Genomic DNA, 121,292 nt, shown 5'->3' on the forward strand with positions numbered 1-121,292 from the left:
TTTTATTTTTCTACAATGTCCTCATTGTATATCTGTATAGTTGTATGTACATATGTTTAAACTGTATTTATCTGTATTTGAACGTCTACTGTCAGTGTCTTAAATGTTAACTGTATGCACCAAGGGTCTGAGAGTAACGCAATTTCAATTGTATGTATGTGCCGTACACATGGAAGAATTGACAATAAAGCAGACTTGACTTAACTACTTATTTAATATTCATCCCATGTTCATTTACTTGTGATATTGTCATAAAACTTATTTGAGTTTAACATTTTACCCAATGTATTAAGCCTATACGATGGGGACACTAAAATGTCTTGAATACGAACATAGAAACCAAACAAGGACATGAGCATGACAAATAAGGAAACATTCACTCAGAATTCATCCCATGTTCATTTGTGATACAATTTTTGTTAAATTGTAATTTAAATACCCAGTTGTTTTTTCTTGTCCTTTAATGTCTTTGCTAACTTTAAAGTTATAGTTCACCCAGAAATGAAAATTGTCATGATTTATTAATTTTTTTAATGTTGTTCCAAACCTTTGAGTTTATTTCTTCTCTTGAACATAAAATATTTTGTAGAATGTTGTTAACCAAACAGTTGATGGTAGCCATCGACTTCCATAGTATGGGGGAAAAAATACTTTGGTCAATTACCAACATTCTTCAAAATATAATCTTTTGCATTCAAAAAAAATTTACTTTCGAGTTAAAGTCATAATTTGTTTTTTGGAAGGTATATACCAATACATATTTGGGATCATGCACTCCAGATTAACTTTTTTTTTTTTTCATGTCCTGCTGGTCATCTCTGAATTCATCAAAGAAAATCCTGTGTCTTAATTAGAAAATACAGAAACATATTTACTTATTTAGGCACTAAAATGTTCAGAATAAAAAGACCCATTTCACAGAAAACAAAGATCCAAAGCAGTTTGTACACATTTAATATTTTATTAAAAAAGAAGTTATTACAGTTTACTGTACACAGCTATTTAAGAGATTATAATCCTATAGATAAAGAGCATTTGTCCTTTGTGACAGGCATGCCCACTTCACAATGCAAAAGAAAGAAAAAGAATGGCAAAAATAGAGTGCAAGATTAATGGATAAGGAAATAAAAGGGGCAAATTACCATAATACCTGGGATAAAATAAAATAAAGGGAAAAAAAAGTATTTTTCTTTTTTCAAATCAGCGTATCACACACTAGGTACTAGATACAGATACTATTAAAGAAAATCCATGCTGTGTGCTCACATAAGCCCCATGTCTGAGCACCCTCTTGAAGCACAGGTATTAGGGACTAAAGGAGTGGACAGCCAGGACTGAACTAGACTGGACTCTACACCAGACGCATGCAAAGTGCACTGGAGAGTTCAACACAAATGCAAGAGACGCGATGCCATTGGCTGAGAGGGCCAGCAGGGGGAGCCTCTGAGGCCACGACAGCAGCCGGAAGACAGATCTCTTCTTCCTCGCAGTCTTTCTCTCTCTCAGGCAAACAAACAGCTGGAGACCACAACATTAATAACTGCTGTCCCCTGGATGTGCGCGTGTGTAAGCACTGGGGGCTTATGGGTGCAAAACACAAAGGACATACTGTAATAATTTATTTCACCCCATCCACTAAAAAAAAAAAATAATAATAATAACTCCCTTCAATCCCAAACACATTTTTTAGCATGTATTACCTGCTCCAGATGGCCATCTCTGTTATTGACATGGGGGGGGAAAAAAACAGGAATCCAAAAATTAGTAAAATTCTCACAAAAAAGTAGAATTTCTAATGATAATGGAAGCACACTTATACATGTTTATTTGAGATTCTCAGACTCTTTAGTCATTTTACTGACATGAGTTAAAAACAAAAGGAAAAATATATAGTTCAAACTAAATGTCCAGGGATAAAAAAATGAAGCCGAAATGAAATGGAGAAGCTGAGTTTGTCTTGTTTGTTGGGGGTACATGTTGCTAGGCATGGCAAAATGTTTACCATAGCAACCAAACCGCAGCTGAGAAGCATTTTCTTCCACGAGTGTCTGAAAGATGTGAAACAAAGCCGCCTCTAAAAGTATGCAGTCTCTCTCCTTGTAAGATAACTTCTTCTTAATACAATACTGCATATAAGCTGTGTTTTCCTTCTTTTTCTTGAAAATATGAACCGATTTAGACTCTTTTCTTTTTTCCCCATTGCACAATTTGGCCAATTCTTGACTCGGGCTAACACAACATAAAATGTTTAGCCCATAAAACATCAATTTAATAAGAAAAGAAAAGTAAAAATGTAAAAAAGCCACTCCAAGGGGAAAAAACAAAAACAAAAAACATAGGCAGCTCTGGATCAAATCACACGAGCCGAACTGAAACATCCCCTTATGCCATGCGTCGGGGTCGATGTCCGTTTTTCTCTACACTTCAACCCCATTTCACTTACATTTTGGACGATGAATGGAACTGCAAGTGCATTCAGAATGCGAGATTTGTGAGAATACTGCAAAAACACACACACACAAACTAAACTGGTTCTTCATGGTACCAACATGCCACTGATGATATCTGCAGATGTTGAAATTCAAAAGCTCATTATACAGAAGATATCTGCCCGTTTTCACACCGTCCACGGCAAACACTCACCCAGTTACTCCTTTAAAACCACCAAGGCAGATCTTACCAAATGGGATCCTTCGGATAATATCTGTATTCAGACAAGCAGGTTACAAAACCTAAATCCATATGAACATCTAATTTTGATTTCACCACCCAGTAAAACTAACTAGATCTACATGAGGTCAAACAACAGCTATCATAGTTATGCACAAGCAATAGGAAAAGATGATGAACTCTACAAATGTTAGTAAAAATCTTGTTTTTTTGTCTCTTTTCTCTTTAAGGTTTCTTCTAGGCTAGACCAACAAAGTCCTACATGACCACTTCCAAATGTACAAAAAAAGATGCTCGTAAATAGGGAGGGTGCGAGACAGAAAGAGGAAAAAGACAAACACTGCATACATTGTTGGTACAAAATAAACTATTTGTGCTCCGTAAAGCAGGACAGTCACTTCCTGGTCGTTTTGTGAAGGTCACTGTGGAAGTGTAGAGCCATGTTTGGTGGTGTGGGGCTTCCACAACAAGGGAACAAAAGCCAGAAACATCGAGCTAGTGGAAAAGTTGAGCTTCGGTGTGCTAGCCTCTACATCTACTGTCTTTAAAAAGACGCTCGAGGAACTTAAAGGGAGTCGCATTTATATTTTCCGCTGGCGCTGTATCGTGGGCTTGATCGGTGAGCGGCATTCGGTAAAGTCCTGATGATTGCTTTAACATACAGCGTGGAAACTTTCCCAAATAAAAAGAAGAGTTCCTGTCACGAGCGTTATCATCTTAAAACAGCTGTTTAAAGAGAAAACAAACAAAATGAAAAGTAAAATAAGGGGGACAACCAGGGAAGCAACAATAATTCAAAATGACTTGCGTTGGGAAGGTGGATGGAAGTAATGAGGCAAAACGTGTCCGATCCAATTGCAACAACTCCACCTGAGGACCGTCCTGGCAAAAGGTCTAAGCCGAGGGGATTCGTGTATCAGAGCATCACGGACACAACTCTCAGTACATTAGTAACATCACAAGGGGACATAAAAATGGGCACCCCCGTTTAAATACAGCCTCTGTCCGGTCAGTCTGCGTTGGAAAAGGTGGATTAGGGAGGCGATGACATGCATTCCAGCTACGCAGCTACCAACGTGGAATCAAGGGGGAAAACTACAAGCCTTTCTTTTGTCGGGGTGACCAAGAGAGTGAGTGAGAGAGAGATAAAAAAAAAAAGGGGGGAGAAAACAACCACCAAGAAGTAGAGATACAACACCTAGAGAGGGTGCCGTATTCATCATCAACGCTAGATATCCATAAAAATCCTGGTTTAGTAATAATAACGATAAAAAACAAAACAAAAACAAACAAAAAAATCACCTTGTTTAAATATGAATCTTTTATAGTCTGCTTCGCATGGTTAGGAAATAATATAGTCTCTGTGGTAAAGGGGAGAAACTGTCACCCTTAACTACAACTCCATGTCCTGAGCTTCGTCCTCTGAAAAGTCGGACATGGAGCTTTCTGAAGAGGAGTCACCCGCTCCTTCCTCCTGCTCCTTCAGAGCCTCCTCTGTTGCATATTTCTGGATGTATTCTGAATAGAAATGGGGATAGAAAGAGATGGATAGGAAAAACGTGTTAGACATGGAAAGCAAATATTTTACTACAAAAAATGTATATAGGCAGCTAACTTGATTCATTATGTTTAATTGTATACTAAAACAGTAAAATCTAAAAAAAAAAAAAAACCGAAAATGATGTTTATCACACTTTTGTATCACTAAATTAACATATATGTATAGGCCTACCTACATTTACACTACCACTCAAAACTTTGGGGTTGGTAAGATTGAATTGTTTTGCTTTTTTATTTAAAAAAAAAATAAAAATCCTCGCCAAGGCTGCATTTATTTGATTAAAAAAATTTAAAACAGTAATACTGTAAAATATTTTTTTTACAATTTAAAAATCTGAAATGTAATTTATTCCTGTGATGACATAAGCATTTTTAGCAGCAATTACTCCAGTCTTCAGTGTCACATGATTCTTCAGAAATATGCTAATTTGGTGCTCAAGAAACATGCATTATTATTATCAATGTTGAAAACCGTTGTGCCGCTCAATACAGAAAGGCATTTATTTGAAATAGAAATTTTCTGTAACTTTATAAACATCTTTACGGTCACATTTGATTAATTTTGCATCCTTGCCGAATAAAAGTACAGATTTCTTAAAAAAAAAACAACAAAAAAAACTTACTGATTCATCTTTGCAAACAAATTGTTGAATCAGTTAGAATGAGTCATAAGACAAGAAAGGGTCATGAAACTAACATTCATGCATTTGGAAACTAACTTTTGCCTAGTATAAAGCATTTAAATGACAACATATCCAGCATGTTGCTTAAAAATACTATAAAATACATTCTGGTAAACACTGTTATGTGGCTTTTTTAATATCATAAGTCTTAACTTTTGGCAGAAACAGAATTTAAAAGTCATGACTGATATATCTTTTACTTTATACTTTTCGTTGGAATGGAAGGTCAGGCCGGGGTCAAGCAGAGCACCTTTCAGCAAATAACAGATCATTTACATGTATAGAACATTTGCATACTGTGCACAGTATACATACTGCAAAAATAGTCAGCACAGTATGCTGCTAGTATACTATTCCAAACATACCCCGGGCCCTAACACACGTATATTTTTTAGAGCAGAAGACATCGTAAAACTATGACGTGAAACATGGTGACAGATATAAACCCAGAGGCCAGATGGAGGTTAAACGACTCGAATGCAACTCTTCAAATCACCTTTGATTTTCTGTTTGTAGTCCTCCGGCCGGTGTAGGTACATGGCTGCGGCGTCCCCGTTCAGAGGGTCGATGGGGTTCGGGTAGGCCAGCAACTGTGGCAAAAACGACTCGAAGATATTGGTGAGATCTGTGAGGAGAGAGAACGAGAGGAAGTAGCCTTTAATACAGGAGCAGAGCAAGTTTTATGAGCCATACGTGCAGCACAAAATGGAGGATTTGTGTTGAGTGACATGATTATGGCCTAATCTCCCTTTCGGTGTGGGGGCAGTGGACATAGATCTCTCTCTTTCTATTTTCCTCTCATAGGCTGAACTGTATTTTCTAGCTGTCACTCCATTACACAAACTGGTCAATGGCACAAAGCAGCTGAGTACATCTAAACTAAATATGAGAACGTGCAGTCAGCCGGTCATTATCACAAAATAAATCCCTGATGATCAGGAGGCAAAAAATAAATAAATAAATAAATAAATTGTTTTATGGGTTTATTATGTGGTTGTTTAGGGGAGCGGATGCTGTTTTCTGACCTTGCAGGTATTAGCTCATTGAGAGAGGGTAAGAGGATTACAGTGCACAGCGATCCTGTCTAAGGGGCAAGAGACTTTATTCTACTCCTCAGGCAGCATCAATGCAAGTTATGAGCGTTTTTTTTTTTTTTTTATCAGTGTTCATGAAAGAAAACAAATGCACAGTGACCATGCTCACATATACGTACCATAAAGAGCGGTCCATGTCTGGTTGATCACATCTAAACACACGGTCCCTGACCTGGACAAAGAATAACAGTCTTGGTATTAGAGGGTAGGTGATATGACACACCATCACATTGTTTTACTTCCACTTTTCCATTACAGAATAATGTTAGCAGTTAAATTTTGCAGGTGCATTTGAACAGCATTTTTATTTGCTTTATCGTATGGTGCTTTATGTCAATAGACATTAAAATAATAGATATCCCACATACACACAAAAAACATTTTGCTGACAATCAGTGCTGTGACTGCTAACTAAAATAAAAATAATGCATTTTTTTGTAACTACAAAAAAAAGCTGGACAAAAATATAAATATTAGCTGAAATCCATACATGAAAATGATAGCTTGGCTATACAGGTTTAAATTTAAGCACTAAAATAAAACTAATTATATATACACACATAAAATCAATGAAACATAAAAAAAAAAAATATATATTTATAAAAATAATGCTAATTAAAAACATTAATAATACTATATAAAAAATACAGCTGAAAACAAAAGGAAAAAAAAAAAAATAGACAGCCATAGTTGATGCTAAATGTTTCATGGCATGTAGAGTGAAAATATGTGATCTGAAAACTGTAAAGGTCATTGAGTCCGAAATTTTCGTATGCGTTTTTTCGTATTTGTAATCCTAAAGATTTGTCACGCACAGAAACCTTGCACACGGAGTCCGATGCGTTAATTAATCATTAATTAATCCGTTGCGACAAAATGTGCAAAACAGTAGCTTACTAAATGGAGTCTTCAAGCATTGAGGATGATTTTGTTGTCCTCTCACTTCTTAAAAAAACAAACAAAAAAAAAGAAAAAAAAAAGAAAAAGAAAGGAAATATTGGGTCCATCCAATCCTAAAATATAGAGAGGAAGGAGAGTTCCCCCTCCTTATTAAGGAGCAGCAGGATTATCACGGGCGAGTCAAAGTTTACTTCAGGATGTCAGTGGCTCAGTTTGCTAGCAATACTAGAGCCACATATTAAATTACTAGAGTCACATTTCTGTGAACTCAGTGTGCAAGGATCTATATACAGTGCTTTGTGCTGCGAGATGAAATGGATGAACTTGACAATCGCCATTCTGGATTTTGGCGTTCGCTTGTACTGTCAAAATACTTCTCAAAATGCTTGCTACGGATGCAAAAAAAAAAAACAAAAAAAATGAACCCGATACGAATTTGTTTATGACGGATGAAAATTTCGGAGGCAGTGTGTAAACGTGATTGGCATAACATGAGGTCGTATTTATTTTTCAAACATGCTAAAATTTCGGACTCAGTGTGTGCAATGACCTTAAAGGTGGAACAAAAAAAAAAAAAAACCACACACACAAGAAATTAATATAGGACTTTGAAAGATCATAAATTGATTGGACACTTTTAGGTCAATTTTGAGTTGGAAAGCCTCTGTTAACTGTATATTTGAAACATATGGGAAAGAGCAGCATGAACATTCTTCAAAACATCTTTTATGTTCCACAGAAGTAAAACAAATGTTTAGAAGTTTTTAGAATGACATGAGTGAGAGTAAAATACATATTAAAGTCTAATGTTTTCCTTAGAGCACACCAAAAGCAAAATTAAAAATCAAATTTAGACTAAAGAGACTTACGCTTCATCGATGTTTGGATGAAAAATCTTATTCATAAATCCTGTAGAGATTAAAGAAGAAAGATCATTCAGTTGCATAGGTTAATGAATTTAATGAATTTAATGAATGCATTAATGACAATTCGGGAGGGAGGGAATGTGTTTAATTATGAAAAGTGTCAAATGTCACTTAGACACAAATGACAGCATTTGATTGCACAACAGGCTATTCCTAATCTTTCTCCAACCATACCATCTTTACAGACCATTAAATATGACGACATCACAGGAAAGTCATGTGCTTTTATTCACTTTTTACACCTGAAGTATGACTGTTTGAATGTACTCTACCCATCATTTCACGACCACAACAACGTGTGATTTTTAAAAGGGCTGGCACTTTTGGATAAACGTATAGTAAAACTTTACCTATAGAGGGAGATTTGAAGGGGTATTTGTCTGGAAGATCTACTCGCACCTTCCATACGCCCCCTTCATATGGTGCTGACAGGAAAAACAGAAAGAGACACATGACTATTCAAGAAACAATTCACATCTGCTCTAGCATGTAACCGAGACTATGAAAAGACGAGTGATAATCGTATAATGCAAACTCTAAATGACTAAGCAAAGAAGTCTTTGTATTCAGAAGTGACAGTGTGTGGGAGTAACCATAATACTTAATTAGATGATTATGAATTATATGTGGAATGACACACGTGTGGGTGTGTACACATGTGGACGGGAAGCTGTGCTGCTGGCCTCGTGCGATATGGGGTATGGTGCAACGTGTGCTCGCTCCAAGAATAGCCCTTTGCAATCTGACCCTTGTGGCCAGTAGCTCAAACTACGAAAGGTAAAGCCCAGCCGCAAATAAGACCTGCTTCTACCTCTCAAAGCAGAGAGATGAAAGATCATTAATCGTAAAAGCAGATGACATGATAATTAAAAATGGGTTGCAAGCTGTAAACATTGACGTCATGTCTCAAACCAAGAGTTGTGTAAGATGTGCATGTTTAAATATGCAAAAGTGTCAAGATTGCTTCACATGATAGCTAGGTAAAAAAATCTAATGAGACTCTGTGAATGTCACGAAACATGTCATGACATGTCCGGGTCTTATTTCACCCCATTTAGAAAGAAGAAAGAAATGACTGTAGTCAAAAAGAAAATCAATTAGGATAGTAGTTGCCTTTGATTTCTGTAAGAAAATTTATTTTAAAAAAAATCCAAATACTACAATATGAGTCATAAATATGACTGTAGTATTTACAAATAAATACAACTGTCATAATTGTAAAAAATTCATGTAGTAGTCATGACGTATAAAAATGTGATTTTTTTTTTTCTATTTTTTATTTTATACATATTTATTCATTTAATTTATATAGAATGGGATTTTTTGCTTTACATTAAAAAAAGTGGGAGGTATGTGCTTAATTTTTTTAATGAAAATCAATTAGTAGTAAATTCCTTTGATTTTTGTAAGAAATAAAAAAATATGACATTCATTTATTTACAAATTATATTTATTTGTAAATATTATAATCATATTATGACACATATTTTTTCATAGTATGTATTAAATAATTCCCCCAATTCTAATTACTATATTATATATAAATGAGACCTGTAATGTTTTCATGAGGTTCAATTCAGCATGTGTGTAAATAAGTTAAAAAAGACTTACTTCCTTGTGGTCCATAAAACTTCACTACAAATTCATTGAGTCCACTCAGGATTGTGACTTCATGTTTACTCTCGATGCTAATAGAGACTGTTAAGGCAAATTCAAGAGCTTTAATACAGACTTTACAAAAGCAAAGACAAGCAATAAAATTCACAATTCATTTAAAGAAAATACTTAAGAGGAAAAAGTTAAATAAGGGTCAAATAAGACAGACTCATTCAAATAAAAATGACAATTAACCTCAAGTTAAGGAAAGATACAAGTGGGAGAATGCAGCAAAATGACCTTTCAACCCACATAAAGAGCAGATTTACACCAACAGATCAATCCCTCAAACCGAGATTCTCACTTGGCTTTTATTTTTTGACCATCAGTAATTACCAAGAAGTTCATCTCAGGAGATCGGATGGCAAAAACACAAATCCGTGGGTCTGACCCACAGCTCTCCGACTGATGCACACAGGGCATCACAGCAACTCAATACGACACTCCCGTCATTAGCTATGGTTGTCAGGCTGTCACTTCTCATATTGCTGGCGCAGAGAGCAGCAGTCAGACCCTCGCTGAGCAACACAATACATGCTCACCACCACACCAAGACCATGACGGAGACCCGACGCTCTCAAAGACTCACACACAGTCTGCCATCTCAGCTTGAACACAACATGCATCCAAAACGCAATTCTCAAGCAGACTTTGTCATGGTTTGTGCTTTAATTGAATGAGTTACCGATGCTCTTGTGTGTGTGTCATGTGTCAGCTGTTGTGTAGGCTGCACTGTGACTCAAACCGTACATTCACACTGCCCAGACTGGCTCATGAAGGCAAACATGTTTACGGTCTGTTGAAACTGATGTGTCCTGTGACTCGTGTGAGAGTTAACCAGTTGAGTGCTCGTCTCAAGGGTGCCTGTATGAACTGATGATTCTGGGCTCTACTGGGAAACAGAGCTGTCAAATTCAAGTGGTCGCCTTTAAACATCAGCTGCGAGAGACTGCAGGGCTCCCGGGAGAGGTGTGGAAGCCGCTCTGTCAACTCGAGTCTCAAATTGCATGAACTGAATGACTGTAATTTTATAGAGATTTATCTCCAAAAATCTGACATTGTGGAGCCAATGAATGTATACCACAAAAGGTTGAAGAATCATTTTCAATATTCAATCATTTAATTTATTTGAGAGAAAAAAAATAATATTAATTAAATAAATTATATTTATTTAAAACAAACACTGAGACATTTCTCAAAATATCTTCTTTTAATGTTCCACAGAATAAAGAAGGTCAAACAGGTTTGGAATGACATGAGGGTGAGTAAACAATGACAGAATTTAAATTTGAGTGAACCAAGCCTAAAATTTCTGTTAAATGTTCAAATAAAATGATAAAAATAAATCAAATACACGTTTAAAAACATTACAATTATTTTGAAAGTTCATGGATTTGTTCCTACATTCCAATGACTTTTTAATCTGTGTTAAAAATCTGTGCTGACGTTTACTGTGTTGAGAGGTGCTGAAATCGCGTTTGGTCTCGTACTGTATCGTGCATCTTGTCAGTGTGTGCACTTGCTTGGCCATTTTTAGTCGATAAACAGGAAAGTGGGTCCAGCTGAATTGAAATGGTGATTTGTTGGATTGGTATAAAAATGGTTATAATCTACCGTGCGACTCCACCAGGCAAGGGATAGAAGTATCGCTTTTTATTTGAGTTTTTTTCATTTATATGTTTATTATTGAAATGTTGTTATATGGATGTGTCAATTTGATTTAATTTCTTTATTTTCTTATGTGGGTATATAGAATTTATAGAGTTGTAACTTTTAGTTTTAGTTACTTTTTCTTATTTGTAAGTCGCTTTGGACAAAAGCGTCTGCTAAATGACAAAAGTAAAGTAAAGTAATCTATCGACAAGTATTTAACTATAAATTTTAAATAAGAGTAAAAAAAAAAAGCAAATATATATTAAAAAAATGCAATTTAAACATTGAATTTATGGTTTGATTACATTTTTTGTTAACTAAATTTTACACATTAAATTATTTTAAATGTATATTTGTGAAATTGTGTAATTTATTTACATATTTTATTATTTCTTTTTATATTTAATTTTTCTTTTCAATTAATAAACTGATCATTCATTCCTTCATTTTTTCGTTCCCACCAGTCCTCCACAGTGATACAAGGGAGCCAGATTGAGAGAGGTTGAGCACAACAGAGAGGGATAGTGTTTTCTGTTTCAAGATACCAGCTGGCTTCTTCGTCAGTTGTAGCTCTAAGAGGCTGTGGTCACCAAGGTGTTAAACATCAAGGGTTTATTTTAGGCTGTGAAGCATCTGCAGAGGCTGAGAGAATAGTGGAAGCACCCAGTAAGAGTGCATCTCTGCACAATGCTTTCATGCTTTTACCTTCACTAATCCAAATCTGAACAACACAGAACCATCATTAGCTGCTTATCCTCAACCAACACAGAGACTCGGAACAAACGTGATCCTGAAGATCGGACTGATGACTCATGCATAATAAACACAAATTTCACACACCTTTTTTTTTTTTTTTTTTTTAAATGCACAAGATCAGATTCCATTCAGGTAGGAATGTTGCCATCTGGCAGCCCGTACAGGTTGCTCTCGACGAGACTCGAGAGATAAAGAAAGGGGTGAGTGTGTGTGTGGAGCTTCGGCAGACCTGTTAAAGAATCTGTGCCCATTGCTGTGATCATGAGACCTCCAGTGGAGAAGCACCACGCTGAGCTGTCTGGCTGTGCCCAATGACACGTGGGACTACTTTTCGCCTGTATATTAAGCCTCTTTTGGATAGACACAAAAGCAATTGCTCATGCATGTACAGACACACACACACACTCTCAGAAAAGCAGAAGCCTGGAGGCTGCTTCCTCATGCCTCATGCCTTTGAGGCAGTTTTGATGCCTCCTGTTTTCCTTCATCCTAAAGACTACACAGGAAGAGATGGATTCATACTGAAAATACAGGTTATATTCCTCTCCACCTTCATCCTTTGAGAGTCATTTATCAGCAAGGTACATTAAAACCTCTATTGATCTGATAATTAAATTTTCCTTCAATTCTTCGTCTGAACCGCAAGGCACGTGTTTCTCCTCTGAGGCATCAGTGACACAGATTTAAAATAGATCATTATTAACGGTCCAGAAATCCTGTACGCATTAAAGAAATGGTTCTGTCATTATCTATTCATCCTCAAGTCACCCCATACATGATACATGATGTTTTTTTTTTTCTTCCAGCGTGGAACACAAAAGGAGATATTTAGTAGATTGTTTAAGCTGCCCTTTTCCTTACAACAAAACAGGCTGACAATTTTGACTCCATAAATGTGAAAGGAAGAAAAAAGTGGTCCATAGGATTCAGAAGCTATAATACAAGTCGAAGCAGCTTCGAATGAGAAAGACAAATTTCAACCTTAAATCTTCAGAAGACTTGAAACCGAGCAAACAAGTTGTTTGGACTACTTTTATGGTGACTTTTTGGTAGTGTTGAAGCTAAACAGCACCAGTCCCTATTCACTTTCATTGTTTCGAAAAGAGCCGTGTTAACATTCTTCAAAATATCTCCTTTTGCAATCCACTGAAGCAAGAAAGTCATTGCATTAATGAAAACTAAAACTCTTAAAAATCATTTTTAGTATTTTAAATAAATCTGAAATAAAATAAAATCGAAATATTCGATGAAACAAACTAAATTTTAGTTAGTTGCCAAGATGGTTTTAAGTCTAAGAACTAAAATTAAAGGAAAAAAATGAATTAAAGCTAAATATAACTAAAACTACAGCACATAGCAAAATTAATAACACTAATTAAAATTAAACTCCAAACTAAAAATAAATAATTGATGAAAATAAATGTATCAATTTAAATTTCTGGGTCTACTCAACTATTTCTTAAATTCTTATTAAGCGAAACCACACTGTACTATTTATCAGAGCAGTGATGCATCCCTTCCCCAAACATACAAGCAAGAGAAATGCTGTGTTTGCTTTGACGGCGCCTCTGATAATGTATAGTGCACATAACCTTTAGCGAAATTCTTGCAAACAAGGGTTTAACTCCTGCCCAAGGCTCAATACGGGTGCTGACAAAGCAACCCAAATGTGTTCTCTTCTGACAAGATGCTGTCTTGAGTTGACACCCACCTGTTTTCACCCATCTCAACGAGACTGATCAAACACCTCACTCAAAAATATCAGATACATTTATGGAACAAGAGCGAGCACAACTCGTATTAGCACTGAAACAACATTGTGAGAAAACAACATAATAGCCTGGACAGACAAATGAACGACAAACCCAGCGTGGAAAGAAAGCCATTGAATTTATGCTCAAATAAACACTTCTTGTGCAGTAAAAACTATTCTGGTCGTTTTATCAACTTGACAAATAACAATAAGTATTTTGAGCTTCCATCTGCACTACTTTATATCATTTTATGAACAGCATCAGACATCTTTGGCAATTTATCATGTCTCACTGTTTTTATTTTATAAAAAAAAACTTTAAATAAAAAAAATATATATAGTAAAACTTTATTTTACAGTTTGCTCATTACACATTACAAGTACTTATTTTAGTAATAACACAAAATTATACATAATTACATGCAATTAACCCTAAACCAATCACAAATCTTATACCTAACCATATAATACAAGTAGATGTTAATTAATATGACTCAGAACTTCACTGTACAATTACACTGTAACAAGGACACTTTAAAATAAAGCGTAATCAAAAAATGCATTTTTGGTCACACAATCACAATCACTAAATAAAAAAGCTTTTTTTTTTTTTTTTTTTAGATTTTAAATAAAGTTATTACACTATTGTAATATTAGTATTATTAATAGACATCTTTGGCCATTTACCAAGTCTCACTATTTTTATTTGATACATTCGTTATAATGGTTTAAAATATATATTTAAAAAAAAAATTTAATCTATTTTTTACATCATAGAATAGTAATGCCACAAACAATCATAAAAATCATAATTTTAGTATTTTAAAGCTGCTACAAATAATGCCCCAATTTGACTCATTTTAACATTGTTTAATGGTGCAGCAAAAAAAGAAAAAGAAAAAATAGTTTTAAATTAAATGTAGTTTTAGTTAGTTTTTTTTAGTAAATCTTAAGTTTTTTTTTTTTATTTTGGTTTAGTTTCTGTTTTTCCCAATAGGCCTAATGTCTTTTTTTTCTTGTAGGTCCATTTCGTGTGATTCTTGAGAACTAAAATTTGAACTAAAATCAGAACAAAATTGAAATACAGGTATGAAGACTGTGGAGTGTGTTCTCAGTCGGTTAAGACGACGGCCACCAACGCTGAATCACAGCATGAGTCACAGGGTACAATTACAATTAAATCTGTCTCTTGCAAAAAAGACAAACATAATAGGAACAATGTCCCCTCCCTGCAGGAACAAATCCCTCCTGTTCATTCTGGATAGCCAAGGATGAAAACAGCGGGCAGACATCAACTGCCAAGGCTACGGCGGCGTAGCAGCATGTTCTTTCCTGAGACGCATTCATTCATCATTACAGACAAACACAGAGAGGAGGGATTCTTGTTCTCTGACACCTAATGCTAACGGGCTGGCCTTGGGGTGCAGGCAAAATATTTACCCACTGCCAACAGGGTGGAAAACACTGTCTGCTTGTTAGCGCCACATTATTTACAGATGATTAAAGACAATACATCACTATTCTACCGCAGGCCAGTTCAGTTCGTGTAAGAGCGTCTGCGTAAAAGCTTTGTGGTCTAAAATATTTATGTTTATGCCAAAGGCTGTGGACATTCTGTCCGAAGGTTCTATTTTGTAATCCACTCAGACACCTCAGTCCACTAACAGTGCGAAGTCTGCTAATATTGGTTAAAAAACCAGCCGGAGCTTGTGGTGCACATTTACAAAACAGACAGGCCTTCACACAAGCTAAATATGCTCACTATTGTAATTTAAACCTCATATTAAGGTATAATTGTGTGCAAAACTTACCACCTGGAATTTTCCAAGTGCATCCTTAACACCGAGCAACAAGCCTGGAAACAAATCAACAACATTTTTTCAATGTATTTTCTAATAATGAAACTTCTGCAAACAGGTAGGCAGCTAGCTAGCTAAATAACATTAGCTAACGGTAATTAGCTACTCTCTGTCCTTCTTGTCAAATTATTCTTGTAAATTTCGCAAGCGATAAAGTTTCCGTTGGCAATAGTGTAGAGATGTACAAACTTTCTGTTGGTCAACATGGCAATTTGCATGACCAGCTTGAACCCATGCGAAAATTGTTTTATGAAATACCAGATCACATGGATTCCTATTAAAATGACTGAATTTCACCTGTGAAATTTTGCATAAAGGCAAATGTGAATTTTATGGGTTCCCAGAAGCATATACTAACCCTACCCAACAACAGAGTTCACTTATATTGACGTTAAAGAAAAATAAATCACTTATGGACAAAAACAAAAAGAACTGTTGCACTCTAATAGAAGAGGGAGGACAATTTTTTGCTCTCTTGCTGCCATGCAGTCACAAGCACATCATTTTGCTCAAGTTGGGCAGATGAAAGACAGGAAGTGTGGCAGTTTTTAGTCTGCATGATACTAAGAGGAAGTGCATGGGTTCACTGATGGAGAAACAGACAAGACGCACTTTGAGGTTTAAGATTCCATTCAACCGTCTAGTGAATATGGGTCATGATTTGCATCAGGTGAAACAGGGTTAGAAAGGCATGTGTCAAACTGAACAGGAAGCCATCTATGGCCAATGCCAGTACCCCTAAAACAACTTCCTATCCTAGTGTAACCTCACACACTTCCCCAGCTGCCTGGCTCAATGACTCGCTGTGTAAGTCTGCTCTGCTCAGGACTGAAGTTATGCTGTGTGCAGTTTACCTCCGGAGTCACATGCATGAAAGTTCAAGGATTTTTCTCGAATCTGGTTAGATTTCAGAAAGAGATTGGGTGAATTAGTGAAAAGTGACCATTCCTGCGTAACAGCGAAACACACAAAAAGAACTGCATAAAAATCTCCCTTCCCTTGTCCTAACTCTCTCCATTATGGCTCTATTTAATTCCCTAATTAACAAGTACTCATTTGATCAGCAGGCACATGCACAGCTCTGAGACTGTCTTCATCTCTCCTGGACATCTGCTGCACTCCGACTAAGGCTGGGCAATATATCAAAAATTCATTATCTAGTTGTGATTTGGCTGGAAATATGAAATGAAATGATTTTAAGCATTAATGGCTCCTTGGTCATTATGTTTCTTAAAGACTGTGTCATTAGAAAAAATTTGCAGTCTTTCCTTAGTATGCAAGCTTTAATAGCAATTTAAAGTGATTAATAGTAATAGTCATTTAAAATTCAGCAAAAGCAGTTGGAATGTTTGATTTCCTTAAATTAGTCCAAACTTTTCACTTCAATAAATGAATTTAACAACTCATCTGTGTCATCATTCTACGTTTTTCATGAACATCCTTAAAAATGAAATGATAAAAAAAAACAAGTAGGCCTATGTAAATAATTAAATATACTTTTAAACTGTCTTAGTTGTTATATTAAGCAATTTAAATATGACAACTATAATATTAATAAATATATATATAATATATATAGCGGAAAATAATGTGGATATATGCCTTAATTATTTTAAATAAATAAATAAATATTCTTTCCTGTTTACATTCAGTGAAAAACATAAAAATAAGCCTTGGTTATTAAGAAGCAGTAGTTCTTAAAAACAAACAAACTACATCTAGCAACATCACACAGCCCTATGCCAGAACAGAAACAACACCCTGCTGTGACACGACATCTACTCTCTGTGATACACATTATACCACATCACAGCACATACTCAAACAACTACAAGTGCAAACACCTATATAGGCTATGTGGGACTGTTGTAGATGCGTGCACTGTTCAGATCAACTCTAGATATGTCTGGTTGCATTGTGTCTCATAAAGGCATAGTCATCTGTAGCCATCTTCACTAAAGAACTGTTGAATAAACATTATGATACACTTGCATATTCCCTGCCAAAGTGCACATCACAAACATTATGCGTTGTGCCAGCATGTCCCATAAGTGTGCATTTGCTGATTTGAAAGCGAACAGCAGCTGCCTGGTTATATATGTGTGTGCATATAAGAGCGGATGAGTGAGGGGTGGGGAATCTGGCTCTACCATTCAATTTCAGTAAAGCCTTAAGGGCTAAAACTGTTTACCTGCAAGATTAGCAACCTCTTCCACATCATCTCTTATAGCGTTAACTAATAATGTAGCCGCCCAGGAAACCACAGCAGGAAATGAATATTACTGAGACTCGTCATTTGCATTATCAGTGGCATTATGAACTATAGAGGACTATAGAGAATGAATGGATGGGTCATTATGAAGTCATGAAGTGAGATTCAGATGATCGAAACCAACCCCAACCTAAAAAAAGAAAAAAAGAAAACAGAACAGTGACCAAAATATAGCCTATTATTAGTGGTTGACAGAGTATAAAGGGAAGCATGGCTGAAGGCTGGTATAAATTTGATGTTAATTTAGTATTACTGAGATGTGTTTTTTTTGTTTGTTTTTTAGATAATTTGAATAGTTTTGGTATTGATTTTAGTTATTTTAGTACATCAAGTTAAACTGAAAAATTTGAAATGTTTCCTTGTGAACAAGATGAAAGATTTTTTTAAATAATTTATATTTCATATAATTTTTAATGGTTTTAGTTCAGTTTAATAACCATGGTTAATATGATTTAATTTATTGTAAAGATAGCAAATTATCATTTAAATCACAATAATTAATTTGAAATTTACATGAATTACTTTAAAAAGGAAATTTGAAAACAATTTGAATTTGCTAAAATAAAATACAATTAAATAAACAATAAAAGCTTTCATTAATGGTAGTCTGATGCTTCTTAAAATGTTTATTTTAAAAATGTATCAAATGGCATGCATTTAATCTATATTAAAGAATTTATCATAAGACGTTATCATGTAATAACATAATTACTAATAAAATGATCCAACAAGTACAAACAGCCAATATTAATAGTTTTTTTTCCTCCCCAATGATGTTGTCTCTTTGCAAGATTTACTGGCATCTTCATTTTTTTTTTTACTTGTTATCTTGTCATAACATAGTAACTACTAATAAAATGATCCAACAAGTACGATCAGGCAGTAATAATAGTTTAGTTTTTTCCTTTAATGACATTGTCCCTTGCATAAGATTTGCATCTGTGTGTAATTTATTTTATTTAAATTTTTATTTTGGCCAGTTGGTCTATTGCCTTAAACAACAATGGTAGTATTGACCATCACTGCTGACCTCTGGCCGATCTAGTGTAATGGACGCTGACCTAAAACACGGCATGCCGTGCCCTCTAAATAAGTGGAGCTGTTGTAAAATAGTGCTCTGGGCAGTGACATACGTGTGTGTCATTTCACACAGGATCACGTAAAGACCTGGAGCTCAAATCCTGAACTGAACATAATAATGCTTTCTGTTGGTAACACTGGAGAACAAAGAGCTAGATACAGTTAGAATGTGTTTGCTAACAGCATACAGCCTGAATATATCAAGGGTTTGGAGTCAAGCGGATTGCAATTTTGACCCTTTAACTAAAAACTTACACAATAGATTTGACAATTATTGAACTTTGATTATCTGAAGAAAAATAGTTTTGCTAGACATGACTGATGTGAAGGTTTTGCATCAGAATTCTTATTGTTAACTAAAACTATTTGAAAATAGATTTAAGATAAAATATATTAATGAAAACAAAAAAAACATGTAGAAATGTTGCCAATTAATTAAAGTAAAAAATACTAAAACCAAAACAAATTAAAGCTAAATAGAATGAAATTACAAAAATAAAGGCCAATTCAACATAGTAATAAATACTATAATAGTATATAAGCAATACATAACACCGTTTCACACATGATTTTCTCTGACATGGCACACGTTTTCTGCAGTTAAAATGGTTTCAGATGTGCATGACTGTAGCAATAGTCTCTTGCAGAAACCAATCTAACACCGGTAGCTGAGTTCATTACAGTTCTGATTCATTTGAGGTGCACTTTATTGTTCACTGCAGGGGAAATGATTGCTACTTGGAATTAGTGTTACTTTTTCCTGAAAGCCATTTTCAGAATGACCACACACATTCTTGGTCTCCTTCTAACAACCAATCTATTCATAAAACATACACACAAGACACAATCCTAAAGAAACACTACAATATTCCATAAACACAACAGTCACATACGGCACAGGATCAAGGCTGAGCAGCCCGTGATTTGACGGCATGCTGAGGTGAAGTATTCTGATCTACTGTCACGCAGGATCCAAATCTGTTTTGACTTTACTCCGTACCAAAGCAGCTAACCTCCCTTCCGACATCACAAGTTTCTTATTCCGAGTGGAATGTTGCAATCTGAAGCGCTCTGTTAGGATGAAAACTCTGATCCCAGAGGCCTGAGTCTGTGAATACTGATGGAGAGACAAGGAAAGAAAAGCCTCAGCACACTTTACATATCAATGCCTGTTTCAGCCCGCAGTTCAAAGGCAGTAAAATCCAAATTGAAATGCCCTTGTGTAGAAAACTTCAACCTGTGCATTGCCGCGTGTGACCCTGGAATGTTTTTTTGGCATTAAGCACGACTTGTACTTTCAGAGATAAAATGTTCTTGCTAAATCAATACAGTTTCTAAACAGAGCTGTGACTTTGATTAAACATGTATTTCATGCTAATGACTAATAAATGAGGCCATAAAGTTTACAGTTGAGGCATCACAAGGCTACGCTGCTATTATGAGTTACAGAATCTCCTGTGAGAGATCTTGATCTCTTTCCTGCTCTCTTAGGGCCGGCTCCTGAGAACACACAAACCAGCCAAATTGCCAGTATCTCAATCACATGCTGTGGCCAAGTGGACCCTGCTCTTATTTACATAGACAAACAGCGCCACAATGAGCTTTCATCAATGTTAGCCTGTCTGATGCTGCTTAAAATGTTTATTTCGTCCCTCAGCACACTAACCCGCATTGCATTTAAAAGGATTTCCTAAAGTATTTTATTTACAATGCTACTTTTTCTAAGAGTAAAAAATGGTCTAATCTTATTATGCTATGAATATTTATCATAATAATTACACATACAATGCTAATGTTAAAGAGCTTTAGAGGCTATATACAATTTGAAATTCATGCATTTAATCTATATTAAAGAATTATTAATAAGAAGTTATCTGGTCATAACAATAATTACTAATATAACGATCTAATAAGTACGATCAGGCAGCAATAATGTTTTTTTCTTATTGACGTTGTCTCTCTACAAGATTTGCTGACATCATCTCTATAATATTTTTCTTTATTTGTTTTGGCTGCTCCAAACTGGTTTCTGTGGGTTGAATAGGGCAGGGTCCATCAGCATGCAACAGACCACGGCTCAAGCAACCATATCACCTGAAACATCCTGCAGCGACATGATAAAGCGCCTGTGCACTCAGCTGATTACACAACAAATGCAATACCTCAAACTTCTCCGTCAAATAAGGGCACCTAAACTTGACATACATTATACATTAGTAGAGCAAGACACTCTAATATAGGTCAAAGATATTCATATACATCAAAGCTAATCTGATTATCTAGTTTCAACGTAGCGATTGCATCTGTTTATCTGCAGCATTTAGATTTGATCTAATAGATAATCGCTGTGTTTTGGACCGTTGTAAAACACAACCCTTCTATTCTCAAAAGGGAAAAGCAGCGTGGCCATGCGTGGAGGAAACTGCAGTGTTATTGTGGGATTACAGAGGGCCTCAAATCTCCCAGTGTCAAGGGGCAGACGCATCCACGACCTGACCGTTGGCCCTCCCTGTCCGTCAAACCTACTGTAACAGAAACAATCCTTTACAGTCAATAAACCCATCTACATTTAGACTCTTGTAGATAAATTGAGCTCGCAAACAGAAACACTGGGTAAAGCTATAGAAATGACACGCTTTTGGCATAGAAACTGAAACAAAAGGGATTTTATACAAAAATGAAAATTATGTCCTAATTTACCAACTCACCCTCACACTGCTCAAAAACCATATAGCGGTTTTCATCTGAGGAGCACAAAATGAGATGTTTAGCAGAATGTTCAGGCTACTGTTTTCCATACAATCAATGCAAAGCTCCACAAAAAGACGAATGAATGACAATAAAAAAAAAATTAAGTAATAACTAAAAAATTGATAATTATAATATATAAATAATATACAAAAAAACAACTAAAATAAATAAATATTAAATATAAAAATTATTACTGCTGGGCAACGATTAATCGCATCCAAAATAAAAGTTTTTGTTTATATATTTTATCATACAGCACGATGCCACAGATGTCGCAAGTTTTGAGGGAGCGTGCAGTTGGCATGCTGACTGCAGGAATGTCCACCAGAGCTGTTGCCCATAAATTGAATGTTAATTTCTCTACCATAAGCCATCTCCAGAGGCGTTTCAGAGAATTTGGCAGTACATCCAACCTGCCTTACAACCGCAGACCACGTGTAACCACACCAGCCCAGGACCTCCACATCCAGCATCTTCACAAAGATCGTCTGAGACCAGCCACCCAGGCAGCTGCTGCAACAATCAGTTTGCATAACCAAAGAATTTCTGCACAAACTGTCAGAAACCGTCTCAGGGAAGCTCATCTGCATGCTCGTCGTCCTCATCGGGGTCTCGACCTGACTGCAGTTCGTCATCGTAACCGACTTGAGTGGGCAAATGCTCACATTCGATGGCGTCTGGCACTTTGGAGAGGTGTTCTCTTCACAGATGAATCCCGGTTTTCACTGTACAGGGCAGATGGCAGTCAGCGTGTATGGTGTCGTGTGGGTGAGCGGTTTGCTGATGTTAACATTGTGGATCGAGTGGCCCATGGTGGTGGTGGGGTTATGGTATGGGCAGGCGTATGTTATGGATAACGAACACAGGTGCATTTTATTGATGGCATTTTGAATGCACAGAGATACCTTGACGAGATCCTGAGGCCCATTGTTGTGCCATTCATCCACGACCATCACCTCATGTTGCAGCATGATAATGCATGGCTCCATGTTGCAAGGATCTGTACACAATTCCTGGAAGCTGAAAACATCCCAGTTCTTGCATGGCCAGCATACTCACCGGACATGTCACCCATTGAGCATGTTTGGGATGTTCTGGATCGGCATATATGACAGCGTGTTCCAGTTCCTGCCAATATCCAGCAACTTCGCACAGCCATTGAAGAGGAGTGGACAACCTGATCAACTCTATGCGAAGGAGATGTGTTGCACTGCGTGAGGAAAATGGTGGTCATACCAGATACTGACTGGTTTTCGGACCCCCCGGACACCCCCAATACAGTAAAACTGCACATCTTAGAGTGGCCTTTTATTGTGGCCAGCCTAAGGCACACCTGTGCAATAATCATGCTGTCTAATCAGCATCTTGATATGCCACACCTGTGAGGTGGATGGATTATCTCGGCAAAGGAGAAGTGCTCACTAACACAGATTTAGACAGATTTGTGAACAATATTTGAGAGAAATAGGCCTTTTGTGTACATAGAAAAAGTCTTAGATCTTTGAGTTCAGCTCATGAAAAATGGGGGCAAAAACAAAGTGTTGCGTTTATAAATTTGTTCAGTGTATATTAAGAACACAAAAACTTTTATTTTGGATGCGATTAATCACGATCAATCATTGCCCAGCACTAAAAATTATAAAAATAAAATAAGCCATATATCAGATAGCAAATGAAAATGTATTTTTGCATTTGCAAATCTATGTTTATGGTTTTATCAAAAACAACTTGCAGTTCATTTAAACTACAAGCCTGCATTTTATCAAACACATTCCCTGGCAATCAAACCTTTGATTCTGACATTGCTAGGGCCATGCTCTACCAGTGGAGCTATAGGATATCAATGCTTGGTAAACCTGACACCAAGCGTCAACCTTTAAGAGCCATTTCACTTCAACACTCACATTCTAACAGCAAAAACAGATGCGAATGATGGGGAATATCGTTCTGTAGCAGCCACCTGACAGGTACTAATACAGCAGCAGCGCAGTCATAAGACTCCATGGGCATATGAAAGCAGGCTGGGACAGGCCGGATGTCAGCTCGTGCACAAAGAAGCCGATCGCACCAGATAAACCCCTCGACTGGTCTTACACACCGGGGCCTCTGCCTCAGCACCACAGGGATCCGATACACTCGGCCAAACACAGGGGGCATTTCTAATGTCCCTGGTTTTCCATGCTGGCAAGGGCCCCAGAAAACTTTTGCTGCTCCCTGGATCTTTCCTCAATGTAGCAGAGCCGAACAATGGATGCTGGTACATTAGGAATCCCCCTCCCCCTCGCCGCCACATACATGGCGCTGAAGTGTTGTGACAATCCTCCAGGCCGACAACATGACTGAAACACAGCATTTTAACAACCAACAGCCTCACTGGGGAATTCATACCGCTGAGCTAACTTCCATTAACAAATCCTGTTTACAAACAGTGACGCCTGGGCATCTCAGAGAAGGTGGGATTGTGTAATCATCTTTGTAACAAACAGTCAATCTCTTTATTTTTCCTGTGTAAAATCGCTTATGTGGCCTTTGTTTGCTCGTCTAAAGACTTGGCAGTCAAACAAGTGGATAGAAACGCAAAGCATTCCTGAAGGAGACTTGCTTTCAGTTTATAATCCTCTACAGGTTTCTTAGTAGTCGAGATTAATGAAGGACTACACAATAGGAACACCTAGATATTTTGTGTGTTTGCATATTCAAAGAACATGTAGGAGCTGGCAGTGCTGCCAGTGGCCATTATGCAGACTACTAAACAGGCCCTAAATGCTGTTATTTGCCAAACAATTGCTCACAGTGGAAGCAAGTTCACAACAATCCAGCACAAAAGTCCCCTGATTACAGATCAACCAGTTGTGCAAGAAAAATAGCAAGTAGTCATGGATCTACTGCATGTGTTAAGAGCATACCATGATATACAATGCTCGAACCCAGCACAAATCATCAAATCAAAAAGGTTACGCCTTCTGAATGCTGAACTTAACATGATGCCATGTTCTAACCATGTCTAAATGCAGCACGTTTCCAGTACATAATGTGTCTGTCCAAATTTTTATATTTAATATGTCATGTGAACTAGAAGTTTGAGCTAATGAGATTGTGCTGTGGGAAGGGCTACTCAGAATGACACTACACTATATCTAACGACTATTGAGACAAATTGAATACAAGAGACTTTTATCATGGCTAGTTCAGATTCAGTGTGTGTTATATATGTTTCTATAGAGACAGTGACAACAAACACTAAAACAAAAAGTTATTTAAAAATACATTTTCTGAAGAAAAGTTGCTTGTCTCTGCAAAATGCCATGTGTTCTGAATAGTTTTAAAGAGCATAGCTAGGATGTTTGCTGTTCCTTATTTACTCAACCATTTAACTTTTTTACCTTACTAGTGTTTTTAACATTTCACTTGAAGTAAATAATTGATCTTCTTAAAATATTTTGTAAAAGCTTTAGTCTGACAGAAATCAGACCACATTTTGTGAAGCTGAATTTAAAGATCTAGCTAGATAATGCAATGGAGCTTGGATTCATCCATTACGAACATACATAACTTATTAAACATAAGAACAAAGATGCAAAATTACAAACAAATGAAATATAAGAAAGATACAACTGAAATAAACAGTATTTTTTTTGATTCAGCAAGTCTGTTTAACAGTGGCATTCAAGTCTGAAAAGGAATAATCAGCTGTAAAAATAAAACACTGCATACACTTCACTGTATGAATTAAATATACAGTGATTCTTATTAAACCTTCACAAGTTATTCAGTCAAGAGCCGTGAGTGATCATCTCATTTTCGTTTGCTATTTGATTAAAATTGTGACACGCAACATATTTAATCCCCCAAATATTTAATTACGCATTGTAAAATGTATATATGGACAGACAGAAAAAGACTATAACCGCAAACATAAAGCTTAGTCTTAAAAGGAGATTTTTTCTGTTTAGTCATTCAGCAAGTGGAAGTCATATTTCACATGATAAATCGTGTTCGTAGCACAAATGGTGTACCATAGTTTAGTGATGTTTTATAAAAAATAAAGTTTTTTTTTTTTTTTTTTAAAGCTAGGCCAAATTTCAAGCATAAAGAAATCAAATAAATAAATCAAAATAATAATAGCGATAAGATTAGTTAAACTCTGATGTGTCCAGTGAAATCTTAGTAATGACTTAGCTTTCATAATGACAAATCATTACACTCAGTAGGTAAACTGACCTTGCTAACTAGAGCACTTTGGTTACAGTTGCTCTAGCTAATTAGATCAAGACGTGGTTTGGCAAAGCGAGAAAAAAATACATGAGATAAGAACCACTAGAGCTCAGTCCACACTGATTAAATCAGGAGGTCTTTGAGATCCAGATAAATAAATTCAAAAGACCTACATCTCGCAGTGAACAGACGATAGGCTAAATGAGAAGTGCAACAGATGTTACACAACATATTGACAGTATGCTATTCCATTCTGCCCGGTCAAAGCCAACAGCCAGCTTTGACCTGTTCGAACATGTTTCAGAAGTATCTGGTGATGTCAAAGACGGGTCATCATCTCTCTCTCTCGAGCTTAGGAAGTGCTTAAGACAGCTCTACACGGCGAGGTCATTCTGACATTCATTTTGTGAATTCCCAGTTGAGCGTGCTCCAGATCCGCAGCTCTCTGGTGCCTGCAGCAAATTACTGAGCGTGGATCGCGGTGTCCGATCATAACAGCAACTCTCTATCTGAACGGCCCTGCTGCTTGCCCTTCATAAGGTGTGCATTTCAGAAGAATAACGCAGAAAACAACTTGTGCATAGAAAGCTCCACATCCCAGTTGCAAACACTTGTCCCAAGCAACAGGGGGCACTTTGGAAACCTGCTCCCAGTTGTCACATGTCTGTTAGTTTCCCCTAAAGGGAATTGGGTATTTAAGTTGTGTTTTCTCCGTGTGTATTCTGGGGGAGGGTGGGCTTCTTTGCATGTGTTTTGCAATGAAAGAAATGTGACAGTCCACCCACCATATTGTTGCATTGCTGTCCTAGATCCCGTGAATAAATTCTCACATGATTAATCTAATTTAAATGTAACAAACATCAACAAATTGAGCAGTTTTGAGAGATTATGCTCCTCTCACCTGCCATTAATAAGTCAGCCAACAGGGAGTCCGGCCGAACAGCCCGGACAATTAAAGTGGCCTTGTTCTCCTAGTGAAAGGTTTGTGGGATCCAGCTGACCAAAATAATACAGGAAGCTAATTACCATTTTCATTACTGTAATTATCTGTGTGTGTGCGTGTGTATTCCACCTCCGAATTTCTTTAAATACTTTAAGAGGAAACTTTTAGGTCATACTTGCCACCTGCTTGAAGGGCTGTAAAAAAAAGTTGCCCCTGCCATCAGCTGTTTTCAGAAATTAAAGCCCTTCAACTTTAACCTCGGCTCCAGAAGTGTTTTTTCTGCACTAATAGCAATACCAAACAGGTTTCCTTGTGTGCTATTGGTTTATAAACAGATGACTCCACCCCCAAACTCATAGGGGCACAACAATGCCAGTCCACTTTTTTTAGCTGCCTTGTCTCCAGAAGTATTTCCCCCATTCATTTTTATACCTTAAGTATTATAAAAAAATCATTTTTGAAAAACTACAAGGTGAATCTCAGTATTAGAAACTTTTATTTGAAGCATATAAGTATTTAAATTTGGGGAAAAAGACAAAAGTACAAGATTGTGTACTTATCAGCTTTAATGAGGGAATGAACTACAATCCCAAGAAGCACTGCAAATGACAATCGAAAAAATAACAATGATGAATTACTATATAACTTAAAGGTGTTGTTTATAGAAATAATATATTTATGTTTATTATAAAATATGCATATTATGCATCCAAAAATGTAAGTAATTTGAGAGTGCAGGAGACTAATTTGTTTTTGTCATTCGCAGTGCTTCATGGGAGTGGGCGGGTCTTTTGGCGGGATTAGCTTCTGATTGGTGGAGATTTCTCTGAAGAATGATGGGTAATGTAGGTTTTCCACCAGGAATTCTGCTGCTGAACACAATCATTTAAAAATGTTCAAATAATGCGGATTTATGGCTTCAACAACACCATTAACAACCTTGTGTCCCAGAGTTGGGTTCGGACATCCTGAGTTTGGGAAAGGTCTCAATCTCTCTATAAAGTCCTATCATAATAAAGGCAAAAACGCCAAAAATACTTAAATATAAATAATATTATTTATTTTGGAACTCAGCTGTTGCACTCCATTGGTTGCTGGTAACTCATACAAACAGCAATGTTCTGACAGCATCACAGACCTACACTGTTCAAACTTTTTTTAGAGACATTAACCTAATAATAGCTTAACTATAAATGGACATTAATATTATACAGGAAAAGATAATTTTTAACATCGGAAAAACATACACTTCAGCTTTAAATAGGAAATACTGTCACTCAACTCACTGTTTAATCCCACCTACCTGCAGTTTCCGGGTAGTAACAGAGTGGCCAATCATAAGGCTAGTTCCTACTGCTCGAGACAAAAACATAACGAGACATTCCCACAGCCTTTCAGGACTTTCCAAAGTGTTTCATAATTTACTTTTTAATATGTAGACGTCATAATCATACATAAACAGCTCGGAGTCGCATGACGACAGTCAGAAGACAGACAACTTTCTTGAGCTTTAAAGCAAACAAATATACGCAGGTTTCTTTTGTTTAAAACAGCTCGACATAACTGCACTTCATAAATGATCAACCAAACGTTTAAAAGACCAACAGAACTGCGTGTTCTAGATGCTTAGATAGACAAAAACCTCAACAAAACACACTGACAGCACAGCCAAACCACTCTAGGAATAAAGGCATGTTACACGCATAATAGCCATGGCACTCTTGAGCAAAAGCGGACGAAAAACAACTCCACAAAACTTTTCTTGTTTGCCAATTATGTCGTATAAACTAAAGGGATTCTTATGGACTGGTGACAGAGAGACAAACATCCGAAACCACTGTAGCAACAACACAACTTCCCATGTTCTCGAAAGCTTTAAAATCAGAAAAGATGGTAAATACAGGCTAAATTTCCTGTCAAAACATTTAACCCCAAAACGAGAACATTCGATCTTAACAAAAGCCAGAAAAACAAAATGGATCCTCCATGCAAAAGAAAACACATTCGGACATGAATATAAAATGACGCCGAATGTGAAGTTTGTGTGATTTGTTGTTATTTAAATAGTATTTTAAAACGTTTAAAATCAACAATCTGTATACGAGAATCTCATTGTTTTCGTGTAATACAAATAAATCCGTGTTAAAATATCTTGGAAAAACTAACAAACGTCTGTTTTGATGATAAAACCGCAACAAAAACAATCAACAAATAAATAAATAACTGGCTTGTGAGGTTGTGCTAGCTCGCTAGCAGGCCAAATGCACAGTAACATTCACTATTTTGTTCAAAAACGCGTCTAGTTTTGTCAGATATCATATAAATATCGATATCCGATCGGTATCTATACAAATATGTGTTTAAATCCTGTGGATGTCAAGCGCTGGTGTGGATTTGAAGAGAAAAGCGATGACAAAACACTCAAAGGACACAGCAACATATCTGCTATAAATAATCCTCAACATTTCTGCCTTTGGTCGCAGACAACGAACAAATCCCGTCGAGAAAAATCTGATTTCTAGGTTGAGTTGTGCTATTTGAGAAATTAACGTTTATGAATCTTGGCTTTGTTGCTGGCCGCACTGACAACCATCAAAACACTTTTGTCGTCAAAAACTGATCACCATCCAATAAACCATTATACTGGTTTTGACAACTGTTTTTCAGAACAGACGGGCGCCCAGAATGGTTTTAAAGCAGTAGCAGATGCGTTTTAGGGCTGTTTTAGTGAATATTGGAGGTATTTTACGGCTATAACGTTACAGTAATTGTGTTGTTTATATTTTAAAGGATACAGTTTCACCACGTCGGTGTCCATTCGTCTTTTTCCTGGACTTGGAGACGACATCTTTAAACACTCCTCTTTCCGATGACCGAAGCTCGAATCTTCTGCGACTGATTCTCGATCCCTTGGCCTCTACCGAAACTGTATATTTTTGCACATTGGCATACGGCAAGCTGTCGTTCCGAGAGTTTTCGCCCTCCACTTTCTGTCCGCAGCGGATAGTACTGGTAGTCCTCTGCCCGCACACTGCTCTTGCTCTCTCTCACAGCTATCTATCCCTCCGCCGATGACGTCATGTCTGCGCGACGAAAGGTGTCCCCCTCCTTCTATGCGGTGTTTGGGGCTACGTCATAAACAGCGGACGACTCACATTTGACGTATATTCGCAAAATTGTAGTTCTTCTAGTCTAGGATGACAGTTGGGTCGATGACCTTTATTATGAAAGCTGTTGTGTTTTCCGAACATATTTATTTTGTATTTGTGTATTTGTTTTTAAACGGGTTTAATGATCAATTTTGGTACTAAATAAATATGAAAAGGCATTTCCCCCTTTTTTTTTTTTTTAAAAAGGAACTAATAATACAGCATTTTAGGAGTCAAAGGTAAAAAAGGTGGAGTATCCCTTTAAGACACCATAATGAAAAGACATACATAGTGAAAACCAGCAAAACTAAAATGTTTATTAAATTTAGGTACTTAGACATGCACAAGAATAACATGCATGATGCACTACAAGCAGCACTTCCAGAGAAAGTGAATCAAAAAGCTAAATCATTTACATTGGCACTCTTTTCTAAATATGGCATCTATTTCACCTGGTATGTGGGTAAAAGATTATAAACATCTTAAAAATGAGAGAGATAAAAAAGTTGTTCAGCCCATTCACATTTATGGACGTAAATATAATATACCTACTTATACAATGCAAAAAACACACACACACAAACCTGAAAACACTGGTTCTCCTCAGCTAAACTATTATGTGAAAAGCATTGATACAACTAACATGTATTCCAGTGTAGTTCTTGGAGCTTCACCAAAGCTTCCCCTAAATTTAGGCTAAATCTCTATGAAGCCTCATACCCAGCGAGGTGGCAAGGATTATTTGGATGTTAATGCGAGGTAAAAAGCATTGGTCACCAGTCTTTTGATGTTCTAATGCTGACTCGACAGGCCCAGATTCAAAACAGTGTGGTTCAAAACAGTTCTGAGAAGAACTATGCCGGGCTTTCCTGCTCCAAGCCAAGGTCTTTCAGCACAGGCCGCTTGATCCGTGTGGATTTACTGTCCCTTTCCCAACCAAACCCAATAGTGTAAACAAGACTCACTTGATCAAGAAACACTCTGAAAACTACTGTCATTGTTACAAAGGACAGTGTACCACTATGATAACAGTCACCAGGGTTCCCTAGTCCACCTTCTGAAACAACTTACTGGGATGGGGAAGATACCTGCCACTGTCGGAATATCGAGAACACCCTTTTTGATTTCTCATGAGGACCCTGGATGGAAAAAACAAAACAAAAAAACAGGGCATTAGAGTGATGAAAATGATTGCTTTGGCAAAATACAGCGTTGTCGTATTTAGCTCACCTGAGATGGACTGGCCCCCACTGGACTGAGGCTTCTCTTCATGGATAAGAACAGAGTAAGTGCTGCTTTCCAGCCTGGCTGAGGGAGCTCTGCATCACAGCCAACAAAGATCGAGCCGTCTAGATTGCCCTCCTCTCTTTCCACACTCACCCAAGGACACCAGTCTCTGTGCTGAGATACTGGGTCAAACACATTTCTGTGCATGGGCCCTTCCTATAACAGAAAAACAAAAGTAGCTTTAGTGCTAGATATGCTGTTTAAGATTTAACAATGTTTGTCCAAGTAGGTAACAAACAAATAAAATGTAGTAATATTATATCGTTCTATAGTAATAACTTTATATACAATAATAGAAACAGACCCTGCGTGTGTGTGTGTATAAAAGAAACAGATTGAGTTATGCTGACAAACAAAATGCATTTAATATATCATTCTACAATAATAATAATAGTAATAATACAGTAAAACATTATTATAATAGTAGCTACTATTAGTATATTTAATATATATATATATATATATATATATATATATATATATATATATATATATATATATATATATATATAAATAAATAAGTGCTGTCAAACAATTAATCGCATCCAAAATAAAAGTTTGTTTACATGTGCTTGTATTGTGCATATTTATTATGTATATATAATTACACACACATACAGCACATATTTTAAAAATATTTACCTGTATATATTTATATTCATATAATTTATATCATATACAAATATATTTAATATATAAACATAACATTTTTCTTAAATATATACATGCATGTGTGTGTATTTATATACACACAATTATACACAGATTTTGTAAACAAAAACTTTTATTTTGGATGCGATTAGTCGTTTGACAGCACTAATATATATAGATTGTCCTTACAGGGCCACTGGTAGAGGAGAGACGTGGCCGTTTTGTCTTTCGCTGCGGACTGGAGGGCACATCTAGAGCCAGGTTATCTCCTTGGCCCCTGCTGCGAGTCATGGGTCTCTTGCCCCTAGACAAAGGGCTGGGAAGCTCCTCATGTGGGATAGGCGAGTCCCTGCTTCTGGCGCGTTGGACCAGTGGGGATGGTGTACTCTCCATCTATATGCATGTTGACATAGTTTAGATGGTTATGACTGAAGAACGTCAATGGAATATAATGGGCATTGCCAGTTTTGTTTGTATAGAAATTATGCACTTAAACTTTTCCTATCTCCAGATTTACTATATAACGTCAAAATGTGAAAGACCCACCGGCTCAGAGCGTGTGGTGTCTTGACTACGCAGCTTCATGCGACATGGAGTGGGGGATTGGGATGGTGAGGTGGGCGTCCCCTTTTCCCCACTTGTGCCTTGAGATGGAGTCAAGGTGGTAGTACATGTTGGAGACTGCGGAGGGTTTTCGCTCTCTGAAACGGTCTCCATTTGATAGAAGTTCCACATTCCTACCTTTCTCATGCAGTAAGAACAAGTGAGGATGGGCAGATTCATAGCGTGGAGTGATGGGCTAAATGTAAAAACAGCAAAGGGTTAGGTGAAAAAAGATTAGCAGAAAATTCACCAAGATTGCATTAAAGATCACTGGTTGGATGTTTACCTGGCCGCCCAACCACAAAGAGCTATGATACATGCTGCCACCTGTACAGAGAGTGGATCTGTTGAGACCTTAGAAGGAGAACCACCCTGCTTCACTTGTTCATCTTCAATCAGCTGAAGGAGGACACTTATTACATCTTCAGTCTGCGAAGAAAAAAAAATTGTGAATTCACAGAATTATTCTTGGACATCCCTTTAAAATAAGACATCATACCATGGCTTTTAGTTGCTCTGGCTTCATAGCAGGTAGCTGCTGTTCTAGAAGGCAAGCACTCTTGTAACGGTCTAGAAAGGCACTGAGTAATATCGTAGGCTCATTAATTGGAACCATCCAGAAGCGATCTGGAAAACAAACAACACTGTTGATTAGCTACGTCCGATTAAGATTTCAGACAGACTAGTAGACCTCTCAAGATACCTGGACATGGAAAATCTGGCCAGGAACAGAATTTTTCATGTTGCGTTTGAAGCTGCTGCAGCAACTCCGAAATCCGTCCTTCATCTAAAAAAGGAAAATTTAATAAGTGAATGTGTGCAGATACAAAATATGGCTTTACTTTAGAATATAAATAGTCCAAAACTCACATTTCTGGAAGTCCAAGGTTGCTGGGATTGATGCACAGAGGAAAGCCTGGCAACTAGAACACTTCAGCATGTCACAGTCTACATTGATCCAGCCGTACCGCGCACATCTGAGCGGCGAGAGCACACGGGGCTTTCCGGCCCACTTTAGACAGTGGTTATGTTAAGGATGAATTTGCAAAAGCAATAAATGAGTGACCGGCATCTTTTCTTCCTTATTTTGAATTATACCCAAGTGAAAATATGTGGGGCAGAATACTAGTAATACACACTGCAACATTCTGTCTAAAAAAAATAAAAAAGAAGTCAGTTCTGATTTCATGGTGACTAAATCAGATTATAAGGATGTTTTTATTCATCACAGATTGTCTGGCAGTGTTGAATCAAAATCATCTGGATGTGTGATGCAACATTCTGAAATCAATGAAGAATCAATGGGCTAAATTTATGATTAATCTATACCAGGAATTCAATTTATTATGCAACACAAACTGGTTGCAAGCTTCTCACATCAAGCAACGCTCAAAAGGATATAGAGTAGGATTCCACTCTGTTGAAAAATGCTTCTTTGTTTGCTGCCTCACAAGGAGCTTTAGCAAGGCCATTTTGAGACAGTGTGTTTGGATCCTGCTGTGAACTGAGATATGGGGAAGAAAGTCAATCAGCCTAGTGTGTTATGCATAAACTATGCTGCCAATGTTCCCGGTAAACCATATTTTCCAGGCATAAATGGAACCTAAGTGCCTTTGCAGCACTTAGGGAAAAAAACACGCATGCATTAGTCCAAAAGCATCCATCAATCGTGCATCACCCTGCAGAAAAATACATTTTAAGATTATTTGGAACAAGATGGCAGACCAGGTCAAAATACCTGCTTCAAAAGCCAGCTTGATGAGCTGGTAGCTGGTTTGTTGCTGGTCTAAGAAGGTCTATCAGCTAGAAACCAGCTACAGGTTGACAGGTAAATTGGTAACGTGGTTTGTTTCTAGTCTGAAGTCTTAACTGGTAGTCTTCTTTAGCTGGACTATTTCCCAAGACTTACTAGCAGTGTGCCTCAGTTAATGTTTATTTTGAATCATCTCCCATGTTCCAAAACACAACTACCATTTCAGTTCAATTTTTCACCAGGGTTAAAAGTAAAAACTTATCCGTTTGCTAAATTGTTCACCGCCCCTGCCCTGTTTTCTTCGCACACATTCTCACCTTTTTGCAACTTTTTTTCTCATTTTAGCGGAACTCTTACCAATTTAACACGTTGTCTTCCGAAGCGACCCCTTCGTTAAGAAGTTCTCGCACTTTCAGGGGAGATACGAGTGGAGATTTGCTTTGTTTTTCGCCGTTTTCTGGGCGATTTGCACGGCTGTCAAGCGCCGCCATGTTCGGTGTCTGTCTCTAAACCCTCCTGCTGCAAGATATCAATTATCAACATTTTTACACAGTTCCGCCCTCTCCACAGCTCAAATATACCGTTCAGGACACTTTCTGTCATTTTGCAAAATTTCTTATTTTTATGACAGTGATTCCTAACAGTAGTTTAATTGTTGTATCAGTTTCTTTAGCCACATATAGTTTATTTAACCACATATAGTTTGTAAATATGGGGATTGAATTGTGAATTCTTTGTTAGGAGGCTTAGTGTTACAATTATTTGATACAAACAGGTGGTCTGTCTGATAACATTACATTAATACAATTATCAGTATATGAAAGAGACATTTGTTTTTCTGTAGTCAGTCCAACTCATTGTGAGTCAATACTTTCAAGCTGTTGGCCTTGAGTTGAGCCGGGAACAAAAATAACCACACCAAGACATGTCTCATATTGGTGTTTGATGCAATGAATTTTGAAGTAGAAGAGTGAATGGCATTCAGTGGAAGGAAGCAAACAGTTTGTGTTGCGAAAAGATTTTACATTTCTCAAATATAGGCCTATCTAAGCCGTTCTGAATGTGCAAAATTATTTAGCAAGTGCTTTTTTTATTTGATTTTTAAAAAAGTTTGTGTGCAATAAAATCATCTTGTTGTGAGATATACAAATTAATATTATGACCGTGGAAATTCAGTCCTTCTCTAAATATTAAAAGAGAGAGATGAAAATTCAAGGACAAGTCACACTTAAGTCAAAAAATAAAATGCCTTGAGAAGTTCACTTAAGACTTTGCTAGTGAACAATAAGTCTTTATACATGCAGGAAAGATACTTTATTAAAGCACTAGTATTGCTTATATAATCGTGAGCCTCTCATTTCTTCATAAAATTCTTATAAACTGACCATTTACAACAACAGCAACAAAAACCAGTTTGCTTAAAAGTTGTTCAGTTTTTTCTCGCCCCATTTTGCTGATTTAGTGAATAACATAAAAAATTGGATAAAAGCGTCTGCTAAATGACTAAATAAATAAATAAACATATAAACTATTAATTTTGAAATTAATGACATTTGACATGACATTTAGTATTACATGCTGATGTTTTTCTAAATCTAAAATATCAAAATATAGTTTATGCAACAAGCTACAGCATTTTTAGGATTGGACATTTTTGGGTCAGCTTGAAGTATTTAGACCAAATTTATCAAAAAAGTTTTACCAAAATTCAAAACACCCAGCATTACATTGTTTTTATTTCTTGGCTCCATTATTGTAATGGTCGACGTTTATTATGAAGACTTTTATTTTGAAAAGCATAAAAACCATCCAATTATGTCTGAATATTTTCATAGCTTGTGCTTTTTTTGTGGCCATCTTGAAGGTTTTCACCAGCGTTTCTGCCTTCACGTTCATTGCAAAGGAGATCCGGTCAGGTCCATCTATTTCATTTTAATCGTCTATTCCAGGGGAGAATGGGCTGAGTTATGCTCTGCGGTTCGCCTCTGTCTGTTGAAGGAAGCCCCGTCGTCTGTGAGTGCGTGTAGGTGGATGATTTCAGCGTGATTTCTGGAGCGATGTCTGCCGCAGAAGGAGCGCATAGCCCGGACAGACTCAATCAGTTTGAGCGGCTGTCTGGAAGGCCTCCGCTAAGAGCCGCAGGTCAGTGAGGACTCCATTAACAGCTTGAATTAAGCACACAAATAACATTATTTCTCCCATAAACACCCATTTTCTATCTGTTTTTATCATAAAATAAAGCACAGTTATTTTATATTCCACATCTCTTTCGCTGCTAGCATCTAGCGTTAGCCGTGTCGCTAATGGCTTTGTTTTGATTACAAACTTTACAAATTCACATGTGTTATGTTTATTGCACATTATATTTGGCAAAAGGCTGTGCATTGTAGTCGTCGTTTATGTTAGTTTGTCTATCAAAAAGTTGCATTAAATATAGCTTGTGGATCTAGCTTGACAAGTTCATTTGCATTTTAGTTAACGTAGTTACAGCTGTCAGACTTATTTTTTTGATGTAAATGGAGTGATATGAATACTTTGAATTGTTTTATATGTGCGTTTAACGTTTCCTTATTTTAATCAACTATTTGATCAGCTTGTCAAGTGCCATTATACTACGAAAGGTGCCAATATAGATATTACAATTTATAATAACAGTTGATGCTTTAACTCTAACTTATACACTTAGTTTCCAGATTTAATTTGTTTCAGCCCTAAATAAACAAACCTGAATGATTGGCTAAATGATTTTTAATGCAGACCAGGAGTAAAAAGAATGGATGTGGCAAGGCTTACACACAGAATTACTCGGCGTTTAGTGTAATGTTTATAGTTCAGGGATGTATTTCACTTGGTCGTTTGTTTGGACTTAACTAGTGCCACAGATCAGCACATGGGTAAATACAATTTCATGAGTAAATAAAAGCCCAGCTCAGTCATAGAGTCTGGTTCTACTCAAAGTCATTGTGTAAATATCCTGTGTACTTTTTTAAATCTTTAATCTGTAAGACACATGCAGCAATTGTTTCTGTAGCTGTAGTGCATTAAAACAGTGCTGCGGTGTTGCTTAGGACATTTAATGATATTCAACCACCCATCTCATAGCCTGCAGCTCTAGCCATCTGTATCCTCCTTCCTGTTTCTATATGATGAGTGATTAAAAAAATCTACGGTGAGCACATCTTATGTATTGTTCACAGGCTTCATGGATTAGAACGAATGCAGAATGTTTAATGGTATGCACAGGTTGTTCTAAACATGTTTTTTTGAGGCTGCTGGGTGTCATGCACAATACACACTTCTCGTCTGGAGGCAGCTGGTTTATTGTAAATGCTTCCCTCAGATGATGTTTTGCATATGACAATCTTAAAACCCTCAAATCTAACCATGTGACTTGCTTGGTGCAATACGTGCTGTCATGGCCGGCGGTTTTCATGTCTTCAGTGGACATCTTCGGGTTGTCTTTTGAGGGGGCTTACTGTCTGTTCTCACACTTGGGGTGACTTTTGACTTCTTAACGCCCAGAACGCTTTAGCAACTGCACAGCAATGCTCTGTCAAACATCACTGGTGTGCAACCATCGTTTGCTTTCTGTGGAGCCAATAGAAACCAGTACATATGCTTAAACCAAAGCAAACCGGTTATCAGTGTGTTTTCAATTGTTTCCAAACATTGAATTCAGATGTATGAACACAGTACATTAAACAGAGTTCCAGTGGGCGTGGAAAAGCTGTAAATATTAGGATTTCTTTTGTTTTGTTTTTATTAAATGGATTTTGCTAATTTTTTGAGATAGGAATTTTGGGTTTTCATGAGCTGTATGCCAAAATCATCAATATTAAAACAATAAAAGGCTTGAACTACTTCAGTTGTGTTGTAATGAATCTAAAATATATGAAAGTCTAATGTTTATCAGTACATTACAGAAAATAATGAACTTTATCACAATATGCTAATTTTTTGAGAAGGACCTGTATACATTTTTGTTAATCTCTAAATAATTTGTGTATGAATTGCCTGTCTCTGTAAAATGCCTTTTAAAAATGCTTTTCCAGTAATCACAAACGCCCTGGAAAAAAATAATTTAAATTAATTGGCTACATGGTGTAGAAATCCTGATTGAATTCCTCTTTAAGTGACAGAACGTTTTTTTATTTTTTTTTAAAAACCAAGGCTACATCTTTATAATCACAAATACAAAAAAAAAGTAATATTGTGAAATATTATTACAATTTAAATATCTGTTTTCTATTTTGTTATATTTTAAAGTACAATTTATTCCTGTCATGGCAAAGCTGAATTTCAGCAGCCATTGCTGAAGTCTCAAGAAACATTTCTAATAATTTTACTTAAATCGTGATATCTGCAATATCCCAATAAATCCTATTAACGTAAAGGGATAGTTCACCCAAAAATGAAAATTTGATGTTTATCTGCTTACCCCCAGGGCATCCAAGATGTAGGTGACTCTTTTTTGAAGATTTGTAACTCAAACCGTTGCAGTTTGTCAGTCAGATAATGGCAGTCAATGGGACCCACGGTTTTGGGTAAAAAAAAAAACATACACAGACAAAACCGAATTAAACCCTGTGGCTCATGACGATACATTGAGGTCTTAATACACGAAACAATTGGTCTGTGCAAGAAACAAATTTTTTACCTCTGATCCACTGCACTCGTAGTTTAAATCACTTCCACACATGCGTCTACTATGCCAGAGCATGTTGACGCGTCACACGCCGGCTGTTGTGAACGCGCTCAGAACAGTTGGACATTGCGGTGTATCAGAGGTAAAAAAAAAAATGATATAAATACTGTTCAGTTTCTTTCACATACCAATTGTTTCGTGTCTTAAGACCTCAATGTATTGTCACGAGCCGCAGGGTTTAATTTGGTTTTGTCTGTGTATATATTTTTGTTTTTTTGACTTTCAAAGCCGTGGGTCCCTTTGACTGCCATTATATGACTGACAGACTGCAATGGTTTGAGTTAAAAATCTTCGTTTGTGTTCTACTGAAGAAACAAAATCACCTACATCTAGGATGCCCTGGGGGTAAACAGATAAACATCAAATTTTCATTTTTGGATGAACTATGCCTTTAAATATTGTGTTTTGGGTTTGATTTTTTTTTCACCTTTGTTTTCTTGTCATAACTTTCCTCCCTTCTTCAGACAGGAGTATATTGTTTTTTTTATTTTTATCCTGTGAATATATTATATTGTCCATGCACTAGTACCAAATGGGTGTTATGCTGCTTTTACATGCTAGTGAACACTTAAGTATATTGTGGTCCTCTTAAATGAGCCCCTTAATGTTTTTCTTGGCTATTGCACATATTACTTAAACTTTGGGACATGTGCAATGAGAAGTTTTTATTTTCCCGTGGGATGTGACATACAAACTCACTTTTTTTTTCTTTTTTTCTTTTTTTCTTTACATTAGTCTTTCTCTATTCCCAAAACCCATTTGTTGACCCCTTGAGTGTTGGACAAGGTGTTTGTCTATGTTGTCCTTCATTTTGCCATTGTCCTTTTGTTGTTGTTATTTTGTCTGTCTGACTGCGGTAATTGTGGTAACAGGCTCTAAGAAGAGAGTTTCCTGGGTACAAGCTCGAAGACTCCTTGGCCAGCCCTGCCCCAGTCTACGGATCCCTAACAGGTTTTTAAGAGAAGGTGGGTAATAGGCGAAATCCGCCTTTAACTGAACTTCAAAAAAGAAAACCCACATGGCAAATCTGGAGGCCTCCCCCATGCTGTCCCCAACCTCCCTCTCTTCAAAACTGCTTTTCCTCACTGTGGTGTTAAAAGGCCAGGGCTCTTTCTGCTACACTTTCATTGGGGGCAAAGCTGGGGCAGGATGGCTTGGCTGTTAAATAAAAGAAAAACAGGAAATGTCAAAGTATTCGTCTGGTTGTGAGTGAGGTGTATTGGTTCTTTTTATTTTCATTGATTTGTGTCAGTTCCCTCCCATCCTTATTAGCTCATCCCTGTGATGCTTTCACTCAGGTGCAGTGTCCGGGTTTCAAGGCAAATTCACTGGCAAGAAATTTGCATGGGTGAGGTTGCTAGCATGCTCATGCTGTGGTCATAGTGGACATGTGGACTGCTCAGATCAATTATTTTCAGAGATTCAAAAGATGAATCAACCAAGTTGGGTGTCCGCTTATCAAAGTTTTGTACACTGGGACAAAAAAAAAAGATGTATGCAAATGTTACAATACCTTTTGCCCTTTTGTTTAATTATAATATTTTGTTCTTTATAATATATTTATTATAATATATTCTTTATAATAATATTTTATTCAATTATAAATATCTCTCTCTCAAATCTAAAATATATTAATATATTTAAAAATGTATTGTGGTTTAATTTTAATAACATTTAATAATAGTAACAGTATATTTATGTATTTATATGTATACATTTTATGACAAATTGATTATTGTAATAATAAATAGAATTAAATGTATAAAATAGTTTGTTACACAAACCATAGTAAACAAAATTGTGGTGTATATTATTTGTATACATTTATATATTTATTATGTCAAATATTATTGATTATAGTATTAATAAATATAAATAAATGGATAAAATAGTGTTTATTGTTGTATATATGGATATATTTATGTATATATAAATGTGAAAAATAATGTAAATATATAGTTTTTTATTGTAATAACTATTATTATTATGTTAATAAATAAAAGCATACATTTAGAAACAAATATATGGACAAAAGCGTCTGCTAAATGACAAAAGTAAAAGTAAGTAAAGTAAGTTTCAGCTAAGCTGTTTGTGTATCGGTGTATTGTGTTTTGGGGACAGTGGCCATAGTGGACAAACATTTAATTAACTATGTCTTGCCAAAAAATGAGGGCTTATGAGGATTTTAACTAGTCGTTGTTAATTAATTTGGGGTTACTCTTGTGTCACTGTTACCTACATGTAGGCTATTATTTTGTGTATTTATGTGATACTGAACAAATATGTGATATACAAGAGCACATTCTGAAGCTTTTCCTAAGAGAAGGAAGTTCATCTAAGGCTAATCCTGATTCCTACATCGAGTCACTTCCACATCTCTCCATATTTGTATCCCATTGTAAAATTCTGCTGCATTAAATATGAATGTTAAATCTGGTTGGAGATTATGAAGCTTACTCCGTTTTAATTTACAGCTTCAAGTATTCATTTCAAGTAGGATGGATGTGGTTGGATTTGTTCACTTTATTCATAATATTGCTAATCTAATTAAAAATGAGTATGTTCATCTAATTTATGTCTGAAATACAGGTACATTTTTGTTTTCCAACTGCTTACCTTTAAATTTAGTAAAATCATAATGGCTAATGTGTCGTAACTAACAGTTTTCGTTTCACTGGAGACTTTGTGAAGTCAAATATGTCTTTGCTCTCCCATTTTCTTTCCAGAACTGTCCTGCTGATGTTGTATTGTGCTAACTAAGAATAATAACAGTTCAAGTCCAGCAGCAAACATTGGATCTCTTTTTTTTTTTGCATCTTAAATATTTCCTTCTAACTTTGAAGACAGAAACTCAATGAGGACCTCTCATCTTCGCCACTAAATGAGCTGTGTAGCTATTTATTTGTCTCATCATCAATAGTCTGCTGTCTGTCTCTGTAGGTCACAGAGCCCCTCCAGCCCGGAGCGGCCATCGCTGTGTGGCTGACAACACCAACCTCTATGTGTTCGGAGGATACAACCCCGACTACGACGAATCAGGTGGCTCAGAGAACGAAGACTACCCGCTGTTCAGGGAGCTGTGGAGGTTCCACTTCGCCACAGGGACATGGCAACAGATCCGCACCGAGGGTTTTATGCCTACTGAACTGGCTTCAATGTCAGGTAACATGATTTTTAGTTTTTATTTATATAAAAGCATTTTTTTGTTTTAGTATAAATTATAGTATAGTTTACATTTTAGTATAACTTATTGTTTTGGTGTATTATTTTATTAAATATTTTTTGTTTTAGTTTATTGGTTTGGTTTTTATTTTTGATTTGTTTTAGGTCTTGCTTTTGTTTTTAGATTCTTGTTTTGTTTTGAGGATGTGCAGAAAGGCCACACATCTTTTAAACCTCTTACCTCACTTGACCATCTTCTGTGTACATCAAACAGCTGTTTTGCACGGAAACAACCTGCTTGTGTTTGGCGGAACCGGAATCCCGTTTGGGGAAAACAATGGAAATGATGTTCATGTCTGCAATGTTAAATACAAACGTTGGTCCCTCCTCAACTGCAGGGGCAAGAAACCCAATCGAATATATGGACAGGTACAAAAGCCTTTAAAAAAAATTTCATATGATGTAAGCTAGAAATGAAAACAAGTTACTAGTAAGCATACTAACTAGCATTGATGAATTGAGTGATCCCTGATTTGTTTTGCAGGCGATGGCCATAATCAATGGCTTCCTCTATGTATTTGGAGGTACGACAGGCTACATCTACAGCACAGATCTCCACAGACTCGATCTGACGACACGTGAGTGGATTCATCTGAAACCCAACAACCCTCCAGACGACCTGCCTGAGGAGCGGTAAGTGAATTGTTACCTTTTATTTTAAACAGAGCTAGGGTTACTAAACACATTTATGCACACTGTCTGATTCTAAAATGTCAGTCTATAAGGAGATATGCTAAACTTCCTTCTAAACTTGTTTCGTATAGATATAGGCATGAGATAGCCCATGATGGACAGAGGATATATATTCTAGGAGGGGGAACTTCCTGGACTTCCTACCCATTAGACAAGGTACAAATGTTTCCATGAATCACCATTTTAGTCGGTGTTACATGACTTGCTTTCTGGAACTAATGGGCCTTGCTCATGAAACATGAAAACATCTCAATTGTCTCATGTATTCAGGTTAGGCAATTTACATATTAAGTGGATTAATGAATGATTTTTTCATTAATTGTTTTAATATAAATGACAATTGTCCAAAATGTTTGTATTAGATACATGCATATAACCTTGAAACAAATTCCTGGGAGGAAATCACAACTAAGCCTCATGAAAGAATAGGTTAGTAATGCAATTCTCATCTTAAGAAATTTGACATCTGACAAAAAGCACACTGTGAGTGTATTACATGCTTTTTCTGTGCTTTTTTTTTTCTCCAGGATACCCAGCCCCTCGGAGATGTCATAGTTGTGTGCAAATTAAAAATGGTAAGAAGTTAATAATGTAATCATTGAATTTAAGACACTTTGTAGAGCTCAGTGTGTGATCACTGTTGTTCTTTGTGGCAGATGTATTTATATGTGGAGGTTACAATGGTGAAGTAATACTGGACGACCTGTGGAAAATCAACCTGCAGATGTTTCAGTGGAATAAACTACCTGCAGTGATGCCTGAACCTGCATACTTCCACTGTGCTGCTGTTACCCCGGTCAGTTCAGTTTTTTCTTCGTACATTAACATTTATCCAGCTGTTAACAATTTTCAGAGTTTCTTTTATACAGGTAAGAGTCTAAAATCGTTCTAAACGTCTTATTTTTTTATCTTTCAGGCTGGCTGCATGTACATCCACGGTGGCGTGGTGAACATCCATGAGAATAAGCGGACTGGTTCCTTGTTTAAGATCTGGCTGGTTGTGCCCAGTCTGCTGGAGCTGTGCTGGGAACGTCTGCTCAAAGCCTTCCCACACCTGGCCCAACTTACCCCGATACAGCTGCTAAACTTGGGCCTCACCCAGGAACTCATTGAGCGCTTGAAATAAAGAGGCGAGGGAGTTGGGAGCGTGAGAGACAGATCGTGTATGTACTATGTGTGTACCTTTTTATTTAAATTAGTTTTTTGAAACTGATCATGGGCCAGACGACAGCACTTGAACCCAGCTTGTGGACGAGAAGAACAGGATCAACTAAGGAACCCCATCCTAACACAGCCCGCCTTAACCAAAAACTGTAGGATGCCCTTTTTTTTTTTTTTTTTTTTTTTGCATATGCACCTTTTAATGATTTGAAAATCAATACAAAACAAATATCCACTAGAAGGCCCTTTTCTCAAACACTACAGGTCAGTGACCTGAATGAAAGCTGTTGTTTTCTTTTCTTTCTTGAGATTGTAATGTTATTTATTGGCCTTCAGTAGTGATATGGGGGATGTGTTGAGTTGTTTTTACTGATGTATCTTAATTCTGTTTCCTCTCCTGTCAAAGAATTATTTAAGTTTTATGAATCACCAGACCACGGCATTAATAGTCAATCAGCAGTGATGTAATGGGGTTAAATTAGCAGTTAACTGTCTGATGTCTAAACAGGCTTATGCAGAATTATTGATGCCTGGGATTGTGATTTAAGGTTTTACTTCAATGAAAATGGTGCAAAACAGTGTTGAAAAGTTGAATGTTTTAACAAAATGGGTTTTCACAGAGAGATTTTTAGGTTGAATGCTGTTGCTCAGATCTGCAGATTCGTCTGCACTTAAGGCACAAACACCAGACCAAGTAATGTTTCAACAAAGCTGTATAGTCATAGCAGAGCTGTTCCCATGCTTCTCCCAGTTTTGTAAACCAATCGTTACATCACTGTGAACAAGGTGCTCCTTAATTTACTTTTAATGCTTTTACTGAAATAAAATGTTTTTCCTTAAACGCGTCATCCCTCATCCAAATGTTTAAACTGACACATTTAATTGATCTAGTGCCTTTACAGAGCAAGATGTAATAATGTGCTAAATTAAACAAACCCTTGCTAAAAGCACTTTATTATTTAACTCGAGTTCTATTCTAGAAAAAGACCTGAATTTGTAATACAACAAAGATGCGCACTTACCTTTTTCATCAAGCTTTTTAGCACTTGATGCATTTACCGTAAATAAAACAACTTAAATTTAAAAATTTGATCAGAACAATACTAATGATATTTTGGGCCTTGTGTATATCTGTACAGAAAAACGGATAACCTTCCTGTCATTTAGCAATAATGTAGCGGAGCATCTTTTACTATGCTGAACTAAAAAAAAAAAAAAAAAAAAAAGCTCTGAATTCAAAACATCTCTGGTCAAAATGCCTAATACAGCATCTTGAATTCAGAGTTAATGCGTTTTGCCTTCTTGGGTTACTCAACTGGTTACAGTTCATGGCCATTTATTTAACTACACTCATTAGGCACCAGCAATTGTAGTTGAGTAAAATGTTGAAAGATTCATAATTGCTATTATTACACACCCTTTGATTTATGTTGTGGAAGTAGCTTCTTTCTGGCATTAGGTCACATACATGCCCATAATATGTGCCTACCCACCCACCACCTGACAATTTCTGCATGACTGGATTCCTGTTTGCATGGGTCAGGATTTAAGGGTGCTTTGTCATACGGGCGACGTGCAGACCGTGACAACTCCACATTTATTTCCAGAAGTGATTTCAGCGACAATTTTCACTCAGTCTGCACGGAGTGATGGGAGTCCCTACACAAGTGTTTTTTTTAGACGAGGGGTCTCGCTGGACTTCGATTCCTCAGTTGTGCAGCAAATGTTCAAGGTACTCACTGGTTACCTGTAACTTGTGTTCCAGTTTTGTGTTTTATTGTTGAAAAATTAATAAACTTGTTCAAACTGGTGGTTGTATTGGATCTCTGCAATTCATAAGTTCAAGGAAAACAATTTTTTTAATTTTGATAGATACATCTAATTTTTTTTGTGATTGTAAAATATTTTTATGCATTTAAGTAAACCGTGAAATCGCTCTCATCTTCTATCTGGCTCACAAGAAAGAACTTGCATACTTGACATGCTGGAAAATATTCAAAATTTTATAGTGTATATTTAAGACAAGAATATACAGAAACATTATACAAACATGTGAACAATAAAACATAACAGGGGAAAAAGTCATTTTTCTCAACATCCAAGAGGAGCAGGTGCAAAAAAATATAAAGCCAGAAGAATAAGGTACACGACCACCAGAGCCGTTCCTGTTAAAAAAAACAAACTGTTATTGATCACTATTTTATGTAACAATGCAGCCTAAACCAATTGTAATATTCTAACCAAGCTGTATTAAATTTAATGATGCTATTAACTGTCTTAAGTACAAGAGAAATTCACAGTAAAACTGATATACGTTAGTTCATACATTATCCCTTAAATTAATATTTGAATAGCTCCCCAAAAATGAAAATTAAGTCATCAGCTTTTATCTGGTTATCAAACCTGTATGACTTGCTTTCTTCAGTAGAATACAAAGAAGTTAGTTATTTATAGCAGAATGTCCAAGCTTTTCTTTTCATACAATGAAAGTAAATGTGATCATGGCAGTCAGGCAGGATTTTCAAGGCTGTTCCTCACATAAAGCTATGATGGTGCATAAATGATGATAGAAGTTTAATTTTGTACAAACCATTCATTTAATCAATAATACTTATAACACTTACCCTGGAAGTAGTCTGACTTTCCATCCATAAATATGTAGTTGACCAGAATAACGCTAAAGATGCTTGACCAGAGGTGTAAATCACTGAATATGAGAACAAATCCAACATCCTTGGGAGAAACAGAAAGGCCTTGTGTCATACTGCAGAACAGAGTAACAGAAACTTTTTTTTGAGTGTGACTTACATAAAAAGCATTGAACAAGATCAGTAGGGGTATCTGCAACATGCACACCTGAACTGCAATACAGCTCCCCACTTCCAGGCTACATGATAACAAATACCCATATTAAAGCCACATTCAGATTGCATAGTGAAAATAGTTAATTGCACATCTATTTTAACACCAAATTATTGTAACCTGAGGCTGATGTTGTTCTGAAGAGCAAACTGGATCCCATTGACTATCTCAGGAAGCTCGGGAACCATGGCCAATATAGTAACCCCAATAAAATACTGCAATTATTATGATGTGTGAATATTCAAGATTTAATACAGAGCAGGAACAGGGACTTTAATTTAATTCCATTTGTGAAATATAAAAATTAATTTTATAAATTATTTTAAAGTAATATAAAAAAAATAGTATAAAACCAAAATAACATGAAAATCATACAATTAATTCCATATGTAAAAAAAATGAAGTAAAATAAAGCATTTTACTTTATTGTATTTATTGAAAGATATTATTAATAAAAAATAAAGTACCTGTGAGACAATGGAGTTGGAGATGATAGGTTTGATGTGCTCAGTGCTGAGATCAGCGCAAGCTGCCATTAATACTGTAGCCAAAATGAGCACCACTAGAGCTCTCGCTCTAGACCAGTGAACCACTGCACCATGGTCACTAACAACTAACATAAACAGAGCAATTAAGACATTAAATAAAACATAATACAACCAAAATGGCATAATCCAAAAGCAAAAGCAAAAATTCGCACCATGACCATGGGCATCACTGATGTGGATATCATAAATATGCGAATGAGTCTTAAGGGTGAAGATCAGACCAATGAGATATGCAGCAGGCAACAGGACAGAGATTGTGTACACTAAAGGCCTGAAAACAAAGACGTCATTTAGACATTTAAAAGTCTTTATGCTGTAAAACAAATGTGTTTAGATACTCACTCGATATGACTCAAAAAAAGGGGTCGGTTGTTTTCACTCTGTATGAAAATATCAAGGTCATATTTAACTACTGGCCTTTGCATTATTAAAATATGTTTAAATGGCTTGAAATTTATTAAGTAAACGACGTACCAGGTCATAGTGGCAATTATTACATAAGAAGGGCTTTGTGGTGTTACCAGGCGAGTTGTCACAGCCCTCACATATAAAGTTTCCATAAGCCTTTGAAAACAGCGTGGGGGCGAAAACACCTGTGGTCAGACAGAGGTGAAAGGTCAAAAATAAATTCATTCTACTTGATAAATACAGTGAATTTTTAGCTCTCTCACCTCCTATTGATATAAAGAGCAGGGCTGAGCTCACTCCTGCCGACCTGCTGTTGAACCGCTGCTCTCTGTGTTTGCAGCCGCCGATGATCATACAGATGCCCTAAAACACACAGAATGCAGCTGTTAGAGAAAATGTTATAACGTACAACATGTACTGTATAAGTGGCAGTTTTTACAGAGAGTGAGGAAGCAGCACCACAGGAACACACACACACAAACACACACTCGCTCTCACCGGTATGAAGAGGATGCAGCCCAGCAGTGTGCCGGTCAGAGCAGATTTGACGATCTCTGCATAGCACTTGTTTCCTGCGCGATGACCCTGCAGCAAAGCTGTGATGTAGAAGGCCATCTCCGTAATCGAGCCGAACGTGGCATTTACTACCGCTCCAACTGCAAAGTTACTCTGTGCAGAAATACTACATGGAAAATAAAGGTATTCAGACAGAATTTGCATGTAAAATTAACCTTTCTTTTTAACAAATTATTTGAAATAATTATTAGTAAAAAGAAGAAAATACTCTGAGTATGCAATAAAATAAAATGCAATATAATATAAATTATACAAATATTAACCATAATATAAAAACGATAAAAATATTAACCTAAAACAGGTACAAATAAATAAACATCATTTTAACAATCAAGTTAAGATTTTTAATGTTACCTTGCTATCCCCATCCCAATGTAGTAAGACAATGGGATAATAGAGCTCACTGCTGTGGCAAACTTTCCCTCTGAGCTCACATAATAATTATCTTTGTCCATATAGCCAATCAGCAGAGTGATAATAACCAGAGGCAACAGATCTGAATAAAGTTTTTTAAAGATCTTACCATGACAATAAATGGTGCATATCATTTAGACAATAAAGCTAGGTAAGCAAAAGGTATTTATCAACAGGTACCATTTCAGTGTTATTTATACACCAAAAAAAATAAATAAAGTGTAGAAACATTTTCACTCAGAAATGTCTGGTAAATTTCACAAATAAGTACAAAGAAATTGCAATTAAAATAAATGCAAACTATCTGAGGGGGGGGGGGGGGGGGGGGGGGAATACATTTAGCTTTATTTACAATTTTTTACTATCTATTATTTTTACATATCTTATTATATTTTCATGATTATTTTCACCTCGGTTTTATCATTATTTTCTCCCACCCTGTATTTTTCACAAAAATTTAATAAATCATAAATAAAAAGGGTACCATTTTATGGGAGCTAGTTTTATAAACACCCATAAAGGATACTGACAGCAAACACATTGATCCCATCCACAGTAAATTTGTAGTAGTACCAGTTAAAGGCACGGTAACAGCACAGCAGCACTCTGGTCTCACAACCTTGTGGCTAAAGAAAAGAAAACATGGCAACCATTAGTATACATAAAAAAGATGATCTACTAATGTAAACAGCAGAATAATGCTTACTTTTTTCACAGTCCGAATTATGACCTCCTCTGGTGGCATAAGCAGGATGATGCTCAAGGTCCTGACGTTCATCTTTGACACCGGGATGGTGAAAACCAGCATCCAGGACAGGAAGATAGCCAGGAAATGAACCACAGCCAGCAGGGGGTATCCTAACACCAGCCAAACATACGTACTCAGCCGACACTAGGAAGAAAACATGAAGATATCCATTTAGGAATTCAAATTTAAGTCTTACCCCTCATTGGTCTTCAAACCAGCAACCTTCTGGTTAACAATCCTCAACTTTAGCAACCATGCGCTAAACCCCAAGAATGATTTACAGTATAATGATGGCCTATCAGCTAAATAAACTGCTCAAAACTGACAGTCTCACCCAGTAACGAGTCTGTTTTGGAGGCGGTGTAGTCAAAGGGATTTCTGTGGTGACGGCAGGAGCAGAGCACAGCAAAGGTGTAGACTCTTTCAACTCCGAAGTCTCCTTTATCTCATCCACCTCTAGAATGGCCTCACAATGTGGGAATTTAATACAACATTTCCTCACCAGGCTGCTGCTCTGAAAGAAGAATTTAAAAACGAGCAGTCAGACGAGAGAATCCACATTCGGTTTTGAAATCAGTGAATTCTTGGAAGTCAAAATTGATTAAAATATGGAAAACCGCAGAGTTTGGAATGAATGCCATGTGCCATGCTGCAGGCATAAGAGAAGCTTATTTAACTAGGCTTTGCAAATCGAATCAACAGCGTAACAATTTTTTAAAATACAGTACATGAATAGGCTACCTGTATGTGTTTGAGGAAAGCTCCGCATATTTTTCACTTACTTTCTGTAATGCCTTTCCAAACGGCCATAAGAAATAAAGTGACAACTGCAAACAGAGTTTTCCTATCATAAAATATGAGAGAACAGATTCAAATGAGAATAAAGTGTCAAAATGCAACTGGAAACGGGAAGGAAGGAAAGTGGTGTGTGGCCAAGTATGGTGACCCATACTCAGAATTTGTGCTCTGCATTTAACCCATCCAAGTGTACACACAGTAGTGAACATACACCCGGAGCAGGAATGGACTATTAATAAAAATGAGTTAACAAAAGAACCCTGACATACCATATGGGATCCCAGCAATGGTGCAAAACATCAGCAGACTAACCAAGAAGTAAAATAAGGAGATCCACCAGCCAAAGAGCAACACATATATCAAATTCCCAGGAGTGACCAGTGACCCTAGGAGTAAAAACATTAGAGTTAACAAACACACTATAATTTAAACATTCAAATCACACTTAAAAATTAAGGAATGCCATTGCATAGACTGCAAGATATATATAAAAAAATTAAATAAATAAAAAGTCACATAGCATCTGCAAACAAATGATGCTAGACTTTTCTCAGACAGTTAATTCTGGTCACAAACTGGCAGCATTTTTTAACCATTTTTAATCTATAGCAATGACATCGATTCATTTTAAGGTTGGCTTGCATGTCTAGTCATTTTTGGGATTTATCTAATTTTCAAATTATTATTTTTTTTCTAACCTGAATTATGTTTGATATAGTTGAGGTCAGAATAAAGCTCCTTAACTACGTCAGATCGGTCTTCAATGGGTCGTTCGGTTACATGACTCTTCCATTTCCTGAAACCAAACTGGCATACAGAAAAAAACAAATCATTTGAAACATTTCCTCCAGTTATTCCAAGGATTTGCACCCTTGTTCGGTTTTCTTTTTCTCACTCTGGAAAAATCTCTGACTGTTGAAACAGGAATATTTAATAAGCGCTCATATTTACACACCCTGTAGTTGTTGGCAAGTTTATGTGCCTCCACCTCGTTTTCGGCTCGGATGGTGGTTCTGATGCTCGCTTCCTGCCAGACGTCATCTGTGCACCGTGAATGCAGGGAATGCCCTGAAGAAAACAAAGAACTAAATTATTAATCATTTTTTGGAGAAAAGTCTGCAATAATTCTTTGAAATAAAATGGCTGATTGCTTGTTCTTTCAAGGGCCAATTTCATATCTAGTATTTTTTGCATCTAATTTGCACAATTAAATAATATTTTCACACATTTTGCAGAGTATTGCAGCTGGATTAGAAAAGATGCATAATAAAAATATTAATCTCAAGCATATTTTGCTATATTTGGTGGGACATTATTAGCAAAAATGTAAAAAAAAAAATACTAATGAAAACTGTTTTATTAAAAATTTATTAAATACTAAACATTTCTATACAGTAAATGTAGAAATGGTTTGAAGCTTATGACTTGTTTTATATTATGATCACTTTAAAATGCAGTGATTTCCCAAAATGATTCATGACCATAAGGCAGATATAAAAGATTAAAAGCTATTATTTTGTTGCAGATCCCTTGCACACAATCACAGCAGTGAGTCTGTGACCCATAGACATCACCAGACTCTTGGTCTCATCCTTTGAAATGCTTTTCCCAGCCTTTAATGCAGCCAATTCCAGTTGTTGCTTGTTTTGGGGAGTTTCTGCCTTTACTCTCCTCTCCAGCTGGTGATATTCATGTTCAATCGGATTTAAATCTGGAGATTGAATCTAAGACTTTCCATTTCTTTGCCCTTATAAATTCCTTGACTGAACTGGCAGGGTGTTTTGGGTCATTGTCCTGATGAAATATGAAGCACTTCCCAATGAATCTGGTGGCATTTTTTTAAATATTGGTAGGCAAGATGGTTTTGTACCCTTCCAAATTCATTCTGCTACTGTCATCATACATTAAGTCATCAGTAAAGTTGAGAGGGCCTGTTCCAGAGGCAGCCATGCATGCCCATGCCACGACACCACCTCCACCATGCTTTACAGATGAGGCTGAATGCTTAGGGGATCATTTGTAGTTCGCTTTTTTTTTTCTCCACATTTTTGCTTTCCCATCGCTTAGATAAAGGTTCATCTTTGTCTCATCGGTCCATAAACACAGTTCCAAAACTCTTCTGGCTCACCTTTGTGCTTTTTTTCAAACCCTAGTCTTGCCTTTCTATTTTTATTGCTGCTCAGAGGTTTTCATCTTGCTGTGTAGCATCTGTAATTCTGTCAAAGTCTCCTGAGGACAGTAGATTGTCAGAGTATCACCCCAGCTTTCTGGAAGTTGTTGGTGATTTTACAGACACGTCTTTTAGGATTCATTTTCACAGCTTTTATGATTTGTCTGTCATCAACTACTGTTGTTTTCTCAGCTGATCAGGTAGTTGTTGGTTGCTGGTGTCGCTGGTGGTTTCCAATCTCTTGATTTCTCCATGCCCTTTGTTTTTGCTATAGCTCTAACTGACTTCCTCTTTTCTTGTAGCATCCAAATTGCTTGCTTTTCTCTCAAAGTCAGCTCCCTCATCTTCATCCTGGCTTGTGTGTGTCATCATCGAATGCAAGATTCAGAATGCAGAAGTAATGAATATAACTGATACAACACATTCCCTGCTTTTAATATCTGAAGAATTAATGCAACAGGACACAGCTGATCACTTAGAAAGACCTGTGAGGCAACTGTTCCAATACTTATGCTCACATCAGATACGGGGATGAAACTCTGAAAGTGCTGAACTTCTTAGCTGGTAAAACATCTATGTGTTGAATCACAAATAATAAAATGTGACATTCTGTAGTTTTGTCTCATATTCATCTTTTAATCATATTTGTAAATGTCTTGACTCCACAGCCAACAGAGCAATTTTGTCTTTACTGTTCCAATACTTTTGGAGGGCACTGTGTGTGTATATGTGTGTGTGTGTGTGCGTGTGTGTGTGTGCGTGTGTGTGTGCATGCATGCATGCTTTTCTCTGTATATATATATATATATATATATATATATATATATATATATATATATATATATACACACACACACATACATACACATATATATGTGTATGTGTATATGTATGTGTATATATATACACACACACACATAAACTTCTGTTTCTGTTAGCATTTCATTTATTTTTATTTATTTTAATGATTTTAACTGTTCAACGGTTACTTTATATAACTATAATAACCCTGAATTTTTCATATATATAAAAAAAAATATATATAAACTTTTTAATGACTATTTTTGCAATTATGAAGTAAGTAGACAGATTATAGGAAGACACTCACTGTGGGCAGAGATGCATTTTGGGGTGTAGTGTCCAAAGTACTGGGAGGTGCAGGGGGAAGGAGTATCTGGGATCTCAAGAAACGCTCCAGCTATACACAGTCTGTCACACTGGGAGCTACAGCGGCGGCCTTTGGGGTCATGGTCCCAGAGGGGCTCTAAAGGTCAAACAAAGAAAGAAATCAATGTCTCAGCAGATTTAGAGGTTTCTCATGGTCATCTGTCAACCAGTCAGTCTGGAACTAACGAAAGACTCCTGATGGTCACATGAACATCAGTTTCCCACAGAACATCAGTGAATCAACTGTGTCTGATTGCATTGCTAATTGATATCATAGCATGAGATAAAGAAATAAAAATAACAAAACAGCAAACAATGTTTACTACCATATTTCAAAATAAGAAGCCAAATGTTCCTATGAGCATTAATTAATTGTTACATGTAAAACTTTAATATATATTTTAGAAGTCAAAGATCACAATACTAAATGATTACAACAAAAAAGGCACATTCTCTGTAAAAGACAAAAAAAAAGCAATTAAAATCTTATGATTTTTTTTTGTTAGAGCTAAGCAATGGATTGATGATATATGTATGGAAATGGCCTTTAAATTTATGACAGATTTAAAACAAACAAATACTTTTTTGCACATCACTTATGTTGTTAACTTTGTATTTGCAGTAGAAAAAAACATTAGTCAGTGGCATTTGAAATCAAGTGAAATCAGTCTCTCCTTACAGGTGTGACACATTCCCAAAATCCCACTACAAATCCGAGTCCTTTCTTATTTGTCAACATTCACTAAAACGACTAAGTGATGTGGAAGTTTCTATAATTTAAAATCTCAAAAAAGTGACTACTTTCTATAGATTAGGTGAATCACTGGAACCAAAACAAACAAAGCAGACAAGCCAAGAAACTAGGTTAAAACAGTTCTAATAAATGGATAATGAGAGTAATGTCTCTTTGAGCTTCTGTATAATTGTAAGATGACTGTAATACTCGCCTGAGCTCTCAGTGGACCGTCGCCTCCGACTCTCCACATCAGTTGACATCGTTTGTTTGGTGTGTGCCATCCTGCTACAGTCGCGCGCCTCCACCTCCACTTCCATCTCCATCTGTAGCCACGGCCTGTGCGCGCCACCGACGCCTGCTGTGCGCGCTTCTTAGCACTCCCTACTTTCCCTTGGATTTATTTTTATAATGTCAATAAGATTCCAGCTGGACCTACAGTATACCTATTAATAAAAAAATGACAAGAATATAGGCACCATAGCAATAAGAGATAAAGTCATATATTAAGAATAAAGTCAAAATTGCGAGAGTAAAATTGTAGCAATTAAAGATATATTCTCAAAATAATATCTTTAATCTCATAATTTTGTAATCGCTAAAACTTTAATCTCGTCATTTTGATTTTGGATGAGACGAGAATTGGATTCAGAATATGATGAAGGTTTTGATAAACGTTTATGGTTGGTACGCAGTTGATTTGTTCAATGATTTATTCGGGAACAAATGTGTGCAGTGTTGCCAAATCCGTGGTTTTCATGCGGAATTAAGGCTGCTTTTCCGTAGGATGTTTTTCATGTCCGCGGGATGAAGCGAGCGACCCCAATAAAGTGATATATTTAGCCCCTGAAATGCGACTTTATCAGGGGTATTTATCCCCAGAAAGCGATTTTTACCGGGGGATCTCCCCTGAAAAGCGATTGTGCTAGTTTTGGGCTGATGATAGCAATTGTGCGGATTTTGCTGTGAAAACCTGGCAACCGTGGCTGTGTGTTTCTCGGCGATTCAGTTGTTAAACTCGCTGCATGTGGCTCTGGCTCTTGTTTGAAACTTCGTTGGTGAAGCAAAACAGACAAACTGATTTTCAATATTACCTCTGAAATGTAAGTCACTTATCACTGGCTTTTTGTTTATTGAACTGTGGTGTCAATATCATACTCGCAAGCAGAACAGCTCTGTCATATAGAGTGATAATCGATGTATTAGCAAACAAAAGTTTTTTTGACTAGAATGAACGGTAACACAAGCACAATTAAATATATTTTGTGTTTATTTGTATAAACTATGTAAAAATGTGACTATTTTTAAAACACTGCCAGCTGTCAAGTTACCGAAAGTTATTATTTAGCATCATACAATTCATACAAAATCATTCAAATCTGGAAAAAAAACTGTGAGTACATGAATATCAATGAGAGAAAAATATATGGGCCAATCTTTCTTTATGCACTACTACATAAAGATACAGTTTTTCGTATAGTGTTGGGTATATGTTTCTCTACAAAATACAAAATATACAAAATAATTTTATTCAGTAATACTAAACATTATTTCCTTTTTTATGTGTATATTGAAAATAACCTTGAAGCATTCAACATAATCTGAATTCTTTAGATATCAGTACATTTTATTAATTAATGGTACGTCAATATTAAAAAATATATACAATGGAATTAGACTCTGGCAGGAAAACAGCAAAGATCACAAACACACATGAAAATACTGAAATAAAATATTATTGATAAGGACAGACTGGCTCTTATGAGGGAATAACAGCAACAGTGATGGGGGAAAAACAACAACATAATATCGCAGTCACAGAACACAGCATCTTAATTAAACACTTTTTCTTAAAATACATTCTTGAAGGACAGCTTCAAATTGTCCGAAAAATGCGGCACTGCTGCTTTTTTGTTAATATTGCCACAGATATTAACAACGCTCTAAGAAAAAAAGAAAAATAATCAAATGTGTAAATAAGCTTAACATTTTAAACAAAATTCACACCGAGAAGCAAATTCATATATATATATATATATGAAACAAAAATCATTCCAATGGGTGTAAGAAACAAGAATGTGATCTAACGTATGTACAGTTTAAAATAATATAAAATAAAACTGGTGAAAAAAAACAAAATAAAGTACAAAAATAGTTTTTGTAATAGCACTGAATCTTCCATAACCGTTGCCCTTTTGAGCTCCAATTTTTAAACAAAAGCAATGCCCTTTATATTCTCTTTTTCTCTTTGAATGAGACTGGACTTGGTGATTGCACCAGGCAATTTTTCCAAAGCAAAAAAAAAGTAACAATAATAGCTATGAATACATTCTCTCTTTTTTTGAGGAAATAGCACTTTTGTCAGTTCTGTTTCTCTGGTGTGGCCAAGGATGTTTAATTGTGAATTTTTTTTTTTTTTTCATACCAATGGTAATATAATGGCCTATAGGCCCACTATGAAAAAACTGGTGTTACTCAATATTAAAAATAATTTTTCCTATCCCAGTTTATTATGTAGGGACAACTTTAAATAAGCCATTCATACACTGTTTCGTACACTGTATGTTTATTTGAACATGTTGACACAGTATCATTGGCTCAACCAATGGCATGTGTTCTGGGCACAGCTATCTCTTTGACTGACCAATGGCAGACGGGAAAAGCTTTTTCGAAAACAGTCAATATTCTTACCAAAATTGGACCAGATGATCATTGAACTGAGATGCACAGAAATGACTGAACTTTTTTTGATCCTCCATTCAATATAATAATGACATTAAAGCAATAGTTAACCAAAAATGAAAATTCTGTCATTTGTTACGCACCCTCATGTTGTTTCAAACCCGTAAGACCTTCGTTCATCTTTGGAACACAAATTAAGATATTTTTGATGAAATCTGAGAGCTGAGACAATCTGAGACAACCATGTTGCAGGCCCAGAAAGGTAGTAAGGACATCATTAAAATAGTCCATGTGACATCAGTGGTTCGGCCTTAATTTTATGAAGCTATGAGAATACTTTTTGTGTGCAAAGAAAACAAAAATAACAACTTTATTCAACAATTTCTTCTTTTCTATGTCAGTCTTCAACGGGTGTTTACGAGAGTGCCACAACGCATTAGTGTGGTGCTGCTGATGCAGGAGCTGTCAGAATTTTCATTTTTGGGTGAACTATAAGATTAAGTTAACAATGTTGACCCTAACTTGGATTGGAGACCGTATCTTGGCAGTACTACAATCTCTCGAAACAAAACTTGGTACCCTTCATTGTTGCCATGATCTGAAGGCAAATGCCAAATTTGGTTATAGCGCCACTTACAGGTCAAGAGATCTGAAAAATTTCTATTTTCGATTATGCCAACAAAGCAACACTGGCTCAGGAAATGGCATGTGTTCTGGGTGGGGCTATCTTTTTGATTGAAAGATTGGAAAACCTGTTTGAAAACAGTCATTATTTTTGTGATTCCATTTGGTACCTCCAGTGCTGCAGAAATGAGAAAATTTCTCTTTAAGCTGAGATCCCAGTTATGTGGCATTCTTGAATAAAGCCCCCTTAAACACTAACCTGTTTCCAAACCAAGAAAGGAATCAAAATTATGTCATATTAGCTCAGCTAGCAAACTGAACAATATGTATTGTCACCACAATCACTTGTGAGATGTTACAAAATCCATGTTGAAGGCACAAATGTCTTTATGAGTCTTTAATAATGTTTCATAAATCCAGTTCATAATTAATATTATCATGAGAGTTACATAAAGTATTATCCTTTAGACAAGCAGAGCCAGCACAGCAGTTCAATACCACTTCTGCTCTAGGTTCATTGTTTGGCATGAGTATCCAGCACCTTTCCCTGCGCAAAATGAGCACCAACAACTCCTAATATTTAAAAATCTGAGTCAGCATCCAATAGCTCAGCCTCTATAAGATTGGTTCTGGAGTGTATTGGTACACCCCTCCTGCCATCCCCCTCCTGTGGCACAACGGCAGTCCTGCCAGCATCCATTGCAGAAGCCTCCTGCCCAAGGTACCGGAAAACCCCATTAGGTTGCCATGATGATTGCTGGAAGCCACCCAAATAATCTTGCATGCTATCTCGTAGAGTCAGGGGATTGGCAAGGGGGAGGCTGGAGGGTTTATTGCGTAAGTATTCTAACCCATCGTACCTCTCCTTATAAGGAAGAGGACACGAAGGCCTGAATTCTGGGAAGGCTCCAGGTAACATATCCTGTTCCTCCTGCTGCTGTCGCTGCTGCTCCCAAAGGTTAGCCACCAGACTCCGGTGACCTGGAAGTTTTGGGAGACGGGGTACTGAGCTGTGGCCAAACTCCCTCCGGTGGTAGGCAGGATTCCCTTTGTCCACTGCAGGACCCGTTGGCCGTATTTCCTTACTTCTCTTTTTCTTCTTCTTCTTTCTTTTCATCATTTCAGGAGAAATTTCTGCTTCAACCATCCAAAGTTTGTTCCTTTCCTCTGGAGGCGGAACTGTAGGGAAAAATGCGCTTATTTAATATAGTGAATGATTTATTATTATTATTAATATTCTTATTGAAATTATACAAAACTGCTACTACTGGTCATTGGTTACAGTTAACTATTGATTATATATTAATAAATTGTTATTTAAGAACTAGAGCACTAACCAGGTGTTCCGGTGGGCGTCACTGAGATATCTTGTGGTAAAATTGCCCCTCTTCTAGCCACCATCTTGGTCACATGTTGGGCCCATGCAGAAGACATTTCCATTGATGGCTCATTCAGGTCAAAGTTGATTCCCGCTGTACAAATTGTTAAAAAATGGAATGTTGTTTATTTGTGTCTAAAATAGGGAGCGAAATCACTTTTAAATGTGGCTGATTGACTAGCTTTTTGCACTTTTCTACTAAGTGCAAGTCTGCAGCCAGACCCTATTGAAAAAAGGTGCACTCATTCAAAAGAGTTGTGTTCAATTCTTCGCTGGCTGTGCTGATATAAATCTAGCGGATCTGTTGTGTCTTGTGTCGCAAGTTTCAGTGACGCAGGCAGTGACGATTTTCTCCGGTCAATCAGTGATCAGCAGAGTTTACACATCACGTTTTGATAACGTTACGGTTCGCTTGGAACCTCAAGGTGGTACCAAAAAAGCGGAAAAAGCGGAAAAAGTGAACCGTACTGTGCCATACCATGCAGTGGACAAGCTCCATTTGAGGTCATCTATGTGCTAGTGTACCCCTAAAAATTGAGAAAATTATCTTTAGAATAAAGGAGGAGGTGCTTACCCACAGGTCCCTCATGAGAAACAGTGTGCATGCTGAAGGACAGCTCTTTTTCTGGATCCTTCTGCAGTTCTTTTCGCTTTGAGAATGCCTTGGCAATCATTTTACTCTTCTTAATGCGTTTTGGCTCATCATCACTTCGGCCAATGATTCTTGGATGGCGAGAAAATGGTTCATATTAGATTTTTTTTTTTTTATTACAACACACAAAATATTACATAATCTCAATAAAAATGTATATTAAAGGTGGGGTATGTAATTTTTCAAAAACGCTTTAGAAAATTGAGTCGGGGCCGAGTACCAAAACAAACTTGTAGCCAATCAGCAGTAAGGGACGTGTCTACTCATGATGTGGAGGAGAGAGCGCTCCGTGCACATGACAGACATTAGCCGAGCCGGGCGACAACAGAAAGATGGAGATGGCGGATAAAAAACAAAAGAGGAAAGTCTGCCTACACTGGACGCGATAAAGCGACCGTTGAAAATCATTTGAAATTTGTGTCAGCACGTCATAAATAGAACGCAGCAGCTGTTTTCTGGCGAGATTTGGCGCGCCGCGCCGCATCCAGTGTAGACACGGTGTAACATTGTTTTTGCTTTGTTTCACCGAACTAATCGTTGCCTAGGTTGCGTACGTATATGTGGGGCGGAGCTATCAAAATAGGGCAGGGCTCTACGCTTTTCTTTTTAGGAGCGCTTGTGTTTAAAATATTTAGGAGCACCTTCAAACCAATAATCAAAAATTCTGATAAAAAACTAACTTTCCCATTACGAGGTGATATTTGACTCCTTAAAGTGATTTACAGGGAATTTTATTTTTACCTTTGTAATGGCATTTTTCTAACTTTATTAAAAGTATGTTATCTTTTGTCAAATTAAAAAATATATATTTATATTAGATATTTTTATAATTTCTAATTAAAACAACAGAATAAAAACAAGTAGAATAAGAAGTAGAATAAGATACCAATCAAATTAAATCAGTATTTAAAAAATACATTTGTACTACAGAGGTGGCACAGAAGAATACTCAAGTGGCTTGTAGGTGTAATTTCAAATGTTTAATGTGGCTCAGAGGTTGCATAAGTGCAATTAAATTCATAAATTCATCTTGAGGTTAATGTTTTAAATATACAATTTTGAATGTAGAAATATTAAATGATTTAAATAACAGAAAAGATACTTTAAAAATTAAACTGATTTTATCACTGAATCATTCATTTAATTGATTCGTTCGAACGAACGGCTGATTCATTCAGGAATGAAGTACGTGACTGTCGAATGGGTAATTGAATCGTTGACTCACTAGATTCATTTAAAAATGCAGTTCATTCATAAATGCGACTGAAATGGTCACACTGTAGAGCCCTGAAATAGGGGCAGACCCTTTTGGGGTAGGGGCGTGTTTGTTTTGGTGATTTCAAATATCAACACTGGCTACCAGAAATCGCTTACCCCACCTTTAAATGAGTATTTTATACTACATAAAATATTTTATAAAATGTCAATTTTTATGTTACCTACCTGAACCAGGTGCGTTTCCAGATAAGGATGGTGGCCTTCGTCCAAACCCATGTGCTCATTACGATACCTGTGCCGAACATTGAGAAGAGGTTGATCTTCTCCACCAGCAGACTAGGCCTGTTCTTGATGGCACACTCTGGGATTGGCTTGTTGGTCTGGTGAGCTATGGTGACATTCGCCTCACATCTGTATTCAAAACCAGATTCGTTACATGACAGCACTAGTAACCCTACATTATCACAACCATAAAACAATATATGGCAGATAAGGTAACACACATTATAGACACATGTCTATAAAATGCTACTTTGTCAAGAAATGCAGGATGATAGAAAAAAAGACTCACAGTACATATTCCCTGAAGCTTTTTTCCCACTCAGCTTGGTTGAAAAAGTCATAGAAATGGCAGCCGAAAGTAATGAAAACAAAACCAAAGGCCAAGAATCCAAATATGCCTGAGAAATGGAAAAAAATGGAATTAGTTAATTCATAGTTGAATGAACAAGTCAATGATCCACAGAATTTACATCAAAAGTGAATAATCTCTAAAGATATTATTTGCAAATAAACTATATTATATATAGTGGATATCTTTATATGTACAATGCATTGTTTGTGGAGAATATTTATTCTATTCACTCAACTCACATATGCACACACACTTTTTGTGTCACATTGTTTGTGGAGAATGTTATTATATTAAAAGTATTTCTATTAAACATATGTCATAATAAAATAGCATAATATTACAACAGCTGCAGTATAAGTACTTACTGTACACCTTTATTACTGACATTTGTACTGTCATGGGTTGTATTTTAAATTAAAACATTTATATAATTGGGTAATAATTTCGGTGGTTATCATTTTGTTCTTAATGAAAGCTGTTCATACTGTATAATTTGCAAAAACATAGAAATAGGAATTTGAAACTTACCAAGCCTCAGCATGGTTTCATTGATTTTACTAGCAGCTTTTTCACTGAGCAGCCCCGGATGGTTACTTTTAATGGAAAACAATGTCATAACCCCTAGAAAACAACAGTCTTGTATCAATCCACACTGATAAAACCATGTCTTTATGCCATGTGCACCTGTCAAACAGAATGAAAATATCTCTCACCTCGTATTAGGAAATAACCGCCAACAACAAGGACCACCCCGATAGGAGCCAGAACAAACCCTGCACGGAATCTGTAGTTCTTATAGCCAACAAAGCAAATGCCACTAACCGAATCTCCATCCACCTATGGAATATTTCATAGTGTCAAAATAAACCACTGTGAATATGCTGATATTAACCGTACAAAAAAAAAATAAAATAAAAAAAATGACGAGCAGCCTTACCTCTGCAATGGCCAGTATAGCAACTGTCAGAATGAAAGGAACAGACCATGTGACCAGGTGAAAATATGACGTTTTTCCAGACAGAGGCTGATGGGTGGTACCCAGGGCTTTGAATGATGTGTGCCAGGCATAAGTGAGCATAACAAACCAAATGACTCCAGACATTAGCGAATAATACACAATGACGAAGATAATCACGCACGACAGCGTCTCGGTGGATCTAGAGAAAAGTAAGCCATGGAAAATGGGCATTATTCATAATAATTCATTTGAAATATTCATCTGGTAAGTCATAATTATATTATTATTATTGTTCAGTTCATTTACTTTTCTTGGCTATCAAATGTTCCTGACAGTCAATATTTGTAATATGCAGCATAACTCTAATTTAATGTAATCCAATCTGTGGATTTTCCACTGGCTTTATACTTACGATGGCTCTCCAAGCCGCATAGTGTCATCGCTTTTGCACACAATCTCCTTGCGGGCTCCATCCATGAACTGAGCGAGCCATCCAATACTTCCGATAAAGAAACATGCGTTGACGTAAAACAGGATCACAGCGGGGTAACGGTTGGAATTCTTCCAGTCGGCGAGAAATGTGGCCTGTGGGAAATTGTAAGCAGGAATAACATCCAAAATTAAAGACTGCAGACCAAACTTGAAATACTTTCTGTCAGAAATACTGCACACCAGGAAGTCGGCCAGCCTGAGACTTTGAAAACCCATCTTCACCGGTTCACCTACCAGCGTAAAGAAGGTACATAGGAGAGTGATGGAGCCGAAGATGGCAATGTAGTTATGCATGTCCGAGTGCTCGTCTTCGGTGAACAGGGGATTGTTGCACTGGATCCCACAACCTTCCACATCCTTGTACCAACTTGCCTGGATGTCGGTTTTGACCAAGGGAGCCTCACACTGTCCTGAAGTGTTGAATTTGATCTTCTGGACCTCATTCTGAAAGTCAAAATTTGGTCACAACATGTGCAATCCAGACCAAACTTTTTGGGCATGTGCAAATGGGAGACTTACCTGGCAACCCTTAGGGAACTGCTCCTTGTTTTCACACTTGAGGAAGTTGGGCCAGCCCCTCTCCCGCTCCACAATACTGCAAGGTTTGCGTGTAGCTTGGCACAGGTGCTGGCTGGGAAGTTCAACCTTTCCATTTTCACATTTTGGCATGTAAATAGCACACAGCAACGGTTGAATGACGGCCCAACACCGAGGAGCATTTCTCAACCCTGAGCACAAGAGATTGAGAAAATAGTGTCCAATTCTCATTGGCTCTCTGGTTAACATCTGATAGTTTGTCAAAATAATATTTATAGAGTTAAATGAGGATATTTCTAAAGTTATCTGCATCCCGTGGATATTTAAAGCCTTGGTACAGTAGTTTTCTTTTTCATATTTATAGGAAATGGCCCATGGGCAATGGACTTTCAGGAACAATGCAGGAAACTTTGGGAATAAGGTGTGAATGTGAGAGGAAGGAGGTGAATTGCTCATTATGGGGCTGTTGTGAAAATTAAGAACATGATGGCATTAATAACTGATGCAAAAGTCATTTAAAACTGTATCTTGTCATATAATTTATTATAATTAACTTTGTTTAATATGAACGCCAAAATCATAAAGGCAAAAAAAAAAACATTGTTTAAATAATAAATGTAGCCTATGTGTACTGTATTTATTTATAATGTATATATAAATACACACCCATACAGTATATATTTTGAAAATATTTACATGTATATGCATTTATATTATTATATTTTATATTATATATAAATATATTGAATATATAAACAGCATATTTTTCTTAAATATATACATGCATGTGCTTGTATTTATATATACATAATAAATATACACAGTACACACTCATATATTATGTAAACAAAAACGTTTATTTTGGGTGCGATTAATCATTTGACAGCAATAATAATAATAATAATAATAATATATATATATATATATATATATATATATATATATATATATATATATATATATAGCCTATACAGGGTTTATTCCAACCGATTTGCATGTGAACTGCATTGGACACACAATGTGTTCAGTAATATTCAACAATACAAAACTGACATACAATCAAAAAATGTTAAATATTAAATTGATTTTATTCAGACTTACAGTTACTAAATTATTCAATTGTCCCTAAAGGGGAACATAGAAATAAAAAAAAATGCATTTATATGGATTACATAACAAAATAGTAACTTACCAGACCACATGGCCAATTTCTCCAAGGCTTCCTCTTGAGTTTCTGAGTCTTCAGCCAGAATCAGAGACGTGTGCGTGTACGGCAAAGGTGAACCAAGGCACGTATTGTATTTTAATACTTCACACGTTGTGGATTTCTTACAAAAGTCGTTGAATATCGTTTCATTTGGGTGTAAGATGACAGCCTGAGCGATAATAGAGGTTGCTGCCCAGATCCAAAGCATCCAAAAGCCTTCAACAATGGAGCAGAGTCGCTTGGAGGACATCTTGGAGACCCAACAATGTAGCGATGTTTCATCAAATGTTTCCAAATAAACTGTCGGGTCTCCACTCGTGCGCAATGCGCTTGAAGGTTTCAAACCTAGTCAAAGTGTGGATATTTCATAGATTCCTGATTCGACATTTTCCCCTTTAAAAGAAGTGTCTTTTCGTCCGATTCCAAAGTTTTTTATGCCTCCTTTCTGTCTCACATACTATTAAAAATCTCTTCATTTTACAAACGCGGTGCGTGAAAACTGTAAACAAAGGTTGCGTTTTAAATTCCAGCATAAAGTTTACCCCAGCTGCGTTTTTCGTTACTCTAAAAAGTTAGATGAAACCAAATAGCGTTCACCATCCCCCACTTTTGTGATGGAGGAAATGTTGCCTTGAAAAGTCTGGGACTGTAACTTGATCCTGGGGCTGCGCGCCCCCGCGTTCCCCAGTTTACAGCAAAACCGGTGCGAGAAATGAGCAAAACTCATCTGCTCGTCGGACGGAGACCTAAGATCCAGTGATCCCAAAATGTCTTACACTTTCACAGGAATCAGTTTTTTCCCCGACTCTGGTATGCACAAGGAGGGGGTGCACATACACACAAATAACACAAACTTCTGTCCCCCTCCCATCCCCCTCAAAGCAGTCCATGCCAGCCTACAGAATATTTACATGCTTCACTCATACCTGCCCTCATGTCTGATCTTATCTTATTTACCCTCTGCCTTTTGATATTTGCGTTCAATATTTTGGGGCATTTTGCCTTTTATGCCACACAAAAAAGTCACGCTTTGGTAAACCATATTAATGCCAAATAGTCTAATGTTTTATTTCACAGTTATCACTTTTTATGTCAGAATTTCAACTTTTCAAATAATTATAACTTAGTATCTCATAATTTTAACATTTTTTAATCTCGTAACTTTGACTTTTTCTTAATTTTGACATTTTATCTCATAATTTTAGTTATTACTTAGTTTCTCGATTTTTACTTTATCTGTTGTAACTTAGTATCTCATAATTTGGACTTTGTCATAATTATGACTCTTGTTCTAATGGACATTTTTAACATTTCCGGGTTTCATCATATGGGTTAACTTCAACAGCAGTGAATGGGAGAGTACCACAAATAGCAAAAGAAAAACCACAATGGTGTTTTCATGACTTTCAACAAAAGGAAGAAAATTGAGAGACTGATAACAGCAGTCAGAAGAGAGAACGATGTCAAATTTATTTTAAATTTTTTGTAAATTGATGCAAAGCTGATATAATACAAATTATAGTGTTATAAATGTACATTAAAAAAATAAAATATAAAAAACTTTTGAGGATTTTTGATGCTGATGACTATTAAACATGTCATCACAGTCTTGTGAAAAGGGTCCATTATGATTTACCAAAGGATTTTTTCCCTTTGGTGGAGGAAATGGGCTTCCATAGTAATAAGATAGGAACAGGATGTTGGTAATTCACTATATACACAAATGTAATGATGGTAAAAATCTAATGAAAAAATTTAATGAAGAACACAATCTACTGGATACATAATGCATACACACAAAAAAACAATCTACAGTAATACAAAAAATAGGCTACTTGAAACAATTCCACCGTGTCAATCTGAGTGAAACCCTGTGGTGTAGACACAAAAACAGGACTTTTATGTTGGTGAGTACCTTGTCATTGTGATTCATGACTGCGTTTATCTCATTTAATCGTTATTTTCATCTTATTCCCATGGGTACAATACAAAGCTCCAATTTGGCTGTTTACATGGAAACTAAAAGGAATTCCCAAGGGATGGGAATAAACTTTGAGTAGTTTGGTGTATCAGATTTAGACAGCAGCACTTGTTGGTGTCGATGCGGTTGGTAAGCTAAGCTGCGTGTTCCCAACACAGGGCCTCCTTAAAAAGCCCGTCTAACATGGCCGCTGTAGAATGAGTCAGAGGGAGGCACAGACCGGGGACCACACACAAACATACTCAAGCTCTAAATGGGAGAGCCTGGCCCAAAACCTCTACCTCCCTCACCTTCTCTCTACACACGCACAGTATATTGTATCTATCTTTCCTATACATTGACATAAAATACCTCTGCGGTGTTCTCATATTTCAGTGTTTTTTTCACACTGGCGTTTAAACAACATTAACAAACTGAAGGTGTCTGGCACACAGTCTGTTTGGATTTCCAAATGAGTTTTGAAAGAAGGCCTCATGAGTTACCGGCTCTGGGCTGTTCTCTGTACACTGCACTCCTGGCTTCACTGCACCTGGTATGCATTTTCTCCTATGTCTATGAATACGTTTTTGTAACGCGTGTTAGACTTAAACTCACCACCAATAAAAAAAACCTGAGCATCCATGTGCAACTCAGTAATACTCAGTTGTTAGATTACAGCCTTGGAATATGTCCTGCAGGTGGATTATATATATGTAGAGGCTAATGAAATTGAGAAAAAATATGTACGTGTACATGTATTTGCGTCTCCAAAACACCGTAATAATAATAATACCTACAAAGTTTCTTTCTGTTCAAATATGTATGAAATGTGTATTTTTAGTAATAATACTGTCATTAAAACAGAAAACCAGTTTCCTTTTATTAAAATTAAATATATATTGTTAAATATAAGATTTATATTCATTAATAATGATAACAATAATTGAGAATGAAAAAAATATTTAAAGTATTTTTTAAAAATTTTTAATAAAAAGGGATAAATAAAACACCACAGTAACATCCATTATTGTGTGTATCCGAGATCCACTTAATGAAAAGGATATTGTACAAACGGAAGGAGGACACTCACTGCATGTGAACAGCAAAGTAAACACTTGAATCTGTGGCCAACTCAAGCATGTTGTGTTTTTTCAGACTATAAGCAGGGTTTTTTATGGCCAGATTTAGTCATTCCAAATAGATTACAGCCAAATGGCATGGAGTGAGTTGATTAGTGAGCTATGTTATAATAAAATAAGTGCTCTTTAAATGTTTTGTGTATTTTAAAAATACATTCTTTGAAAGAATACTTAATAATATGATATGAAATATGTAAATTAAGAAGGACATGTGACTCTTTAGTCTTGTTAAAATGAATTTTTAGGCAAAATATATTGGTGAATAAAAATACTTTAATTTCTATTTAGATCTCAGACGTTTATAATATCTACCAACACAAGTTTGTTTTAAAAAATGTCCATACTGGAAATTAATAAATATCACTAGTTTACACCATCCTTTGCTAGGATCACACACCTTAAAAACAGTTTGTGTTCATAAAATACTGCAAAATAGTTTTATTGACCTCTTGATCTTTTGTCTTACACAATTCTTATAAATATTCCGGTTTATAAAATATCATCCAATTGACCTTACATATGAAAACGTGTCTTGGTTGCCTGTTCTCCTTATACAGAATCCAGTCCATGTCAGTCACTTTAGGCAGCAATGAGTTTCCAAGCTTTCTATAAAAACGCATTTAGTTGTTTCAGCACAAGGGGTCTGAACGATGTAGTTGGTTGTAATTCTGTAGTTTAATCTGATCCTGGATTTGATTAATAAGGATCTGAGAGAGGAGGATCCCAACCAACTGAAAAAAAAGAAGAGATCTAGCTGTCAGTTCAAACGAAATCCAAACATAGATATTTAGATTGTTTAACATCTTATTCCTGCTTATTCCATGTCAAGAGGTACCTGTGGGATGGCCAGGCCCAGTGCAATACCCCCCAACAGAAACAGGTTACTGTGGATCCAATTCACCACTTTATCAATGCAGCCATTGGTGTTAATGAAGGCACTAGCTGCAAGATAGTCCAGATTTTGCATCCCATGACCACACATGGTATTTATAACAGTCTGACAAAACAGAAAAAAAGGCAAAGTGGTTTTAGGGGAAGGGACATTTAATATATTAGTAAAATATTTATAATATATTACAGCATTATTAAATTTAATATTTATGAAATGATCATTAAATATTATAATATTGAACATATTTAAATATACGTGACCCTAGACCACAAAACCAGTCATAAGTAGCACGGGTATATTTGTAGCAATAGCCAACAATACATTGTATGGGTCAAAATTATTGATTTTTCTTTTATGCCAAAAATCATTAGGATATTAAGTAAAGATCATGTTCCATGAAGATATTTTGTAAATTTGTTACCGTAAATGTATCAACTTAATTTTTGATTAGAAATATGCATTGCTAAGAACTTCATTTGGACAACTTTAAAGGCGATTTTGTCGATATTAAAAAACATTTGCACCCTCGGATTCCAGATTTTCAAATTAAAATCTTCAGCTTTCAGCTTTCATGTGATGTATAAATCTCAATTTCAAAAAATTGACCCTTATGACTGGTTTTGTGGTCCAGGGTCACATATTACAAATAATCATTTAAAAAAAAGCCTTTTCTCACCTCCTCTTTGGAGAGCAGACAGCAGGAGAAGGGCACAGAACAACGCTCTCTGCTCGGGTTCTCTTTTGAGCAATTGAAGTACATGTTCTGAGACCAATCCATGTAAGAGATTCCCCCACAGCAGTTAAACTGTTCATATCATAAAACAAAAACATCATTATCAGCCATTACAAACTATTATGTTTTATACTTGTATACACAACCATGACCTGTTTTTGTCCGTAGTCGATGAGGTTCTGAAGATCTATATCATCCCTGTAATGCATGATGGCGTTCTCAAACATTTCTGTAACTTTGCCACGTGCCTGTAGAGGATAAATTTAATTGACAACATTAGTATATCTATTAGAATGGTCATCTAATGTTAGTGCTTGTTCATCTTTGGTCATTTGTTGTTGTTAGACACATTACACTGGTAAGTGACAGACATTAGAGGGCGCAATGTGTCAACTAAAAAAATCCAGAATGTTTGTGACCGTGGGTTTTGTCACAGCATGTCCAGACTGTTTAAATAGTGTACTTATGCCTGTCTATACAAAGCCTACACAAAGACAGGAGGATTTAACAGTGCACTAAAATACGATACTGTAATCTGAAGAATTAAAGGTAAATCAAACAAATTAAAGACACAATTTAGAATTAAACGAGCAACGGTTACTTGAGTAAATACAGCCCAAGTTCACATTAACATATATCCAGGCTTGTGCCATTGGCATTAGCATACTAATGTCATTCATGATGATTTTTACCTTGTCTGAGAAGAAAAAACCCAGAATGCCAGCCACTAGCTGCAGCAGAAAGATGATAGTTAGGATGATGCAGAACTGCAAGGGAATTAGTTTGATATTAGGGTTTGTTTGATGTTTTAAAATTTCTATGTATCTTGTAGTTTTATCTCCACTAAGAGCCAAAAATGTACCAATACTGTTACAGTATATACAGCAGGCACATTTGAGATACTTTAACGATTTAAAAACACAAATTAGACAAAACTGTACTGTAATATTCTCAAAACCATCTAAAATGTCTGAAAAGCAGACAAAGAAATGGTCCTGTCCTTATGTAACGATTCTGATCAGACAGCTGGCTTTATTACGGACTTACTGTATGCAGTAAGCATATGTTCTCCCTCAGAGAACCCACACAGCCGCAGAACGTGATGAAGAACATGAGAATGCCCACTATCATCAGTATCAGAGCAGGATCCACCGTCAGACAGGCCAGCGCTGTCTCTGTAGAGTAAAACAGAAATATCAGAGAGATGGGACAGCTTTCGTGCCACTATGGCATTATCTATAACACAGCATATACACAATTTGATCTATAAAAGATTCACTGTATCTCAGTAACCCCTATATTATTGGACATTGTGGATTAAATTATTAATGCCTGACTTTCTACAAAAGCAATGGTTACTGAAAACTAGTACTTTTGCAGAATGCTCCTTTACTTATACTGACACCTAGTGGTTTACAACCACTAGGTGTCAGTATAAGTTACAGTTGACTGCCATACTGAATCAGACTTCCTGAAACTTTAATTTGACTTTATAGCCAAACTTTGAAGCAAGCTATAAAATCTTTGCTTTTATATTCATTAAATAAAGTTAGTCTATAATATAACATTGATATGCTCCTTTTCCGTAGCTTATTTGCTGCTTTTACACTTTGTTGTGGAAAAACTGCATATGTTAGCAGCATCACCATATAAAGTAGCTTCAACATCTAGGATGAAAGCTAAATACAGATATCTAAGGATATAAACTCTGTTCTGCTGTCCAGTGGTCTTTCAAGTAAACACACTTACCGTGTTTAACTATCCTGGAATAAACTCCAATAGATATCAGGATCAGAGCGATTACCTATAACACAGATACACCGTGAGTGTATGTTAAAACAGATGTTGTACAGACACAAAAGATGAACTCAATTTTGTTTTTCTTCAGGGTATGGCAGGAATAAATCTTTATTCGTTAGTTTTGCTACACAAAAAAGGACTCAAGTGTGTAAATGGCTTGACTAAGTAAAGTAAAGACTCTTATTGTCAAGATGAATGTCATTGTTTAGTGAGGGGCCTGTTGCACCTCAAACTGTATTGTGAAAAAACCTGGTCAAGGCCAAGATATAAAAGAGTGGAGGATTTATGCAGTTTGTAAGTACTTATATCAGCATTTATGAAAGTTCATGAGAAGAAAAAGAGTACAGGAAACAATGGAATTAATCATGGTTTTGTTACACCAATAGTTTGACCACAGTATTTGTAGTAAACTATGGTAATCAATACGCTAAAAAAACATGGTTACTACACTTTTGCTACAATAAAACCATGGTTGATTTTCGTAAGGGAAGGTTCATTCAGTTTCCGTTTCTCACCCAACAAAAGGTCCCAGTTTGTCTAACACAATGTAGCCCCCTTTTACGGACACAGCTATCAGGTTACTATGAAACTCCATATTGTTTTTCTCTGAGAAATCGGTGTCCGTATTCTTAGACTAGGATCCCTTTAAAGCTAGAAAAGATCCTAGTTGTTACTTGAAGGAGCTATTTATACATTTATTAAAATGTTTATTTAATATTTACATAATTTGATCGGACTTTTTCAATCCAATCCTGTTAAGCAAAGGATATAGCTTTTATTTTATCATAATAATGTTATTGAAAACCATGCATCTTCATTTTTATTTTAGTCATCCCCAGCAGCAATCATTCAAAATGTATGTTCATTATGTGCTTCCCCCCCAAACTGTCATACTACAAGAGTAAGAAAACAATCTCTATGGTACTCTGATCTAAGTTGCAAGTTTGCACATGTTTGAACATTTCATGTATTCAAATGACCACAAACTACAATACTGCATCACTTTTCAGGTACACAAAGGAAAATGTTATATATAGCTTTGTAAAGGAGCACAGATGTGCACAGATCAACACTCTGAAACAAGATGATTTGGAGCTTTTTTTGTACAGTGCAGCAAGTTCTTTTTATTATTATACTGCATTCTAGTAAAAACTGAGTTCTTGAGGCTTCAAGCATGAAATCTCCTTAGGTATTTGCATGTGCATATTTGCACCAGCAAGAATGCAATACACTCAGTCAGCTGTCCATATAAATTGTTAGAAGCTTAATAGTAATTTTAATGCCTTTCTGCAAACAACTGAAGTATCAAAGCCTGTTTTAAATATTTTGGGTGTCTGATTCTCCCTCTGAAGAGGCGTTATTCATTTAGGTCTATTATTCAGTAAATGCTACAGGGCAACAAATAAAGGAAGCATGGGGCCCCCACTCATCCAAACACCCTGCATCGCTCTATCAGCATATGAATCAATGAGACCCGCTGCTTAGCAACAGCCACAAGTTTAAAAAAAGTTTGGGAAAGTAAACTGGCAGTATCAAGAACTTCACAAAAGAGGGTTTTGTGGATGAGGTCTAATATGAACTCATTATTATTCTAGAAAGATCTTATTGCACAGCAGGCCCAATTTATTGCGAAAATACAAAATGCAGGCAATTCTCCGAGTGTTTCTCAGTATATCAAGTCAAGATCAAACAGGTTAGGCTCCTGTTCTGTGTTTTTCGAGGTATTCTGAGAATCTAGCCTGTGGTGCAGTAATACACATTGGTGTTGAGACATGCCCATGGGTGATGTTTTTAGTGTTTGTTCATACTAAACTCCATGAAATCAGGCCGGGCTTATGAATATAGGTCAAGCTGCTTTTAAATCTCTGTCAGACTAATTTGACCATCATTCAGTCTGGATGTCAACAAAGCACTTTAATTTTGTTTGTATAAATGCAAAGCTTGCTTCGTGGTTGTGCATCAAAAAGTAGGAGTTTGAAGAGTCATTTGGTAAAACATTAATCATTAAAAAAATAAAGTGACGTGACATACGGCCAAGTATGGTGACCCATACTCGGAATTTGTGCTCTGCATTTACCCATCCAAAGTGCACACACACAGCAGTGAACACACACACACCGTGAACACACACCCGGAGCAGTGGGCAGCCAGTGGGCGCCCGGGGAGCAGTTGGGGGTTCGGTGCCTTGCTCAAGGGCACCTCAGTCATGGTATTGAGGGTGGAGAGAGCTCTGGACATTCACTCCCCCCACCTACAATCCCTGCCATCCCGAGGCTCGAACCCACAACCTTTGGATTATGAGTCCAACTCTCTAACCATTAGGCCACAACTTCCCCTCCATGATGAAATCTCCTTAGGTATCTGCATGTGCATATTTGCACCAGCAAGAATGCAATACACTCAGTCAGCTGTCCATATAAATTGTTAGGAGCTTAATAGTAATTTTAATGCCTTTCTGCAAACAACTGAAGTATCAAAGCCTGTTTTAAATATTTTGGGTGTCTGATTCTCCCTCTGAAGAGGCGTTATTCATTTAGGTCTATTATTCAGTAAATGCTACAGGGCAACAAATAAAAAGAAGCATGGGGCCCATCACATGATGTGGTTTACACATCATGTGAGGAGTTAAAAACAACTCTACATTATGCAGTATTTAGTCTTTTTGTTCTTATATATGAAGAGTATATTTTGTGTGTGTGTGTGTGCATAGTGTACTATAATATAGAGTGTACATATTTTTTAAAAAGTGTCAAAAAATATTTGTCTAATAATATTATATTATATTAAACAAATATTTCAAAAACACAAAAATAAATGTATTGATTATAAAATGTTTAAATATAATATAATACAATGAGCAAGACTTACCCAAAAAATCATGTTGAAGAAGAAAAGTAAATATTTCACCACTGTACTGACGAAAGTGAACTCCTCGTCGCTTTTGGTTCTTGGCATGATCAAAGGTGCGTGATGTCTCTCACCTACAAACCTTCAGCGTTCACCTAACTTTATCTAGATTTTCATCCTGCAGAATCAAATCTTTCGTTCGGCTCTTCCTAAAACGTCTCGTCAACTCTCTTTATGATCATTAAACACCCTCGAGCGACTAAAATCACAAGAACGCATCAATCGCATTGAATCTGGGCTTGTTGTCTTAAAAGGCATTTCCTGATTAGCAGTCAATGAACTCGGAGAAAGCCGAACACCCACCGCATCAGCGTTTGAAGCACAAGTGGGCGTTTCCTTTCTTCTTTTCCACTATGCGAGTCACCTGTGAGAGTCTTTTTTTAAGGTGCTACCGAGCAAAACTTACTCTATAATATTCTATAACGATTATCTGTTCACTGTATATACATAACGAACTAGTTATCTTCTTATTGAATTTGTATGGAGGTGCTGACCTCTCCCGGAGACCCCTCACAACCCCACCTATATTTAAAATGAAGGTTCTTTTTTGGAATTTGTGGTTCTAGAAGAACCTTTAACATCCATAAAATATTTTTATATTGAAAAAAGGTACCGATTATTAAAATGCTATTCACACTAAGAACAAATGGTTCTTCTGGAGTTGAAATGGGACAGAACAAGGTTCTTGGCATGGCATCCTCTCTGCTCAATGATTGCACAATACATTGTAATCAGTATTGCAATGCCATATTTCTGTGCAATAAATTCAATGGGCTTGTACAGCTAACCTATAAAAAGCATTTCAAAACTTCAGGATGTGCAGTGAATGGTGCCATTTGTCACAGAGCTTCAGTGCACCACTGTTTTATTTCTGTTTTCTTGTTTTTATCGCTATAGCTGTAAAGACAGTAGTCTAGATGCTGATTTTGGGCTTTTAAACCTTGACGTTTTCTCTACAGGTAAGATAATTTTAATATTTCTACTTTTAAAAGTGTACCGTGATTCTGACTGTTTGAAGCTCTAAGCTGAAGGCCGCAAAAGGATGGCTACATAGGACAGTGTAATCATCCTTATTATGATGATGATTATGATCATGATGCTGTATATAACTTAAAATAAATTTAGTTAATCCTAAATTAGCATGGAATGACTAAAAAAGGCTTGTTTAGTCGTGACAATTTCAGGAGTGTTATTTTGATTTAAGATATCAGAAATTAGATTTTAACAAAAAAAACCTTTCATATTAATGCTTTCCTTTCTTCTTTTTCTTTTTGATGTGACCTGGACTCCATCCCAGTTAGCCCAAAGTCTATTAGGTTATTTAACTAGAAATTTAAAATACAGTGTGATTTGGAGCATTTTAAACGTTTTTTACAAACGATCAAAAATCTGTGTAATTTGTATGTATTATATATATAACCAGCTAAAACCAGCCTAAATACACAGCCCACCTTGGAATTATTTCTTGTTGCATAGCTGTTACACAAGATGGCGCGCTTACATTGCAGTTAGGACCTTAAATTGTTATATTAGAGAAAATAATTTATTTAGTATAAAATAAGCTCGTTCTAATCATAATTACTAATAAATCTATAATTACGCGTTTAACAATCTCTCTATAACCTACCGGATATCTTATGTACAGTGTTTATCTCGTTTATCTGATACGGTTGAGTTAGTGAAGAACTACATGTCCCATGATGCTCTTCTGGCGTAAGTAGTGACGCATGAGAAACGTCGCGCTTTTCTTATCAGCGCAGCGGATGACGCAGCTGTAGTCGGCAGTTAAAGGGCTTTCAGATGTTATACAGTAACAGGACTGTCGATGCTCACGCTCTTCTCAGCTCAGTTCACCGACCTTGGGTCATTTTCGGGACAGAGGTGGTGAGAGGTAAGATGCTTAGGCTTGTTTCTCCCGCTTTAAACTACAATAAATACGCAAAGTCCTTTAGTTACACTATATTGTACCTGCTTAACAGGTTTGTGGAGTCGCAGGGTTGAACAGAACAAGGACGCTCTCCAAAAATGTTTATTTCTGGTTACCTTATGTTTTTTAAAGTGTGTGGCAGAAAGACACGTAACTTACGATGTTGAAACTCATTACATCAGGACTATGCTGTTGACATATGAATATGTCAGATGTTGTTTGGTTGTTCTTTTATTTTTTTTCTCATAAACATATGTGTAAACAAAGACTTTAACGGCAAATAGCTAAAAGCAGCGTGTGTTGTTATAGGCGTTTTTCTGAATGCATCATTTCAAATCCAGTAACTTACATTTTCAATGTTTTTTTTTCGTCTTCTCTCTTCACGAGAATGCATTTAAGTCTGTCCCTAGCCCTGTAATCCTACTTTTTCTGAATGTATAAGCAAAAATGCTAATTTTCTTTAAATTTGCACTACATACGAAAATCAAAAAAAGCAAAAAATAAAAAATGTTGTTGTTGTTGTTATTATTTCAGATTTAAGCAGACATAATATTTGACTAAAAGACTCTTAAGTTGTGTCCCCCAAGTTGTGCATCGTGATCTTAAGATGGTGTGAATTCCATTTAAAAAATAAAATAAAAATATAATGGACTACTGACATAATTTATATAGGACAAGTTAGTGTCTCTTGACAAACCAAACAAAACATAAGATAACTTTATATGTTTGGCTGTTTTTGTCAATAGAAAACATTGTTAAAAATGTCTTAATGTACTTTTACCATGATTTTGTACAGTCAGCAATTGATTTTTCGAAAACATGATTTTTCTGGAAAGTTACCATTTAAATTTTTCTTTCCAATAAATGCCTTGTGGCATCATTACCTTGAGCGCAAGCTTAATAATGGCTAAATGAACTGTAAAACTGTCGACTCTGATGCCGTCACCCTTTACTTAGTCAAGTCATGTGGGGACATACATTGGAACGAAATGTCGTGCCTCGCAGGACCACGGTTCCTCATTGTTGTACAGACATACAACAATGAGGAAAAAAAACAAAAAAACACTATAAACCTATACACAACTAACTTACTGACAGATTTAACTATAAGTATACTATATATAAGTATTTACCCTATACAAACTAAGAGAATAAAGGATAAAAAATACAAACTATACGAATGCTTCACAAATACTGTACATGTGCAAAGAGAGATATTTTGAGTCAAGCAGCTGGTTGGGGAACAGAGCAGGATGATTTGTAGTGCATGAGCATGTAAACATACATACAGGTCCTTCTCAAAAAATTAGCATATTGTGATAAAGTTCATTATTTTCTGTAATGTACTGATAAACATTAGACTTTCATATATTTTAGATTCATTACAACACAACTGAAGTAGTTCAAGCCTTTTATTGTTTTAATATTGATGATTTTGGCATACAGCTCATGAAAACCCAAAATTCCTATCTCAAAAAATTAGCATATCATGAAAAGGTTCTCTAAACGAGCTATTAACCTAATCATCTGAATCAACTAATTAACTCTAAACACCTGCAAAAGATTCCTGAGGCTTTTAAAAACTCCCAGCCTGGTTCATTACTCAAAACCGCAATCATGGGTAAGACTGCCGACCTGACTGCTGTCCAGAAGGCCATCATTGACACCCTCAAGCAAGAGGGTAAGACACAGAAAGAAATTTCTGAACGAATAGGCTGTTCCCAGAGTGCTGTATCAAGGCACCTCAGTGGGAAGTCTGTGGGAAGGAAAAAGTGTGGCAGAAAACGCAGCACAACGAGAAGAGGTGACCGGACCCTGAGGAAGATTGTGGAGAAGGACCGATTCCAGACCTTGGGGGACCTGCGGAAGCAGTGGACTGAGTCTGGAGTAGAAACATCCAGAGCCACCGTGTACAGGCGTGTGCAGGAAATGGGCTACAGGTGCCGCATTCCCCAGGTCAAGCCACTTTTGAACCAGAAACAGCGGCAGAAGCGCCTGACCTGGGCTACAGAGAAGCAGCACTGGACTGTTGCTCAGTGGTCCAAAGTACTTTTTTCGGATGAAAGCAAATTTTGCATGTCATTCGGAAATCAAGGTGCCAGAGTCTGGAGGAAGACTGGGGAGAGGGAAATGCCAAAATGCCTGAAGTCCAGTGTCAAGTACCCACAGTCAGTGATGGTCTGGGGTGCCATGTCAGCTGCTGGTGTTGGTCCACTGTGTTTTATCAAGGGCAGGGTCAATGCAGCTAGCTATCAGGAGATTTTGGAGCACTTCATGCTTCCATCTGCTGAAAAGCTTTATGGAGATGAAGATTTCATTTTTCAGCACGACCTGGCACCTGCTCACAGTGCCAAAACCACTGGTAAATGGTTTACTGACCATGGTATTACTGTGCTCAATTGGCCTGCCAACTCTCCTGACCTGAACCCCATAGAGAATCTGTGGGATATTGTGAAGAGAAAGTTGAGAGACGCAAGACCCAACACTCTGGATGAGCTTAAGGCCGCTATCGAAGCATCCTGGGCCTCCATAACACCTCAGCAGTGCCACAGGCTGATTGCCTCCATGCCACGCCGCATTGAAGCAGTCATTTCTGCAAAAGGATTCCCGACCAAGTATTGAGTGCATAACTGAACATTATTATTTGAAGGTTGACTTTTTTTGTATTAAAAACACTTTTCTTTTATTGGTCGGATGAAATATGCAAATTTTTTGAGAGAGGAATTTTGGGTTTTCATGAGCTGTATGCCAAAATCATCAATATTAAAACAATAAAAGGCTTGAACTACTTCAGTTGTGTTGTAATGAATCTAAAATATATGAAAGTCTAATGTTTATCAGTACATTACAGAAAATAATGAACTTTATCACAATATGCTAATTTTTTGAAAAGGACCTGTATATTGCTGAGTCTTTTGTGGGATTGTGTACACGCAGCAGTGTGTGTAAAGTGTCTAGTGCACATAGAGGAGAGTGTGTTACTACAGGTGGTTTGTACAGGCCCACTCACCTGTGTGTAGCACACTTCGAATTGCACAAAAAAAATTTCCATACAGTTTTTTTTCTTTGGTGTGGTAAGGTTGGGGGGGGGGGGGGGGGGGGGGGGGGGGGGTCTTGAGCAGTCTGGTTGAGCAGTCTGGCGGAGCGGGCCCTGATGCTCCGGTACGTCTTCCTGATGGTAGGAGCTGGAAGAGACTGTGGGAGGGATGGGTGGAGTCCTTCACGATGCTGTTGGTTTTGCTGGAGCATCGTGTAAGGAAAATGTCCAGGATGGAGGGGAGAGGGGCACTGATGATCTTTGCAGCTGTGGTCACTGTCCGCTGGAGGGTCTTGCGGTCAGTAGCACTGCAGTTCCCGTACCAGACAGTGATGCAGCTAGTCAGCACACTCTCAATGGTGCTTCTATAGAATGTGGTGAGGATGGGTGGAGGGAGACTCGCTCTTTTCAGCCGGCTGAGAAAGTGTAGGCGCTGTTGTGCCTTTTTGGAGAGTGACATGTTGTTGGGGGTCCAGGTGAGATCCTCTGTGATGTGCACCCCCAGGAATTTAGTGCTGCTGACTCTCTCCACAGTCAAGCTGTCGATGGTCAGTGGGGGGTGGTCAACGGAGTTTCTTCTGAAGTCCATCACAACCTCCTTTGTCTTCTCCACATTGAGGGACAGATTGTTAGTGCCACACTATTCAGCCAGCTGTGCCGCTTCCTCTCTGTAGTGCGTTTCATCGTTGTTGCTGATGAGACCTACCACTGTTGTGTCATCAGCAAACTTGATGATGTGGTTGGAGCTGAACTTGGCAGTGCAGTCGTGGTTCAGCAGTGTGAAGAGCAGCGGGCTGAGCACACAGCCTTGTGGGGCACCTGTGCTCAGTGTGGTAGTGCTCGAGGTGTTGTGGCCGACACGGACTGACTGAGGCCTTCCGGTTAGAAGGTCCAGGATCCAATTACAAAGGGAATTGTTAAGGCCCAGCAGGTTTAGTTTATTTATGAGCTGTTGTGGGATTATTGTGTTGAATGCCGAGCTGAAGTCAATGAACAGCATTCTAACATAGGAGTCTTTATTTTCTAGGTGGGTAAGAGCCGGGTGGAGGAAATTGCATCGTCCGTAGAGCGGTTTGGACAGTATGCAAACTGGAGCGGGTTGAGTGTGTTGGGGAGGCTGGTTTTGATTTTGTGCATGACTAACCTCTCAAAGCACTTCATTGTCATAGAGTCAGTGCTATGGGACGGTAGTCATTTAGACAGGACACAGGTGATTTCTTTGGTACCGGTATGATTGTTGTGGATTTGAGACATGTGGGGACGACTGCCTGGCTCAGCGAGGTGTTGAAGATATCTGTTAGGACATCTGTCAGCTGTGCAGCACAGTCTCTTAGAACACGGCCAGGTATGTTGTCAGGACCCGCAGCTTTGCGTGGGTTAATCCTAGATAGGGTCTTCCTTACGTCGGCTGGAGACAGACAGAGTGCCCGGTCGTTGGGTGGTGTGGGCAGTTTTTGTGCAGGTGTGTCATTCTGCATTTCAAACCCTGAATAAAAGTGGTTGAGTGCATCGGGGAGGGATGTGTCATCATCACAGGCCTGTGGCGGGGCTTGTAGTCAGTGATGGTCTGAATGGCTTGCCACAGGTTCCGTGTGTCTCTGCTGTCTGTGAAGTGATTGTTGATTTTTTTGATCATATGACCGTTTTGCATTTTTGATGCCACAGGACAGATTGGCTCTTGCTGTTTTGAGGGCTGCTTTATCTCCTGATCTGAATGCTTCATCTCTGGTCTTTAGCAGCCCACAAACCTCTGCTGTCATCCATGGCTTCTGGTTTGCACGTGTGGTGATGGTCTTGGTAACTGTTACATCATCAGTGCACTTTTTGATGTAAGCAGTCACAGTTTCAGTGTACTCATGCAGGTCTATGTGGTTGTAGGTGGCTGCCTCTTTAAACATGTTCCAGTCTGTGTCCTGGAAGCAGTCCTGCAGTGCTGAGGTGGCATTGTCTGGCCATACTGTTATCTGCTTTTGAACCGGTTTGGCAAGTTTGAGAAGTGGTCTATATGCTGGGATTAGCATAACAGTGATGTTGTCTGAGTACCCCAGGTGCGGGCGGGGTACAGCCTTGTAAGCGTTCTTTACTGTTGTGTAAACAAAGTCCAGTGTGTTGTTTCCCCTTGTTGCAAAGCTCACCTGCACAAGGCAGCGTCACAAGCGGTGTGAGAGAGGACGGAAGCGCGGTAAGCGCGGAGGTAGCTGGTTAGCCCCTGTTGTATTTTTTGCATTTAAATTGAGATGACGCAGTGTAATTTCTTAACACTTAAACCCATTGTTTTTGATTAAATGTTTTGAAAACTTTTTGAAAATCAACCTTTTCAAAAATGAATAAGACAGCTGTTTCACGGAATGACCCTTGTATGCCATGGTGTCGTTTGTAATGTTTATACCAGTGCTTTGTCAACATTGGCCTACACCACTGGCATCAGTCACTTCCAGTACATTTCATTTTACTATGGTCTTGTCATTTGCAGAGGACTGCGCTAAAAATGGACTGGCTCCATGGATAGGTTGTTATTGCTCAAGCTGTACACTGTGTCCTCAGGACAGGTTATGTGTTTTAGACACACTGATGTGTGGATTAAATCATAAAACCATGTAATGTAATTTTCATGCAACTTTTTTTTTTTTTTTTCTCTGAATGGATAAAATGAACATTATTATTTAAAAAGGCAAAAAATATTTATCAATTTTTTTTTTTTTTTGTTATTTATTTATTTTTGATAGGTTTTCATGCTGGTTTCTTTGTGCTTGTGTTTGATGCAGCATTTAAGTATGTTAAGTATCCAGTATGTCATTGCATGATAGAACATCACTGTACAGGCTAAAGTTGGCTGTCATTCATGATTATTTTGAGAGCTTGTAATTAGACACCAGCAGAGTTTGACCACTGCAAGTCTCCAAATAAAACCAAAGTGGGTTGTCAGTGTGACACAAAATGTTTTGCTACCTAATAGCTGATCAACAAAACATGTCTGAATTAAATTAAGCATTGTGTGTGATAGTTTGAACTTGATTCTTAGCCCTTTTCTTTCTTCACAGAGTGCTCTCTTTCTACCATTCATTGAAAACAGGAAGAGGAAGTAAAGCAAGTACACGAGTGCATTCACAAGGTCATCATAGCCTGACATGCCTGTGTTTCCACTGCTGTTATGGAGCACGTAACTGCTTATGAGGAGTCGTCCACTACACTGATGTACCTCGTGGAACGTCCTGTATTCAATGAAAGCTATATTGACTCAGAGCTTCTGCATAGGAAGAAGAGGACACCCAAGTCCTTTCAACAGAGAATAGCTGAGCATCTCCGGTAGGGCTATTTCAATACAGTGTGCTTTCTTTGTTACTGATGATAGTTCTGTGTTTTTTTTTTTTCTGAGCTACAGTAGAGTCGAAATGTCTGAGACAGTGTTGAGAAATTTTCTGTATTATAAGTCACTAATCATACAAGCAAATTTTCAACTCTTTGTACAGATGATAAGATCCAGTGATGCACAAGGTGATCATTCTCAAATCACGCATGAGGGCATGATCATCAGCTTTTACACTTGTGAAGTTCATGCAGTTTGAGTGCTGCAGTCTTTATAGCAAAAGCGAGGCAAACCAAATACATTCTGACATTTGTGTTCGTTTTTCAGTTGAGCTTTTCACTCAAATTGTTGTTCTGATGATTTTAGTAGTCTGATTTTAATATTAATATCAATATTAATATTAAAATCTAAAATATTATATCTATAAAATTAAAATATTAATATTAATAAATATTTTAATATCTGATGATTTTACAATTTTGTGGGGCAGTCGTGGCCTAATGGATAGAGAGTTGGACTTGTAACCAGAAGGTTGTGGGTTCGAGTCTCGGGTCCGGCAGGGATTGTAGGTGGGGGAGTGAATAACCAACACTCTCTCCACCTTCAATACCCCCAACTGCTCCCCGGGCGCTGCATCATTGGCTGCCCACTGCTCCGGGTGTATGTTCACTACTGTGTGTACACTTGGATGGGTTAAATGCAGAGCACAAATTCCGAGTATAGGTAACCATACTTGGCCACACACCACTTTCCCTTTCCTAATAGTAATTAAAAATTGTATTAAAAAAAAAACAGTAGTGGTATCAGATTTGTGGACCCCACAAAATATATAAATGTTTTCAATTGTCCTATTTCACATTATTGTGACCACCTTAGCTGTATTTTTGAACTATAACAATTTTATCAGGTTCAAGTGTTGTCTGAACTTGAGCTTGGACTGATAAAACAACTGTTTGACTAAGTAAACAACCATTTGTCATTTATGACGGTCTCATTATTTTATCATATCCTCCATATAATATTGCAGGACTACTAGTATTACACAACAATTGTGACATTACTTTTGTTAAACCTGCCTGTCCCAGTCTGAGCTGGATGAATTGATTACTCGGTTTCCTTTAAAGGACAAAGTCGTTTGTCGTTATAATTTAAGTCATCATTAACTGATAATCTTCTCCTCCACTCCGCTTACGACTTGTTCACTTGTATTCAAGTATGGTGCATCAAAACATGTAACATCTGATTTAAATGTCTTTTAAACGTTGTTTGCTGAATTTTTATATGCACATTAAAATCATATGTCATATTCATACTAATAGTCATCTTTCTCCTATTTTTCAGCTGTTCGTCTCATAAAGCCAAATCTGTTTTATTTGGTTTTCTGCCCATTTTAACATGGCTGCCATCATATCCACTAAAGGAATACTTGTTTGGAGACATAGTTTCTGGCATCAGCACGGGTGTAATGCAGCTACCTCAAGGTAAATGTATCTATTTAGTAGTAGTAGTAGTAATTTTGTTGTTTATTTTAATAGTAATAATAATGATTGTTATAAATATATGGTAAATAAAATGAACACTATATTGCTGTTTATTTATTATTTTATTTTACTCTTATGTCATTGATCAATGGGCATATTCATTTGATCATTTCTCTTTCTCTTTGTTACATTCAACAGGTCTTGCATATGCGATGTTGGCAGCTGTTCCTCCAGTGTTTGGTTTATATTCATCGTTTTATCCCGTACTATTATACACATTCTTTGGTACCTCCAAACATATATCGATAGGTGAGACTCATTGGCGTGTGTGCCAGGCTTTTAATAACATGCTTGTGACTTAAAATATTGTCTCAGCCTCAGACGGACCACCAACAGTCGGTTTGTTGACCGTCTGGTGCATATTGCTCACACAAATTGAAAGTTCTTTCTTGGTCTGGGAAGTTGTAATCTGATTGGTTGACACTTCACAATGACTTCATGCAGTGGGACTTTGTGGAGACTGCCATGCACTGTTTTTTTTTTTTTTTCACCTGTCTATTATAGTAATTTATTTTTTTAGATAAACCCTACACATTACATTAAATTAAACTGACATTGGTTGCTTCAGATGCTGGTCACATGGGCTCAGAATAAGCTGCAATGTGGACCTTTTTTTTCAAATGTCTGCGTGTGTGCGACTACCTGAAATGTGACATTCCTCTGTACAGTTTTGCTAAGTCAGTGTTAATAAGCAAAGCATTACTGCCAGACTAAACAAGTGTAGTGTAAGATCTAAAATCCTTAGTCTGTTTTTCACATCACTTCCTGAACTCCTGTGGCAAAGTCTCATCAGGAAGTCAGTTTTTCATTGTTCCTACCAATTGTACAGGTTGACCGCTCTAAAGCTGCTCTGATTGCAGTGTCTTGACTTTCTTAAGCAGGAAATGATAGTCGCATTTCTAAGAACTTTATTAGTGTTGGTGCAGACATTATTGTATTGTTTTATGGGTGGGTAGATGCCTTGCTGAGTTGTTTTTCTCCTGTTTAATGTGGGGATCTTCAAACCCTCAGAAATCCCTGCAGGATATTAGAAACACCGCCAAGAACATAGATCAAAGGTTCAAAAATCAAAAGGTTACCCAAACCAGAGTTGTTGCTTCAATATCTTGTTTTCTCTGCCCCTGTTGCTATACACTTGAGAGCGAGAGAATTGGCGCTAGTTCAAACATTTGACAACGTCCTGCTGCAAAGAAGCATGTTGTTTCCTGTTTAATCAACACTCACGCTCTGTCCCTCTATGGACAATGTAAAACAGACCCAGTTTCTGAGGGCTTTATCTAGATGAAGAGCCAAGGCAGAGCTCACTTTCATAAATGCACTGAGACATACTTGCTCACATGATAAAGGAGCTCCTGTTCCTGTCACAACACTGAACAATGTGTACCCAAGAGCGATTACACCACCTGTTACTCTCACACAATGACATTGTAAAGCTCAAGAAACAATTTAAATAGTATAAATCCCATTACAATAAATATATAAGATAATAAAAAAATTAAATAAAATAAATAAATAAATATATATATATATATATATATATATATATATACATACACACACACACACACACACACAGTGCCCTCCATAAGTATTGGAACAGTAAAGACAAAATTGCTCTGTTGGCTGTGGAGTCAAGACATTTGCAAATATGATTAAAAGATGAATATGAGACAAAACTACAGAATGTCATATTTTATTATTAGCTGTTTCAACACATATATCTTTTACCAAATAAAAAGAACAGCACTTTTAGAGTTCATCCCACTCATTGATGTGAGCATAAGTATTGGAACAGTTGAACATAAAACGGATATAAAAGATTAAAAGCTATTATTTTGTTGCAGATCTCTTGCGTACAATCACAGCAGTGAATCTGTGACCCATAGACATCACCAGACTCTTGGTCTCATCCTTTGAAATGCTTTTCCCAGCCTTTAATGCAGCCAATTCCAATTGTTGCTTGTTTTGGGGAGTTTCTGCCTTTACTCTCCTCTCCAGCTGGTGAAATTCATGTTCAATCGGATTTAAATCTGGAGATTGACTTGGGCAATCTAAGACTTTCCATTTCTTTGCCCTTATGAATTCCTTGACTGAACTGGCAGAGTGTTTTGGGTCATTGTCCTGATACAATATGAAGCACTTCCCATTGAATCTGGTGGCATTTTCTTGAATATTGGTAGGCAAGATGGTTTTGTACCCTTCCAAATTTATTCTGCTACTGTCATCATACATTGTCATCAGATAAACCATATATATATATATATATATATATATATATATATATATATATATATATATATATATATATATATATATATATATATATATATATAAATAATAATATAGATTTAATCTAAAACACTGTTTTTCTATGGCTAAAAATGGTCTTTTTCATCACTGATTTAGGTGGTAACAGGCTTGATGTATTCTTTTTATGCATGCGCTTAAAGGCCTATAGTAATTGCTGCTTGAAGATATTTTATTATTATTATTATGCTGTAAAAGTGATCATGCAATAATAATAGATGTAAATACAGGTTATGTTTTAAGTTGCAAAAATACTATTCCTAATATTATCTGATATTATTAGATATAAATGCAGATATTATTTTAAGTTGCGTGTATTATAATAGCCCAATCACACTTTTCAAGCATAGCATTTCACAAAAAGGTTGTGAGGGTTTAAATGATGAAACCGTAGTTATTGTTAGAAAATAGACAGTATTTGCATATATAATGTCTGGTAAGACAGCTTATAACATAGTAAATAATTTGTGATCAACCAATTGTATTTTTTGATTGTATTTTTTCAGGTACTTTCGCAGTAATCAGTCTGATGATTGGCGGGGTTGCTGTAAGGGAGGCCCCGGACTCCATGTTTGCAGTCAATGGGACCAACGCGTCACAGGTTGTGGATTTTGAGGCTCGTGATGCCAGAAGAGTGGAGGTGGTTGTAGCTCTGACCACCCTAGTAGGAATCATTCAGGTGGGCTGATATCTGGTTTTACCTGCAGTTTTGAAAATCAAAATGACTGTAGAACCTAGTCATCATCTTCCTTAATTTTATTAAGGGTGACGTGTAGAATTTCTGATATCAAAGATAGAACTAGTTCATTATATATCTTTCTTGATGTGCTACATTCATCTTTATTCGTCATTGTTTGAACCTAACTGTAGTTGATCAAGACTAGTGCGAGATATCTCCAGTATCTGTGTTTGGAATACAAGTAAATTCCTGCAACATAGGTGTATGTTGCATTGCATGTTTGTAATCACCCCCGTCTTTTGTAGATAAACCATCTGAAAAACACTCTTGTGCAAGAGTATTCTTTTGTTCTCAGTCACTCAGCTCATATTGTCAGCTAAAGTGGCCAGCTTTATACTGAAATACTTTTTTTATGAGAAAGAAGTGCAGTATAATGTTACCATAAACCTATTAAAACAGGTTGAGGGTATACATTACAGACATCTCATGCAGGCCTACACAGTGTTTATAATAGACCCCTTTCATGGAAAACTGTAAACCTGCTCAAGCTGATGACTTCATGTGAGTCTCCTAAAGTTACTGTAGCCTGAGCCTCAGGTTTTTGGGAACATAATTGTTCTGATCTCCTATAGTTTGTTCTGGGTCTGCTGAGATTTGGATTCCTGGCAATTTACCTCACTGAGCCGCTGGTGCGAGGTTTCACCACAGCTGCTGCTGTGCACGTCTCTGTGTCGCAGATCAAGTACCTGCTGGGAGTGCACACTGCGCGCTTCAACGGGCCTCTCTCTGCAGTATATGTGAGTAACCTTTCACCCTGGGGAAACCTTAGGGTGTTTTTTGTTGATATGAGACACTTTTGCACCTATAAACTAACTTTACTTCATAAACACTTACTCGCATGTTCTCATTGATGTTTATCGTATTAATTGAATCTCGAATGAATATGGTCTTTTCAAGGCCAGTTGTTGTTGTTAAGAGTAGCTTCGTTAATTTAAATAAAGCTGAAATAAAATGTAAATATGAGATGAATAATTAAAATTGACTAAATACCTGAAATGAAATGTTAACATGCTAAAATTAGCATTAGCAGCTAAAATTAGCAGGGGGCAGTCTTGGCCTAATGTATAGATTCGGACTTCTAACCCAAAGGTATTGTAGGTGGGGGGGGGGATGAATGCCCAGCGCTCTCGCCACCCTCAATACCACGACTGAGGTGAGACCCTTGAGCAAGGCACCGAACCCCCAACTGCTCCCCGGCCGCCGCAGCATAAATGGCTGCCCACTGCTCAGGGTGTGTGTGTGTGTGTGCATGTTTATGTGGTTTATGAGGACACAAATTTGTATAATGACATGGGTATGACAGAGGTATTACAATATGAAGGTGGTTTATGAGGACACTGCCTATGTCCCCGTAGTTCAAAAGGCTTAAAAAACATACTAAATGGTGTTTTTTTTGAAAATCTAAAAATGCACAAGGTCTCCTGTGAGGGCTAAGTTTAGGTGTAGGGTTGGTGTAGGGCAATAGCACACACAGTTTGTTCAGTATAAAAACCATTACGCCTATGGAGAGTCCCCATAAACCACAAAAACCAACATGTGTGTTTGTTCACTTGGATGGGTTAAATTCAGAGCACAAATTCCGAGTGTGGGTCACCATGCTTGGCCACATGTCCTTTCCCTTTCCCTTTCCCTTTCCCTTTCCCTTTCCTTTCCTTTCCTTTCCTTTCCTTTCCTTTCCTTAAATTATAACAGAAAAATAGACCTATAAGAAAAAAGACAAAAACATGACTAAAAATGATTAATACATTTTAAATAGCCCTGAAAATTCACAAATAATAATCTAAAATATAAATTTGTCTATAAAAAATGTATATTAATATTAATAAATACTGTAATAGTATATAAATAGTCCTAAAATAACACTGTTGAAGATTCTATACTGTGATATTGCTCTTTTGAGGCTGTATGCTTTATGTTCTGTTCATAATGTTTTTCCCTAGAGTATTGATGCTGTCTTCAGGAACATTGCAAGCACTAATGTTGTCACGCTAATTATTGGACTGGTGTGTATGGTGTTCCTGTACTTCATCAAAGATCTCAATGTACGCTTCAAAAAGAAGCTACCCATCCCCATACCTGGAGAAATCATTGTGGTAAATCTTTAAATGCCCTTCCTATGAAATATATTGCTCACACGTGTTCTCAAAATCCCTTTGTGTGAATGCATGATGTTCTTGTTCTTTGAAGGTAATTATGTCCACTGGAATCTCTTATGGGATGGTTATGTCTGCAAACTATGGAGTAGAAGTTGTGGGTAAAATTCCCACAGGGTAAGAACATGCAAGCCTTACTTATATATATACCAAAATGAAAAGGTTTACATTTTTTACAAATGTTTACATTTTAATATTTCTTTCTTAATGTTTTGTTTTAAGGTTGCTGCCACCCAATATTCCAGACTTCTCAGTCTTTCCTAACCTCTTCCCAGACGCCTTCGCTATAGCTGTCGTTGGCTTCTCGATTGCAATATCATTAGCCAAAACCTTTGCTCTTAAGCATGGCTACAGTGTGGATGGAAATCAGGTAGAGAATAAAATAAAATGTCTGTAAATGTCATATGAAATCTTCAATTATTTGAAGAAAGATAAAACAAGCATATTTTTCAAGCAAACAATTAAAAAAAGTAGTTTGTTAGGTTTGAAGAGATAAAACAACAGATGTACTGTATCTAATTAAGCTGTCCCATTCTTCACTGTCAAAGTAATTTGACTCTACGTTTCCCAGAGGCAGGGACTTAGATTTTATTCAGCTGAACTTTATTTTGGTTTCTATGGCTTTAAGTTGGAGCTGAATTTCCAAATCATTGCAGCTGCATGTCCAGACCCTACAGTTACTTAGTTACATGCCATTTAGTAGGTCCTTTTGTCCAAAGTGACTTATAGTACACTTATTGCAGGGAAAGTTCATATGGGGCAACATTATTCAAAGTGGCATGCTTAAGTGAACAACAGTAATAGAGATGGATTGTGACCTCAGTAACTCTCAAGTTCGCCTGTTTAGGACGCATTTTTGTGGAAGGAACCAAGATCTTCAACTTAATGAGCACAACAGACAGTAAACTAGGAACTTTTGTTTTTATATAGAAAATTATGGCTATGTTCGGAATAGCATGTTAACATACTACTCTTACTGTAGCTACAGTATAATTACATGTACACTACCATACAAAAGTTGCTTGGTAAGATTTTTTTTATGTTTTTGCTCAATAAGGCTACATTTATTTGATTTAAAAATACAGTAAATGTATTTTAAATTGAAAATATATTTTATTCCTGTGATGCAAAGCGTAATTTTCAGCAGCAATTACTCTAGTCATTACTGTCACATGATCCTTCAGAAATCATTCTAATATGCAAATTTGATGTTCGAGAAACCTTTCTTATTATCAATGTTGAAAACAGTTGTGCTGCTTAATTTTTTGTGGAAACGGTTATACTTTTTCAGAATGCTCAATTTCAAGAAAGTTCTATTTGAAATTAGAATTTTATTGGTAGCATTATAAATATATTTACCATCGCTTTTGATCAATTTAATGCACCCTTGCTGAATAATTTTTTTTTTAATTTCTTTAAAAAATGGTAGTGTATATTATACACAGTATGTAAAATGGGCTATACACAGCGTGAGCTACTGCTTCTAGTTACAAAACGCATGGACTAAAGTTTTCGAAGCCACAGCAGTTATACAATAGTTTTAACATTTTTATGATCCTGACATGAAATCACATGATTTAATGAAGTCATTTTGTGTTTAATGTGACTGCAGGAGCTCATCGCGCTGGGACTTTGTAACTTTATGAGTTCATTCTTCCACACGTTTGTCGTTACCGCCTCAATGTCTCGCAGCCTGGTACAGGAGAGCACAGGCGGACATACTGAAGTAAGTGAGACATATTTGTGTAAGATGCCATATCTCTGATATGTACTCATGAACACATTTGATGATTGCGTAAATGCATTTCCTGAAATGGAGTGTCCCTTTCATAATGGCCTCATCTCGGTGGCTATATCTTTGCCGTAAAAGCATAAAGATAAGATTAAACAGTCATGCCTCCTGAAAGACTCAATTGAATTATGTTGATGTGTGTGTCTGCAGATTGCAGGACTCTTGGCGTCCATACTTGTGCTACTGGTGGTGGTGGCCATGGGATTTGTCTTTCAGCCATTACCTACAGTAAGTGAAGAGCTATCTGATATGCTTGCCAAGGAACTTATTGATTTTGTGCAAAAATTAATTTAAAAAAATGACTTAAAATGTTTTGGTCTTTTTTGGAAAGCGCAAAGGACCGTCTGATTTGTTACCAAAGCCATCTTGGCAGAACATAAGCATTCTTAGTGCAAAAGGACAAAGGTCAGAGATCAGATGGTGTTTATTAGTGTCGTCTTTGTTCTCTAATTAGACGGTCTTGGCTGCTATCATCATGGTCAATCTCCTTGGGATGTTTAAGCAATTGAAAGACATTCCTGCATTATGGAGAACCAGCAAGATTGAGCTGGTGAGTGTCAGAGACACTTAATTTGGTTGTTTATCATATCGTTTTTACTGATTACCATCTGTTTAAATGAACCACTTTTCTTTGAAATTCTCTTTTTAAACTTTCAGGTCAATACATTTCATGTGGTTTATTTTTTGGGACATGGTGAACTTTGGTTTTGTTATTGATAATGTCTGACATGTTTTCTTCAGGCGATTTGGCTGGTGTCTTTTTTTGCATCAGTTCTTCTGGGTCTGGATTATGGTCTGGTGGTTGCCATGGGCTTTGCCATACTCACAGTTATTTACAGAACACAATGGTAAAACACCATGTCTTACTGCTCTGATGCAAACTGATAATTCAGCTTGAATTATCAGTTTGCATTGAAAACCCCTTTTTTTTGTCTTTCAGTATGAAATCTTGATATTGAATTAAAACAAATGATTTATTTATTACATTCATTTTATTAAATGTATTAATAGTGTGTAATAAATACATAATAGTTAGTAAAGGATCTATTAAGTAGTTTGTGTTTACAAGTAAGATTTATATGATGCATTAATTCATACTGCCCTATAATGGCAATTAATGCAAGACAACATGAAACCTGATATTTCACTTATGATCCATATTTATTTAATACAGATGGTTATTACTTTCGTACTTGTCAAAGGTAATGTCTAATTCAGATCTTATTTATTTTAAGCCCTAAAAATGCTCTTCTTGGACAAATCCCAGATACAGGACTTTACTTTGATGTGGATGAGTATGAAGAGGTAGGAATTTTCTCTTAAAATACATTAAACCATCTTAACTTTCTCATTAATAACCTAGATCCTTGACTGACTTCATTTCAAAAGTGTTCTTCTCAGCTTTTCTTAGTCACAGGCACCCAATTAGGCCTGATTTAATCCATTATCCTTTTTCCACCACAATCTTTGTCCTCTTATCAGTCGTTTGTTCTCTTTCTCAAGGCTGAGGAATGCTCAGGGATTAAGATTTTTCAGTCCAATACTTCCATATACTTTGCAAACAGTGACCTGTATGTGAGCGCTCTCAAGGCAAAGGTGAGACCAAACGCTTAGTTATTGTTAACTTCAAATACTTTTTGTTTTACGCTTCTGTCCTTGAGTATATGTTAAACAACATATGTTGTGTAGAGAGACTCCCATAAGCAGCAGGCGTTTGGCTTCAAGTTCAATACATTTTATTTTTATGAATACAGACTGGAATTGACCCAGCACAACTGCTCACCGGCAGGAAATCACAGCTAAAATATGCAAAAAGAGACAACGGGGAGAGGAAGGCTCTAAACCACTGTTCTCCAGCGAAGAAAAGTGCAGTTGTCTTATTGGTATGATGTTTTTTTTTTCATCTAAATGTATTTGATTTGTGACTTTATCAATTAAGGCTTTTTATCCTTTATCTCAGCATGTTGTGAATTTTGATGCATGAATAAATTTGTTTGCAAGCCAAATGTTATTTCAGATTTATGCACATTAAACTGTACAATCTAAAAATCTCAGAACAAAATACTGTAGCTTATAGTTTCTTCTGTAAATTTTTTCCATGCAATGTAGTGCTTAGCGATGAAACGTGACTGACTGACATGTTCTGTGGTGCTACAATAGGATGTGGAGCTGGGCGTCACTCATGAGGTGGTGGCTGGGCCGAAGAAGCAGATGGATCATGAGTATACCAATGGCCAGATGAATGAGAACCACACTGAGTCTGAATCTGAGGACGAATTCTTTCTCCAGCGTCTAACCCCTATTCACACCATCATTCTGGACTTTACTCCTGTTAACTTTATTGACTCAGTAGGAGCCAAAACCATTAAATCAGTAAGTCAACAGCTTTTATTTCCAAAGACACTTGAAGACCGATTAGTGAGATCTGGCTTAATACATTAGACCACACATAGCGCTGTTGCATATTGAGCAGCTTGTTCTACTTATTACATCAGTTTTACGGTTTGTCATACTTTAGGGTTAGATGTTTGAACAAACCACTGAATCTTAATATTAAACTTTAACATGTTACATTTCCCTTATTGTTTGCACTATTGATATGACATGGCTTGTTGAGAAAGGGTGTGCTGTTACTTAAGTGATCTGATTCATGATATTTGCTCTGTGGATACAAAATACCATCGGTTTTAATGACCTAAAAACACTCAGAACACCTTAGCAGCTGTTTCGCAACCCCCCACAACATTGGAGAAATTGAGTCATTTGTGGTTATATGTTTTGCAATAATTCCTCTTTTTTTTCCTGCAGGTGATAAAGGAGTTTGCAACAGTCGATGTAAAAGTTGTGCTTGCTGGATGTAGCAGTAAGTAATTAATTTTATTTTAACATGTATTTATAATATAATATTTTGACTCAATCTGAGTGGAAATTTGCTGGATGTAGCAGTATTTAATTACATTTATATATAATGTAATATAATAAACAAACCACTTTTCTTTGAATTAGTTTTATTTATTTTTTTTAGTTTTCACTCAATAAACCTAATGTGTTTGGGTTATTTGTTTTGGAAACTTTTGTTATTGTTAATGTCTTGACATGTTTTCTTCAGGCAATTTGACTGGTGTCTAATATAATAATATTTTTTGAACTCATACTTGCTAGATGTAGCAGTGAGTAATTAATTACATTTATACATACATTTTTATAAAACAATATAATACAAAATGATATATGATTGAACTCCACCAGACTTCATATGCTTTATTTAGGTTAAAGTTCATTCTGATATTTGTTGAATGTGGCAAACATCTCCACCTAGAGTTGGAACTAATAAACGGTCATGTGGACAAGTCAAACTACTGTTTATGTTGACATTGACATAATTTTTAATGTTACTATATATTAGGAATGCTTTCCTAAGGCCCTTGTAAGATCTTTTATGTTTGTGTGTTGTGCAGGGATTCTTCTTTCTGATCTCAGGACACTAAAATTCTTCTGTGAGCCTGTGACCCCTGACCTCATTTTCCCCACCATTCATGACGCAGTGTTGCATTGTAAGCGCTCAAGGGACGTCCCCGTCTGCCCTGACGTCCATTGAACACACAAACCAAACTTTGGGGCAGAATATGGAGTCGTGCTGAAATAAGCACTAGTACTGAGTCACTTTAGAATGGATGTCATGATAACAAGGAGACCGTTTTAGCAGTGAGCAGGCCAAAATGTTTTAGATGGAAACACTTTATTTTATGTGAATATACCAGCGAATGTTGAGCTTCATATGATTGGTGCTGTTGTTTTATTGCACTAGACACAATCGTAAGCTCCACTGCAATTTGTTACTGACAACTATAAAACACTCTGTACCTTCAGTTCTTTTAAGTGCAATTAGTGTAGATGGATTTTTAACCAGTGTTATTTTTTAGCACTGGTTTAAATCATTTATTGACATTCCAGTTAGCTTGTTTTTAATGATAGAAATTAAGTTTTACAGTTGTACACCATGTGCTATTTTTTTCTTTTTGCTGCATTTAATTTTTATTTTATATTTTTGGAAGTCTGCAGTTTTTCATCTGACTGTAGTATTCAGTAAAAAAAAGAGCTAATGTTAAGTATTTTTAAAAACCTGATCACATAATTGCACTGTTAGTGAAGCTGCTGCTTTTTGTTTCTTGATATATACTTTAATCTATTGTTTCTGAGAAAACGCTTGCCAGATATTGATTGTATTGATTTGTTTTAGGTTTTCCCCCTCTTCCACTCAATCGGTGACACATTTGGCTAAAGGCTTTTCTAGGTTGCTCCAGGGGTTCTTGGAGCCGATTGCAATTTGTTTAGTAGATTTTTAACATAAAGGGGTCTTAGTTTGTGATTACTGAAACAGCTGTTTCCAAGTCTTGAAAATTTAATTCAGGTGTTCTTGTCTTTAGAACATTACATGGAAAGTCCACAGGCTGAGACTGTCTTGGACATGTTAATTTAGATGCTGTTTCATTGCAGTAATGAAGACCAAAGCTCAACAATCAACAGAATATAATGTGGTGAATTTTATTGTCTTTTTATGCTGGTGTGGATTTAAGATATTTTTGTATAATAAATGCAAATCAGCACTCTAAATTATTAAACATTTATTCCTCAAATGTGCCTTTATTTATATAACTTTATATATTTATTACGTATAGGTATACTAACCTGAAGGGGGAAATTTTTTTTTTTTGATATGAAGCAATAAAAAGACCTAATAACTCGTAAGGATAATGTTTTTATTTAATCATTTGATATCACAAGAAAAGTGACAAGACACATGAGAATCCTTGAATTAGTGGGCAGAAAAACATTTAAGTGGGGAAAAAGCATATTTAAGAGGAAAAAATTTAGTTGTAAGTCATGTAGCGAGGGGTGGCGCTGAATTTAGCATAGGATTTGATGACCTTGTTCACGGCCTCCAGAAAGTCTTTCTCTGTAGCGATTTTTCTACGAGCTCTGATGGCAAACATTCCTGCCTCGGTACACACACTGCGAATCTCAGCACCTGAGAGAATAAAAACACAGTTAGAAATGTTCACTATAGCTTGCAAAGCCTCCACATTTAGGTCTATGCAAATATTGTCTATTTAAATTGTGTGAACTCACCTGTGCTGTTAGGACAGAGACGTGCAAGAAGCTCAAAGCGGATCTCTCTTTCCACACTCATAGAGCGAGCATGAATCTTGAAGATGTGAGTACGTCCCTAGAAATAGAGCACAAATGGTTACATACATTTATATATCTATCAGAATGTGATATTACACTACATGTCTACCTTTAGCCAGTAAATGGTAGCTATTTTGCCACTATTGTAGATAACACTTACTTCCAAGTCAGGCAGGCTGAACTCAATCTTTCTGTCCAGACGGCCTGGTCTCATCAGAGCAGGATCCAGGGTGTCTGGTCTGTTGGTGGCCATCAGGACTTTAATGTTTCCTCTAGGATCGAATCCATCCAGCTGGTTGATCAGCTCCAGCATGGTTCTCTGCACTTCATTATCTCCTCCAGCTCCATCATCAAAACGGGCTCCTGTAAGACAGCAGCGTAAGAATAATAACTGAGGCTTAATATAAAGGGAAAATCTGTGAAACAAAAACAAAAGCTGAGATTTTAAAGGGACAGTCCACCCAAAAAGGAATATTCTACCACTTACTCACCCTCATGTCATTCCAAACCTGTATGCATTTCTTTCTTTTGCTGAATACAAAATATATTTTTTGAAGAATGTTAGAAACCAAACAGTTTAATTTTCCATTATTTGTCCATAGAAGGGAAGTTAATGGGAGCTTAAACTGTTTGGCTACCAACAGTAAACAATTACAGAATTTTAACTTTTAAGTTGACTATCCCTAATATAATAAGAGGCCATTCACACAGTGCTGTGCTACCTTTCCATTGTTTTTCTATGTAAACACACTCTAAATGGATATGTTTGATAAGTTTAACTTATTTTAACTTGAATGCCACACTTTTACAACACTGTCATACAAGAGACGCTGCAAAGGACGTGAGCGCAATGATAAAACATGTCCATCTAGATTGTGTTTCCATAGAAAAATAATGGAAAAGTAGCACAGTGGAATGGAAATATTAATAATGTACTTTTGTACGCCAAAAGAAGATTATTGCAAATAGGAAATTTTACCTCCAATGGCGTCAATTTCATCAAAGAAGATCAGACAGGCTTTCTTGGTCCTTGCCATCTCAAACAGTTCACGAACCATCCTGGCACCCTGGATTAAACAGAAAAACATGTTGTTATAAACATTTTTCAAGCTAAAAGAAGATATTTTGAAGAATGCTGGCAATCAAACAGTTGTAACTGTTTGATTACCAGCATTCTTCAAAATATCTTCTTTTATGTTCAACATAGGAGAGAAACTCATACAGGTTTGGGACGACTTGAGGGGGAGTAAATTACAATTTTCCTTTTTGGGTGACCTATTCCTTTAAATCACCTATTAAAAGGCACGTACCTCTCCTACATACTTCTGAACCAGCTCGGATCCGATGACTCTGATGAAGCAGGCATCAGTGCGGTTAGCCACAGCTCGAGCACACAGGGTTTTCCCTGTACCAGGTGGCCCGAACAGCAACACACCCTTTGGAGGCTCAATACCCAGATTCACAAAGCGCTCAGGCTGGAATTAGGAAAATAGAGATTGATTTTAGAAATTAAGTAGCATTTCAGACAAGTAATACCTCCTGTTTATTTTTAATAGGTACATTTGAATGTAGACATGACTCACATGGAGCAGAGGGGTCTCAACCACTTCTCTCAGCTTCTCGATCTGCTCTTTGCAGCCTCCAACGTCACTGTAGGTCACATCAGGCTTCTCCTCCACCTATTTATGTACAGTGCATAATTATTCCTGCAGTGTTGCTTTGTTGCTATAATATACATGAGCCCAAGCAGCCTTAGCTGTTTCATACCTGCATCATAGTCACAGTAGGATCGATTTTTGGTGGCAGTGGAATATGTATCTGATACTTATTCCGGTCAACCCTGTTAACAGAAACAGAATGAAGAACTCTTTTAGATACAAGCTGAAAAGTTTGTAATAAAGAAAATATAGAAATGTCTGATCCATCATTTCAGCTTACCCAACCCTCATTCCTTCCTCAATGTCAGTCGGAGCAACCTGATCGCTCAGGTCCACCACAAACTTGGCAAACTGTTTCACATTAATAATGTACTTTGGATCCTCAGAGTCAGAGTTGATTATCTTGGTGCATCTATGAACAAATAAAACCATAGGTATGAATTTTAATGGCTGATAGTGATCTACATATTATTCAACGGCTTTATTACATACGGTACCATTAGAAAGTCTGGTGTCAGTAAGATTTTTTTGAAAATGTTTTCTTATGCTTACAAATGCTGCATTTATTTAATGAAAATACCAAAAAAAAAACTAATATTGCGAAATATAACAATTTAAAACAAAGCTGAATTTTCAGCAGCCATTTCTTCAGCTGTCATGTTACATGATCTTTCAGAAATCATTCTAATATGCTCAAGAAACATTTCTTATTATTATCAATGTTGAAACCAATGTGCTGCTTAATATTTTTTCTGAAAACCATACAAAAGAAAAAACTTTTTTTTTTGATGATCAGAAATTCAACAGAACAGCATTTATTCAAATAGAAGTCTTCTGTAATATTATAATTGTTTTAGTCTCACTTTTAATTAATTTAATGCATCCCTACTGAATAAAAGCATTATTAAAAAGGTAATATACCATAAGCAAATAATCTTTTCTTTAAGAGTAACCTTTAATAACTTAAATGTTTTTGTCCTCTCATACCTGGCCACCTGCAGTGGCTGTTCACTCTGTAGAGTCTGTTTGTCTGCAGCCAGATCCCATAATGCCGGAGGAGCCAGACCTGTATCAGACTCTTTAATACCTACAAGACACACAAAATAGCATCAATGCATTTAATTTACAGAGTAGTGAGACATAATGTTAGTTCTCCCATACAGAAATGACAGCACATTTACCTGTGAGCTCATTTATTTTCTTCAGAAGCTGTTGAATATCATCTTCCACTTGTTTAATCTGTCTGGAATATGTGCTTTGCCCCTTTTCACAAACAAAAACAACAATGAACAAATGACAAATAACACTGCTGTAACTTATACCAAATTAAATCCATTTGAATGCTAAAACAGTCAGCTTTTTAGTGCTAATACTTACATAGGTTTTCAGGAGTGCAATATCTCCTTCATCCAACGCTGAGAAATAAAACACAGATCAAGATGGATGAATAAATGAGATATGCATATGTTAAAGGATGGCAGACACACAACGTGTTTATCTTTCTCTAATCAGTCTGTTCAGGCCAACAGAGACGGTCATAATTACTACTGAGACATTTGACAACGTATATAATGAACGTAGTAACGCTAGAGTAAATACGCAAAATAAAGTCTGAAAAGAATGACACAGCATTAAAATAGTTTCAATTTAGAAGATTCGGCTTTTGTTGACAAATTCCAACTGCAGAGCGGCTAGTCAATAAATGCTAATCTGACTGCTAATTCATTTCATTTCAATTCCACCCGAAAATCTTCACAAATAATACCTCGAATTGGTTTGTCTTCTTTCTCCTCTTCTTTTACTTTGCGTTGCTCGGTTCCTAAATAATCAGGCATGACTGCTTTTTTCTCTGTAATAAATTCGGATAGTGACTGTAGAGGCAAGATTACACAGCAAGTTTTGAAACGAACAGTCGCAGCGCTTTTCTCTTCCGGTACGTCAAGACGCAGGAAACAGCGATTATATTTCAAATTAAAAGTTCGATCCTATTCCGCAAATAAATTGGCATTTTACCTATTTGTATATTTTAATTCGCGCTACCTTTTTCCACACTACTATTGGTTATCTTTAGTATTGTATAATATATTACATAAATAAAAACATACATACGTAAATCAATCAATAAATCAGTTTGGCATGTTATTAATCTCAGAGCATATTGAGGGACTCTTATTCTGAAAGATAACCCACCTTGAGTCATACACTGTTTGCCTTTAGCCATGTTATTGTTTTCATACCACAAATCTTCCACGGAAGGATTAATATTTGTTCTTTATAGTAGGTAAATTATTTGTTTGTCTTTTAAATAATATATATACCTTGCAACGAACACCTTCTGTTATTTAATTTGTCTTAGGCTAGTTAACTGGCTAACACTGGCTGCATTACTGGCTCTTTTTTGTCGATGTGCGGATACATACATATATTTTTGATATTTAGTATGAGTTATTAGTATTTCGTAATCGGTTTAGTGACCAAGACAGCTTGTCAAGTAAATTCACTGCCAGAATGACTGTAAAACTTGTCTTAAAGAGGCTGATGATGGAATGCTGTGATCTAAACTAAATGTTGTAATTACTAAAAAGATTAATCCCTCCCTTTTCCAGATCCTAGAATGCATCCATCACATCAATGCCTTAAGTGATCTGTGGTGTCAGGTAAACAAACATTTATCCACGTCTGTTTCTGCACAAGCACTATGATATAAGTTATATTTTAAATGCAATAACATTCGTTTATTTAGCATGAATGACATGAACCTCAGCCCAGTGGGCATGGACCAGCTCAGCGTGCCACCTGTGAGTGCAAGTCACCTCTGCCTCCCCACATCCCCAACGCACAATCACATCACCACTCCAGGTCAGGACTCAAATGCCTCTTAGATATGTGTTTGTGTGTGTGTGTGTGTATATATATATATATATATATATATATATATATTTGGAGAGAGAGAGAGAAGTAACACATCAGGTTTTATTTCAGGCATGCCAGTCGCTATACCCAGCTTGGGTCCATCACTTGGGCCTCTTCCTTCTGCACTGTCCCTGATGTTACCCATGGGTCATTTAGGGGACAGAGGTGTTATGTGTGGCCTTCCAGAGAGAAATTATACATTACCACCTCCTCCATACCCACACCTGGAGAGCAGCTACTTCAGACATATCCTTCCAGGTAATGTTACTGAAAAAATGTTAAGGTGCATTTTAAACCAGTGGCTGACAATTGTGTTGGACCTAAGGATTCCGCTAATGTACAATAAATCTAGAATTTCTTAATAATACGGTATATTATCTTATAATAATAACTAACATATCTTCACAACTTTTTGCAAGGATCCTGGATTCATTGTGCCACACTGTTTAGTGTCAAACAGAGAGAAATGTATGTTTGTTTAATCATTCAAGATGAAGTTTTATTAATAAAAAGTCTCTATATTAAAATATAAATTTTAAATGTGCTTATTTCGCTCTATAGTGTTGTCTGAACCTATTGTTGGCAGAAATAATATATTCAATAAAATATTTTATTTCTGCTGAAAAATATTTTCATATAAAGCTTTTGAGCCAATTCATTTTTATTTATTGTAGGCAGAAATATATTTTAATAGGATGAATTAAGCATATTAAAATAGATTTTTATGTATAGATTTTTTTGTCTATATGTAAATATTTTATATCTACCAAAATACATTCATTTTTAATCAAGCTTTTGGGGCAAATTAAGTTAATTTAAATACATTTTTAATATAGGAAAGAGTGAATGAATGAATGGACTTATTAATTATTACATTTTTAAATCTATTTAAATACAAAGTGTATTTTATATACAAAGTTGTTATTGTTATTTCAGCAAACAACACATTTCATAATATAAAACTTTAGAGCAAATTGAGCACATTTAAATACATTTTATAAACAGATTTTATTTTTGAAATTCTATAAAAAATGTTTTATATGCTTTATTTTTTTGTAAAGCTTTAATTAAAATGTACTGTTGGCAGAAGTAATATATCATATAAATATTTTATTTCTGCCAAAATACATTTTAATGAAGCTTAAGAGCAAATTAAGCTAATTTAAAATAATTTTTTAATTGTATATCACTTCACTGACCCTATGCAGTACCTTCATGGAACCCCAGGGGGCTGTAGATCTATTTATATTAATGTATCAAATGAATGAAATCTAGCTTTCTTCTTTTTTTTTCTTCTTTTTTTTTAATCTCTTTAGGTATTCTGTCATATCTGGCAGATCGTCCCCCTCCCCAATACATTCATCCCAGCAGCCTTACTATGGATGGGACTCTTTCCGTGTCCAACAACAACCCCTCTGGCTTAGACCCATACAGTGGCCCCGGCGGCCCTCTAGAACAAGGCCTGGTGACCCTAGACACAAGACAGGTTGGAGGCCAGGCTGATCTCCACCAAGGAGGCTCTCACGAAGTTCAGCTAGACGCCACAGGACTAACCATGGAGTCACGTGTAAGTAGTCCGATGTCTCCCGATGGAATGGAAGAGGACTTGGCCACCATGGAGGGTGTGGTGGTGGCAGAGACCCAGCAACAACTGGGTACCAGACCTCAGCCTCATGAGGGTTTGGCAGGTGTGGACTCCTCAGGAGGTGTGATGCCCCTGCATGGAGCAGGACTGGAGCTCCCAGTGGTGATGGAGCAGGAGCACATGGGCGGCAGAGTAGGAGCCAGCACTACAGGAGCGGGAGGTCCAGGGACGCTGAGTGAAGTCTTGCACTCCACTGGAGAACTGAACTCTGGGGTGGTTAGTGTGGTGCTCACGGGGGCCATGCCGCCACAGGCTCAACTAGAACCGGTATCTCTACATGGACCTTCAGGAATGGGACTTGAGTCTGTTAATGTGTCGCCCATCACCGCAGAAGTGTCTCTTGGGCCGGACAACAGTCTAGTGCTAGTGAACTCTACTTTACAACTAGTAGACTCGACATCTAATAAGGAAAACATGGCTACTGCCTTCAACATATGTAAGATTTGCTTGCTGATTTTGAGCATTGGAATGTGTTTTAGTCCAATTTCATGAATTTTATTGTTTTTTAGGGTGCACTTTATGTGAGCGGTCATATCCGTCGGACTGCCCTGAGCATGGACCCGTCACATTCATCCCAGACACGCACATTCAGAGCAGAGCCCGCCTCTCTCTGCCCCGCCCCCTCTGCCTCCGCATTTCTGTAGCTGATGAACCCATTGGTACATACTTTCTGTACAATTCTCAAAATATTGTTAATACTTTGTGTAGTGTGCTTATGATAAATGTTACAGTAGTTATTAAATTAATAACAGTAAATTATGCAAGGCTACAAGCAAAAATCTAACCTTCTAATAAGTACATGATGTTTATTAATATTGCTCAGAACTTATTTATATAATTAGGATTGGGAGGAATGAAAATGGAGAAAATGGAGGATTTTGGATTTATTCCATTAAAAGAAAATGGAGGATTTTGTTTGATTGCTGAAGCCATTTTTTGTTTCCTTCAGGTGTGTTTGCTAGAGAGACCATAACCTCCAGGACCTGCTTTGGGCCGATGGTCGGACAGCACTGTAGCAGTGTAGAACTTACAGACTGGTCTGATAAGGATACTCCTCAAATATGGAAGGTCCTTGACACATTTTTAAATATCAAGTGAATTTACCAAACACTTTTTTTTTTAAATCTTTACTTTTAGATTTTTGAATGCACACTACTGTTCAAAAGTTTGGGGTCAGTATTATTAGTTAAAGAAATTAATATTTTTATTCAACTATAAACATAATAAACAACAATGGCAGTTAAGACGGTTATTATGTTACAAAAAATTTAATTTCTGATAAATGCTGTTCTTTTGGCCTTTGTATTCATCAAATAATCCTGACAAAATCACAGTTTCCACAAAAATATTGAGCAGTACAAATGTTTTGAATGTTTGATAATTAACAAGAAATGTTTCTTGAGAACCAAATCAGCATATTAGAATGATTTCTGAATAATCATGTGACACCGAAGACTGGATCTACTGAAAATTCAGCTTTGCATTCACAGGCTATTAAAATAGAAAACAATTATTTTAGATTGCAATAATATTTTACTGAATTAAAAAAAAAATCAGCCTTGGTGATCATAAAAGGCTCAAAAATTGCAACCCCATACATTTGCAAGGTAGTACATACTACTAAATGGCATCATCTGCATAATTGTATTCACTATTACATTGACATGTCATGTTGTAATCCTAAAAATGGCTTTAATAGATCAGTGTGCATTTAATCTAATGTAGATGTTCCACAATGACATCCAAGAGTTCTGTATTGTGACGACAGATGAGCATGAATGCAACTGGATGATGTTTGTACGGAAAGCAAGGTAACCACATCCTTAAAAAACTTTTTTCAGCTCAGTATTGAAACCATGCGTTGTATAAAAACAATCAGGTAGTTCAACACTAAAATCAACTCTGTTTGCAGGACTACAGAGGAACAGAATCTCGTGGCATATATTGACAACGGGAAGCTGTATTTCTGCACATCCAGAGAGATTCTGCCAGATCAGGAGCTGTTGTTCTATTACAGCAGGGACTACAGCAGACAGCTAGGTGGGACTTCCTCTTGCATGGAACCCTCTGCCTCAACCTGTAAGAAGGTAATTGTACTGTATATCCATGTAAGATCTGTTCATTTCTGTGTCTCGTCAGGTTTGCCCAGAGTACCAGAGGGCCAGATATGTCATTGTGGAAAAGAATGTGGCTCTTTCACAGAGTTTAAATCCCACCTCAACAGCCATGCCCAGAGCCACAGTCCCACCCAAGACCACCCTGCTCACGCTACACACAACCAATCCCAGTCACAGGAAAAGGTGATCAATGAGTCGTCCCATTCCGCTTCCTCCCCACAGTGGCAGTGCCACTCCGATGTGAATGAACATTCCAGCAGCAGCAGCAGCAACGGGCACGGTCGCGAGAGGAAGTATAAATGCAACATGTGCACACGAGCATTCACTACGTCCACTAAGCTAAATGTGCATTTCATGGGGCACATGGGCATAAGACCACACAAGTGTAGCTACTGCAGCAAAGCCTTCAGTGATCCCAGTAATCTCAGAAAACACCTGAGAATCCACACAGGTAAATGCACGTTGTAGATAATTGCATTTGAAACTGTTCACAATTGTAAAACTGTAATAACAAGCCATTTTGATATAATAATAATAATAAAGTAAGAACATTTTTTATCCATTATAATTTAATGACTTTAAAAAAAATCCAATCCTGATGGATAAAATTGCATCCGACCCCACTTGGAAATGCATTGCATTATAGAAACAAAGTGGTTTATGAATTTTGGTATATGACCTGAGCTTAATTTGTTTTCAGTGAAATTACTTTATTATTGGCCAGAAAAATTTGCTGTCATCATTACTGCTCTGCTCATGAAATATATATGTTTTTTCTGCAGGGCAGAAGAACTTCAGGTGTACAGTATGTGGGAAGTCTTTTACTCAGAAAGCACATGTGGAATCTCATATGGTTATACACACTGGTGCCAAGAACATTAAATGTGACCATTGTGACAAGATGTTTGTGAGGAAACAAGATCTCAAACAGCACATGTATTCACATTCACTGTAAGGCTATATTTCATATTTTATTTAAAGTATACATTTTAAATATCCCTTTAAAATATATAAATTAATGATATGCATTATTATTTTATATATTATATTTATTAAAATATATAAATATATAAAGTGACTTTCGTCACTTTATTATATTTAAAATGTATTATTATATTAATATATTTTATATGTAATATAAAATGTAACTAATAATGGAAAATGTTATTATTATAGATAATATTAGCTATTATTAAATTCTTACATTTCATAGTCAAATCAAATCCTAAAATATTTTCCTGTTGAAAAATTGTATTTAAATATAATAAATTCATTTAAATGTAATATGTAACATTTATGTAATATATAACATTATGCACTGAGAATGTTGCATGTTATCTTTAAGAGCATGTTCTCCAAATATTTTACTTTCCCTGACAAAACAATTTAAAAATATGATTTACACATATATGGAATAATGTAAACCTGTCATAATCATAATTTTTTCTTAGCATATAATTTTCTTACCTGTTTTAATAGCCACCTTATTTCTTTGCTTATCCTTTCTTTATTCCAGGGACCGTCAGATAACTTGTCCAAAATGTGACAAACAATTCTTGAAGACCGACCATCTCAAAAAACACTTGAACTCTCATGACGGGAAACGGGACTTCATCTGTGAAAAGTGCAACAAGGGCTTTCTCACTAAATACCACCTCACACGCCACCTCAAAATCTGCAAGGGTCCTAAGATCGGTCGAGGGCCAGCGCAGGGTGAGGAAGGGGAGGAGGAGGAAGACGAGGAGGAAGATGATGATGAGGAAGAAGAGAGGGAAGCTGAAGGACAGATCAATCCAGCCGACGAGGAGGAGTGTGGAATAGGCATGAGAGGATATACTTCAGAAAAAAATATGTGATGGGATGAATTCAAACCTTATTTAGCCTATTTATTTGTTCTTGTTCTGCCCATCAGCCTTTAATTCCCGATGCCAAAATTTGTGTATGCCTAAATCAAATGGCCAACAGAAATGCATTTAGATTTAAATAAGAAAAAATATGCATCACATAATTTTAAGTGGTGTCACTGTTAAATTTATAAATTATTGGTCAAACAATAAACAAAAGACATTGCCTTTTTGTAAATTTTTTCCTTTATCTTTTTTTTCTGAGATAACCTTTTTGTTCAGTGAGCTCATTCACTGGAGCCATGCCTGTCCTGTACTCTGTATTTATATTGTAAATAAATGAAATTTGAAATTTACGTGCAAACATTTTATTTAAAATGCAAATAATTATGCGTCATAATATACTACATTTGATGCAAATGAAAAACCAATTTTCCTGGCTGCAGGGCTCCACCCCCTAGACTACCCATTTAATGCTGAGTATTAAAAGAAGACATCTTGGAACATGCTGTTCTAGAAAACAGGTTCCTTGTTTCCAAGATAGCTGATTTTTGCCATTGATTCTGCCATTGAAAATCTCTTCATTTCATTGCTTTGCGAATCTTACAGTTACTGAGAAACTTCCTTACAATGCTACTGTAATATGTGATTTGCAGGTTTGGAATTTAAAGCAAGCCTTAATATAGCAGCCACTATACTAAAGTTATGTTTGCTAATATTTTGACAGTTTCAAACTGTTGCTACTTTAGTGCAAAAGACTTGCATTTAATGTATCATGACAAAACAACTAGGGCCGGGACTCGATTAAAAAAATTAATCTAATTAATTAGAGGCTTTGTAATTAATTAATCGAAATTAATCGCATTTTAATCGCATATAAATATTTGACCTGAGAACAGTGAGAAGTACGTTTTTTTTATATGGATTTTTAAATTTCCCATCCACAGGGCCAACCAAAGCGGTCTCATCAGCTTCTTTGTCCATGTTCACTGTGGTTTGTTTTTGGCTGTTTCTCAATATGCGTTCTTCAGCGATCTTGCGTCCTTGTGTTCTCGTTCTACGTCATCATTAACCGTCGAAGTTCAGTTCCAATTCTCAAGAACGCAAGTATAGAGGATGCATGAAAGTGCCCGGATATGTTCTTGAAACTGAGGATGCATCGAGTGCAGACTTGAGAGAATCGAGCCGTTAGAAATCCCAGAAAACACTGTGGGTGGCCGGTGTACGGAAGCCTGTAAGCTTTAAAGTCGCTCTCACAAATACTTAACGGCTCTTCAAGTTGAAAGTAAACATTTATCGTTTTGGTTAATTTTAATAAAGTTATAAGACCCGGAGAAAGTCTGCATTTTTATTGGCATATTAAAATGAATCTTAACAGTAAAACATATAACGCTGTAAAATAAAACAATACAATTATATGAAAGTAATATCTATAATAGTATGAAATGTTTTAATAAGTTATGACATTTTGTAATATTTATTGTTCATTGGTCGCTGTTTATGCTGAGACTATGCGGTCAGTTAAGCAAGAACTCAGTACATCTCAGTTCTCATAAGTGTGCGTTCTGTGTTCTCGCGTCCTTCTGAGTAGAGGGACCCAACGCAAATCTCGCGGGAGCGGGCGGTTTGAATTTTGGTGCGGGCGGGAATGGGCGGCAAAAAAAAAACACTGCGGGATCGGGAGGTAGCCTAGCGACATGATGTCATTGTCAACAAAATCAAAGTACTTGAAGTCTAAAGAAACGCGCGGTAGCCTAAGCGTTTTAGATGTCCCCGATAGCCCAGGCTATATTCATCTTACCTACCAGTGCGTCAGAATACATGCAGGTCAGGGACAGAAACAAACATGAATCTATTTAATAATAGCAATACAATACGTTTTGTTTTTCCTGCGGGACGGGAGAAGACACAAAATCAATGCATCTCTATTATCGTGCGGGAATAAATTCTCAGAGTTTTGCGGGTGCGGGCGGGAGTGGACATACATATTGCGGGAGCGGGTGGGAGTGTAACACACACGTTGCGGGAGCGGGCGGTAATGGTCAGAAATTCGGCGGGAGCGGAATGAAGAAAACAGTCCCGCGCAGGGCTCTAAGTTACTTCCGAGTTCGTTCTTCCAAGGAAGCTTGGCAAGACCGGTCTCCACTGCAGTATAATCGGTCCGCCGAAACTCATCCAGTGAGAAACGTTCCGCGGTGCAAAAATAAGTGCGATTAAAATGCGTTAAAAAAATTTAACGCGTTATTTTTGTGTAATTAATTAATCTAAATTAACGCGTTAAAGTCCCGGCCCTAAAAACAACACAAATGAATCAAAGATGTCTGAGAAACTAGTAAAAAATTAGTTTTTTAATAATTTCATACACTTTACACAATTAGGCAGATAACATGAGAAAGTGTTGGTCCTGAGAATATATATATATATTTTTATATTAATTAATAAACACTCCTTACTTTCATAAAATAACAAAAGCACTTCCAGTACACAAGAGCAGCTCTCGTTTACTGTATTGATGTATGCTTTAAAAAATCCAAATAAAGTTCTGCATCAAACAGCTCTCTGGCTGAACTGCTCACTTGAAATTTACTTTACAATTAACCACATTTATTCTGTCAAATGACTATTACACTTGAATAAATGCTGCTCATATCTTTCTTGCAATCTCTGAGATTACTGACATCATTTATCCTTAATGAGAAATGCAGGAGTCATATTTACTTCAAATTGCAGTTAGAAACTGGATTAATTAACGCTTTAGTATTCTGCATTCAATGGATAATCCTTATGCTTGGAAGCCCTGCAATAATAAGGCAAAGGAGGCCATTAGTTAACATTACTAGAGACCTAATACTACACAAATGATACAAAGTCCACTGCAAATCTGCATAACGATGACTCACCATTCCAGCATAAAAGCTCTCCAGTTTCTATTAAAACCAATTATGGTGTTCATCTCTTCTTTACTCAGTTCAAAATCAAAGACCTGTAGCGACAAAAGTATATGTTGACCATTTATGAAAACAGATTGGGTTATTCTTGTATATCTAGTGTACTTTTGCAACATGTAGAACATGGTTTAATTAAAATGGAAATACCTCGAAATTCTCTTTGATTCTTTTAGGGTTTACAGATTTGGGAATGACCACAACATTCCTCTGCATATGGAAGCGGATTAGAACCTGGAAAGAAAGTTCCTTGCTTAGCATGTCATAAAATGAAGGCATATGTAAAAATGTGTAATGCAAATATTACAAGGTTCAACTTACATTGTACTACAAAGTTGATGGATGCATGAACTTAGTCAGCATTTCATAACTGATTAAAAACACAAGTTTACACCTACCTGTGCTGTGGTTTTACCATGCTTATCTGCAATGGCCTTGATCTTTGGGTCCTCCAGCAGTGATGGCTCACCTGCCTGTGCCCTAAAGAAAGTCAAATATATGAGAAGTAATTTATAGCCATCTCACTATTAATTAACTAACGAATGAGAGTACTTACCATGGTCTAGTTGGGGAACCCAGAGGACTGTATGCAGTGACTGTAATGCCTTTGGACTGACAGTAGTTAATCAGATTCTCCTGAGTCAGATATGGATGGCACTCGATCTGGAGGTGAAAAGCAGTTATTGGAAAGATTTTGGCACCAGTGAACCGCAAAGTCTTAACCCATTTTAAGTTCTTCAGATTTACTGCAAGCAACACAATACCTGATTATTGGCAGGTTTGTACTTGAGTCCTGGTTTATTCAGGATTCTCTCAATCTGATCCTGGTTGAAGTTGGAGACACCGATGGCCTTGACTAACCCAGCATCCACTAAGTCCTCCATTGCCTTTGTGAGAAGACATTAACATTAATATAAACAGCAATTGTTCTTTTATCAACTATCAAATGTGAGTTACACAAATCTCAAATTCATTACCTCCCATGTTTCTAGAAAGTTGCTGTTGTCTGGAATTACTTGGCCATCTTTATCGAATGGGAAAAACTCCTTTCCAGGCTGCCAATTTTAATACAGAGATCAGCATTAATTATGCACAGGAAATACAAGCAATTCTTAATTTATTATTAGTTATATACTTATTAGTACTACCTTAGTGCCCATGGGAAAGTGCATGAGGTAGAGATCAACGTAGTCCAGTTTTAGGTCACTTAGAGTGTTTTCACAGGCTAATCTTACCAAGTGTTTCTCATGGTAAGTGCACCACAGCTGTAAAAAAGAAAATGCAGGATTTAGTTAATGGCCAAAGTCCCTTTCAAATAATGTATTTGTTAAGCATTTTTCTACATTTTTAACTGTTAAACCATGACTTATATTTCAGTAATCAGTGCATGACGTAACAGTGGATTATAACACACAATAATACATGTTATACTAATGCCTTGTGTATGATCTGTGACATGGTTTGATGCTGTGTGAAACTCCAAAGCACATGACTGGCCTTGTGAGACCACGACTCCTGTCATGTGCCTCAGATACTGATTTTTACATGTGCTTCTACCTTGCTGACTATGAATAGGTCCTCTCTCTTCACCACTCCTTGGTTAATCATGGCATTGACTCCATCCCCAACTTCATTCTCATTTTCATACACATGGGCCCCATCGATGTGGCGGTAGCCGGCCAGAATAGCTGCCTTTACGGACTCTGTGACCTCTCCTGGAGCAGACTGGAGCAGGTTTCAAAATGTTACTAATAAATCTTAATATACCTTGCAATTATTATAAAATATCTAAAATTAAATTGTGAAAAGCATTAAATAGCACATTTTCTAGTGTTTAATTGGCAAACTACAATAAGCAACAGAAAAAAAAAATATTGGTATAATTGAAACCATCCAGAATGAAACTGTACTGTACAAAAAAAAAGAAAAAGAAAAGAAAAATGTGAATACTCACCCTCCATGTTCCCAGTCCAATAATTGGCATTTTAGCTCCATTATTAAGAGTTACAAATGTCATGATGACGTTTAATATAAAGCACTTATTAGACCTAATATAACGCACTTGTTAGTTTGCACACTTCTACAGCCTTCACACACTCTGCATCAGCAGCAGCCTCTTCTTTTGAAGCTTTTTATTACATGGGCTTGTAAGTGGATTTGATTGGTCAGGTCTGGAAACACCCCTTGGAAGGAGGTGCATCATTCCAACAAAAAGCAGACTTGCTTAAGTAGTTCAGGGAGATTTTGAAAGAAAATAAGTTAATTATTAAAAATAATAAATAAATTTAAAATAATAGTAATTATAGACATTAGATATTTTTGTGATTGCTTCTGGTTTTTAAAACATAAATGACATGATATATCGATAGTAATAACTTCAGCAAATACATCTGCACTTATTTTGTGCCGTATATAACTTTCTTTCTTTCTTTCTTTCTTTCTTTCTTTCTTTCTTTCTTTCATTTAGACAGTTTTAAGAGTTTATATTTAGATAGTTTGTGATTTCTAAAATCTGATGATCATAGCTCTGAAGTATCTGCGTTTGTTATTTTGAACATTTTGAGCACATAATGAATACTCTTTCTCTTTCTCTCTCTCTCTCTCTTGAATCTAGCTTGTTTTGGAGATGTGTGAGAGAGATGACCCTGCTGATTTGCACACAATCCATACTCACCTTAACAATGGGATTAAAAAAAAAAAATCACCAATACATTTTTAGGTTTCAGGATTTTTTCTTCTTAACTTTGTTTAAGGATGATTCTCAACTATGTTATAAAATATATAAAAAATTATTTGATATACCATTTTGTTTTATGCAATATGTGTGTAAAAATGTCCATAAACTGGTTTTCCCATTAAACACAGTGTATCTATACTGTATCTAATTTGCATATTAATTGATTGCTGTTGGGACAGCATGTTGAAAAAATAATTGTCATAATGGGAGTAATAATTGGCCAGCTTTTCATAATAATATCTAATATTTCATAACAAAATAGATATATAATTTATTTTCCTATTCAATTATGTTTCCCAAAATGCATTATAAACATGCTTTTAGTCCTGGTGTCCTCCACAGTGGACATGCATGAAATGATGTCCTGTTTCATAACAGGAAGTCATATTTGAATTTGAGAACCCATAACTTTTTTCTGAGATGTTGCTTTATGACAAACAATTTGAAAATTATTCAGATTTAAATGACAATTACAAAATATAATCATATTTCCACAAGGATGTAACATTTTTCACTAAATTAAATTTAGCCATCTTTAAAGACCTAGGAGAGGGTGTGGTCATGGTGAAACGTCCAATCATTTAGTATCTCTATGTGCTCTGTACAGGACATCCAGACTTACAACTGTGACATGTGAGGTCTCAGAGAAATTCACTGAAATAGAATGTACACTACATGTCCTAAGTTTGCTATTGCTAACCTTTTGGTTTCAGACTCTGGTTTGGCTTGACCCAATGTTGCCTGTTTCTAAAGACTGTGAGGAGTTCAGCAGTCATTCAGATCACTTAAAGACACTGCTTGAGCATTACAAGAACCTTGGACATCTAGATACCAAATGTGAAGAATTTTATGAAGTCTGTTTGACTTCAGTGATTTACTGAAGCTAATGACAGGTACAGTAGCTATTGTTTCTAACTGTATATTTCTATATTGCAACAGACTCTTGTCAGCCCATGAGTGCAGGAAACTGCATCCTGTCCACACTCTCTGGTAAAGCAGGAGACATCCATCAGAAGAGAGTAAGTAGCGTTCGGATGTTCGACAGACAGACCTCGGACCACATTGAGAAAAGTACTGTGGAGTCAGTAGTAGGAGCATCTGAATGTATATTGACTCTGGTAGGACCGGATGAAGATGTTCCAGAATCATGTGTACAAGAGGTGTGGGTTTGAATGATTCTGTGCTAACACTTCAAGAAGACCACAGATCTACAGATGTAATAAAGGGATCAGACTCTAATACTGAATAGTCAGAGTTCCTATCTTCTCCTTTGTCTGTGCAATCAGTGTTTGAAGATAGTGCTGTACCCAAAATAATTGTGGGCAAAGGCAGATCTGCATGGAAGCCTAAAACCACGTTGAAGATTAAAATGGTCAATCTTCAAAAGCTGAAGAGAATATCAGCAACTTCTCAGAAAACATATTGAACAAACCTGCAGCATCAGGTGGAGGTAGACTCTGTTACCTCAGAAAACAAGTAAGCTCATCATTTACTTATTGTTGTCGCAGTTTTAACATTAGTATTACTATGCTCGCAATCATAAGATACAACATAAGACTATGTTAGAACATATTCTTGAACATATGAATAACTCCTAATGTGTTCATTAAAACAAACTTGGTACACAGAGCAAATATTGTTTATTATACTATAGTTAAGATTTTTGAAATTTATGATGACTTACTTAGAAATGTTGTTTTTCAGTGTTGTTTTTGTTAACTATTAAAAGTCATTTTCTGTAATTGAAATAAAGCTGAAGTAAAATAAAATATAAATATTATAAACTTTAACTAAAAAAACAACAACTTTAACTTAACGAAACAAATACGTTTAAACTGGATTACTAAAAATATTAAAACAGAAACAAAAATTTATTAAACTGCAAATGACAAAGCACGTAATAAAATGACTAAAACTTAAATTTAAAACTGAAAATATAAAAACTAAAAGCTAATTTAAAATTTTAATAAATAGTATAATATAAAAATAGTTGTATTTGGTTTCAAAAACAGTTAAGCAATTTTCAAGAAGTAATTCAGTTTTCAACTTTAGTTTAGATTTAAAAAAATATCACGTGGTATAACTTTCAAATAAAAAGTGATATATTTCTTGTATAATTCATCATATTTATTAATGACTGTACTTAATCATTTTTTTCAACAATATATTCAACGTTTTATTAATATTTTATTTTTTTCAAGGTAAATGTTGAAAAAAAAAAGAATTATTAATTCATATATATTACGTTTTTGAGGAGTCGCATAACACATGACATTTCACAACATTAACTTGTGTTTATCTTATCAAGCACATCTATTTATTCTGGTTCTATTGTTAAATGATTTTAGGGGTCACCCTGTGGAGTCTGACACATCTGATTGCACCTTAAATAACACAAGTGAGTCACTTTCTATACACTTATTTATTTTGAGGTTCTTATGTACAGATGCCATAGAGGTACATATAAAAAAAAAAATAATGAATGACTATGCTGATGATATATATCCACATGACTCTGATATTGCAGATGGATCCTTTCACACCTACTCATGCTTGCAGAGTCCATTCAATCACTCTCAGGAGGAAAACCTCAGAGGTCACATAAAGAAAGTCCACTCCACTGAGGTTATGGAAAGTGGGACTGCAGTCGACCCCTCTTTGCCCAACAGCTGCCACATCTGTGGCAAAAGTTACAGCTTCCCATGCTTATTAAAAGCCCACCAGCGCACCCACCCCGGAGAGCGTCCTTTTCTCTGTCCGGTATCTGAATGCGGCCGAGAGTTTCTCCCATTCCCATGCCCTCCGTCGCCATCGACTCGTTCATGTGCCCAAGCACATCCTAACATCACCAAATGATGTTCCTGAGGAAAACAAACAACAAAAGCCAGAATCCCAAACCTATGGCTGTCTGTACTGCGTAGAGACCTTCAGCTCGCTTAGCGCCAGGAGAGACCATCACAAGACTCACCCTGAAGAAGCAGTGCATCGCTGCAATGCCTGCGGGAAGCAGCTCAGCTGTCAGGCTGCTCTAATCAGACACAAGCGGATCCATGCAAGCGGATCCATGCCCTATAAGTGTACCGAATGTCAGTCCACCTTCATCTGCTCAACCTCGTACAAAAGACACCTGCTGACCCATCAACCAGAGAGACCATTCCTTTGTACCTGTGGGAAGGGCTTCACATACCGTGGGGCTCTTTTGGCTCATCAGCGCATCCATTTGGAGGAGAGACCATATTGTTGTACGGACTGCGGGAAGGGGTTTCTGTACCCAGGGGCTTTGGCAAAACACCAGAAGACCCACTCCAGAGAAAAACCATGCCTTTCTGCACATTGTGGGAAGAACTCTAATATAGAGAACTCTCTTTTTTCACACTCGGACAGCCATAGCACTGAGAAAACTTTTAAATGCACTCACACACACCGGAGAAAGGCCTTTTTCTCCTTCGGAGAGAGCGCTACCACCCAGGATATACACCTTTCCAATGCCCGGACTGCAAAAAGAGTTTCACGCAAGCCTGCTACTTGCAGGTCCACATGAGGCACCACACAGGCATACGGCCTTATTCGTGTTCTCAGTGTAACAAGAGTTTCTTCAGTTCTTACCGCCTTAAGAGACACCTGCGGATTCATACGGGAGAGAAACCCTTCCAATGCTTGGACTGTGGAAAAAGATTTCAACAGTCATATCATCTGAAAGTGCACTTCCAGACTCATGTAGAAAAGAGATCGGAAAGCAAGACGTCTAATGCTTAATTGATGGCGTCATAATTACTTAACTTGGGGCAAAAAAGTATATAAAGTTCAGTGTTTACACACTTTATGCATTTTGTTTTCATATTAGTTCTCATACACACAGGAACCTATGTGAGTCAAATTATGTTTTATTTCAACAGTAAGTGAAAAGTCAGGCTAGATGCCTCATTTAATTTTTCACAAGTGAAAATGATGTGGTTATAGGGACATGCACAAACTGTTTAATAAGTGTTAATTTGGTGAACAGTTTATTTTGGTGTTTCATTACAACCCAGTCTCACAGCAGGTTGTTCATTATGGCTGAGGTCTATAAAAAAGGCGTCGTTGAACAACAAACGGTTGGGTTTTCTTGAAAAGCACTCGCCAAGACGTTTTAATTTTACATGTTACATTAACTACATACATATCATATTATAACCTTTATTTATGTATTATATAAGGGTTAAATTATCTAACACCACAGTAAAACGCGAAAATAAATAGAAATCGCGTTAGTTTGGTTAATTTTATCTAAACGGCTATTGAAAAGCCTTGCATTGTCTTATTAGTTTTTCGGAGTAAGTTTAAACAACATCATATACATAAACCAATTTTAACGAAAAGAAGATAATTCTAATTGATGTACCTACTGAAATTGTATTCACGGCCTGTCCTCTGCACTTCTTGCACGGTCCGCCAGGCGGCACCAACACAATTTAAAATCGTTCCATGTGTTCACTGTTGCTCCACAGTGTTTACAGCAGTACCAGCAGCTCTTAATAACAATAACTGCAATGAAAACATTATTTTTTATCATCATCTTTCTGGCTCTGGATATAGTTATTGATTAGATTAAGTAACAAATGATTTTGAAACTCAAAATTATGCTCAAACCATAGCGTATTGAATCTAATTTGGATTCTACTCTCTTGTCTGTGGTCCATCAGCAAAGAAGCATAGGTGAAAATGTTATCAAACAAAATAGACAACTGTACAATTATATGGTGGTTGCGTTTAGCATTGTTTAGATTTTTTTCGCTGTTGATGACCCTAATAAAACAGACCTGGAGACCAGCATTTCAGTGCCCAGTGAACCCTGAGAATCCTCGAAGAAAATGCATTGAATTTAAGTTTTATACCTTAGGTCTTTGAGACCCAAATCAGAAGACGATTTATGTATTTTAAGCCTTCTGAATTCATATGCTAGCTTTGTCGTTAATTTTAGTAGGCTATAATCTTTCCCTTCAGCGAGTTGTTAATTGGTGCAACTCGATTAAAACTGAACCATCCAATATTATTTGTCAATTAATTATTTGTCATTTAGACTGGTTTTCCAAAGCAGATCAATTGATTTTTTGAAAAGATCTGACCTTTTCTACCAACTGGACATCATTACTGGCTGAAAATCTTGACATTTCAGTTTGTTCCTCACGCATATCTATAATATGGCTTTTGAAGACTTGGAATGTAGTGCATAAGTTTCATGGGCTGCTTTTATGAATACTTATTGTGCTTTGCCTCCTTTTACAAGCTTGAAAGCTCCATTACCCCTCCATTTTTCCTCTTCCTTTAGGTTTCTACAGCTGTCATTAATAGACTCCCGAAATGTAAGATTCCTGCCGTTCTTTTTTTTTTTTCCCTTACAGAGATGCATAAAATCAACACTGCTATATTAGAACACAAAGCAGCAAAGGGCAGACACTTGTGGGTGGTTGTTTGGAGTCCCTTGGTCCATTCATTCTGTAAGTGTTTCCAGCTGGGATGGGAGAGGCCGGCGCCTGCCCAGCTGCTGCGCACTGACCTTACACTTACAGCAGGAGGGACAGAATCATTTACTAATGCAAGAAGCATAAGGATCCATATGACTTTGAAATACTTTTTTGGTGAGTGTCTAGTTTGCAAGAGGATTTTAATTAAACTAACTCTGCATTTACAGGGAGTATGATAAGGCCCTAAATGGGGCTCCAAGATGTAGATGAGTTTGTTTCTCAATCAGATCAGATTTGGAGACATTTAGCATCACTTGCTCACCAATGGATCCTCTGCAGTGAATGGGTGCCGTCAGAATGAGAGTCCAGACAGCTGATAATATCACAATAATGCATATGGCTACAGTCCATCAGCAATGTCTTGTGACGTGAAAAGCTGTTTGTTTGCAAGATACAAATCCATCGTTAATACATTTGAACTTTAAATAGTCGCTTCTGGACAAAATCCATAACATTTCCTCCAGTCCATTCCCTGTTGGCCTCTTACCTAAAAATCCACTGACATATTTATTTAGAATGGTTTTGGATAGTTTTTCTGGTCGATCCTTGATCTCTGCATATTTCTCTCCTGATTCAGACAAAGATTTTTTCATGGGGAAAGCAATATTATGGATAGAGAATAGTCATCTTAATGGTTAATTTGTTTATTACAAACATGCAGCTCTCACTTCACAAGATATTAATTGATTGTGTGGATTACTTGTGGATTATTGTGATGTTTTTATCAGCTGTTTGGACTCCCATTCTGACGGCACCCATTCACTGCAGAGGATCCATTGGTGAGCAAGTGATATAATGCAAACTTTCTCCAAATCTGTTCTGATGAAGAAACAAACTCATCTATATCTTGGATGCCATTACGGTGAGAAATTGGTCAGAAAGTTTTAATTTTTAACTGCATTTTCCTTTTAATTAAACACTCGACTATGAGAGATACAACTTGTATGTGATTATATAATTCCAGTTGAGCATTAGGATATGCTATAATCCTTTCGATTGAACGACTAATCATAGTGCAGAAGAGTTCGATTAATTCTGAAAGGCCTGCAGTTCTCTATAGCAGTGTAACGAGTTTAAAGTCGAGGGAGTGAAAAGGGGCACCCCATTTTTAAGTGACAAAAAAGCTATTTAAATGTTTGTCCAATGTAATTTGACACTCGTCTGTGACTTCAGTTTTAGTCTTTTCTTCATTAGCTTTACACAACTATGGCAAACACAAGGGCACTGTTCTCTCTCCCTCCATTTGTGTTATCTAATTTCCCCTCTCATCTCAAACAATCAATTACCTGGCTGAAGTAAGCCCTTAATGCCTTTAGCTGGAAATTGCCTTTGCGCCCATGCAAGCTAAATAAACCAGATTAGCCAGTGGTGATTGAATTCCGTAGGGCCGAGACCCTGACGAGGACAAATTCCCTCATCTGCCAATCTCCTGCAGCATTCAGTACATTAATGTCAATTTATTATTAATCCAATAAAAGGGATTATGTTGTAAACTAACACAAACAGACATGAGAATTTATTGAACCAATAATTAAAATATAAATGCATGTTGGGAATATAGATTATCAAATTAAACCGTGTCATAATCAACCACATGTTAATGCTGTGTGACACGTAAGGAATGAATGAAGGCTAGTTAAAGCACATTTCTATGTATATTCTCCAGATATTCCAAAATACGCATAATAATAATTCACAATTTGGGAAGGAAAGCAACTGTTAATTTGGGTCACACTTTATTTTAAGGTCCAATTCTTGCTATTAACAAACCATTAGCTACGACTTTGGACTCAATAAACTCCTGGTTTGCTGCTTATTAATAGTTAGTAAGGTAGTTGTTAAGTTTAGGTATTTGGTATTAGGGATGTAGAATATGTTCATGCAGAATACAGAATGTGCTTTATAAGCACTAATAAACAGTCAATATGTTAATAATAGGTATGCTAATAAGCAACTAGTTCCCTACACTAACCTTAATTAGCTTTTAAAATGAAGCAGTTTGAACACTGCAGCATTAACTTTCTTAAAATCAGTTATTAAATTCACTACATTTAATTCTTATAATCAGATCAATGTATCTTTACAGCCCAAATCAGGTTGCTCTGACATATATTGTTGCCTAGTTGCATTTGTTTGGAGAGCATCCTAAATACATTTGAACAGGTGGGCTATGTTAATATCCTCTGTGAACAGGGAAAAACCATTTGTGGAAATGTGCATCAGAAAAGATAAAGAGATATGCTGTTAAGGGACACCACTGAAAGATACTTTAATGACACTCAAACTGGGGCAGACAGTGCATTTCGGTTTTAGGAAGTCATTAGTTTAGGAAAGGATTCACATACAATCAAACAAGGTCCCGTGAGGGTCATTGCCTATATGAGGTGAATGTAACTTTGGTGTGTGTCTAGTGGGCTTTGTGATATTTAATAGCTCTTCTGAGAGCATGATAAAGTTTTAATGCATACATAAAGAGCCCTGCCTCTGCTTAATGAGCTAATCCGTTTAATGCTAACTTCACACCCACCAAAGAATCGCTTCCAGTCTCCCCTCAGACACGAGACGGCGGCAGGACTATAAATAGACCTTTAATAGATTAATGCAGGTTCTGTGATTTGTTGTTGAGGTCGGATCCAAGGCTTCTAGAACTAGTGACAAATGAAGGTGATTATCAGATTATTGTCTGTTGCTCTTTTTCCGTCTCACTTCCTTCCTCTGTTTCTTGTTTTCATGAATCTTCAGATCTGACTTTTTTTTCACACCTGTGCCACATGTTTCTCTGCACTTCTCTTGTCATCACTCCAGCTTTAATGATGAGACTTTCACTTTCAAACACTCAGACAGGGCCGGTCTACCAGAAGCGTCAGTCGGCGGTTGTGCCACTTTAGTGGCCTAGGGTTCTATGTTCAGACGGGAAGTTCAGAAATAGCCGGTTGCACAAACTTATTTGAGCTGTGTTATCCCCTCAGAGACAAACTTCCAGCCCTGGAACCAATTAGAGCAGGAGGAGCCCCTTCACCAGTCCACCAGAGGCGCCTTCGTTGTGGAGACAGAGGCAGGTGCTACTGTCGTTCCTCTGGAGAAGTAATCAACAGCACCTCTGAGATGAGATGAGATGGGCAACTTTGGAGAGTGCTGGGTCACACTTGTCTTTGACAGACTGGCTTGTGAAAGAAGTGTAAAGGGGTCTTAGAATTCTCCTTTGAGATATTTTTGCACTTGTTGTACTATAAAAACATATGAGAGGTTTCAGAGGACATTTACATATTTGTCTTAAAGGCACAGTGGCACAAAATGGTTCTAAGACACAGAGGATGTAAAATGGTGTGTTTTTTAATGTGCAAGACTTTACTAATATTATAAGTAGACTTATAGTGTTTACAGTGAGGTACTTTACAGTAAGGTTAAATTTGCAATATTGGTTAATGCATTACAGCATTTGTTCATCTAATTTAATGCTAATTTATAAATATAGAACTGTTTGAATATGCCCGTTAATTATTTTCTAATTTATACAGCTTAAAATATAAAAAATTTATTAGTAGTATATGTAATATGCAAAATTAATATTAACCTAGATTCATAAATGTATTTTTAATGGTTAGTTCATGATACATAATGCATTAACTAAACCTTATTGTAGCAAAATTACCAGATTAAAAAAGAAGAAAACAGATATGGCCAATTTAAAGAATTATATCTAA

The 121,292-nt window shown here is 36.7% G+C and overlaps 10 protein-coding genes across 16 annotated transcripts; 3 read left to right on the forward strand and 7 right to left on the reverse strand.

The window, feature by feature from the left end:
* Positions 1–937: 937 nt before the first annotated feature.
* Positions 938–29,883, reverse strand: LOC306861554 (ubiquitin-conjugating enzyme E2 H). 3 transcript variants are annotated; one of them, XR_013783481.1, is made up of 8 exons: positions 29,567–29,883; positions 9,445–9,521; positions 8,184–8,258; positions 7,777–7,816; positions 6,127–6,179; positions 5,410–5,538; positions 3,973–4,188; positions 945–1,719 (listed from the first exon to the last, which is right to left on the reverse strand). XR_013783481.1 is itself a non-coding variant. In XM_079403891.1 (7 exons), exons 1-7 carry the CDS (start codon positions 29,617–29,619, stop codon positions 4,064–4,066), a joined length of 552 nt encoding a protein of 183 aa, XP_079260017.1. In that variant the 5' UTR covers positions 29,620–29,883; the 3' UTR covers positions 938–4,063. The 3 variants fall into 3 exon arrangements, 2 of the variants coding, with proteins under 2 accessions (XP_079260017.1, XP_079260018.1); XM_079403891.1 differs by having other exon boundaries at positions 938–4,188; XM_079403892.1 differs by lacking the exon at positions 29,567–29,883 and adding an exon at positions 26,730–26,816 and having other exon boundaries at positions 939–4,188; positions 9,445–9,531.
* Positions 29,884–30,210: 327 nt separating this feature from the next.
* LOC306861371 (zinc finger C3HC-type protein 1-like) lies at positions 30,211–34,737 on the reverse strand. Of its 2 annotated transcripts, none has more exons than XM_079403595.1 (10): positions 34,572–34,737; positions 33,863–33,965; positions 33,332–33,482; positions 33,165–33,248; positions 32,961–33,088; positions 32,748–32,890; positions 32,405–32,657; positions 32,048–32,251; positions 31,151–31,363; positions 30,211–31,059 (listed from the first exon to the last, which is right to left on the reverse strand). In XM_079403595.1, the coding sequence occupies exons 1-10, from the start codon at positions 34,703–34,705 to the stop codon at positions 30,988–30,990; spliced, it is 1,485 nt and encodes a 494-aa protein (XP_079259721.1). In that variant the 5' UTR covers positions 34,706–34,737; the 3' UTR covers positions 30,211–30,987. The 2 variants fall into 2 exon arrangements, with proteins under 2 accessions (XP_079259721.1, XP_079259722.1); XM_079403596.1 differs by having other exon boundaries at positions 34,532–34,722.
* Positions 34,738–36,029: 1,292 nt separating this feature from the next.
* Positions 36,030–45,806, forward strand: LOC306861507 (kelch domain-containing protein 10-like). 2 transcript variants are annotated; one of them, XM_079403792.1, is made up of 10 exons: positions 36,030–36,356; positions 39,792–39,884; positions 41,860–42,081; positions 42,356–42,510; positions 42,626–42,774; positions 42,906–42,990; positions 43,197–43,263; positions 43,362–43,409; positions 43,491–43,630; positions 43,751–45,806. In XM_079403792.1, the coding sequence occupies exons 1-10, from the start codon at positions 36,272–36,274 to the stop codon at positions 43,958–43,960; spliced, it is 1,254 nt and encodes a 417-aa protein (XP_079259918.1). In that variant the 5' UTR covers positions 36,030–36,271; the 3' UTR covers positions 43,961–45,806. The 2 variants fall into 2 exon arrangements, with proteins under 2 accessions (XP_079259918.1, XP_079259919.1); XM_079403793.1 differs by lacking the exon at positions 39,792–39,884 and having other exon boundaries at positions 36,053–36,356; positions 43,751–45,805.
* A 172-nt stretch (positions 45,807–45,978) lies between these two features.
* Positions 45,979–54,747, reverse strand: LOC306861720 (uncharacterized protein). Of its 2 annotated transcripts, XM_079404141.1 has the most exons (20): positions 54,634–54,747; positions 53,628–53,783; positions 51,305–51,417; positions 51,048–51,156; positions 50,619–50,735; positions 50,334–50,395; positions 49,886–50,065; positions 49,510–49,695; positions 49,330–49,429; positions 48,744–48,885; positions 48,312–48,495; positions 48,077–48,176; positions 47,880–47,998; positions 47,748–47,785; positions 47,558–47,676; positions 47,325–47,470; positions 46,978–47,072; positions 46,804–46,882; positions 46,620–46,728; positions 45,979–46,160 (listed from the first exon to the last, which is right to left on the reverse strand). In XM_079404141.1, exons 1-20 carry the CDS (start codon positions 54,743–54,745, stop codon positions 46,087–46,089), a joined length of 2,340 nt encoding a protein of 779 aa, XP_079260267.1. In that variant the 5' UTR covers positions 54,746–54,747; the 3' UTR covers positions 45,979–46,086. The 2 variants fall into 2 exon arrangements, with proteins under 2 accessions (XP_079260267.1, XP_079260266.1); XM_079404140.1 differs by having other exon boundaries at positions 46,620–46,882; positions 54,634–54,719.
* Positions 54,748–56,839: 2,092 nt separating this feature from the next.
* Positions 56,840–65,619, reverse strand: LOC306861910 (protein smoothened-like). Its single transcript, XM_079404394.1, has 12 exons — positions 64,787–65,619; positions 63,577–63,785; positions 63,292–63,501; positions 62,978–63,150; positions 62,545–62,764; positions 62,321–62,444; positions 62,136–62,228; positions 61,545–61,653; positions 61,199–61,384; positions 59,678–59,826; positions 59,063–59,197; positions 56,840–58,904 (listed from the first exon to the last, which is right to left on the reverse strand). The coding sequence occupies exons 1-12, from the start codon at positions 65,049–65,051 to the stop codon at positions 58,306–58,308; spliced, it is 2,472 nt and encodes an 823-aa protein (XP_079260520.1). The 5' UTR covers positions 65,052–65,619; the 3' UTR covers positions 56,840–58,305.
* A 2,105-nt stretch (positions 65,620–67,724) lies between these two features.
* On the reverse strand, positions 67,725–74,533 carry LOC306861375 (tetraspanin-33-like). The gene is made up of 8 exons (XM_079403600.1): positions 74,194–74,533; positions 71,275–71,329; positions 70,573–70,700; positions 70,218–70,292; positions 69,678–69,773; positions 69,469–69,597; positions 68,736–68,897; positions 67,725–68,631 (listed from the first exon to the last, which is right to left on the reverse strand). The coding sequence occupies exons 1-8, from the start codon at positions 74,278–74,280 to the stop codon at positions 68,530–68,532; spliced, it is 834 nt and encodes a 277-aa protein (XP_079259726.1). The 5' UTR covers positions 74,281–74,533; the 3' UTR covers positions 67,725–68,529.
* A 1,408-nt stretch (positions 74,534–75,941) lies between these two features.
* LOC306861792 (prestin-like) lies at positions 75,942–95,780 on the forward strand. Its single transcript, XM_079404273.1, has 19 exons — positions 75,942–76,123; positions 82,238–82,502; positions 83,845–83,984; positions 84,183–84,293; positions 86,858–87,030; positions 87,663–87,827; positions 89,031–89,183; positions 89,278–89,360; positions 89,466–89,613; positions 90,856–90,969; positions 91,186–91,263; positions 91,490–91,585; positions 91,777–91,883; positions 92,271–92,340; positions 92,539–92,631; positions 92,790–92,918; positions 93,196–93,408; positions 93,844–93,898; positions 94,494–95,780. The coding sequence occupies exons 2-19, from the start codon at positions 82,348–82,350 to the stop codon at positions 94,631–94,633; spliced, it is 2,223 nt and encodes a 740-aa protein (XP_079260399.1). The 5' UTR covers positions 75,942–76,123; positions 82,238–82,347; the 3' UTR covers positions 94,634–95,780.
* On the reverse strand, positions 95,647–99,817 carry LOC306861793 (26S proteasome regulatory subunit 7-like). The gene is made up of 12 exons (XM_079404274.1): positions 99,649–99,817; positions 99,261–99,298; positions 99,065–99,146; positions 98,871–98,970; positions 98,164–98,295; positions 97,993–98,065; positions 97,809–97,904; positions 97,536–97,700; positions 97,205–97,292; positions 96,386–96,588; positions 96,166–96,262; positions 95,647–96,064 (listed from the first exon to the last, which is right to left on the reverse strand). The coding sequence occupies exons 1-12, from the start codon at positions 99,716–99,718 to the stop codon at positions 95,907–95,909; spliced, it is 1,302 nt and encodes a 433-aa protein (XP_079260400.1). The 5' UTR covers positions 99,719–99,817; the 3' UTR covers positions 95,647–95,906.
* A 230-nt stretch (positions 99,818–100,047) lies between these two features.
* LOC306861794 (PR domain zinc finger protein 4-like) lies at positions 100,048–106,757 on the forward strand. Of its 2 annotated transcripts, none has more exons than XM_079404276.1 (12): positions 100,048–100,164; positions 100,490–100,540; positions 100,627–100,742; positions 100,866–101,054; positions 102,113–102,877; positions 102,951–103,100; positions 103,391–103,509; positions 104,167–104,252; positions 104,354–104,481; positions 104,581–105,009; positions 105,341–105,509; positions 106,075–106,757. In XM_079404276.1, exons 3-12 carry the CDS (start codon positions 100,628–100,630, stop codon positions 106,412–106,414), a joined length of 2,490 nt encoding a protein of 829 aa, XP_079260402.1. In that variant the 5' UTR covers positions 100,048–100,164; positions 100,490–100,540; position 100,627; the 3' UTR covers positions 106,415–106,757. The 2 variants fall into 2 exon arrangements, with proteins under 2 accessions (XP_079260402.1, XP_079260401.1); XM_079404275.1 differs by having other exon boundaries at positions 100,055–100,160.
* A 2,399-nt stretch (positions 106,758–109,156) lies between these two features.
* On the reverse strand, positions 109,157–111,364 carry LOC306861855 (aldo-keto reductase family 1 member B1-like; the record flags this gene model as incomplete). Its single annotated transcript, XM_079404333.1, has 10 exons — positions 109,157–109,199; positions 109,303–109,385; positions 109,498–109,581; positions 109,746–109,827; positions 109,904–110,010; positions 110,112–110,234; positions 110,325–110,402; positions 110,496–110,612; positions 110,905–111,072; positions 111,302–111,364. 10 exons carry the CDS (start codon positions 111,362–111,364, stop codon positions 109,157–109,159), a joined length of 948 nt encoding a protein of 315 aa, XP_079260459.1.
* Positions 111,365–121,292: the final 9,928 nt, after the last annotated feature.

Source organism: Barbus barbus (genome assembly GCF_936440315.1).
Source record: "Barbus barbus genome assembly, chromosome: 42".
Lineage (NCBI taxonomy): Eukaryota > Metazoa > Chordata > Actinopteri > Cypriniformes > Cyprinidae > Barbus > Barbus barbus.

What these genes read in the sequence shown, in the direction of transcription:
- LOC306861720 (XM_079404140.1), bottom strand. Translation starts at nt 54,703, where the DNA reads ATGGCACACACCAAACAAACGATGTCAACTGATGTGGAGAGTCGGAGG. An exon ending in CTATATCAAACATAATTCAG is followed by an intron (nt 50,736 to 51,047) that starts GTTAGAAAAAAA and finishes TTTTACTCCTAG; the next exon opens with GGTCACTGGTCACTCCTGGG. An exon ending in CTTTTTTTGAGTCATATCGA is followed by an intron (nt 47,677 to 47,747) that starts GTGAGTATCTAA and finishes CTTTGTTTTCAG; the next exon opens with GCCTTTAGTGTACACAATCT.
- LOC306861794 (XM_079404276.1), top strand. Translation starts at nt 100,628, where the DNA reads ATGAATGACATGAACCTCAGCCCAGTGGGCATGGACCAGCTCAGCGTG. An exon ending in TGTAGCTGATGAACCCATTG is followed by an intron (nt 103,101 to 103,390) that starts GTACATACTTTC and finishes TGTTTCCTTCAG; the next exon opens with GTGTGTTTGCTAGAGAGACC. An exon ending in ATGTTTGTACGGAAAGCAAG is followed by an intron (nt 104,253 to 104,353) that starts GTAACCACATCC and finishes CTCTGTTTGCAG; the next exon opens with GACTACAGAGGAACAGAATC.
- LOC306861375 (XM_079403600.1), bottom strand. Translation starts at nt 74,280, where the DNA reads ATGCCAAGAACCAAAAGCGACGAGGAGTTCACTTTCGTCAGTACAGTG. An exon ending in TTCCAGGATAGTTAAACACG is followed by an intron (nt 70,701 to 71,274) that starts GTAAGTGTGTTT and finishes TTTACTCTACAG; the next exon opens with AGACAGCGCTGGCCTGTCTG. An exon ending in TGGGCCTGGCCATCCCACAG is followed by an intron (nt 68,632 to 68,735) that starts GTACCTCTTGAC and finishes CTTTTTTTTCAG; the next exon opens with TTGGTTGGGATCCTCCTCTC.
- LOC306861554 (XM_079403891.1), bottom strand. Translation starts at nt 29,619, where the DNA reads ATGTCGTCTCCAAGTCCAGGAAAAAGACGAATGGACACCGACGTGGTG. An exon ending in CTTCAAATCTCCCTCTATAG is followed by an intron (nt 7,817 to 8,183) that starts GTAAAGTTTTAC and finishes TAATCTCTACAG; the next exon opens with GATTTATGAATAAGATTTTT. An exon ending in CATCCAAACATCGATGAAGC is followed by an intron (nt 6,180 to 7,776) that starts GTAAGTCTCTTT and finishes TTCTTTGTCCAG; the next exon opens with GTCAGGGACCGTGTGTTTAG.
- LOC306861792 (XM_079404273.1), top strand. Translation starts at nt 82,348, where the DNA reads ATGGAGCACGTAACTGCTTATGAGGAGTCGTCCACTACACTGATGTAC. An exon ending in CTCCAAACATATATCGATAG is followed by an intron (nt 84,294 to 86,857) that starts GTGAGACTCATT and finishes GTATTTTTTCAG; the next exon opens with GTACTTTCGCAGTAATCAGT. An exon ending in GAGCCAAAACCATTAAATCA is followed by an intron (nt 93,409 to 93,843) that starts GTAAGTCAACAG and finishes TTTTTCCTGCAG; the next exon opens with GTGATAAAGGAGTTTGCAAC.
- LOC306861793 (XM_079404274.1), bottom strand. Translation starts at nt 99,718, where the DNA reads ATGCCTGATTATTTAGGAACCGAGCAACGCAAAGTAAAAGAAGAGGAG. An exon ending in TTGCACTCCTGAAAACCTAT is followed by an intron (nt 99,147 to 99,260) that starts GTAAGTATTAGC and finishes GTTTGTGAAAAG; the next exon opens with GGGCAAAGCACATATTCCAG. An exon ending in GAGGAAGGAATGAGGGTTGG is followed by an intron (nt 98,066 to 98,163) that starts GTAAGCTGAAAT and finishes TTCTGTTAACAG; the next exon opens with GGTTGACCGGAATAAGTATC.
- LOC306861507 (XM_079403792.1), top strand. Translation starts at nt 36,272, where the DNA reads ATGTCTGCCGCAGAAGGAGCGCATAGCCCGGACAGACTCAATCAGTTT. An exon ending in CCAATCGAATATATGGACAG is followed by an intron (nt 42,511 to 42,625) that starts GTACAAAAGCCT and finishes TTTGTTTTGCAG; the next exon opens with GCGATGGCCATAATCAATGG. An exon ending in ACTGTGCTGCTGTTACCCCG is followed by an intron (nt 43,631 to 43,750) that starts GTCAGTTCAGTT and finishes TTTATCTTTCAG; the next exon opens with GCTGGCTGCATGTACATCCA.
- LOC306861910 (XM_079404394.1), bottom strand. Translation starts at nt 65,051, where the DNA reads ATGTCCTCCAAGCGACTCTGCTCCATTGTTGAAGGCTTTTGGATGCTT. An exon ending in AGTTCCCTAAGGGTTGCCAG is followed by an intron (nt 63,502 to 63,576) that starts GTAAGTCTCCCA and finishes TTTGACTTTCAG; the next exon opens with AATGAGGTCCAGAAGATCAA. An exon ending in CTATACTGGCCATTGCAGAG is followed by an intron (nt 62,445 to 62,544) that starts GTAAGGCTGCTC and finishes AATATTCCATAG; the next exon opens with GTGGATGGAGATTCGGTTAG.
- LOC306861371 (XM_079403595.1), bottom strand. Translation starts at nt 34,705, where the DNA reads ATGGCGGCGCTTGACAGCCGTGCAAATCGCCCAGAAAACGGCGAAAAA. An exon ending in CAGAGCAACTAAAAGCCATG is followed by an intron (nt 32,891 to 32,960) that starts GTATGATGTCTT and finishes TTTTCTTCGCAG; the next exon opens with ACTGAAGATGTAATAAGTGT. An exon ending in TGGGGGCCAGTCCATCTCAG is followed by an intron (nt 31,060 to 31,150) that starts GTGAGCTAAATA and finishes TTTTCCATCCAG; the next exon opens with GGTCCTCATGAGAAATCAAA.